The 130,504-nt window shown below is 40.9% G+C and overlaps 1 protein-coding gene and 1 pseudogene across 2 annotated transcripts; both read right to left on the bottom strand.

Annotated features, from left to right (window-relative positions):
- Nucleotides 1-17,629: 17,629 nt before the first annotated feature.
- Nucleotides 17,630-102,783, bottom strand: JMY (junction mediating and regulatory protein, p53 cofactor; the record flags this gene model as incomplete). Its single annotated transcript, XM_080711627.1, has 10 exons — nucleotides 17,630-17,937; nucleotides 19,835-20,432; nucleotides 21,885-21,980; nucleotides 40,611-40,697; nucleotides 44,440-44,624; nucleotides 45,124-45,289; nucleotides 58,491-58,660; nucleotides 59,210-59,360; nucleotides 75,442-75,615; nucleotides 101,800-102,783. 10 exons carry the CDS (start codon nucleotides 102,781-102,783, stop codon nucleotides 17,630-17,632), a joined length of 2,919 nt encoding a protein of 972 aa, XP_080567753.1.
- On the bottom strand, nucleotides 78,011-78,481 carry LOC308274160 (ubiquitin-ribosomal protein eS31 fusion protein-like; annotated as a pseudogene). The gene has a single exon. The product of its transcript is annotated as a ubiquitin-ribosomal protein eS31 fusion protein-like (transcript).
- Nucleotides 102,784-130,504: the final 27,721 nt, after the last annotated feature.

Below are 130,504 nucleotides of genomic sequence, written 5' to 3'. Positions count from 1 at the left end.
TCTTAGTGAGACCCTGTTTCCAAATAAAATATAAAATAGGTCTGGGAGTATAGCCCGGAGGTAGAAAGCCCTACCTCTAGTTCCACCCCTAGTACCACACACACACACACACATACAAAGATAAAGGTAGTGGGTTTATTGTCTGTTTTTGTTGTGACACTGGAGACTGAATCTAGAGGCATTCCATCACTGAGCCACATCTCCAGCCTTTTATAATTTATAACTGTTTTTTCTCACTATGTTGCTGAGGCTAGGCTTGAGCTCTCGATCCTTTTGTCTCAGCTTCCAATGTAGTTGAGATTACAGGTTTGCACCACTTCACCAGCCAATTATAGTGTTTCATTTACCTAAGAAACAGGAATTCATTGCTATTTCGAGTTGCTTTTACTTTTTTTTTTTTTTTTTGCGTTACTGAGGATGGAACCCAGGGGCATTCCACCTCTGGACTACACTCCTAGCCCTATTTTTTTTATTCTTTATTTTGAAACAGGGTCTCACTGAGTTGCAAAGGGCCTCACTAAGTAGCTGAGGCTGGCTGCTGGGATTACAATGGTGCCCCACCATGCCTGGCTCAAGTTGTTTTTACTTTTATCTCCCCATCCCTTGCTGGGCCTCCGGCATCCTGGGCATGCACTCTACCACTGAGGCACATCCTCAGCCTATACGTGTGTGTATGTGGGGCACTGGGGATTGAACCTGGGGTTCTTTACTTCTGAACGACACTTCTAATCCTATTTAATTTAAAACATGGTCTCAGTAAGTTGCCCAACCTGGCTTGGCCCATCCCCACAGCACATTCCAAGTGTCTTTTGCCTTAAAAATATATTCTCCTCAACCTTACAGAGGACAGTGTCTTCTCTTCTTCACTGTGAAAGCTTCTAAAAGAACTGTGTTCACAAACCGTCTCCGTTTGCTGATCTTTGGCTCTCTCTCCAGACCTCACTCTGGACTCGGCTCCCACAAAACCGCTCTCGCCAGGAGAGCCATCTTGCGTGGCCGCCCCCCGCAGCCGTGTCCTGTCCTGCTGGAGCGCACCTCAGGCAGCCCGTCTTCTGCACGTGAAAGCAGGCCCAAGGACCGCTGTGGATGCGAGGAGGGGAGCTGAGCTCCCGTGCTGCCGTACCGTCCCCTCCCCTCCACTTCTCTCTTCTTTCAGGTATGAATATGGGTTGGCAGAATCAATCCTCTTTGTGTGTGTGGTACTGGAGATGGAACCTACAGGCATTCCACCTCTGAACTACACCCCAGCCTTATTTTGTTTATTTATTTTTATTAATTTTTTTGGTGGTACTGGGGTTCCTGGAAGCCCTTCTACCACCGGGCGACACTCCCAGACCTATTTTATACTTTTTATTTGGAAACAGGGTCTCTTAAAGCCAGCACTGCTGGCTTCGAACCTGCGAACCTGCGTGATCCTCCTGTCTCCGCCTCCCAAGCGCAGGGATTACAAGTGTGCGCCACCACGCCCGGTGCCTTATTTTATTTTTTATGTTGAAACAGGGCCTAAGTTGCTGAGGCTGGCCATGAACCTGTGGTCCCCCTGCCTCAGCCTACCAAGTGCTGGGATTACAAGTGGCACCCCCATGCCCAGCTAACCACTCCTGTTTGAACCTTTCTTCCCCTCTGACTTCCTCACCGTGCCCATTGCCCCACCTGCCGAGAGCCAGCACAGGGGTCAGGTCAGTTGCATCTCTCAGCTGTCGCTGGCCCTAATGCGTCTTGAAAACACTTGTCGGCATATCTCGTCCCTAATAATTTCCTTTTTCCTTCTTTATTTTTTTTACCACAATGTTAGGACATTAGGAGGGAGTATTGATAAAAATATGTTTTAGTCCATCATTTGTGTATGTGTGGGGGGAGGTATCGGAGATTAAATACTACCTCTGAGTTAAACCCTCAACCCTATTTTATTATTTAAAGTTTGAAACAGGGGCTCACTGAGTTGCTGAAGGAAGGCCCAGCTTCCTGACACTTTAAATACACTTGTTTAGCCGGGTGTGGTGCCGCACGCTTGGAATCCCTGCGCTTGGGAGGCTGAGACATGAGGATTGCACAGGTTTGAAGCCAGCCTCAGCTACTTAGTGAGACCCTGTTTCCAAATAAAATATAAAATAGGTCTGGGAGTAGAGCCCAGAGGTAGAAAAGCCCCTGGGTTCCACGCCAGTACCACAAATAAATAAATAAATAAATAAATAAATAAATAAATAAATAAATAAACAAATACACTTGCTTAACCATCAGAACCGAGAGGTAGACAGTATTGTCTCCGCTTTTACAGATGAACAGAGGCACAGAGAAATGGCTTGCCCGCGCCACGCCGCTGGCGGCGGCTCCTGAGTCCTCGTGCTTTTTCTTGTTCTTTCCTCCGCTCTTTGTGGAGCTGGGGATTGAACGGAGGACTTCCTGTGTGCCGAGCCTGCACTCAGCCCCCTGTGTGTAGCACTTGCTTTTTAAATTTTTACTAAAAAGCCTCGCTTTCTCCTCCGAAGGACATAGAATATTTAAGAACTCAGTGTAAGCCAGGCATGCGTGGTGGCACATGCCTGTAATCCTAGTACTTGGGAGGCTGTTTCAAGGTCAGTGCCTCAGCAACTTGGTGAGACCTTGTTTCAAACTAAAAAATACACAGCCAGGCGTGGTGGCACACGCTTGTAATCCCCGCGCTTGGGAGGCTGAGACAGGAGGATCGCACAGGTTCGAAGTCAGCCTTAGCTACTGAGTGAAGCTCTCAACAACTTAGTGAGAACCTGTTTCAAAATGAAGAATAAACGCCAGGCGTGGTGGCGCACGTTTGTAATCCCAGAGCTTGGGAGGCTGAGACAGGAGGATCGTACAGGTTCGAAGCCAGCCTCAGCTACTTAGTGAGACCCTGTTTCCAAATAAAATATAAAAAAGGTCTGGGAGTATAGCCCGGAGGTTCCACCCTGAGTACCACCAAAAAACCCCCCCAAAACCAAAACAACAACAACAAAAAAAACAAATTGCATGCTTGTAATCCCACCACTTGAGAGGCTGAGACAGGAGGATCGCACAGGTTCAAAGCCAGCCTCAGCTACTGAGTGAGGCTCTCTGCAACTTAGTGAGACCCTGTTTCCAAACCAAAAAATATTATAGGTCTGGGAGTACAGCCTGGAGGTAGTATAGCCTGGAAGTAGAAAAGCTCCTAGGTTCCACCCCCAGTACCAAAAAAAAAGAAGCATGAACATACACAGTTTACCAAATTATAAACGGAACCCCCACCTGACCAAGATGTAGAAATTTGACATTCCCTCAACATCTTGGTATGTCCTCCTTCCAGGCATGAAGGTCTAATTTCCTAAGGGTGACCACTATCCTTTTATAGTAACCACTTCCTTGCTGTTTAGTTTTACTCAGAGGAGGCAGAAAGACCCCCATTACTGCTTCTTCTACTCCACTGGGTTGATTTAGTTACTTGGCTCTTCTAAAAGCAAGTCTCAGCAAATGCAGGGGCACGCTGGAATGTTTGGTCAGTGCGTCTGCCACATGAAGTAACGGGGGATATGCTGAGGAAGAGTGACCCTGGGAGGTGACATCTTAGTGGAAACCTGAAGGATAGGTATTAGTTTGCTAGAGATGCTACAACAAAGTGCCACACATTGTGTGGCCTAAACAACAGAAATGCATTGTCTCACAATGCTGGAGGCTAGAAGTTCAAAGCCAAGGTGTGGTAGGACTGAGTCCTGAGCGCTCCAGGGAAGGATTTATCCACGTCTCTCTCCATGGCTTGGAAAGGGCCTTTGTCTCTCACATCTTCTTCCCTGTCTATGCATCTGTGTCCAGGGTTCCTTTTATAGACACCTGTCATATTGAATTAGGACCCACCTAATGACCTCGCTTTATCTCTGCAAACTCATATAAGAGTGGATTCTCAGGCATTAGAGGCTAGGACTTGTACATATGAGCTTTGGGAAGACACTAAGTTGTCATTGTGAAAGAGAGGGAGTGAACAGTTCACAGGTCCTGAGGTCAGGAAGCAATGGGGCCGAGAGGAAGGGCCAAGGCACATCCTGCTTTGTTGTTCATGGAGAGAAGATTGGGGGTCTTATTTCAAGTGAAATGAAAAGCAATTGGAGGGTTGTGTAGGGGCAAGGCTCGACCGCAGCCTCTGTGGGTGCAGTTGGACAGAGGCAGGAGCGGCAGTGGAGAGGCCAGCAGAGAAGACTAATTGAGGGCAGAGGGTGGTCTGAAGCAGATGTGTGGTCTCATAGGACTTGCGGATGGTGAGGTTGAGAAAGGCATCAAGGATGACTGGCTTCTGATGGCAAACCTGGGTGGACTGTGACAGATGGTAGAGCTGGCGAGGTCAGTGTTCAGGTTTCAGTGGTGGAAGGGCTGAGGGAACCATTCCTGGACGTGTTCTGAGCTGTGTGGGGCGTCCAATTGAAGAGATCATCAGGCAGCTAAACATACACAGCCCTCTGAGCTGAGAGGCACAGGCCAGAGAAGTGACTGGGAGTGTTGTAATATAGAGTAAGAGCCATGGGAAAGAGTAACTAAGAAGTGGATGAGTTATGTAAAAAGCCTAAAAATACTTATGCTCCTTTTTGTTGAAACCACCCACAAAAGCCAAAGGATGAGAACCTGTGCTGGTGTAACTGAGCACAAGCACCCCACGGCAGGCAAAATGAACCAGGCATCACCCGTGACAGCTCGGCTCAGTGTGATCCTGAAGCTTGGGTGACCCTGGAGACAGTCCTGAGTGGTTAGGAAACCCTTCAGCAGAGGACGGTTCACTTAGTTTATAGCTGCATTTTCTGAGAGCATGTCAGAGTCCCAGAGTTAATAGTTCTGTTTCAAACACTGGAACTGCCAGGCGCAATGGTGCACACCTGTAATCCCGGTACTTGGTAAGCTGATAGGAGATCACAGGTTGGAGGCCAGCCTCAGCTACTTAGCAAGGCCCCGATTAAAAAAAACAAAAACAAAAATGCAAAATAGGGCTAAGGGTATAGCTCAGAGTTAGAATGCCTCTGGGTTCAATTTGTAGTACCACAAACACATTTGTAAAAATAACCCGCTTTAGTTGCATGGGTTATGGGTTAGCCACTTTTTTTTTTTTCTTTTGGTGGTACTGGGGATGGAACCCAGGGGCATTCTACCTTCATGCTACACCCCCCAGCCTTATTTTTTATTCTTTATTTTGAAACAGGGCCTAAGTAGCTACGGCTGTCTGTGAACTGTGATCCTCCTGTCTCAGCCTCCTGAATACTGGAATTACAAGTGTGTGCCACCACGCCTGGCTAGCTAGTTTCTGAAAAGTGGTGGCTGACAAAATGGTCTGTAGGAAAACCCAAATAATTCCTCTAAAAATGTATCTGAGCCGGGCGTGGTGGCACACGCTTGTAATCCCTGCACTTGGGAGGTGGAGACAGGAGGATCGCGCAGGTTCCAAGCCAGCCTTGCTGGCTTAAGAGACCCTGTTTCCAAATTAAATATAAAATAGGTCTGGGAGTGTAGCCCGGAGGTAGAAGGGTTCCATCCCCAGTAACACACACACACACACACACACACACACACACACACACACACACACACACAAAGTATCTGAACCACCAGAACCTTTGAACACTTAAGTCAAATCAAATTAGATCCCAGAGATCTAAGAATAAAAACTATCCTTTGGCCTAGGAGCCTCTAGCCAGAACAGAAGGACTGCTCTGACCAGAGTGGCAGCGTGGCTGCTGGATGTCACTTCAGTGAGATCACATGATGTGCCAGGCTGGCTCGATGCGTCCTTTTCTCCTCTTCCAAGCTACTAATCTACTTAATGCTGTTAGTTTATGCTTCTATTTTAAACATTTACAAACTGCAGGACCACACACACACACACACACACACACACACACACACACACACGCGCACGCGCGCGCGCGCGAAACCTCAGTCAACTTTCTTACTCTAAAGCTTTTATAGAAAGTTACAAGCAACAGGAGGCTTCTTGTAGCTTTCTGGTCTCACTAATCTTTGATTATACAAAACATGTGGACACATCAATGCCCTTGAGGATATCTTTATCTTTTTAATATTTAGTGATACTTGGGACTGAACCCAGGAGTGCTCTACTTCTGAGTACACCCCAACCCTTTTTATTTTGTAAAAATTTTGAAATAGGGCCTACATGACCATATACTAGGCTCAGAGCGGTGTCCCTCCTGTTCCAAGTATTGAGATACAGGTGTGTTCCACCATGCTCAGCTGATCACTAACCTTTCAATTGTTCTTAGAATTAAGCTATTCTCACAGAAACTGGTCAGTGTCTGCTGGGCTCTAGTTAGCTAGTTCCATGTATAAGTATAAAGCCAATAATCCCCTCCCTCTAATTTATTGATCACAAATTGACTATGGGTATGAATGCATTTAAAGACCTTCCAATTTTGGAACTCAACACTTCTAAACTTTGGGGATATTTACATAAACAGCATAAATAAGATTGACATAAATAATGGCTGCCATTAAGATGATTCAGAATAGCACAGGAAGAGTCAAAGTAGAAGGGACGAGTCCTTGGATCCTGTACTATGTGTTATAGTATGAAATATGCACAAGTTGCTATGTTCCTCCTATATGAAATGGAAATATGTACCGCCAATGCCGTGAGTACACGTGTGCATGTTACTAGGGACAGAACCCGGGGACATTCTGCCTCTACGCTACGACCCTAGCCCACTCTTTTTCATTTTGAAACAGTGTCTTACTAAAGGTGCTGAGGCTGGCCTCAAACTTTCAATCCTCCTGTCTCAGCCTCCCAAGTACGAGGATTAGAGGCATGTGCTGTCACCCGGTGCCAAAGCTATTTTGAACAAACAAAACCAGGTTAATTCAAATAAATATCCTTTATTAAAGAAAAAAGAAGATTGTTAAGCACCAAAACTGTATGTTGTTACATTGGATGTACAATAAGAGAAAGGTGATTGCAATACTTGGTGTGCAAGTAACTCTGAAGTCATGAGTGTAAAAAACATGAAATATAAAGCAATACAATAATTACAATGCAGAAAAGTTGCACTAAAGAGCAAAAGGCAACAGTCAAAACAATTATTGGAGATTTCAGAGTATTGCTATAAATGCTTGCTTAGTATTTTCTTTGTACGTTTAATACTTTAGAATGTTAATTGAGCATATTAAAGTATTGTAAATTTGCAAGAAATGGCAATTACAATACACTGTGCACAATGTCCATTTAATGTAATGGGGATAAAGCCATCCTTAAAAGCCAAGCACAATGTGCTAGTATTTTGCTTCTACCTTTATAATATTGCACAAAGCTAGTAAATGGTGACTCAATTTGCCATTATAATTTTCATTTACCGAGAACAGCTAAAAAAGTCAGTTTCCTTAGCCCTAACAGGCTTTATTCATGCAAAGTGATCTAGAGCCTTCCATTTTTTCATAAACTACATATTATGGTTTCACACTCGGCAAGATATACAGTACAATGAAAATTTCAATGAGCCAGTGGGGGTTCTGTCAAAGGTGAAGAAGTCAGAAGTCACTGTGGCCGCAGTGTCTACCCCTATTGTTTCACAAATGAAGGGAAAATGCCACCTGTGATTATGGTGACTCCTTAAAACCAATATAATATCGGGGTCGCTGGACTAGCTCGTTACCCCCTTTGATAACCAGAGAACATGCGAGTAAAAACGCCCCCCCTGCTAAAACTCGACTCTGTAACCACCACCCAGATCTTGTTTCTTCTCAATATCACCTTTAAAGGTCTTCGCCACCCACCAGACTCCCCAAGCTGCAGTGCTCTTAGTTATACCTGAATCAAAGCAAAACAAAACAACTCTCCAGCCTCAAAACAACCGCTTTGAGATTCAGTGTGAAATAACATCCACTGACTCATTAACTTGTCAGCCTCAGAGGTATTTTCTGTACATGCACCTCACAGTGGGATAATAAATGTGTTTGCAAAAGGGGCAAAAACGTTTATAAGTTTGGAATTCAATGAATTAAGTCCTACAAATGCTAAGTTGCACATTTATTGTGGACAAAACATAGAAAATTCCAGAATAAACATATATTTGAAATAATTCAACAGGCAAACATTTAGTGTATACACATGCGCGCACACACACAAACACACACTGGATTTCCTCCCACCTTTAAAAACCTGTTTACATACATGATAGCTTAGGCAACAATATAAACTCACTTTGTAGGAAAAACTTTTAAATTACATTATATTTATAGGATATAAAATACCATTGCTCCATTGTACAAAGCAATTAATCAGAGACTTGTCTTGATGTGCTTTTAACTAGAGGGCTTTGCAGCAAAGCTGAAGAATGGCCACTGCACGGACGCAATGTCCGCTCTCAGTAAGGTGCTTCTGCCCTCTCAGCCCTCTCCATCTGAGATAAATCCCAGTCAGTTCTCTAATACTAGGCATAGTTTTTTTTCTATGCTAAAAAATAAGTGGGAAATAAAATGTTTAAAATGCACATTTAATGTTATATTATTTATATTCAGTGCAAGAATTAGGTGAAACTAAAAGTTTCTTTTATTATCAAATGAAACAAGGTATATGCAATAGCTTTGAAATTTCTCGCAGCTTTCTTTCTTTTTTAAATAAATATCCTTGTAAAGTATAAAGTGTTTCAACTCCCTGACAGGGCCTGTAAGGACCCAATAGTACTTACTTTACAGGTTGCTATCTGGTGTTAAGTGCATAATACTTATGTAATAAAGCTGGAAAAAAAAAAAAAAAGAACGTACGTAAAAAAAAAGAAAAAGCTTTCTTTATACTAAAAGCGCTGATTTCAATTTAATACACACACACACACACACACACACACACACACACACACACACACACACTCAGTGAATGTTCATTTAAAAGTGGAGTCTTCGGGAATGTATGAAATCTTATCAATTGTAAGCCGGGCGTGGTGGCGCATGCTTGTAATCCCCGTGCTTGGGAGGCTGAGACAGGAGGATCGCACGGGTTCGAAGCCAGCCTCAGCTACTTAGTGAGGCTCTCAGCAACTTAGTGAGACCCTGTTTCCAAATAAAGTATATATAAAAAAAAAAAAATAGGTCTGGGAGTATAGCCCGGAGGTAGAAAGCCTCTGGGTTCCACCCCCAGTACCACACACACACACACACAAAAAGAAATCATATCAATTGTATACCGATCCTGTTCCATAGAGAGGATTCTATTTGTGTTCCACTGGTTTAAGAGTTTTAATTCTTAGTGTCTACAGTGACTCAAGTTATGCTTTACAACTGAACACATTTTATCTGACGAGGTGGACATGCCATGTTTTGAAGACCACAGTTCAACTCTGTAGCAACAAGGACTCCCCCGCCCCCCCGCCCCCCCATACCCCCTTACACAGCTTAAATGAAAGTACTCCTGTCCTGGGCAGGGCTTCCATTCCCTCTATAGAGATACCAGACCTGCCCGATAAACTGTGTCTACCAATATCCTTAAAAATGTATTTTACAGAAGTGTTTGAGTTCTTACAATGAGGAATTAAGACTGTTTTTATGCTGCTCACAAACTCAATTAACATAAAAATATACTTCTAGTAAATAAGACAATTTTTCTTCCTTTAAAAATCTTCAATAGCCAGGTATTTCTTCATACTGCCATACTACCAAAAACTGGGATTTAAAATAATTAGTGATACCTTTTCCTTAAGCTGCATGGGCTCTATGTATGTCTTTACTTTTGGTTTCATTAGAAGGGAAAACATCTGAAACAATGAAGCGAGCAGTTACATTAATCTCAAAACACCCCTCACCAAGTCATCACCTACTTGCTTTCTTGATCTCCCATTTTAAATATACTGCAATGCAGAATAGACTTGTAAATTCACTTATAAAGTGACTTGGCATAAACAGCAGCTGTGTGTAGATGTAGAAAAACATTAATAAGCTGGTCATGGTGGTACATGCCTGTAACCCCAGTACTTGGGAGGCTGAGACAGGAGGATCACAGGCTCAAAGCCAGCCTCAGCAATGTAGCAAGACTATCAGCAACTTAGTGAGACTCTGTTTTAAAACAAAAAATAAAAAAGGGCCGGGGTATAGCTCAGAGGTAGAACACCCCTGGGTTCAATCCTTGGTACAAAAGACGTGGGAGGGGGAGAAGAAAGAAAATACATGAACAGAATAACTGTCAAAAGATTCTGAGAAATATAAAAATATAGGCAAGTCATGACCAATTTACATTAAAGCTAATCGGCTATTTTATCAGAAGCAAAGAAAAAAGGAAATCTGACCATGCTTGCATACTTTTGTGAGGTTCTGAAACTGCCTTAAAATTAATATGAAGGTTCAACTGGTAATCTCATCTTGATGGCTATGGGGGCTCAAGTTATTTGAAATCTTAACATCATTCATTAATAACTGCAATGGTGTGGGACCTAAGGTAATTTGTAATTTTGAGGGAGTAGCAGCCTGAATCTTTATTTCCTTTTCAGTCCTTGGGACGGAATCGGGGCCAACTGCATTCGAGGCACTCTGGCCAACAGCTCAAGACCCTGGATTTTGAGGCAGGGAAGTGGATGTGTTGGAGAAAGTTATTTACTGGAGAATGTCAACAAAGGTCTTTATCTTAACCTCCACATTAGTAAGTATGAGGTAAAACTCCTGGGGTGCTATAATGGGATGTGCCAAGAGCTGTGGATACATCCCTGTAAGAACTGAGCTCTGCACAGTTTGTAGACTTTTTACAACAAGGCCCAGGAAGACAGATGGGGGCCTTTTTTGAGTGAAGCTGTTTCACAATGTAATCCAGCTGCAGCACTAATGGGTAGCAATTCTCCCTCAGCACATGAAGGTGCTGGTGTTTTTGTTTGTGTGTATGTGTTTAATATTAATTGATGGCTCTTTGGGTTAAAAAGCATGCTTTAATGTGTTGCTGAAATTATAAAGGACATACACTCACTCCCATATTTTGGGGTAAAGTTTACATATTCGATTTGTGTTTCCAATAGTCCAAGATAAGATGTGGGACTGCTAGCCCTAAAACCAACGTCCATGAAAATGCTGCAAAGAAGCTCCCAGTCTCATCACTGAATACACTACTGGCATTTAAGCAGAAAGAATGTTTTATATAACCCATTGCTGTTGCTGGAAATTTTTCTCTTTAATTATTTTAACGAACATGACATTTTAAGATGAGAAGAGTTATGAGCATTTTTTCTTCAGAAAAACCAATTTATATACATTGAGGAACTTTTACTCCACTACGACTTTGCAGGAATAGGCCAGAGCACTGCCTCATAAGATATAAAAAGTTCTTTTTGGTACTTCAATCCTTAACTCCCTGGAATGAAGGCAATGATCTGTCTTAGGCAGAATTATACTCTACAGAGTGCTATAAGCTGGGTCTGACATTATCTACCTCCTGTAAGACCACAACAACCTCGCTGACAATGACGACAGCTCCATTCACTAAATTCATTCCTCGAGGGTCCCTTCCAGCAAAATCAGCATCTAAAAGCTGTGTATATAAATTAAAACCTTGGTGATGAAAACAAATGCTCTCTCCCAAAGTTCATTCAAGGCATCTGATGAGAGTAGAATGCCAGCCAAAGAGGCTTTTCTGCTTCTCCACTTTCTGCATCCTTGCAGAGCACATAAATTCTACTCTGGAGCAAAACAAAACTTTAAATGGTGCATGATTAAAAAAAAAAAAAAGAGTTAAGATTTATATCCCTATTACTGAATCCTGATTTTTGATTCTTAATAGGAAAGTCAAGAGTTATAGTAATCAAGCAGTAGTTCAAAGACTAAAAATAATTTGAAATATCAAATTACAAAGTATTGCTTCTCATAAACAAGGATGCACATAAAATTCAAACTATTATAAGTTCAGAAATATGAAAAGCTATTGAAAAGCATGAAAATTTTAACTTTGAACTCTTACAAAGTGTAAGACTATGTGGCCTTCTAAAAATATACCTTGTTAAATGTATCATGTTTGGTACATACATTAATAGATGTATCTGTTGATTTTCCAGATGTTGAACATCATTATGAAACTCCTTTGGAAATGAGTAATGTGAAAAAGTCGAGTGCATTTCCACCTGATTTTCTTTTAATTCCTGACTTACAGCTATCATGACAAATTTCTCTTTCAGAGTGCTGCACTTTTTCTAAGCTGATATGGAAGAAGCTCTGTATCTTCAGATGTCTTTTAGTACAATAAAAGATGGACCTCAAAGCAGTCCCAAAACAGCTCACAGCAGATCCTGTCAACCCAGTGTTCTTCCAACTCACAGTGACCCTTAATTTAACTGGTCACCACCAGGATATACAGGTGGGATGGGGAGGAAAGGTGCATAAAAACAGGCCATCTCTGACGGCCTTTTCTTCATTGCAGTCAGGAACATTGCACATCTATGTCAACCACTATCTACTGGAATGATTGAAAATAACTTGCCAATTGTGCTTCCTTTTTTTCCATATAACTGAGCCAATATACTTTGGGTCTAATGAAATCCAACTGTGAAACCAAGAGCTTAAACTTTTGTTTTCCAAAAGAATCAGAACCAATCTTCATCTGTAGATATTTTTCTTCTTTCTGTTAAGTCACCTGTTTGCAAATAAAATAATAGTATATTAAAAAAGATGCATATTAAAGATAGTATGCCCTTTTGCAATATTCAGGATGAACACCAATGGTTTATTTTTCTTCTACTTTTTTTTTCTTTTGTGGTACTATGGATTGAACCTAGGGTTTTCTACTTCTGAGCTATACTTTCAGCCCATTTTCTCTCTTATATTGAGACAGGGTCTCAGTATGTTGCTGGCAGTCTCACTAAGTTGTTGAGGATGACCTTCAAGCTGTTATTCTCCTGTCTCAGCCTCCCAAGTACTGGGATCCTAGTTGTATCCACCACATCCAGCTAAGTAAGAACTACTAAATGCTATCTTTAAAATTTAATAAAGAGTTTTTGTTAAACTGACATTCAAGGGACAGGATAAAATGGATACTTTACCAGAACTGTTTTTGATTTTATGAGCTCATGACACAAGAGAAAATATACCTAAAAAATCTACTTATCAGACAGAAACTGGCATGCACATGGAAAAAATAACTTATTTTATTATAGTTTTGCATTTTCTAATACAATAATTACATGTGGTTATTGAGCACTTGAAATGGAGCTAATGTGACTGAGAAATTTTTAGTTTAAGTCAAGCAACTCAACATAAAATATCTCCCCCATTAATTACATTTCTACTTTGGCAGGAAAATTCACTTTAACCACTGGAAATTTAGCAGCCAGGCTAATAGTAAGTATAAAATAAGGATTGTACTTAGGATCAAAACCTGGATTTTGAGCCAGGTGTGGCAGTGCATGCTGCTAATCTCAGCATTTGGGAGGCTGAGACTGTAGGATTGCAGTTCGTGGTCAGCCTTAGTTACTTACTGAGGCCCTTTGCAACTCAGTGAGACCCTGTTTCAAAATAAAGAAAGAAAGAGAGAGAAAGAGAGAGAGAGAGAGAGAGTGAGAGTGAGAGAGAGAGAGAGAGAGAGATAAAGAAGGAAGGAAGGAAGAGTGGGTGTCTCATGGAAGACTAGTAGACAAAAGAGACCACCAGGGGGAAAGAAATGGGAGTTAATGTGAAAACTGACCCAATTAAGGATTCCCACAATTATGTATAACCATACTGCATAAATTTAAAAAGGGGGAAAATATTCTTGAAGGACACCATTAAGGAAGGTTCTCTCTGGGAATAGGATGAGGCAGAACAGAGACATTCACTTATTTTTTAAACACTGCTGGGATCAAATGCAGAGCCTCACACATGTTAGGCAAGTATGTGTCTACCACTGAGCTATACCCCTAGCCTAAACATTCACTATTTTATGGAAATTTCAAGAAATTATCTCATTTTAAAGAATATAATTAAGCCAGACCTTATTAAAGGCATGGTAGTACTTTAATCCCAGCTATGACTGTGGAGACTGAGGCAGGAGGATCAAAAGTTCAAGGCCAGTGTGGCTAACTTGGTGACCCTGTCTCAAAATTGGGGAAAAAAAATAAATAAAAAGGGCTGGGGATGTAGCTCAGTATTATTATTAGTAGTGCTTGCCTGGCATATACAGGCCCTGACCCAAAAAAAAATAAAAAAAATAAAAATTATGACTTCAACAGCAATTTGTAGAAAATTATCTAAAAGTTCAGACTTGAAAATTATTCTCAAGCTCAGTGATTCTATATTTACTTTAAAACTGCCTGATTAGTTGGTGGGTCATCTCATGTATTCAGTCTTTTTAAAATGACTTTGCAGGTATCTAAATTCACACATTCTCAGAGTGTTTCGTTTTCCCTTTCTGGTATTGGACTCAAGGACATTCTACTTCTGAGCTATACTCTATTTTTTTTTGAAACAGTGTCTAAGTTGCTGACACTGGCCGCAAACCTGCAATCCTTTGGTCTCAGCTTCCCAAATATTAGGATTACAAGCCTGGGCCACCATACTCAACTTCACTGTTTCTCTTTTGATAACTGTATAACACACAACAGTTGTGAGCAACCGGCCCCTCCCAGAACCTCTAAAGTTTTAAGCAATTTTCAAAGTGGGAATACCATGAAACCATATTCTTAATATCTGAAACAAAGACTAAATTAGTAGCCAGAAACTATAGATAACACCTCAACACACTGAATTATACAAAATGCTGTTGTAATGTCTTGTTTATCAGGCAGGATATGGTGGGATGGGAGAAGTCATGAGCAGCTAGCGTTCAGGGGCCTGGTTACTGTACGCCAACTTTAATGAACAAACTACATTCATGTGAAGGCCCAGCTGTGGAATTAACCATCAACATCAAGATGGTAGTCTTAGGTGCAGACTTAAGCAGCAACCTGAGATGCTACAAGGAGAATGAGAAAACACATAGGTAGTAAGAAATGTCAAGTGAAAGACAATCTACAAACAACTGGAAAAGATTCCTAGTCAGACACACCTGAGTCTCTGGATACTAACTCACTGAGATACTGATATAATATATTCAGATTTCTCTACAAAGTATAGTGTACATATCTATAAGCAAAACTACTTGAAATCCAAAAAGGGTAAGTCAAACAAAGTGATCATAATTAGGACCCTTCAGGCTGGGATGTAGCTCAGTTGCTAAGGACTTGCCTTTCAAGTGCAAGGCTCCGGGTTTGATTCTGAGTACCACAAAGAAAAGACCAAAGCAAAACAAAAAAATACCCTAAACAATAAGCTAACAAGAAATAAAGTGTTGAATTTGTTAGAATTGTTAGGGCCCCTATACCTATACTACTGAAAATTGGCATTATCGTGGTAAAGGTAACAAATTCCTATACATCAAGAGTGTGATTTTGTTAAGCTAGGTACAAATGTTGACAGAGCCAGGCATGGTGGCGCATGCTTGTAATCCCAGCATTTAGGGGGGCTGAGACCAGAGTATCTTGGTTCGCGGATAGCTTCGGCTACTTAGTTAGGCCCTCTGCAACTTAGTGAGACCCTGTTTCAAAATAAAGACTAAAAATGGGGTAGAGGGTGTAGCTCGGAGGTCAAATGCCCCTGGGTTCCATCCCCAGACCCACACACACACACACACACACACACACACACATACAAAAAAGATGGCAGAGTGGGAAGGATGGAAAGGTACTGGAGGAATGTCTTCCTGATGGAACCATGTTCAAAAGGAACGTGGAACTGCTTTTAGGAATATTTTATTTGATATAAGCACATAGTATCTTTTGGTATGTAATCAATATTTAAAAACTGAGTTTACATTTTTTTGTACCAAGTCTTCAAAATCCCAAATATGTAAACCCACATACACATCCTGCATATTCAGTTGGAACCTCTAAGACAAGGCCTGGAATATGCATTTTGAATAGTTCTTAAGATCAAACATGTCTAAGAATCACTCTGCTGCCAGGCATAATGGCACATGTCTTTATTGCAGCTACTATGGAGCCTGAGGCAGAAGGATCACAAGTTCAAGCCAGGCCTCAGCAATCTAGTGAGACCCTGTCTCAAAAATAAAAACTAAAAGGGGTTGGGCCAGGTGCAGTAGCACACATCTGTAATCTCAGTACTTGAGAGGCTAAGACAGGAGGATTACAAATTTGGAGATAGCTTCAGCAACTTAGAGATATCCTGTTTCAAAATGAAAAGGGATGGGGATATTGTTTGGAGGCAGAATCCACTTGGGGTCAATTCCAGGTACCAAAAAAGGGGAGGAAGTAGCTCAATAGTAGAATGCTTACTTAGCATGTATGATGAAAAAAAAAAAAAGTGGGGTGGGGAGGAATTTACTGTACTAACAAGTACATCATCCTTTACTTACTTCCTCCAGAACTAAAACTGCCCCTCTTCTGGTGAATGTCGTAAAGCCCATAGAATCATACTCCATCAAGAGAGGAGAGTACAAGCCACTGCCATTCCAGATGTGACAACTTACCAATACTATGTAGAATTTAATTAATAGCATATTATCTTTACTGATTTAAAATACTTAGTATAATTTGTACCACATTAACCTATAATTAGCTTATGAATAGGAAGCCTCATCAACTTAGACCCTGAATCAAAATAAAAAAAGGGTTGAGGGTGTAGCTTAGAGGTATAATGCTCCTGAGTTCCATCTCCAGTACTAGAAATGAGAAGGAAAAAAGAGTGGACTGCAACTCTATTACTTAGAAGAGTGCAATGTGTAACCAAAGATAATCTTAGTGTGCTGGGGGACTCAAGACATGTACACAATTTTTATATATTTATTCATGGTGGCTGAAAATCTACCTAGACTATGCTGTAACTGTGATGAGCCTGAATAGCTTTAAAGGTCTAGAAAGCTAAGTAATCAGATAATGCAAACATTTTTCTAGACTGATATTAGAAAACTTTGTGGACAGCAAGCGACATCAAGACTCAAATGCATAGATGGGTGCAGTGGTGCATGCCTATAATCCCAGTTGTTGGGAGGTTGAAGACAGGAGGATCCCAGGTTTGAGACCAGCTTCAGAAACACAAGCAAGACCCTCAACAACTTACTGAGACACTGTTTCAAAATAAAAATTGAGTATTTCAGCTGGGCATGTGGCACACACTAGCAATCTCAATACTTGGAAGCCTGAGACAGGAAGATCGCAAGATCACAGCCAGCCTAGGCTACTTAGTGAGGTCCTCTACCTAAGCCCTTATTGAGATCCTATTTCAAATAAAAAATGATAAATAGGTCTGGGGATGGGGCTTAGAGGAAGAATGCCCCTGGGTTCAATCACCTGGTTCCATGCACACGTGCGCGTGCGCGCGCATACACACACACACACACACACACACACACACACACACTAAAATTAAATATTTCAGTGAGAAAAAGACTTCTGTGAAAGGCAATAGTCAGTCTGTCCCTTTACTGGAGTTATAACTATAGAATTTTTTAATGAGCAAGATATAAAAACATTTATATAGCCATGGTTTTCAGAAAATACTTTTTTGCTATTTTAGTTCCTAGAATTTAAAAATTTATTACCATTGCTATAATTTTTTATAATAAACAATAGGCCTCAGACTTAGTAAGAGATATCAGACCCCATCAACCAATATAAAAGCTGTTATTATGGAATGCTATTAAAGACAACAGGCCATTTACTTGTCAGTTCTCCCAGTCTGTGCAAGGCAAAGCTTCCTCTTCATCTTCAGATTCAGGGGACGCTTCTTTAATTCTTCTTAGGGCTTCATGGATGCTCCGTGTTAGAGGGTCTGTATCGGGTAGAAGTGTGAAGGATTCTCTCAAAACTTCCTTCTGTACCTTCTTCAACTTTACTCCTTTCCTTATTTGTGCCAATATATTATTACTATCATCTTCGTCAGGAAAAGGAGGCAGAGTTCGCTGTTCAACCTTTTTCAGGTGAAAACTACCACGCTTCAAGGATGCTAGCACCTCATCCATGGGTGAGCTCACTTTAGAAAAATGAAATAGAACAATTAGTCAGGATTGCACTTAAAGTCAAACTGTATAATCTCTAAAGTTCTGGATAATGAAAACCTGGGATACTCAAACACCAGCTACAAAATGGTACATGAAGTGTGGATAGAAGGCTGACCTAGCAAAGGGATCCTGATTAATCTCCCAAGACTTAGAGACCACAGTAAGTACTGCTGATATCCCTATCACTTCCCATGAGAGAGAAGTGAACAGACTGTGCTAGGAGATGTTCCTAACAATTCAATGGGTGATACTGGCAAGGGGTTTCACACCTACCCGATCCAAATTCAGACAGTGACTGGGTTATGCATTTTATTAAAAAAAATTAATGTTGGCTCATTGTGGTGTTTGAGTTTTTCATTTAGTTCTTTTACATGTAAAATTCTACTCATATTAGGGTAAGCAATATTTCATAGAATGGTCTCTCAAAGATTAGAATGTAATATGCAAACTGCTTTTACATGCATGATGCTGACTGCATGGAAACTGTAAGCTCCTCAAAGGCAGGGATCATTTCCCTGTTATTTTTAGAAATGATTTTAGCAAGCTGGGCATGGTGGCACACGCTTGTAATCCCTGAGACAGGAGGATCGCATGGGTTCAAAGCCAGCCTCAGCTACTTAGTGAGGCTCGAAACTTAGTGAAACCCTGTTTCCAAATAAAGTATAAAATAGGTATGGGAATATAGCCCGGAGGTAGAAAGGCCCCTGGGTTCCACCCCCTGTACCACATATACACACAAAAAAAGACTTTATTAAGCTGGGTGTGGTGGCGCATGCTTGTAATGTAGTAGTTGGGAGGTTGAGACAGGAGGATCTCAAGTTCACAGCTAGCCTCAGCTACCTAGTGAGGCCTTCTGCAATTTGTGAGACCCTGCTTCAAAACAAAGAATAAAAATAGGGTTTAGGGAACAGCTAGAATGTCCCTGGATTCTATAACCAGTACCAAAAAAAAAAAAAAAAAAAGATTTTATTGAGGCAGTAAATTGTACATATTACTTCTTGTTCTTTGTCTTTTTATAGAAATAAGATACTGAGTTTCTTATAGAAATAAGATACTGAGGTTCTTTCAAAATGTGCAATATTCTAAGTTCCCACTAATGTCTTCCCAGAGAGTACTTTACTGTTTTATTTTTATGGTGTTGGGGATTGAACTCAGGGCCTTGCACATGCCAGTCAAATGCACAACCACTGAGCTACATCACTAGCACATAAGTATTTTATTTATGTTTAAAATTAGGTTTTTCCAGGTGAGATGGCACACCGTGTAATCCCATTATTTGAGAGGCTGAGAAAGGAGTACTGTGGGCTTGAGGCCTCCTCAGCTACGTAGGGAAACCCTGTTTCAATATAAAAAATAAAATATAGGGCTGGGGGTACAGCTTGGAGAAGAATGCCCTTGGATTCAATCCACAGTACCACACACACAGACAAAAAAATTAGATTTTTCTTTAACACAAAAGAAATAGGCCCCACCCCAACCCTTTGGAAGGACAGCTGCCTCCCACTGGAATGCTCTTCCTAAGACTGGCTGCTCAGCCACAGGCGCACACTGAGACCAGGGGGGCCGAGGCAGGAAGATCGTCAAGCTCAAGGTCAGCTTGGGCAACTGAGACCATGTCTTGAAATGAAAAAAAAAAAAAAAGAAAAAAAAAAAGAAATAGGCCATGTGTCATTTCAGAAGGCATTTGCACATTTGTTGCTATGGGTTGATATAAATTTGGTGTGAATTCTCTGATGCAACTGTGAAAACCAGTTACCATGAAATATTAAAAATATTGTTAAGGTCTGCAAGGTGGGATGGAATATAAAATTCTTTCATTATGTCTCACTTTATACTCTGGATGGTCATGCATATGTGATTTTAAATTACCTCTCCTTCTCTGTAAACCTTCAGCAGTCTTTCTGAGTTTCTTCCGGGCACTGACCAGTTGGCTGCTGTCGAAGAGATGTGCTGAGGGGGCACTTGCAGACTTTGGGATCCTGCTCTCATTCCCCTCCTTTCTAGCCAGACCTTCTTCCAGTGTCTCTGTGGTGGCAGCCTTGTCATTTGCAACAGGGAGAGGAGGGGGAGGGGGAGGAGGGGGAGGAGGAGGAGGAGGTGTGGGAGGGGGAGGTGGTGGGAGTAGATCTATGGTAACAGAACATGGTTCTAGGTCACTGCTATTCAAAAGTGGAAGAGAGACAGTGGGAGGCAGTTCAGAGGTAAGACCACTGAGAGGTAATGAAGTGGCTTCAAGTTGTGCTGATGAAGTATCTTCAAGTTGTGCAAGGCTCTGGGGTTCTGCGTTCTGTGATGACCCAAACTGGCCTCTTCTTTCTTCTACCTCTTCAGTTTTCTCCTGTACTTGCAACACTCCTGGCAGAGAGTCACACGGCTCCTCATGGGGCACAGGACTTGCTGCACTTTTTCTTCTTGCATGAGCAAGTCGTAATCTGGTTGATTTAAGTACAACTTGCCCAGGGTACCTCTAAAATATTAAAAAAGCATTATTATAATTGATTATATTACATTAAACAACTTATAAACAAATACCTATTTATTTCTTCCTTCAACTAAAGATATTATTTTGGCTCATTTGTGATTTTTTCAAGAAAAGAAACAGTAGACTAGAATACCAATGCTCAATGCCTTTCAAACAGTTATCACCTTATCTACTCAAAAAAACAACTGTCCAAAATTATCATGATTTCTTTTTTTTGGGGGGGGGGTAGTGGGGATTGAACCCAGGGACATTCTATCTCTGAGCTATACTCTCAGCCCTGTTTTTAGTCTTTATTGTGAGACAGAGTCTCACTAAGTGGTGGAGGGCCTTAGTAGCTGAGGCTGGCCTTGAACCTTCAATCCTCCTGTCTCAGCCTCTCAAGTATTGGGATCACAAGCATGCACCACCACACCCAGCTTCTCAAAATCTTTAATGAATAAATTTAATTGGAAAAACTAGCTGGGCATGGTGACACATGCTTGTAATCCTAGAATTTGACAGGCTGAGACAGGAAGAACACAAATTGCAAGTCAGCCTTAGCAACATAGGAAGATCCTGTTTCCAAATAAAATATAGGTCTAGGGATGTAGCCTGGTGATAGAAAGCCGAAGTAACTATGGTTATGGTTATGGTGCTGGGGATTGGACTCAGGGCATTGTGAGCGCGAGCACACACACAGTAAAAAGCATAAATTTATGATGTCAAACTTATATACTACTGGTATGTAGAAAGCATACCAGACCATTATTGGATTCCTATATATTTTCAGATGCTTACAAATTTTAAAAGTAAAAACTTTGGATCATGTTTCATATAACTATTAAGATTGTATATCAAGGGTCACAGAAATATTCATTCTGAAAACAACCAAAGGAAAGGGAGCCATGCAATCAAAAGTTAAAAAAAAAAGAAGCTGGAGCTGGGTGTGGTGGTGCATACTTGTAATCCCTGTACTTGGGAGGCTGAGACAGGAGGATCACACAGGTTCGAAGCCAGCCTCAGCTACTGAGCGAGGCTCTCGGCAACTTCGTGAGACCCTGTTTCCAAATAAAGTATAAAATAGGTCTGAGAGTATAGCCCGGAGGTAGAAAGCCTCTGGGTTCCACCCCCATACCATCAAAAAAGACATGGTGGTGCACATCTTTAATCCCAGTATTTAGGGAGGCTGAGACAGGAGGATTGCAGGTTCACAATCAGCCTCAGCAACCTGGGAAGCCCTCCACAATTTAGTGAGGCCCTGTTTCAAAATAAAGAATGAAATAGGGGCAGGGGTGAATGTCCTTGGTTTCAATCCTCAATACCACACACACACAAATATTAATAATGAGCTGTCATGTTTAGCATATATTCTAAATAAAAATCCTATAATAGGAGTATACTATACAGCTCTATTTGAAAAGCAATAAAAAAAAAAAGAGTGGGCTATGCGTGTATTACCTGTTTAAATGTTCGAAGTCTATCCAGTGTTCTCTGTCTCTCTTGGCTCACCCAGGCACTTTTTCTTTCTTCTTCATCATGTGCTTTCTCTCTCTTCTGGTAAAAAATTAGCAATAATTCCATTAGGTTGTGTTCTACTACTAATTTTTTTTTTACCATTATTAGGGTAAAGACATCTTAATATGTAAAATTAATGATATAAGAGAATAAGTCATTGAATAAAATGTTTTACAACATGAAACACCAAGTCTTTTTAATAATAATAAAAAAAACTCTTATAATCCCAGTACTTGGGAGGCTGAGACAGGAGGATGGCAGGTTCTCAGCCAGCCTCAGCTACTTACGCCCTCCGCAACTTAGTGAGACCCTGTTTCAAAATAAAGAATAAAAAGTAAGGCAGAGGATATAACTTAGAGGTAGAATGCTGGAATCCTGGGTTCCATCCCTGGTACATGTGTACACACACACACACACACACACACACACACACACACACACACTTATTTTAGGATAAGTTTTATCTAGCTGCTATATCCTGCTAACTCAAAGGTAGTTAGCCTTTTTATTTATTTATTTTTTATTGGTGATGGTCCTGGGGATTTAACCCAGGGGCATTCTACCACTCAGCTATACCTCCAGCCCTTTTTAAACAGGGTTCTCACTAAGTTGCTGAGGGTCTTGCTAAGTGGCTGAGGATGGCCTTGAACCTGTAATCCTTACATCTCAGCCTCTGGAGTACTGAGATTATAGGTGCGCACCACCTTGCCTGGCTAAATATAGTTAGCTTTAAAAATATAATCAGTAGCTAGGTGTAGTGGCTCACAGAAACTCAGAGAGATCCTAATTCAAAGTAAAAATGAAAAGGGCTCAGGGTGTCGCTTGAAGGAGAACACCCCTGGGTTCAATCCCCAGTACCACAAAAATAAATAAATAAGTATATAAAGATAAATATGTTAGTCAGTCAAACTGGACATGGTAGGGGATGTTTATAATTCCAGGATTAGGGAGGCTGAAAGGAGAATTCATGGGTTCAAAACCAGCCTCAGCAACTTAGAAAAACTTTTGGCAACCTAGCGAGACCCTGTTTCAAAACAAAAAATAAAAAAGGCTGGGAGTGTAAACTTGGAGGTAGAATGACCCTGTCTTCAATCCCCAACACCTAAACAAAAAGGATGGAGAAAATAAAAAGATATAATGGGCTAATTATTTTGAGTAAAATAATACTGCAGGATAAAATGTAACTTACACATGAGGATACAATAAAATCTTAGAGCATGAAATAAATTACATCTGAACCAAACAAAAAATGGTATAAGATAAATGATAAATATCTTTATTCAATAACATCTCCCTGCCAAAGGGAAATTGCTTATTTGAGGTAAAAAAAAAAAAAGAAGGGTTTCAGAGGCGGCCTGTGGTATCAAGGGCTTTGTCAATCACACAGGGAACCATGGGGGCCCTCGTGACTGGCAATATGGGAGTAGAGGAAGCCCTTGGAGTCATGCACAGTATGGCCTCAGATTCTCTGCTCCCATTCATAGATGAGAAACAGTAAGGAAAGGGCATGACAGGCAGAGATCAATATATACATTCACACTTGGTGGGTGAAAGGTAGCAACTATTTCACTACATGAAAATTATGATGGATACAAGGTATGCCTGAAAACAGAGCCCACTAGAAGATACCACACAAAATCAACAGAAAAGAATCAAAGGATAAAACTTAATTAGCTAAGACAACATGAGACTAACAACATGATAGGGACATTGTTGGTATTCTTTAAATAGAGAAGCTAATAGATTCAGGAAAAGATTCAATAAGCATATTACCTCACTGATCTTTTGGCTAAGATCAAGTGAAGAAAGTCTAACGCACAACCATCATCTATGCATCAGAATACCAGAATGAAGAAAAAGCTCTGGGCGTCAGAATAAACAATCCTATAAAGTGGGGAGGGCCTCACATACCCCTTCTTCATTAACATTCAAAGCTATAATACAGTATGCCAATACCTACAAAATTTTGTTGGGAGGAGCTGACTATATATATGGTCCAGAAAGACTTTTCTGTTTAGAGGGTCATAAAAATTCTCAGCCAGGCATGGTGGTACAGGTACATGCTTATAACCCCAGTACTTGAGATTTCAAAATGGCGACTGAGGGACACAGCACTTCTCAGTAGCTGAAACAAATAAAGTTCAACTACTTAGAAAGCAGTGTCTTAATCAACAAAATAAATACACCCCAGGTACCAAAACAGATCCAGGTACCTCGGCGGAACCCTGAACTCGAAGAAGAAGAAGAACAAAGATCAGACAGCAGACCTGCTGCAGATACAATTGGGATGCCCGCCGGCGGGCTGCCTGCCAGCCCAAACGGCACTCCCGAAACCTCCGCGGCAAGATAATCAGAGACTGAAAACGGACATAGAGCCTCATCTTAAGCAGAGAACAGCACCTACGTCAGAATTCTGTGTGCTCACTAGCGACTGGATCACAACAGCACAGAGACTCCCACGGACATGGACGCCAGGACCAAGGAAGCCAGGTACCTGAGTGCATCCAGGGAAAGTGTGGGTCCTAGCATGCGCCCCATCCCTGGCCCGGGGCATCTGTCCCACGCCTCAGAACCCAGCACTGTCCTCGCCCACCCTGTCTGTGCCCAGGACCCCTGCTAGTAGTCAGTGCCTGCGCCACAGCCACCCCTAAATCGGAGCTTACCTTGTGTGTCTAGCCCCCGCCCCCCACTGGAGCCCAGGCATCCACCTTGCCGGAGGCCTGCCTTCCAGGCGGCGAAAGCCCTGTGCGCCTGTGAAATCTCCTCGGGGGCCCCCAGCTTCTACTTCCTGCGGGAGGCAGAGATCATTGCTGGACACCGCGCAGCACCTGTGCACCCAGACACTTGCGCACCTATCCCGCGCCCCTGGCCCACCGCTGGGAGTTCCCGCCAGCCCGGTAGCCTGATGCTCATGAGGTTTTAGTCTAGAACACAGCCCAATGCACCTTGGAAGAGCATAGCACCAGGCACATGACAGCTGCACCCATTCACACCTGGGTATAGTAATAGCAGCGCACCCAGCCTGCACTCTCGGAATAGACAGAGCTCTGGCAGTAAGTGTGGGCATCCAGGAACCAGCATTCCTTTGCCCAGGGTACATCTTGGGACCACACCGGCTAGCCCAGTTGGAATTTCCAGAGACACAGGAAAATCTATCAAGTCACAATATCTGCACAGGACCTCAGGGGGAGGTTCCAAGTCTACTTTGGACATCCTCCACCCCTGCTGTAGGGAAGCACAGGCCGGAGTCTAGGGTGGTGAGTGCAGAGGTGCTGACTACAGGTTGGAATTTCGCAGAACATGGGAATTGTACAGAATCTAATAGCAGTGAAACCAGACAGCCTGACACATAAACCCAAAGCAGTTAAAGGAAAGAAAGGTGTCCAAACATCCAGAGTGACCTAAGAAGATAAAAAGAGTACAAAGAAAACTAAGAGACATTGGACTATATTCTGAAAGCTACCAAAAGCAATCAGATACGCAAATATTATATGGACCTGACCCCATATTCGTAAAAAAAGTAGGACTGTTTGTTTTACTTTTATTGTGGATGTTTTGTTTTTACAGTGCTTTTGTTGTGGTATGGTTATTGCGGTTTTATATTTTTTTTCTTAACCCATCCTTCTTTTACTTTAAAAAAAATATATATATATATGGGATAGTTTGCTTTATTTTCTGATTTCACACAGCTGCTAGTTCCCTTTATTTTATTCTTGTCCTTTTTTCCTCTTTCTTCCTCTTTCCTTCCTTTTTTCATTCTCCTCCTTTGACTGGTTTTTTCTTTCTTTTTCTTGGATTACATAATAGTCTTGGTATCTTGTGTGAATTTTTTTTGTTTGTCTGCTCCTTCCATCACCCCTCTTACAAACTTCCCCACACTAACCTATATACTCTTCTCCCCCAAAACTTTTCCCCATAATATACCTCCTTGTTTAATACTCAAAGTATTTCATATATCCATACATACTCTACTAACGACAAGAGTCCTACTAGTTAACTCTCTCTCTCATTCTCAGCAAGATATTACCTTATCATACTTAAAGTCTTTCTCAACCTAAACATATCCTCTACCTAATCCGACTCCTTTACCCATCACCCCAGCTCCTCCCACATCACCCACCCTCAACACCGGAAAAGCTCTGCTGACTTGCCGATACCCCTAAACTCCTAATATTAAGATTGGACTAAGCATAATACTCACAAACGATGGATAGAAACCAGAAAAACAGGACAGAGAATGCTATAAATATGAGAACCAGGAACAATGAAGAGACAGCAGAAATCACAAACACTGACCTACTAGAAATGCAAGAAGGGGAGTTCGGAATCTTGACGTACAATATGATGAAAGGATTTAAAACAAGTATAGAGGAGGTGAAAGGTGGGTTAGAAGCACTAAAAAAGAATCAGAAAGAGGTCTGGAATGAAATGAAAGAGGCAATAAGTGAAATGAAGACAGCAATAGGAAGAAATTCTAGAAGATTAGATGAAATGGAAAACAGAATATCAATATTAGAAGACAGTACATCCCAAACCGAAAACAGTCAGCGATATACAGAAATCTCTACAGCAACAAAACCTAAACATCCAGCAAATATGGGATATTATGAAGTGTCCTAACTTACGGATAATAGGCACTGAAGAAGGGATAGAGGTACAGACCAAGGGCATCTGTAATCTCTTCAAGGAAATAATCTCAGAGAATTACCAAATCTGGAAAGAGACTTGGACCTTCAAGTCCAGGAGGCATACAGAACTCCACTGAGACAGGACCAAAGAAAGCCCACTCCACGCCACATAATAACCAAAATGACCAACATAGAGGCCAAGGAAGGAATCTTAAAAGCAGTGAGAACAAAAGGGTGACATATAGAGGCAAAACAATGAGAATCACCCCAGACTATACGACCCAGGTCATGAATGCTAGAAGAGACTGGAACGACGTGATTCAGACCCTGGAAGAAAAATAACTTCCAACCAAAGCTCATCTATCCAGCAAAACTACTATTCAAGATCAATGGTGAAACCAAAGTCTTTCAGGATAAACAGAATCTCAAAAAAATTATGAATTCAAAGCCAACACTAGAGAAAATTCTTAAAGAAATAAACCATAAGGAAGAAAAAAGAAGCAGACTTCAGAATCAGAGAAGGGAGTAAGTTAGTAAGTGGGCCATTTAAGTAAAGAAGAAAGATCAAACCACCCAAGAGTAGACAGAACACAAAATGGCAGAAAACAAAAATCATATTTCAATAATTTCTCTTAACATCAAAGGACTCAACTCACCAATCAAAAGACACAGACTGGCAATGTGGATTAAGAAACATAATTCAAATATATGCTGTCTGCAAGAAACTCACCTTACAGCCAAAGACATTCACAGACTGAAAGTGAAAGGATGGAAAAAGATATACCATGCCAACGGTGACCAAAAAAGAGCAGGGGTAGCAACCCTGATATCCAAAAAAACAGACTTTAAACTAAAACACATCAAAAGAGACAAATCAGGGCACTTCCTTTTATTAAAAGGAACAATACACCAAGAAGATATAATGATAGTAAATATTTAGGCCCCAAATGTGGGTTCAACCACATTTGTAAAACAAACCCTTCTTTCTGGACATAAGATCCCAAGTAGACCCAAATACAATAATTCTGGGAGACTTAATACGCCTCTTACACCACTGGATCGATCTTCAAGGCAAAAGATGAGTAAAGACACTTTAGAACTAAAGGAAACCATAAACCAAATGGACCTAATAGACATTTTCAGATTATTTCAACCAGGAACAACAGAATACATTCTTCTCAGCAGCCCATGGAACTTTCTCCAAAATAGACCACATCCTGGGACACAAAGAAAATACCAGCAAATTCAAAAGATGTAATATAATTCCTTGCATCTTTTCAGACCACAATGGAATAAAAGCAGAAATCAACAACAGGAAACTCGAAAGAAGGTATTCAAATTCATGGAGAATGAATGACACACTATTGAATGATGAATGGGTAAGAGCAGAAATTAGGGAAGAAATAAAGAAATTTATGGAAACAAATGAAAACAGAGATACAACCTACCAAAATCTATGGGACACCATGAAGGCAGTATTAAGAGGAAAGTATATTGCATTGAGTGCCCACATAAGAAGAACAGAGAACCACCAAGTAAAGAACCTAATGACACAACTCAAGGACCTAGAAATTCTGCAACAGTCTATTCCCAAAGCCAGCAGAAGGCAAGAAATCATTAAAATTAGAGCAGAAATAAATGAAATAGAGAAAAAACAATTCAAAGAATCAAGAAAACAAAAAGTTGGTTCTTTGAAAAGATTAATAGAATTGATAAACCCCTGGCCAACCTAACCAAAAGAAAAAGAGAATCAACTCAAATTATCAATATTAGAAATGAAAAAGGAGATATCACCACAGATAGTGAAGAAATTCAAAGGATTATCAGAAACTACTTTAAAAATTTATACTCCAATAGACTTGAAAACATGGAAGAAATCGATAGATTTCTAAGCACAGTTAACCTTCCTACACTCAGCCAAGAGGACATAGCAAGCCTAAACCAACCAATAACAACCAAAGAAATAGAAACAGCAATAAAAATTCTTCCACCAAAGAAAAGCCCAGGCCCATATGGGTTTCCAGCTGAATTCTACAAAACCTTCAGTGAACAACTAATACCAATACTCCATAACTTGTTCTGGGAAATTGAAAGAGATGGAACTCTTCCAAATTCCTTCTATGAGGCCAGTATCACATTAATCCCCAAACCAAATAAAGATATCTCAAGAAAGGAAAACTACAGACCAATATCCTTAATGAACATAGATGCAAAAATTCTAAACAAAATACTAGCTTTACGCATTCAAAACTATATCAAGAGAATAATACACCATGACCAAGTCGGTTTCATCCCAGAAAAACAAGGCTAGTTCAACATACGCAAATCAATACATGTTATTCACCACATAAATAGAACCAAGAACAAAAACCACATCATCATAGCAATAGATGCTGAAAAAGCATTCGACAAAATCCATTTATGTTAAAAACCCATTTATGTTAAAAACACTGCAAAAAATTGGGATAGAAGGAAAGTACTTCAACATCATTAAGGCAATATACTGCAAACCCAAAGCCAACATTATATTGAATGGGGAAAAACTGCAAGAATTTCCGCTAAAGTCAGGAACAAGACAAGGATGCCCACTATCACCACTCCTTTTCAATATAGTCCTTGAGACTCTTGCTGCAGCAATCAGACAAGAGAAGGAAATCAAAGGAATTCACATAGGAAGAGAGGAATTAAAATTATCCTTATTTGCAGATGACATGATCCTTTATCTGGAAGACCCAAAGAACTCAACCAAAAGACTTCTGGAGCTGATTGGCAAATTTAGCAGTCGCAGGTTACAAAATCAACCTAAAGAAATCAGTGGCTTTTCTTTATGCCAACAATGAATCCACAATGAAAGAAACAAACAACAAAAACAAAACAAAACAAAAGAAAAACAATTCCATTCACTATAACCTCAAAACCAATAAAATACCTAGGAATAAACCTAACCCAAGATGTAAAAGACCTATACAACAAAAACTATAAAACATTAAAGAAAGAAATTGAAGACAACCTTGGAAGATGGAAAGATCTCCCGTGCTCATGGATAGGCAGAATAAATATCATCAAAATGGCCATTCTGCCAAAACTGATCTATAGATTCAATGCAATTCCCATTAAAATACCAGTGACATTCCTCAGAGACCTAGAAAAATCAATCATGAACTTTATATGGAGAAAGAAAAGACCTAGAATAGCCAAAGCAATTCTCAACAATAAGAAACATGCAGGAGGCATTACAATCCCAGACTTCAAACTATACTATAGAGCAATAGTAGTAAAAACAGCATGGTACTGGCACAATAACAGATATACTGACCAGTGGATTAGAATAGAAGATACAGAAACAAACCCACACATCTTTAGTCAATTAATCTTTGACAAAGGGGCCAAACACAAACGCTGGAGAAAAGACAGCCTTTTCAACAAGTGGTGCTGGGAGAACTGGCTAACCATTTGTAAAAAGATGAATCTAAACCCCTATATCTCACCAAACACAGGAATCAACTCAAGATGGATCAAAGACTTAGAAATTAGACCTGAGACAGTGAAGTTAGTAGAGGAGAGCATAGGTTCAACACTACAACATTACTGCACAGGCAGTAACTTTCTCAACAAAACCTCCAAAGCTCAGGAAATTAAAGCAAGAATAAACAAGTGGGATAACATCAAACTAAAAAGTTTCTTCTCATCAAAGGAAACTATCAATAACCTAAAGAAGAAGCCTACAGAATGGGAAAGGATCTTTACCAGCCACCATTCTGATAGGGGGCTAATATCCAGAATATACAAAGAGCTCAAAAGACTCTATACTAGCAAAACAAACAACCCAATCACGAAATGGGCAAATGAACTAAAGAGACACTTCACAAAAGAAGAGATACAAAGGGCCAATAGATACATGAAAAGATGTTCTTCATCACTGGCCATCAGGGAGATGCAAATCAAAACTACACTGAGATTCCATCTAACCCCAGTCAGAGTGGCAAGCATAAAGAAATCAAATAACAACAAATGCTGGAGAGGATGTGGGGAAAGAGGAACTCTTTTACACTGTTGGTGGGAGTGCAAACTAGTTCAACCACTATGGAGATCTGTGTGGAGATTCCTAAGAAAGGTGGGAATAGATCCACCATATGATCCAGCTATACCACTCCTGGGTATCTTTCCAAAGGGGTTGAATTCAGAGAAATACAGCAACATATGCATACCTATGTTCATAGCAGCACAATTTGTAATAGCCAAAATATGGAACCAACCCAGATCACCATCAACAGATGAATGGATAGCAAAACTGTGGGAAATACACACAATGGAATTCTATTCAGCCATAAAGAAGAACAAAATTATATCATTTGCAAGAAGATGGAAAGCCCTGGAGAACATCATGTTAAGTGAGATCAGCCAAGCACAGAAGGAGAAGGTACATATGTTTCCTCTAATATGCCCAAACTAGGAAACACAGAGGATACCAGTGGGAATCCAGATAATGGAAGGGAAATACCAGCAAAGTTTGAATGGAAAGATAGGAGAGGAGGAAGGCTGATCTTGATTAATGAGGGTCTACATCTGAACATGTGTAAAATTATGAATAAGACATGGTTAACCTGGTCAACCACTGGTGGGAGGGGGGAAGGGAAAACGGGGGCGGGGGGAGAGGGCACCAAATATAGTGTAAATGTATACTATTTATGTTCAATAAAAAAATTGTTAAAAAAAAAACTGAGGTATGAAAAAAAAAATAATCCCAGTACTTGGGAGGCTGAGATAGGATCATAAGTTCACAGCTTAGGGCAGCCCTTCACAACTTAGTGAAATCCAGCTTCAAAATAAAAAATAAAATATAGGGCTGGGGGTATAGCTCAGAAGTAGAATGCCACTGGGTCCCACCCTCAATTACTCAAAAAAAAAAAATCTTAGAAGCCTATATAATTAGATACAAGGCTAGTACTCTCCCGTTAATAGTCTCAGATGCCAGAAGACTTACTACATAATACTAAAGGTTTCCATCTGGGAAGACTTTTGACCTGAGATCTGCATTAAAAGCAGACATAAGGTTCCATCTGGTTTCTTCCCTTTAGAAAACAAGAACTGCCCAGACACAATGAAGCAAGATCATCCGTCATCATCCCACCTCCTCACCCCTACTCCATGCTCACTTCCATTCCCACAGCTGGACCCACTGAGTCAGCAAACGAGGGAATCATTGCAAACGCTAGTGTCCATCTGGAAAGACCCTGAGTGGGGAGTAAGTGTGTTTCTTCCCATATCCAGATACACACCACAGAAACCCAAGGGGACAAGGAGCAGTACTGACTCCACAAAGTAGTTTTTTCTTTACTTAGAAAAAAGGATTTTTTTCTAGTAGATGCTGATGCTGAGAAACATTAGTTATCCAAAAAATGCTTGGATTGAGTTGTCAAGTGTGAACCTCTATCTCTATAAACATAGTGAATAAAACAGATGAATATAGAGTTCAGAGCTAAGCTAACCGATGAATCATACTGCTCTGTCAATGGTATACTCAGAGTCAAACTGTATTGTGAAGCATACCACAGTAAAATTGTGTTAAGAGCACAAGCCAGTAACTGGCAAGGTGGGGCTGAATACCAGTTTCTGGGTTAGGGATGTAGCTCAGTGGTGGAATTCTTGCCTAGCAAGCACAAGCTAAGAGTTCAATCCCAAGCACTATAAAAACAATGAAACAAAAAAACAAGAATACCAGTTTCCCCCTTCATAACCTGAACAACTTTGATTAAATCACTTAATGGCTCCAGAAAATGAATTTAATTTACCTTTGAAGTATTGGGAGATAGTCGCAGGATGGTCACATGAAAGGCTTTGTGTTTTCATGCTTAGTGCCATGGGTGCAAGTTACCCAGATATGTTCATCATGAAAATTCAAGGTATTTCTCTCTCAACTTTCAGCAAAAGGTTTTCATAACAACATATGATTTTTTATTTTTTATTTTTTATTTTTATTTTTTTATTTTTGTCAGCCCCCACCCGATCCCCACCCCATTCCCTCCCCATCCCTCCTTCCCATGCTTGGCTTAGTGGTTGACATCTAGTATTATAGCAATTTATCCAAAATTAACAATGATAATCTCACATAACAGTTTCATTTGTCTGATACCAAGCTTTTGATAACTTAAAGATAACATTTCAATATTTCTTTTTCCTTTCTTACCAGATAATTTTTTTTCTTTTTTTTTAGGTGAAACTATCATATATTTATATATTTATTTTTCAGAAAAAAAAATCTATCCTAATATGAAATATGGACTCTAGATACCCAAAACAATCTCGTAAAAGAACAAAGCTAGAAGATATATATTTTCTGATTTCAAACCATATAAAGCTACAATAATTGAAACAGTGTAGTACTGTTCTAAAGGCAAATATATAAACCATTGGAGTTAAATAAAAGCCTAGAGCTAAATTCTTTCATATATTGTCAAGTTATTTTTGACAAGGTTTCCACGAACATTTGGTGGTGGAAATAATAATCTTTTAACTAAATATTGTTGAAAAATAATAATTACATGGAAAAGAATAAAATTGGACCCTTACCTAATCCCACATACAAGTATTAACTCAAAATAGATAAAAGACCTAAATATAAATCTTAAGACTATAAACTTTTAGAAGAAAATCTGGGTCATAAAACCTCACAACACTGAAACTGGCAGTGATTTCTTGGATATGATTTCAATGGCACAGGCAACAGAAGAATATACAAACTCCCTAAAAAAAAAAAAAAAATATTGTATATCCAAAGACAATGTAAACAGAGTTAAAAGTTACTAACAGAATTGGATAAAATATTTCCAAATGCTATATCTGAAGGTATATTAATATTCCAACTAGAAATCCTAAAAATTAACAACAATAAAGGCAAACAATACAATTTAGAGATAGGTAAAAGACTAACATAAATAATGAATCTCCACAGATAACCAATCTTAGTTGTCTGTTGGATGGAAAATCTTGTTTCTCTGGTTCTGGTGAGTGTTACCTATTTCTTCTTTGTAGTTAATCTCTTTGAGTATTTTCTCTAGCGCTGGTTTTGAAGACATAAATTCCTTCAGTTTCTGTTTGTCATGGAAGCTTCTTATTTCTCCATCTAATTTGATAGAAAGTTTTGCTGGATAGGAAATTTTTGGCTGGAAGTTGTTTTCTTTCAGAGTTTGGAATATGTTACTCCAAGCCCTTCTGGCTCTCATGACTTGGTTTGGGAAGTCTGGAGTGATTCTAATTGGTTTGCCTCTGAATGTCACTTGGCCCTTTGTTTTTGTTGCCTTTAAGATTCTCTGCTTGGCTTCCACATTGGTCATTTTGACAATTATGTGGCGTGGGGATCCTCTTCTCCGATCCTGTCTAAAGGGAGTTCTATAAGTTTCCTGGATCTGTGTATCAACCTCTTGCTCTATATTTGGAAATTTTTCTGCTATTACTTCCTTGAAGAAATTGTTGATCCCTTTGGTTTCACTTTCTTTTCCCTCCTCTATTCCAATTATTCTTAGGTTAGCTCTCTTAAGAAGGGCCCATATTTCTTCAATGTCAGATTCCTGCTGTCGGATATTTTTTTCTAGATTAGAAACTATGCGTTCATTTTTGGATTGCTCATCTTCTAAGAGCGAGAGTCTGTTCTCCATGTGGTCTAATCGGTTGTTTGTGCTTTGAATTGAGGCCTTTACTTCATTAATTGCATCCTTTATCTCTTTTTGGCTCTCTCTGAGTTCTTTTCGAAGCACCTCTATTATTTCTACAGTTATTTTCCTGATTTGATCTTCTAGAAATCTCTGATTTTCTGTTTTATCGGGTTCTGATGTTGTGGGGTTGTGCATATTCATTACTCCAGTGTTATTCCTCTTTCCCATGATTTTGGAGGTTTGTGCCTTCTCTGGGTTCTTCCCTTGGGTCACTATGGCTTCACTTAAGGTGCTCTGGATCTCGAGTCTGTATTATCTCAGACCCCACTACTCCTTTACTGGGTTGTATCACAGAGTCTCCGACCCAGGGAGTTGATAGAGGCTGCTTTAAACTATGGGGGGTGCCAGGTTGCACGTTCTCCTATGGTGTGATATCTCTGCCACCACCACTCCCTCACTGGGTCAAGTCCCAGGAGGTACAGTACTGGGATTTCTCCTCTGTGGCCCGCAATTTGACTCACTGTTCTTGAGTACGCAGATGTAGCTGTACTGGACTCGTTGAATTCACTGCTGCTGCCGCCGCCGGTAACAATATGGCGCCGCTGCCACGCCCTCGGCCATGAGGCTGGCGTATTTTTTCTTCTCTGGTTTTGATTTCCACTCTGAATCCCTGCAGCATGTGCTGAACTCGGTCACTGGGAGCTTTAAATGCTCTCTGCGCCGAAAGATCCCGCCTGGCTGTTCTGCAGCGGCTCACCTCAGCTTGCTGTAGTCGTCCGTTGAGTTCGCCACTGCCGCCGGCAGTATGGCGCTGCTGCCGCGTCCTCGGGCGCGTGTGTCTCCTCTGTGGCCCTGAGCTCTGTTCTCAGTCCGCTTTCTCTCTGGAGCCTGGTGGTTTTTTTGTTTTTCTGGTGATGGTGTTTTCTGGCTATGAAAGGCGCTGGTTTTGTGGTAATGGAGACTGGTTGTTAGCGGGGCTCTTAAGCCCCGCTTTTCTCGGTCGCCATCTTCCCGGAAGTCCTCCAACATATGGTTTTTTAGAAACCAATAACGGACAATGACTGGGCATGGTACATACTAGAGTATAGAAAAAGTAGGAAACACTCAAAGAAGCCAAACACTACCAAAAATTGTAGTATAAAAAAAGTACTCATCAGAGTTTCTATAAACTACAGCTTTAAAGTATTCTATATGGGCTTTTTCAAAGCACAAGTGTTCTGGAAGTTTGTGAACTAAAGTACAAGTTATGAGGGTGGTTACAAGAAACAAGAATGCTTTTTTTGTGTGTGTGGTAACTGGGGGTAGAACCCAGCAGAGGTTTTCTACCTCCAAGCTATACTCCCTATTTTATATTTTATTTGGAAAGAGGGTCTCACTAAGTTGCTGAGAGCCTCACCAAGTAGCTGAGGCTGACTTCGAACCTGTGAGATCCTCCTGTCTCAGCCTCCCAAGGGTGGGGATTATAAGCGTGCGCCACCAAGCCCCGCTCAAGAATGCATTTTTAAAGGGGGAAAATTGACTTGTTTCCTGACTAAGGTTTTTTCTTCTCTTTCTCAATTTGTCTTTGAGTTGTTAATAATAATAAATACAGCTTAGGACATGGCTCAGTGGTAGAGTGCTTGTGAAGCATGCACAAGGCTCTGGGTTCAATCCCCACTACACTCAAAACAACAACAAAAGACAAACCCAGCTTTGAAAAACAATGATCTACTCTGATCTAAGCCAATTTTCATTTTCCTTTAGCTATACATGTAAAAGATGATTAGTTGAAGCAGGTATGGTAGCAATATGCTTGTAATTCCAGTACTTAAGAGTTGAGGCAGGAGGAATGCAAATTCAAGGACAGTCTAAACAACACAGGGAGACTCTGAGCATGAGACTCAAGCTTCTTTGTGGGATTCTGTCCCAAAACAACAAATAAAGAGGGCGAGCGTGTAGCTTAGAGGCAAAATGCCTCTGGATTTAATCCCCAGTGCCACCAAAAAAAAAAAAAAAAAAAAAAAAAATAAGAGAGAGAGGGGGGGGGGGGAGGAAGAGATGTGATTAGTTGAAAAATGGGATGAATGGATTCATTCTCTTCTGACAACCAGGTATTCCACCTGAGGCTGGTATTTGGCCAAATTCTAAAAAGGACTTATTTTTAAGATTCTATTAAGAATCAATTCCTCCAATTTTAACTCTTTGCCCCATAAAACTTCCTTGGTAAAGTACTGGCCTCTCAATCAGAAATTAAAACCTTCATGTAAAAAGAAACAAATTCTCAGCATAGGACTCATAACTCGTGTGCATCCTTATTCAACTGTCTTGCTTGCCACTGATCTAATCTACAAAGCAGTTTTTGACCCAGGGACACAGAAAAGAAAAAGATAACTGCTTAACTGAATAGCTCTACTATCTAGGAGAAGGTTAATCTAGTATACGGATAGTTTAGGCTAACCTTGTGTTCAGATTGAGAGTAAGATATTACCTAATGTGCACCAAAATAAGCTTAAAGGATGATGAGAGAAATTTTAAGTCTTTAACCTGTTAATGTGATGCTACAGTATGAAAAACTTTTAAGATAAGCAAATATAGAAATATAGTCATTTTGGGATTTAATTAAATATGAGTTATTGGTGTTGACTAATTTAAGACATATATATCAGCTGGGCATGAAGGTGCATAACTATAATTCCAGTACTTGGGAAGCTGAGACTGGAGGATAGCAGGTTCAAGAACAGCCTCAGAAACTTAGAAAGGTGAAACAACCTAGCAATACCCTGTTTTCAAGCAAGCACGCAAACAAACAAACAAAACCAAAAGGCTGAGGGTGTAGCTCAGGGGTAGAACACCCTTGGCTTCAATCTCCAGCACCACAAAAGGCCAGGAAAAAAAAAAGACATATATATCCTAATATACTATTATCAGGATAATATACTAATATACTGTAGGCACAATGATACCAATACTGGGAATGGAAGAAGGTTTCTAATGTAATTTACAAAGTGACTTAATGCTCTCAGCAGTCTATGAAGATGGGGAACTTCCTCACCTTGCCAAAAAATCTACAGATAACATACTTAGGTGGTAAGAAACTCAAGTTTTCTGTTACAGGAAAAAGCAAATATGTTTCCTTTTGCCCTCTCCCTCTTAACATCATAATGCAAGTCCTATATAATACAATAAAAAAGGAAATAAACAGTATGCAGATTAGAAAGTGGAACCCCCCCCAAATGGTATGACTCAAAAGAAAATCAACATAAAAAGTAAGTCATTAAAGCAAGGTTGATAGGCCAAGTCAGTTGCTTTCTAATATACCAGTGATAAACCAACTGGGATTTTAAAGTAAAAACTTAATACTATCACACTTCCACCTTCTTCTCGCCCACCCCCCTCAGGTATAAATCTAATGGTATATAAAAGTATCTAAATGAAACAAGCATAAAACTCTGATAAAATTAAAGACTTAAATGCAAAAATACTCCTTGTTTGTGGAATTCAGTATTGTTAACTTCATCTACAGGTTCATTGCAGGCCAATCAAATTTCGGAAAATTATTTTGTGTTTATTGTCAAGCTAATTTTAGATTTTAAATGGAGAGACAAAGGTCTCGATCTACAAAACAGAAAAGAGAGCCCATTAACTCAAAATGGAGCACTGACCTAGATGTAAAATGCAAAAACATAAAACTACTACAAGAGTACATAGAATAAGCCTGGGTTTGGCAACGACTTTTTAGGTGATTTATCATGTATGAAAGACAGAACTGATAAGCTATACTTTGCTAATATTAAAAATCTCTGCTCTGGGAAGGGCACTGTCTAGAGAACGAGAATATACGCCACAGGCAAAGAAAAAAATATTTGCAGATGACACATCTGATAAAGGACTATTATAGTATGCAAAGAACTCCTAAAGCTCAACATTAAGAAAACAAAAAATCCGCCAGGCGTGGTGGCACATGCTTGTAATCCCCGCGCTTGGGAGGCTGAGACAAGAGGATCTCACAGGTTCAAAGCCAGCCTCAGCTACTTAGTGAGACCCTGTTTCCAAATAAAATAGGTCTGGGAATATAGCCCAGAGGTAGAAAGCCCCTGAGTTCCACCCCCAGTACCACCCCCCCCCAAAAAAAAAAAATCAAATCAAATTAAGGGGCTGAGCAAAGGATTTTTTTTTTTTTTTTTTTTTTTTGGTGGTACTGGGAATGGAACCCAGGAGCCTTCTACCTCTGGGCTACATACACTCCCAGACCTATTTTATATTTTATTTGGAAACAGGGTCTCTTAAACCAGCTGAGGCTGGCTTCAAACCTGTGGAATCCTCCTGTCTCAGCCTCCCAAACGCTGGGATTACAGGCGTGCACCACCACGCCTGGCGTGAGCAAAGGATCTAAAAAAAAAAAACATCTTTCTAAAGATATGGAAAATAGAAGCAGCTGTGGTGGAGGATGCTTATAATCCCAGTACTTGGAAGGCTGAGACAGGATGATCAAAGGTTTGTGGCCAGCCTCAGAAAGTTAGTGAGGCCCTGTTTCAAAATAAAGGATATAAAATAGGGCTGGGAGTATAGCTCAGTGATAGAATGCCTCTGGGTTCAACCCCCAGTACCGGGGGGTGGGGGGAAGATATAGAAAATAAAATAGGGCTTGGGGTGTAGCTTGAAGACAGAATGCTCCTGTGTTCAATCCCAAGTGCCAAAACAACAACAAAAACAATATGCAGATGAACAAATGAAAGGTGCTCAAGCTCAGGTCATTAGGGAGTTGTAAACTAAAACAATGGCACAGATCCTATACTACTTACCTACTAAAAGACCTAAAATTCAAATTCCTGACAACAGCAAAAGTTAAGAGGAGAAGGTACAGAACAGCAAACTCTCATTTACTGCTGGTGGGATACAAAGTGGTTCAGTCTCTTTGAAGAATGGTACATTTGGTTTTGTAAGAAACTATCAAACCAGTCAGTCAAGTTCCTTGTTATTTACCCAAATAAGCTGAAACTTATGTTTCAGGGTTTTATGCCAAAACCCTTGCATGGACATTTTACAGCAGCTTGATTCATAAAGTGCTAAGGCTTATAAGCAACCAAGATGTTCCTCAACAGGTGAATACACTGTGGTATATTCCTGATTATTATTCATCACTAAAAATAAATGAGCCAAAAAGTCACAAAGACACAGAGGAACTTTTAATTCATATTACTAAGTAGAAGAAGCAAATCTCTTTGAATAGGCTACACACCGTATGATTCCTATCACACATGATGGGAAAGGCGAAACTGTGGAGGGAGTAAAAATATCAGGGATTGCAAGGAGTCTGGACAGAGTGGTAGGAACAGGTAGAACAAAGGTGTTTTTAGGATAGTGAGACTATTTTGTATGATACTATAATAATGGATACATGGCATTATACATTTATCAAAACCAGGAGGCCATACAACACAAAACCAAGAAAAAAATTCTAATGTAAACAATAGCCTCTAGAGCAATAATGTGTTGTGCTGCTTTGATAGTTATAAAAAAAGGTACCACTCTGGTACTATGGAAGGTATGTTAGATGCACGGGGGTTGGGGGAAGCTCTCTGAACTCACCATTCAATTTTGCCTAAAAACTACTCAGACAATGTGGGTATAGTGGCACATGTTTATAAACCCAACTACTCAGGAGGCTGAGGCAGGAGGATCACAAGTTCAAGGCTAGTCTGGGAAACTTAAGTGAGAATCTGTCTCAAGATAAAATAAAAAGGGCTGGAGCGCTTAGCATATGCTTAATTTTTGAGGCTTTGGGTTCAATACCATAGCATTGCAAGAAACAAAAACCCTCCTTATAAACATATGAATATATGTCAACTAATGCTAATGTCTCATTATATAATTCTTTCATTCTCTACAGATTTTATCCACTTTGAGGTATATAAAAATGAATTTTTGCCAGGTGTGGTGGCACATGCTTTTAATACCAACACTTGAGAGGCTGAGACAGGAGGATCGAACAGGTTCGAAGCCAGCCTCAGCTACTTAGTGAGGCTCTCAGAAACTTAGTTAGACCCTGTTTCCAAATAAAATATAAAATAGGTATGGGAGTATAACCCAGAGGTAGAAAGCCCCTGGGTTCCATCCCAAGCCTACAAAAACAAAAACAAAACTTTTGTGCCAGGCTTGGTGGCACACACTTATAATCCCAGTACTTGGGAGGCTGAGACAGGAGGATCACTACTTAGGCTTTCCACAACTTAGTGAGACCCTGTTTCAAAATAAAGGATAAAAAATAAGGCTGGGAATGTAGCTCGGATGTAATGCCCCTGGGTTCATTTCCATCCCCAATAACACACACACACACACACACACACACACACACACACACACACACACACACAACTTTTGCGTCAAAGTTTCCAAGAGCCCAAACTTACTAATTGTACCATGTGATGGGTTCTATATTCATCTTCATTCCGAAAGCGCTGTTGAAATTTTTCATTGTGTTTTGCAATACAAATTTCCTATAAAAACATAAAATATGTTTTAATGCAAGACCACATCAAGTCTTATTTTAATCTTACTATAAACCTATATAGCAAAGTACCAAGTATACTATCTGCTCTTTCTTATCTGAACTGCTGCTGAAGATGTAATAAGAAAAATCGGGATCTTCTCTAGGCCTTGTCTCTTTTCTAGAGCAGGAGAGAATGGGGCAAGGTAGAAGTAATCTAATCTCAAAGGGATCTCTCAGCTATGAACTCTATGGCCAGGGCAAAGAGCAGTATACAACAATTAACATGAAGTCTGTATTCTTGAGTTCTCTCTGATAAAAATAAACACCATGGTTTTATCCTGACTGGTTTAAACACGATCACAGTATATTAATCTTCTACAAGCATACAGCACCACACCCACCTAGCATTACCAAGTTTAATCTTCCTTTATCCTATGCCTCTGACCTACCTGTCCTTAAGAGAAGTCTTCTAAGTAAAAAAAAAAAAGGTCAGCATTCGGGTCTCAAAGCTTTAATAAAATGACTCCTGAATCAGAAAAGGTCATTATCAACTTGAAAGTCAAATTGTATTTTATTTTACTTTATTTATCTATTTATTTTTGTGGTACTGGGGATGGAACCCAGAGGCATTTTATCTCTGTGCTATACCCCCAAATAAATTTTTTTTATTTTTAAACAGGGCCTCACTAAGTAGTAGCTGAGGTTGTCCTCAAACTGCAATCCTCCTATCTCAGCCTCCCAAATGCAGGGATTACAAACATGAGTCACCACAGTTGGCAATAAATTGTGTTTTATTTTTGTGGTACTAGGGATGGTACTCTGGGCTTTCCACTTCCAGGTTATACTCCCATACCTATTTTTTATTTTATTTGGGAACAGGATCTCACTAAGTTGCTGAGAGCCTCACTAAGTAGCTGAGGCTGGCTCTGAACCTGTGTGATCCTCCTGTCGCAGCCTCAAGTACTGGGATTGCAAGCATGTGTCACCACACCTGGCTAATAAATTGTATATTAAAGCAAATGTATAAGGCATAGTCTTAACACTCTCCAGTTCACTTTACTGCCTAACAAGTATTTGTCCAGTGCAGTCAGGAAAAAAAGGCAGCATTACATAATCTCATTATAGTGTGACATGATGACTAGCTTCCCAGTCACACAGCTCTAGGTTAGTATCCTACATCCCTGCTCCATTCTAGTTGCTTATATTTGGGCAATTTATTTAATAACTACTAAAAGCCTTGGTTACAAAATGAGGGTACAAGTCCAAAATCCCTTATCAAAAACAGAAATCAAATATGTTTTCAAATTTACATTTCTTTTTGTATTTTAGAATGGTGTATTTTTTTGTTTTGTTTTCTGCAGGTATGGGGATGGAACCCAGGGGCATTTGACCTCTGAGCTACACCCCCTGCCCTATTTTTTATTCTCTATTTGGAAACAGAGTCTCACTGAGTTGCAGAGGGCCTCACTAAGTAGCTGAGGCTGTCCGCGAACCGTGATCCTCTGGTCTCAGCCTCCCGAATGCTGGGATTACAAGCGTGCGCCACCACGCTCGGTTAGAATGGTGTATGTTGAACATATCATGCATCATTTAATAACTTGAGCAGGATCTGAAGCAGTATCCTGTGATAATACTAACATTTTTACAGTGGAATGTATAACTAGTGAAAGTGAGGTTCAGACTAGAGAAAACTTGTCAGTTTGGGTGTGGTTTGCTTTTTCTGAGGTTTTTAGATTGCAAGAAAGAGATTACCTCATTCAGTTCAACTGGTAGAATTAAAGAAGATTAAATACATAGAGAACAAAGTTACTTCTATTACTCTTCTTGAAATACTTATCACAAGCTGGATGTGGTGGGGGGCAAGCCTGTAATCCCAGTACATGGGAGGCTGAGGCAAGAGGATCACAAGTTTGCAGCTATCCTCTGCTACTTAGTGAGGCCCTCTACAACTTAGTAAGACTCTGTCTCAAAATAAAGAATAAAAAAATAAAAATAGGGCTGGAGATGTAGCTTGGAGGCAGAATGCCCTTGGGTTCAATCCCCAGTACCACTTAAAAAAGAACAAAGCACATGCCTATTAGTGTGGTATACAAAACTTTCCGTAGCCTCATCCTCACAGTACATTTATCATATGTAGTACCCTGACCAGCCATGCTGTGTTATACTTCAGTGTCTTCATGAAACACTTTTTTGTTCTGTTTGCAATTATACCCAATACCATCCACATGGCAAATTTCTATTCAGATGTTAAAATCGAGTTCAAGTTGTCACCCTTCTATTCTAAGAAGCCTTTCCTCATTCTCTTCTGTTGCAGAGTGCTCATCAGGTCACCTGATTTTCCTTCTCTACAAGACTGGGAGAAACCAAGACTATGCCTTACTCATCTGTGGATATCAACTCAAACAAGGTGCCTAACACATTGTTGAATTAAAATGCAATCAGACTGTTAACAAAGTCTGAAATATAGAGCATTTTTGAAAAATATTTCCAATAATACTCAGGTTCACAAACTTCCAACTAGTCTCTAAAATAATGCATTAGAGACCTAAAGGTAGTATATAAATAGTGCTTTTTTTTTTTTTTTGGTGGTACTGAGGATGGAATCCTTCTGCCTCTGGGCTATACTCCCAGACCTATTTTATATTTTTATTTGGAAACAGGGTCTCATAAGCCAGTGAGGGGCTTCAAACCTGTGCGATCTTCCTGTCTCTGCACCCCAAGTGCAGGGATTACAAGTGTGTGCCACCACACCCAGCTAAATTGTGCTTTTAATATTTCTAAAAAACTTTTTTAAGACTTTTATTTTCACATTTCATTTCCCCCTAAAACCTTTTTCTATAGACATGGCAGAACATGTTGGAACCATTGCAGTATTTATCTGCTTGGTGAAGGCTAGATCACAAAGCTTGCAACCATCAGTCTTAGTTCTGAGATAATAGTAGATTTCAATAAAAGATAATAGTAGACTTCAAATAATAGATTTCTGTTGTCATGGAAATAGAAAAGGCACAGCTCTAAGTGCCAAGGTTCTATGGGCAAAGGAATAGAAAATCCTGGATTACTGACTTACTGTAGAAAGATGTCTGCCTGAGTTTCTTTAATGTACACAAGCTCTATGTTCAAAAAGCATAAACCTGTGAGTTTTTGAGAAATTGGGAAGTGTACTGCTGAACTTTGGTTAAGCACAGAAAAGTAGGCTTCCAGAGAACACCACATATTTTTGCCTATATATATGAGCTGAAAGCAAATTGGTACAAGTCAGTAATCAGCTTGGTCTAGGCACTAACTACAAATTTATAGTGACTGGAACCAACCCTATGATAGTAATCCCTGAACTAGAGAGCAAAACATTTTCTAAGTAAGACATGGGAAGAATCACACTTTCACAAATGAAATCACTTCAAATAAAGAACGATCAAGGACTCTGAAATTCGATGCAATTTAAAAATAAATAACAATCAATAAAATTTCTCCAAAGTCAGGAGCAGGACTCATAGACAATCATTAAATAAAGAAGGAGTCAGAAACTGCATTACAAGGGATGCTGTAGTCATGCCATCAGCAGCCAGCCTAAGGGCTGGAAGTAAAGAACCTAGTGCCTATCAGAATCTTGTTTAAGAGGGCAATTTTTGAGGAATATAGATGTTTTAAAAAATGCACTGAATAATGAGAAAAGGCAAACTATGTTAATAGTAGTGACAAATCCCATTAGAATTATAAAAGATGACTCAAGAAGTGCATAAAGATACCTTTTTATTCCTGAGGTAGGCTTTCTTGGCTGAGACACGTCCACGTCTTGCTTCCAACTGGCGTGCTTTCTGCTGCAGTTTCTGCAGCTCTTCCCTCTGTGCGTGCACAGAGGCTGCCATCTCCTCCTCCAGCATGGCTTCCATGCTTTCATAGGTGTCATAGTACACCACTTCATCTCTCTTTTCTATTACAGAACAGAAAAAAGGGGTCTTGACTAAATTCATGGGCTGTGGAGCCAGAAAGAAGAGCTTGAAGCAACTTACTGGCTCTGCGAACTCAGGCAAAGCCTCTTCAACTTCTTTGTAAAATGGAGATTAACTGGAGATACACTTCATAGACTGAATGTACTCAGTGTTTAGCAGTATCTAGTATACAGAAAGTACGCAACAGATCTAGACCTCTCTATGCTCCCCATTCCACTTTAGCAAAATTCAGAATTCTTGAATGTTCTGATTTTTGTGGAATTATCTCTTATAAAGTAAGTACTTTGCAAAGATAACCAAAACCAACATACAGCTGTACTGTTGATTCTACTGAACCACTTGTTTGATTTTAGGAACTCCTTTAAAACATTTACACTAAACTTAAAATAAAAAAGGCTTAAAAGAATTATCACTGGTATCCATACACATTTTCTCCAGGTAGTCAATCTTTCTACACACTATAGTTCCATGCATACATACCTGATATAAGTCTTTTGATGCTTTCTAGTTGTGCTGTCAATAGTAACTCTTCACACTTCAAGATTTCAAACTGTACTTCATATAACTGAAGTTGCAGATCGTAATAATCAGCTTCTAACTGGTCCAATCGAGCTATGGCTTCTGTGCCACCCTGTAAGCTCTGCATCTGCATTGAAAATAAAAATCCTGTCACAAAAAAGGCTGGGGGTGTAGCTTAGTGGTACAATGTCCCTAATAAATAAAGGTATGATTAGAAACTAAGAAAACAGGATAAATCCATGAGGCAATGCAAGAAATCCAGATTTTAAAGCAAACATGGTGGTATACTTCTATAGTGCCAACTACTTGGGAGGCTAAGGTAGGAAGACTACGTGAGCCTGGGCATTTGAGATCAGCTTGGGGGACGGACACACACACACACACACACACACACACACACACACACACACACACGTATAACTCAGAGTGAAAAGACTGCTTGTGAGTGGTCTTAGGTTCAGTCCCAGAAGAGTGAGAGAGAGAGAGAGGAAGATAGGGAGATAGGGAAGAGAAAGGGGGGGGGGGAGGCTGATTAAAAAAATAAAGTAGTAGGAAAACATGGTAAAATAAGGTTTTTTTGGTTTTGTTTTGTTTTTACAGGGGGAGTACTGTTGATGGAACCCAGGGATGCTGTGCTACTGAGCCATAACCCCAGTACATTTAATTTTTTGAGACAGGGTCTTGCTAAGTCATCCAGGCTTGCCTTAAACTTGCAATATTCCTGCCTCAGCCTTCCAAGTCCCTAAAATTATAGGTGTGTACCACTGTACCTGGCCCCCCCCCCAAAAAAAGGGTTTTAAGGTTTATATCAGAGCTCATTCACACTTATGGTGATAATATATTCTTACTGTCCTGACATAAATGTCAATAGTGTCACTTTGGAATTGCAAAAGTAGGTAAGTTATGCAGTTACCCTTTCTATGTAGGTTGTATGTTAAAGATTGGTCCATACTTGGATATTTACAACAGAGAGGATAAGGCTGATTAATCTGCACACCCAGGACTTTGTTAGGTCCTGTGGTCACAGCTTAGTTCCTGGACCTATCTACTGGCCAGAGTGAGGTGAGAGCATACCAGCGGAGCAGCGTAACTGCTTTGGATGGAAAACTCCCGACAACTGATGGATAGTGATCACTGATATTGCTAAGGAAATGCAGGCAGGGTCTTAGATTAAACCAAAAGTGAGCCGGGCGTGGTGGCGCACGCTTGTAATCCCAGAATTTGGGAGGCTGAGACCAGAGGATCTCGGTTCGCAGACTGCCTCAGCTACCTAGTGAGGCCCTCTGCAACTCAGTGAGACCTGATTTCAAAATAAAGAATAAAAAATAGGGCAGGGGGTGTAGCTCAGAGGTCGAATGCCCCTGGGTTCCACCCCCAGACCCGCAAATAAAATAAAATAAACCAAAAGTGAGATTCAGGGTTTTTGGGGCATGGCTCATGATGTGGTAGATGGTCTCACTATGGGGGTTGGTTAGATGTTAGCCCTAAAGCGAAGAATAAGTTTTCTGGCCAGATAACTGAAGGAAACCACTAAGGAGAAAATATGATTCAGATACTGGTTCCTAAGCCTATTATTCCCATGAATTCTCATTTGGCTTTACAAAGAAGGCAGCTATAAAAAGAAACTGAAGGGTCCTCCCTCTTTGGAAGCCAGTGAGATGCAAAATACACAGTAAGCATACTTCCAAGAACACAGGACCACTGCTTTGGCAGCTTAAAGGTTCATTCTTGGAAGCCTTAGGAGGCCTTTGGCTCAGGTGTCAGGGTGCCCTGAAGGTCCTGGCAGCACTGGTTAAGGAGGCCCTGACAGCACTACTGAGAAGGAAGTAACTATGAAAAGCAAAGGGAAGGAACTGAAAGGAAAATTAAGAAATGTGTGTGAGCTCACGTCAGGTGTAAATAGGGGGCCCAGAATACCAGGTGGTGGTCTGGGGACAAACTAGGGTGGGTAAAGAGAGTGAATTCAATTCATATTCCTGCTAAATTATCTCTTCTCTAGTGAAGTTGATGAAAACATGGAAAGCATAGTAGCATGTAAGAAGAGTGTTTTAACAGGATTCTAGTCAGATATGGTGGCATATACTTGTCATCTTAGTACTTGGGAGGCAGAGACAGGAGGATCACAGGTTCAGAGCCAGCCTCAGCTAGTGAGGCCCTGTTTCAAACTAAAGGATCCAAAAAAAAAAAAAAAAAATAGGGCTGGTGGTATAGCTCAAAAGTAGAATGCTGCTGGGTTCCATCCCTAGTTCTGCCAAAAAAAAAAAAAAAAAAAGAAAGAAAGAAAGAAAGAAAGAAAGAAAGAAAGAGGAAAACAATAGATTCTAGCTTTTGCTTTATAATCTAGGTATCCACACAGACTTGCCCAATGATTGAATTTTAAAAGTTTTTGGCAGTCCTAGAGACTGAACTCAGGGTCTTATGCATACTAGGCAAACACTCTACAACCATGCTGCAACCCAAGCTTTTTTAATTTTAATTTTGAGACAGGATGCCATTAAGTTGCCCAGCCTAGCCTGAAATTTGCAATCTTTCTGCCTAAGCATCCCCAGTAGCTGGAAGTATAGGCATGGGCTATCATACCTGATTTAGATGATTATTTATTAATAATTTCAAATCCCTTTTTTTTTTATTTTGGTGGTACTGAGGGTGAAACCCAGGGGCTTTTTTTTTTTTTTTTAACCACCCCTGGGCTATACTCCCAAACATATTATTTTTTTTTTTTTTTGCTGGTACTGGGGTTCCTGGAAACCCTTCTACCTCTGGGCTACACTCCCAGACCTATTTTATACTTTTTTAAAATTTGGAAACATGGTCTCTTAAGCCAGTGCGGCTGGCTTCAAACCTGTGAGATCCTCCTGTCTCCACCTTCCAAGTGCGGGGATTACAAGTGTGCGCCACCACGCCCAGCCTCCCAGACCTATTTTATATTTTATTTGGAAACAGGGTCTAAGTTGCTGAGTCCCTCACTCGAACCCGTGTGATTCTCCTGTCTCAGCTTCCCAAGAGCAGAGATTACAAGCGTGCGTCACCACACCCGGACTCAAATCCTTTTTAAAAAGGAATTTTGAAGTGAAAAGAAATGATTAGGTTCTAGTCTGTGCAATGATGTGCACCAAAAAATAAGGTGAATTGAGCTGGGCTTGGTGGCGCACGCTTGTAATCCCCGTGCTTGGGAGGCTGAGACAGGAAGATCGTGCAGGTTCGAAGCCAGCCTCAGCTGGCTTAAGAGACCCTGTCTCCAAATAAAATATAAAATAGGTCTGAGAGTGTAGCCCAGAGGTAGAGGGACCCTGGGTTCCATCCCCAGTACCACCAAACAAAACAAAACAAGGTGAATTAAATCTTTGTTTAATAAATTTTATAAATAAACAACACATTACCTAATTTGTAAGCCAATGAGTGATCCTGCTTCATTAGGAAATATTTTATAAATGATAATCAATAAATAAAAAATCCAAAGTGGTTTTAATTATAGTGGCTAGGGAGTGAACTGTTTATAATTTGGAATCCTGAAGTTAATGTTCTAAGTTATAGAGCAGGAACCCAGGAATAGTTTCTGCCCTACCTTACTTTAAATTATACATCGCTTTTCATACTGTGTTGGGGTTCCTGTCCAGCTTTGGAGACCATAGCCCCAGCATGTATTTTCTTCTTTTCCCCTCACCCACAATTAATTAGCAGAGCATGGAAACAGGTAAAATATCTAAATGTAAAAAGCTCCAAGCCAGGTGTGGTGGCGCACGCTTGTAATCCTAGCATTTGGGAGGCTGAGATCGGAGAATCCGGGTTCACGGATAGCCTCAGCTACTTAGTGAGACTCTTTGCAACTCAGTGAGACCCTGTTTCAAAATAAAGAATAAAAAATAGGGCTGGGGGTGTAGCTCAAAGGTAAAATGCCCCTGGGTGCCACCCCCAGCACCGCAAAAAAAAAAAAAAAAGAAAAAAAGAAAAGAAAAAAAAGATAAATTTAGAAGGCTCCATCCTATAAATGGGGAATCTGTTAAAACCTTATAGAAAGCCGGGTATGGTGGTGCATGCCTGTAATCCCAGTACTTTGGAGGCTGAGACAGGATGATTACAACAGGTTCAAAGACAGCCTCAATAAGTAGTAAGGTTCTCATCAAGCTACCAAGATCCTTTTTCAAAATTAAAATAGGGTTGGAGGGTGTAACTCGGAAGATAGAATGCCCCTGGGTTCAATCCTTAGTACCAGGTTCAATCCTTAGTACCACAAAAAGCAAAAAACCTCACTGGAAACCAGTCTAAAAGCTTTCATCCAAGGCCAGTTCCCAGTGATCAGTTCAGGTCCAGGTAGTCGGTTCTATCTCCACTACTCCAGTACTCTCTGGTGGTGGGGACCATCTCACCACACCTGCAATGCTAACTCTTCCCGAGCACTAAGATCCAGGTGCAATCCTGGGGCTTAGAAAGAAAGCTGAAAAGCCTTCTACTAACAATCCTTTACACTGTCAGGTACTTCAATTGCAGGACTCTGACCTGTATACTTTTTTTTTAAAGCAGTGATTGGCTGGGCATGATGGCGCACGTGCAGGTTCGAAGCCAGCATTGCTGGCTTAAGAGACTTTTCTTCCAAATAAAAATATAAAATAGGTCTGGGAGTGTAGCCTGGAGGTAGAAGGGTTTCCAGGAACCCTGGTACCACCATAAAAAAAAAAAGCAATGATTGAGACCCCATTTTATTTTATTTTATTCATTTTTTGCAGTATTGGGGATACAACCCAGAGGCATTCTACCTCCAAGCTACATCCCCAGTCCTATTATTTTTTTTTATTCTTTATTTTGAAACAGGGTCTCCCTGAGTTGCAGAGGTCTTCACTAACCAGCTGAAGCTGGCTGCAAACCACAATCCTGTCTCAGCCGCCCACCACCCCGTTTTTTGTTGTTGTTTGGGTTTTTTTTTTTTTTTTTTTTTTTGCACTACCAGGGATGGAACCCAGGGGCATTGTACCTCTGAGCTACACCCCCAGCCCTATTTTTTAGTTTTTATTTAATTTTTGAAACAGGGTATCACTGACTTGCAAAGGGCCTTGGCTAAATAGCTGAGGCTGTCCGTAAACCACAATCCCCTGGTCCCCACCTCCCAAATGCTTGGATTACAAGCATGTGCCACCAGCTCCGGCCTATTTTTATTTTTTAAGACAGGGTCTCACTAAGTTTCTGGGACTGGCCTTAAATTTGAAATCTTCCTGCTGCAGCTTCCTGAGTAGCTGGGATTACAAGTTTGCATCACGGCTAAGTGATGTACTTCAAAACTACTTGAGATGTATATTGCTGTGAGGATATAGCCAATATCAAATATCAAACTGATAAAAGAAGTGTTATCTTTTCACAAGCATTCACCTTGATTCCAATTTTCTGGTTTAGTAATTTCCATCCAGGATACAATAGTAGTCCAGAGGTAGATTTGCCAACACTTACTTACTGAGTACCTACCATTATTTGAGTTATAGAGAATGTAGCAGTAAACAAGTAATGAAGCGAGGATGACAAAAAAAAAAATTAAAAATCCTGCACAACATGAGGGAAATAACTTTAAGGAAAAGTGCTCAATCAAGACTAGCCTTTTCATGTGGGAAAAGTATAAAGAACATTAGACTTAATTACCAGACAAGCTGGGGCATAAAAAGGCTCTGCTAATAACAGCTGTACAAATAGGGAGGATAGGAACTGACAGAATTATCTGAATTTCACATTTCAGAAATCTGAAATGTGATAGAATAATTTATAGAATAAAATTTTATAGAATAAAATTTTCTATAATTTCTTGATGTCAATTTCTTTTATTTGAATTGATGTAAAGCTAGTTCCAAGCCTTTGTTTATGATATTGAATATAACTATGTAGATTTATTACTAAAATGATAATTCTTGTTTTGAAGTTAACTGTTCCAATATCACCTTACTAAATTTTGAAAAATTTTTAATTTTGAAACATATTACCTCAAGGAAATCAGGTAATGGTTGTGCTTATAGCATAAAAGGTTATGTAGAAAAATGAGGCACACAAAGCACCAAGCAGATCTTAAAATTTTTTCTTATTTTTTTGGCACTAGCTACCCAAAATATAGTTTAGATGGCAAAAAAAAAAAAAAAATTAGTTTCCGGGTGTGGTGGCACATGCTTGTAATCCCAACATTTGGGAGGCTGAGACAGGAGGATCAGAGTTCGTGGACAGCCTCAGCTACTTAGTGAGGCCCTCTGCAACTCAGTGAGACCCTGTTTCAAAATAAAGAGTTAAAGCCAGGCATGGGGGCACACACTTGTAATCCCAGCATTTGGGAGACTGGAACAGGAGGATTGAGGTTCGAGGACAGCCTCAGCTACTTAGGCCCTTCACAACTTAGTGAGACCCTGTTTCAAAATATAAAAATAGGGCAGGGAGTGTAGCCCAGAGGTCAAATGCCCCTGGGTTCCATCCCCAGACCTGCAAAATAAATAAATAAATGAATTAGTAATAATAATAATAATTAATAATAATAATAAAGAGTTAAAGATAGGGATATGGGTGTAGTTTGGAGGTAGAATGCCCTGGTTCCATCCCCAGTACTGCAAAGAAAAAAAATTCAGTTAATATAAATTAAAACCCATAGAGTGAAACCCTACCTTTGTGTGCTTAGAATCTTTGAAATGTCTAGTGTGTAGATCTCAAACAATAAAAACAAAAAGCCAGTTTCCCTGCCTAGATAAGGACCTTGGCTTTCCCCACCACATCAAAGTTCCTGGCTGTTAGAACTTTCTGGCAAGACCCATATGAAATGCTACATGACCTCTCAACAGCATCCTTTGGTAAATCTCAATAGTTTTTTTAAGTAAACATTTTAAGCATGAGAATTATCATCTTCCTCTTCTTTGAATCCCCCTCCATGGTACCTAACAAAACACCTAACAAAGAATTAAGAGTAACATTAGTTAATATGTATTGAGTTCTTACTCTATGCTATATACTTAATACACATCAACTCCTGGCATCATACACCCATGAAGGCATGTTATTTACATTTTGTAGAGGTTAAGTAATTCACTCACATAAGACTAAGCTTCAGAACTGGGATCTACAGCGTTTTCTATACAATATTGTAGCCACTAGTTATGTAAACAATTTAAATTTAAAATGCTGCTCCTTTGTACAAACATCACACATCAAGAACTCCTTAGCCATATATGGCTGGAAACTAGACAACTGGAGAGTGTAATACAGACTACTTCCTTTCTTGCAGAATGTAGATGGCAAGCACTTGTCCAGATCCTAAGTGTGTATCTATAATTTAGCTATATGCTTTTAGAAAAAAAGGCAGAATTCTGAAACAGAGGAACTAACCTCAGGATTAGAATACCGTATTTAGCTCAATATGCTAATAGTTAATTGATGCTCAGGGAAATGATCTTGATGAAATACAAAAGGATGAGGAATGGTTAACATCCTCTGCCAGTGGAGAAACTCTTACAAGTCAATAATAAAAAGATAAACAACTCAATTAAGAAAAATGGGCTAAGGATCTGAAGAGACATTTCTCCAAAGAAGATATATGTATGGCCAATAAGCAATGAAAAATTGCAGGGAAATGCAAATCAAAACCACAATTTTTCACCACTTCATATCTGCCACAGACAGTTATTATCAAAAAGGGAGACAAAAAGGAATATTGAAAATGTTGCCGGGCGTGGTGGCGCACGCTTGTAATCCCCACGCTTGGGAGGCAGAGACAGGAGGATCGCGCAGGTTCGAAGCCAGCCATGTGCGCTGGCTTAGGAGACCCTGTTTCCAAATAAAAATGTAAAAATAGGTCTGGGAGTATAGCCCGGAGGTAGAAGGCCTTCCAGGAACCCTAGTACCACCAAAAAAAAAACAAAAGAAAAAGAAAAAGAAAATCGATGTGGTTGAGGTGAAAATTCTAATCTTCATACAATGCTCGTGGAAAAGTAAAATGGAATAGCTGCTTTGGAAAATAGTCTGACAGTTCCTCAAAAGGTTAAAAACAATTCTACTCCACACCAAGAGGAATAAAAACATCCACATAAATAAACATAGCATCATTATCCATAATAGCTTCAAAGTTAGAAACAATCCAAATTTTCCTGATAATTTTTTTTTTTTTTTTTTTTTTGCGGGTCTAGGGATGTAACCCAGAGGCATTTGACCTCCGAGATACACCCCCTATTTTTTTATTCTTTGTTTTGAAACAGGGTCTCACTAAGTTGCAGAGGGCCTCACTAAGTAGCTGAGGCTGTCTGCAAACCACAATCCTCCAGTCTCAGCCTCCCAAATGCTGAGATTACAAGCGTGTGCCACCATGCTCGGCAGATAAATTGATAAAATATGGTATAACCATATAATGGAATTATTTTTTGAAACAGAACAAAATTATGTTGAGCTGGGCAGAGGTGGAACATATCTATAACCCCAATACTCCGCAGACTGAGATAGGGGGATCACAGGTTTGGGGCTAGCATGTGGGAGGGTCTCGCTATACATGTAGCTCAGAGGTAAAACACCTCTGAGTTCAAGTCCCAGTAATACGCACATAGACAAAATACTATGTGTTGCATGAAGCTTTTCTGGTTCTATTAATATGCTAAAACCCACTGAATGAGTGGATAAGCTGTATAGTATGTATCTCAAACAATAATTTAACTTTATTTCTATTTTATAATAACTATTATTATTGCTGGGGATTGAATCCAGGGACTTAAGCATGTTCTACTGCTGAACTAGACCGCTGGCCCAATAAAGTGGTAAGGCTTTTGTTTGGGGGAGTTACCTGGAGATGGAACCAAGGGCCTTGTGCATACTAGGCAAGCATTCTATCACTAAGCTACATCCCAAGCCCTTTTAAATTTTTTTCTCATTTTAAGACAAGGTCCAACTAAGTTGCTCAGGCTGGCTACAAACGTGATCCTCCTGCCTCAGCTTCCTGAGTAGCTGAGATTATAGGTGCATGCCACGATGCTGGACAAATGCCTGAATTTCTATTATCAACAATGAAACCATTTAAGCAGTTTTCCATATAAGAACATGGGGGTAAGGATGACCTGAAAATACAATATTTACATATTAGACAGATAAATAGTTCATAAAAAACTTAATTCACTCATGTTCTTCCTTGACTAATACTTTACAATGGCTCCAACTTGCAGGACACAGAAGCCCGAACATAAACTCTGGCTTGCTTTCCCAACCACACACGCATCTCTTTTCCACATCACTAGCCTGATTCTTCCCACTCTCGCAGTGGTGTGTACAAAAGGCAGTTGTCCTCACCTATGACTCTGGTCAAGTGGTGCACTTTTGCAATGGTTGTGTCTGATGAATCTTAGAGGCATTCTCACTTTATACTTGTTTGCCTCACCATATTAAGACCCTTTACACAACAATGACTGCATCTTACTCATGCTTTAAGCAAATTAATATAATTTTTTTAAAGCGTGCATTTGTTTTTTGGGGGGGTGGCAATCATTTTGTTATTCCCATCAGTTACTGAAATTCCTGAGGAAAAACCTTACTATTTGTTTAATGAACTGGTTACTTGAGTTGGATTAGTCGTTTTGTTTTGTTTGTGATACTGCTTATTGAATCCAGGGGCATTCTAACTTTGAGGTACACCCCAAGCCTATTTTATTTTTTTTGAAACAGGATCTAAGTTGCTGAGGCTAGCCTTAAACTTACAAGCCTGCTGTCTCAGCCTCCCAAGTACTGGAATCATAGATGTGCATCAGCACTGCCAGCTGAGTATTTCAAGGCAGAAAATAATGGCAAAAGAAAGAGAAGTATTAAAAATGGCCCTATGCCAGGCATGGTGGCACACGCTTGTAATCACTGCGCTTGGGAGGCTGAGACAGGAGGATCGCACGGGTTCGAAGCCAGCCTCAGCTACTTAGTGAGGCTTTCAGTAACTTAGTGAGACCCTGTTTCCAAATAAAATATAAAAGGTCTGGGAGTGTAGCCTGGAAGTAGAAGGCCTCTGGGTTCCACCCCCAGTACCACCAAAAAAAAAAAAAAGGGACAGGGGGTGTAGCTAGGAGGTCAAATGCCTCTGGGTTCCATCCCCAGACCCGCCAAAAATAAATAAATAAATAAATAAATAAATAAATAAATAAATAAATAAATAAAATAAAATGGCCCTGATGTTCTGGGTCAGAGGTATCTTGAAAAACCATGGATCCTTTATAGAAAGGAAAAATTTGAGGAAGATTTGCTATGGAGAAATGAAGAAGTTTGGCTTTAGAAATATTCTGTGCATGGTATATTGGCAAAAACGTAATTTTTAAAAAGGTGTATATCATAATAAATTTAATTATCTCAAAGTAAACATGGATAAAGAGAATGAGGGGGAATGACCCAAAACTTAATAATTCAAATACAGTTTGAAATATCGAGCTTATCTGTGGGTACAAAAGCACACTAAATAGTTATAAATAAAGCCAAGCATGGTGTGCATGCTTGTAATCCCAGTACTTGGGAGGCTGAGACAGGAGGATAGCGCAGGTTTGAAGCTAGCCTCAGCTACTTACTGAGGCTCTCAGCAACTTAGTGAGACCCTGTTTCCAAATAAAATATAAAATAGGTCTGGGAGTATAGCCCAGAGGTAGAAGACCCCTGGATTCCATCTCCAGTTCCACAAAATAAAGTTATAAATGGAATAAATAGGTATAAATAGTAAAGCATATACCATATAGCTATATCTTGTTATTTTTTTATGTGGTGCTGGATGTGGAACCCATGGGCATTCTGCCTCTGAGCTACACCCCCAGCCCTATTTTTTATTTTGAAACAGGGTCTCACTACGTTGTGGAGGGCCTCACTAAGCTGACTGGCTTCAAACCCAGATCCTCCTGTCTTGGCCTCCCAAATACTCAATTACAAGCATGCAACACCATGTCCAGTTTCTAAATAGTTATATCTTCAATCAAGTCTTATTAATGACATCTAGATCACATGAGGTTTCTCTCTCATAGTTCAACCTTAAAACTATATACTTTATTTTAAAAGATATTGTCCTAACATTGGCTTTATTTACAAAACCATTAACAAATAACTGATATACCTTTAAGTGCCTGTGAAGTACAATCAATCTGTTCTGGGCCTATTTAATCATAATAAAACATAATATTTTGAAATAATGGCACAGAAGGTTAACTGAAATACTGTACATCTAAGTTTCAATACTTTGAAGCATGACTTGGGCACCAATGGTATATTCAGTGCCGTACTGAGCGCAATGAGGAATTGTAAAAGAATGGATTTTTAATTGCAGTTAAATTTTTAACTGCTTTTTTTTAAAGCAGTTAAATAGCTGGGTGTGGTAGTGCCTGCTTGTAATCTCAGCACTTGGGAGGCTGAGACAGGAGGATCATGGTTCGCAGACAGCTTCAGCTCCTACTTATCCTTTGCAACTCAGTGAGACTCTGTTTCAAAATAAAGACAAAAAAATTAGGGCTGGGGGTACATTCCCAGTACTACAAAACAAAAGCAGTTAATAAATATTTAAAATGTGATCATAGATATGTTTTGAAGCTGGGCATGCTTGTAATCCTTATACTTGAAAAGGTGAGACAGGGCTGGGCATGGTGGCACATGTTTGTAATCCCTGCGCTTGGGAGGCGGAGACAGGAGGACCGCACAGGTTTGAAGCCAGCTGTGCTGGCTTAAGAGACCCTGTTTCAAAAAAAAAAAAAGTAAAAAAATAGGTCTGGGAGTGTAGCCCGGAGGTAGAAGGGTTTCCAGGAATCCCAGTACCACCAAAAAAAAAAAAAAAAAAAAAAGAAAAGGGTGAGACAGAAAAATTGAAGGTTTGAGGCCAGCTGCAGCAACTTAAGAAGACACTCAGCAATGTACTGGACCCTGTTCCAAAATAAAAAATAAAAAGATCTGGGCGTGGTGACACACACTTCACACACTTGTAATCCCTATAATTGGGAGGCTGAGACTGGTGGATCGCAGGTTTGAGAACAGCCTTAGCAAATAGAGTCTCATCAACCTAGTAAGACCTTGTTTAAAAACAGAAAAAGAAAAAAGAAAAAAAACAAAAAACAGGAAAAACAGCCAGGGATGTAGCTCAGAGATAGAATGCCCCTAGGTTCAATCCCCAGTACCAAAAAAAAAAAAAAAAAGGAAAGGGTGAGACAGAAAAATTGCAGGTTTGAGGCCAGCTGCAGCAACTTAGCAAGACATTCAGCAATGTACTGGACCCTGTTCCAGAATAAAAAATAAAAAGAGCTGGGTGTGGTGGCACATGCCTGTAAACTGAGGCACTGGGAAGCTGAGGCAGGAGGATCACAGGTTTGAGGACAGCCCCCAGAAACTTAGCACCTGTTTCAAAGGAGCTGGACATAGTGGCACATGCCTATAATACCAGTGTTTGGTAAGGTTACAGGATTTAGACCAGGCTCAGCAATTTACCCAGGCCCTTAGTGAACTCGTGAGGTTCTGTTTCAAAAAAAGAAGAAGAAGGAAAAAAAAAAATGCTCAGGGTATAGTTCAGAGGTAGAAAGCCCCTGAGTTCAAGAAACATTTTGAAGAGTAAGATGAGCATGTTTGTAATCCCAGTACTTGGGAGGCTGAGAAAGGAGGGTTGCAGGTTTGAGGACAGCCTCAGCAAGTAGTGAGAGACTCTCATCTAGCGAGATCTGTTTCAAAATAAAAATAGGGCTCAGGGTGTAGCTTGGAAGTAGAATGCCCCTAGGTTCAATCCCTAGAGCCACAAAGACACAAAAAGACTATTCCTAGCTTAAATAAATTTTCATGGGAACACAACATCTCAACATCATCTTTTTTACTAAAGTTCTCTGGGCAGTGAAGCTTTCTGAAATGCTAGAAAGTGTTAAACTTTTCCAGTAAAAAAGAGAACATTCAAGGCATAGAGTCCCAGTATTTGAGAATCACAGGTTTTTGGCCAGCCTCAGCTACTTAGTGAGGCCTTCCACAATTAGTGAGACCCTGTTACAAAATAAAGAATAAAAAAAGGGATGGGGGTGTAGATTGGAGTAGATGCCCCTGGACTCAATCCTCATACGCAAAATAACAAAACTAACAAATAAACTCCACAGTTCTGATGACCCTTTATTGTTTTAATACTGTCCTGCTGACTACAATCACATAGGTATGCTGTGAAATACCTTGTGTGTCCAACTACTCTGTTGGTGGTAATTCAAGCCATGATCCTACCATAAGTCTCTCTCTCATGGAGAAAATGCAAAGTAATAACTTTTTTCTGATTGTATAGGCAATCAGAAAAAGTCTCATACAAAGATAAGAATGGCAGAATCATAACTAATTTTGACTTTATAGATTTTTCTGACGGTTTTTATTACCTCTTCTTTTAGTGCATGCTTCTTCTGTTCCAAACAAATCTCTTTAGCTCTCATCATCTGCAAAGTCTCTTTGGAAACTGCATATTGGAGTTTTTCCATCCGTTCAGCAGCAGCTGCCCAAGATGCTTTACCAAACTTCTTCTGATCTGCTCGCATTCGATCGTACACAGCTTTAATATAAAGAACCATTAAGACATAAAATAACAATAACAAATTGGAAAATCCTCACTGACTACACATAAATCCTACTTAGTGGTAAGTTACTTAGACATCTCTAAAATAAGACAGTATCATATATTCTGACTTCAATTCATCCTCAAAAATAACATTCTACAGATGAAAGCTAGTTGAAAAAATGTTTGTTAACTTCATGTGGCTAATGCTATTATAATTTTCAGAGGCTTCATATACATTTTTTTTCTAGCCAGGCGTGGTAGCGCAAACTTGTAATCCCCAACCCAACGGAGGACCGGACGACCGCAGGTTCAAGGACAAAACCCAAGTGTAGTGAAACTCTCATCAACCTAGTGAGACTCTGTTTCCAAATAAGAAATGTAATGGCTCTGGGGGTATAACTCGGACGTAGAATGCCTCTGGGTTCAATTCCCAGCACCACAAAAGAAAAGTTTTATATAATTATTCTGAATATAAAATACTTACATGCTTGTGCACTTATTTTCAAAAATGCTGAACAAGAATAATTTTACTGGGAATCTTACCTTTTTGAGCTTTAGCTGTTATTTCAAAATATTTGACGGTAAGGTCCTGAATAGAGAGTACAGCCATGTGAGCTTTCCGCTGCCAATCAGCATCTTCTTTTTGTAGACTCTCAATTCTTCGAGGCCCCAGATAATCATTCTCCATAGAAATCTTTAGAGAAACAAAGGAAAGATTAAGAAGCTCTTAAAAAAAAAAAAAAAAGAGTTCTTCAAACTCTTACTAAATGTTTATGTGCCAGACATTAGGCTAGATGCTAAAGTAGGTCATACTTGTTTTATCCTGCTCTACAGAAAAAGCTATTATTTTAAAAACAGGCAATTAGCCCAGTGTGACAGCACATGCTTTCAATCAGGTACTTGGGAGGATGAGACAGAAGGATCTCAGGTTCAATGCTCTCAGAAACCTAGTGAGACTCTGTTTCCAAATAAAGAAATAAAATTGAGCTAGGGGTATATAGCTTGGAGGTAGAATTCCTCTAGGTTCAATCATCAGTACAAATAAATAAGGACACAAACAAATGTGATTTAATAACGCTGAGCATATCTGACAGAAATCAATTTTCCATTCCTTCTTCTCTACCTATTTTAATTCTCCTCCCTTTCAATATATAAATATTGAAGGATATATATGTATATATAATATTGTTATAATATATATTTGATATTGAAAGAATATATCAAAATGTTAGGTCTGAGCCGGGCCTGGTGGCGCATGCTTATAATCCCTGCGCTTGGGAGGCTGAGACAGGAGGATCGCTCAGGTTCAAAGCCAGCCTCAGCTGGCTTAAGAGACCCTGTTTCCAAATAAAATATAAAATAGGTCTGGGAGTGTAGCCCGGAGGTAGAAGGCCCCTGGGTTCCATCCCCAGTACCACCAAAAAAAAAAAAAAAAAAAAAGGGTTAGGTCTGATTATTTAAGTGTGGAGTTAATGAACATTTTATTCCCTTTTTTATACTTTCAGGCTAATAACAATTTGTATAGTGAATAATTATTAATTGAAATGCCATTGACATGTAAAATACTGAAAACTCAGATTTTAAGACTGATATTTAAAAATCAGCAAATACATAACTGAAAAAAGACTCCAGCTAGAAACACACACACACTTCCTTTTCTATTTTCTTTGCATGGCTGGGATGGAACCTGAGGCCTTCCACATGCCAGGCAAGCACTGTTAATGTTGAGTTACATCCCAAACTCCTCCAAATAAAAGAGAAAAGAGAAAAAAAAAACCACTGTGTATTACAAGAGTCATAAATAAGATAAAAACAAACAAACAAACAAAAAAAAGGAAATCTGAAAACCAAATGATGGATAGGTGTATACCAGCTGAGTGCTGAAATAAAGTCATGGAAGTAACAATATTAATAAAAATATATATTTCAAAGTAATACACCCTTATGTTTTAACATGGAAAAGAGGTACAATATAGCAGGAATGGATCATTTGTATACAGAATCCTTCTTTAGCATACTTACAGTAAAATCTTAAAAATAAATAATTAAGGTAATGGGAAAAATGTTAATATCCATGGTATACTTAAAAATACCAATAAAGTATCATTAATCTATCAAAAATGTGTACTGAAGTTCAAAAATAAAAATAAAACAATATATTCTAAATAATGCAATAAACAGAATAATCTAAAACTAAACTAAAATTTATTCACCTGGGTTTTAACATTCTTAAGCCAGAGGAAGTTAACATTTGGGGTTAGTCTTGAAACAAAATACCGCTTCCTAAGCAAAATAAGAGTTTCCTCAAAACACAAAAACAATAAGCAGGGCATGATTGTAATCCCAGCTTTTGAGAGGCTGGGACAGGAGGGATCAAAGTTCAAGGACAGCCTCAGCTACTCAGTGAGGACCTTCGCAACTCAGTGAGACCCTGTTTCAAAATTAAAAATAGGGGTGAGGATGGAGGTAGAATAGTCCTGGGTTCAATTCCCAGTACTGCAAAAAACAAAAACAAAAACAAAAACAAAGGAAAAGCAGATTTCAAAGTGGGAGAAGACCAAGGAATTAATTTTGTATATGTTAGAACTGACTTGCAAAGGTCACACCCAGAGATATAAATGCAGGCACCATGGACACACAAAAGGCCTTTTTAAAGCCATGACAGTAAATGAGTACATCTAAGGAAGTAATAAGAAAAAGGCTGTGACTGAGGCTTGAGGAGTCCTCAAGTGAGGCCCTACTTTAAGGGCCTACAAAAACCAAGTGAGAAGCCGGGTGTGGTGGTGCACGCTTGTAATCCCCGCGCTTGGGAGGCAGAGACAGGAGGATCGCGCAGGTTCGAAGCCAGCTGTGCTCGCTGGCTTAGGAGACCCTGTTTCCAAATAAAAATGTAAAAATAGGTCTGGGAGTGTAGCCCGGAGGTAGAAGGGCTTCCAGGAACCCCAGTACCACCAAAAAAAAAAAAAAAAACAAAAAAACAAAAAAACAAGTGAGAGACACAGTGAAACCTAGAAGCTGCAAGATTCAAGGAAGAAGAAACTGCTCTTGGTGTTACACACCACCTAGCAGTGGCGTAGGATGAGAAGTAGCATCCACTGACCCAACAGCAGAAGATCACTGAACACAGCAACATTGGTTGTGGAGTAAGAAGCAAACTCCCTTTACCAATTAAGGCCCATCACAACTTCAGATCTCACTTCAGATCTTGGCTCAATTACTGGTTTATGAAAGTATTCTTAGACTTTCCACAATAGGCTCATCAGTGCAATATCTATACATTTAAACTTCACAGCAATTATTACAATCATACTTTAAACTGGGTGGTGGTGCACACTTGTTTGGGAGGCTGAGACAGGAGGATCATGGTTTGAGGAGGGCCTTAGCTACTTAGTGATACCTTGTTTCAAAATAAAAAATAAAAAATAGAGTTGGGAGTATAGCTTGGAGGTAGAATCGCCCTGGGTTCCATCCCCAGTACCACAAAATAAAAAAACAACAAAAAATCATGATTTTTATTATTTGTGAACTTATAAATACTAATACTTTGCCTGATGAGTGAACAAGACACTGTTAAATACTTCCTAAATGACTGAAATTCACCTCCATACTTTCTTTGTAATCAGAAGAAATGTAGACACATACATAAAACTCTTCTGAGAAATCTGATTATGTGGAAAATAGAGACTTCATGGGAAATCACAGAGCAGGGTAAATGATTGGTAGCCAACAGAATCTAAATGCAGCATGGAAGTTCCCAGAGGAAAACCTCTTCAGATAATAACAATGATCAGAGATGTTCACAATACAAGGTTGTTTAAAATAAAAGGGAAAAATGAATCTTAGATATCTGATAAGGAAGTTATATATCATATATATTCTTCAAAATACAATTTTATGCAATAACTAGTATTTGTGAAGTTTTAGGAAATGATGCTCTTAATATCAGGTAAAGATGCATCAAAATCATAAGACATAATTTCTTTGCTTTTTTGTTGTTGTTGTTGTACTGGGGATTGAACCCGGAGGCATTCTACCTCCGAGCTATAACCCCAGCCTGATTTGATTTCTTATTTGGATACAGGGTCTTGCTAGGTTGATGAGTCTCAGTAGCTGAGGCTGTCCTTGAACCACAATACTCCTATCTCAGCCTGCCAAGTACTGGGATTATAGGTGTGTGCCACCATATCCTGCTCTCATAAATTTAATTTCAATTACTTAATTAAAAGTGGGCTGGGGGAGAGGGTAGTAAAATAGTGGTAAAATATTTTCCTAGCATACACAAGGCTTAAGTTCAATACTCAGCATCGCCCCCCCCCAATAATAATGATCTAAAAGATTTCTATAAAAATATAAAATGTATTATGATATTTACTAATTTATTCATTCATTCTACTGGGGATTGAACCCAGGGCATTCTACCACTGAGCTATACCTCCAACCATTTTCATTTTTAAATTTTGAAACAGTCTCATTAATTTGCAGTCCTCCTGACTTAGCCTCCCAAGTACGGAGATTACAGATATGTACTACCATTCCCATTATTGATATCACCTTTAGGTGGTGGATTATGGGAAAGTGTTTTTTCCTGTTTAAAAACTATAAACTGAGCCAGGCATGGTGGTTCACACCTGCAATCCAAGTAATTGGGAGGCTGAGACAGAATGGCAGGTTCAAAGCTAGCCGTAGCACTTAAACAAGATGCTGTTTCCAAATAAAAAATAAAACCAGGCTAGGGATCTAGCTTGGAGGTGGAATGCCCCTAGGTTCAATCCCCGGTACCACAATAAATATATAAGAAAACAAACAAATACTGTAAACCAAGCTAGGTTCAGTGGTGCATACCTAAATCCCAGTACTTGAGAAGCAGAGGAAGACAGCAGGCTAGTCTCAGCCAACTTAGCAAGGTCTTCTGTAATTTAGTAAGACCCTGCTTCAAAATACAGAAATAAAATAGAGCTGGGGGCTTAACTCAGAAGTAGAACGCCCCTTGTGTTCAAATGTCCCAGGTACCACGAGACAAAACGCAACAAAACCCGTGCAAACTGCACTTTTCAAGCTTTTGTCTTTGGGTGTATTGGTGGTATAATAGTGAACATGGCTGCCTTCCAATCTTTTATACATTTTTTTCCCCCAGAACTGTTTACTAGAAAAAACTAATTTTATGTCATGAGTTCACAAACCATACCAACTACACAGTCTAGCACATTATTCCAAAAAGTTTCTTTTTTTTCTTTTTCTTTCTTTCTTTTTGTGGAACTGGGGATTGAACTCAGGGGTATTCTACCTCTGAGCTACACCCCCCACCCTACTTTTTATTCTTTACTTGGAATAAAGGTTTCACTAAGTAGTTGAGGGCCTCACTAAGTGCCTGAGGCTGGCCGCAAACCTTCCATCCTCCTGTCTCAGTACCCCAAATACTAGGATTAGAGGTGTGCACCACCACACCCAGCTGGTTTCCTATTTCTTGTCAAACAATTAGTTCATGTTTCTATATGAGACACAACAAGAAGCAAAATTATGAGTTACTTTTTTCCAGAGTACAAGGTACATGGAAGAAACAGAGATATGATTAAGAACCAAAATGGCTCCATTAAGGCTCAGTTCACAGACAGCCTCAGTTAGTGAGGCCTTTGCAACTCAGTGAGACCCTGTTTCAAAATAAAGAATAAAAAATAGGGCTGGGCGTGTAGCTTGGAGGTAGAATGCCACTGGGTTCCAGCCCAGTACCGCAAAAAAAAAAAAAAAAAAAGGAGTTGGAAATGACATTATGTTAGTTCCACATCTGGTGTGGTGGAATAGGTTTGTAATCCCAGTACTTGGAAGGCTGAGATAGGAGGACAGCAGGTTCAAACCCAGCCTCAGCAACTTAGCAAGGCTCTCAGTAACCTAGCAATACTGTTTCCAAATAAGAAATAAATAAATCAAAAACAGTGCCAAGCAAAAAAAAAAAAAAAAAAAAAAAAAAAAAAAAAAAAAAAAAAAAAAAAAATTAAGTAAAAAATAGAAGCCTGGGTTCTTGATAGCCAATTATCTAATCATTTGAATTATATTATTTTTTTTTAATTCTAAGATGGTTACTGTACCGCCAACCAACTTCAGGAATCAAATATGCACTAGATATGGTGATCTTTTTCTCCCTTTTAGACATTCTTATGGCTAATATAGTCATTTTGATTATATAATTTTAATAAATAGACTAGTATACTTCAGTGCTTCAGAGGGTACAAATATGAGTTAAGATATATATTATCCTCCTAAGAAACTTACACTATAATTGGTGAGGCGGGGCAGAGATATCAATGATGTAGAAATCAGTTTTGAGATTAAATGACATGACTCTATGGGAGATCTTTCACAAATTACCTATCAAACCAATTATCTGATAAAAACAATGATGTATTTCACATTTGCTCAGTTCCAATCAATGAAAATAGCAGGAGACAGCAAGATTTTGGCCTAATGAAGGCCACTGACACTCAAAAAAAATTACAAGAGAATATAGAAAAGTATCGCAACAGAATGTGACAGGAAAGAAATAGGGGTTCTAGAAGTTGGGGTGCAAAGTCAAGTCAGACCTTTTAAAGGAAATGGTAAGTAAACTGTATGTGGTTTTAAAAGAGAGCTATGATTCTGACAGCTATTGCAGAGTATATGGGGAGAGAGCAACCCCAAAGGGTAGACTGGAGGGAAGGACTGTCATGAGCAAAAGTCCAGAGGCAGGTAATGCAGCATGCAGTGCCTGGTAAGGGTGAGAGAGGAGTTAGCAGAGCGAGAGCTTGGGTGAAGCATGGAAATGCAATGGGAGGTAAGACTAGAAATGCAGGTTGTCACAATAAGGTCTGTAGTATATACTTTTCTAAAGGAAATAGGAAGCCTCTGTGAGATTCTATGCAATAATGGGTATATTAAGGCTTGATCTATGATTTAAGAAGTCTACAGGACTTGTTTGCTTACAAGAAAAACATCAAGGTTTGTTCTTTTTTTTGTTGAATTACCTCTAATTTTAAAACACATACATTAAGCCAGGTGTGGTGGCACACGTTTGTAATCCCAGTACTTGGGAGGCTAAGACAGGAAGATCGCAGGTTCTTGGACAGCCTCAGATACATAGTGAGGCCCTCTGCAACTTAGTGAGACCTTGTTTCAAAATAAAGTGGGTGTGGTGGTGCATACTTGTAACCCCAGCAATTGGGAGACTGAGATAGGAGGATTACACAGGTTCAAAGCCAGCCTCAGGTACTTAGTAAGGCTCTTAGCAACTTAGTGAGACCTTTTTCAAAATAAAATATAAAATAGGTCTGGGAGTGTTGCCTAGGGGTAGAAAGCCCTTGGGTTTCACCTCTAGTACCATAAAAACAAATAAAAGAGAAAGGGAGGGAGAAAGGGGAAAAAAAAGAAAATAGGGCTGAGAGTGTAGCTTGGAGGTAGAATGCCCCTGGTTTCATCTCAAGTACCACCAGAGGGGGGGGGGGGGAGGGAGGGAAGAATTAAAAAAAACAGGCTGGGGGTGTAACTCGAAGATAGAATACCCTTGGGTTCAATCCCCAGTACCACAAAAAAACAAAAACAAACAAAAAAAAAAAAACACATTTATCTAAAAGCTTAAGGGTACTAATTTGCAAGTATGGACTAGAAGTTCATTTATGCTGCAAGTCAAAATTTTTACATCTTACTCAGGACCTAAGACAGAACCAAACTTCTTATCTTTTATTCACAGTGCAAAGAAAAGAGAAATGGAAATAACATGTATTACACATAGATTTTTGACAGTAAAGTCTAAAGCCTTTAATAGCTATTTAAATCTACCTTGTACTTTGTTCCTTCACATTTTCAAAACTGCAGAACTGGAAGTGCACAACAGGGTCTTCTAAACTGTTTTGTTGTGGTACTGGAGACTGAATCCAGGGACATTCAACAACTGTGCAACATCCCCAGCCCGTTTTTATTTTGAAACGGTCTGGCATGGGCCTTGAACCTGAGTTCCTCCAGTCTCAGCCTCCCAAGTACTGAGCTTACTAACATGTGCCACCTTGCCTGACTATGAGGAACAGCCATAACATCTATCAACTCTGAAGTATGTACATTTTTGTCTAAGTTCATCCTTCTGCCTTGGAATGCTAAGGCTTAGGGCCTGCAAATCCCTATAGGCTTTGCTGATACAGAGGTTTTGAAGGAAGAGGAGACTTGTTCTCTATGCTTAAATTTTAATAATCCCAACCCTTTCCCCTTGTTCCCCCCCCAACCCTAGGAGTGTTTGTTTGTTTGTTTGTTGGTACTAGGGATTGAACCCAGAGGCATTCTACCTTCAAGCTACACCTCAGCCCAATTTTGTTTCTTATTTGGAAACAGTACCACTAGGTTAATGAGTCTTACTACTTGCCAAGGCTGTTTTTGAACCTGTGATCTTCCTCAGCCTCCTAAGCACTGGGATTATGGGCTTGTACCACCACCACCACCACCACCACCACCCCTGGCTAAAGAAGGCACCTTTGAGGAACCAGGTGGACAAGGCAAGTTGCCAGTTGAGTTGTCAGTTGTTGGCTGAGTGGTGACTTTCTAATTGCTTCCTTTGAGGTACTTTAAGGTTCCTTTCTGGGAGGCTGAGACAGGAGAATTGCAAGTTCGAGGACAGCCTCAGCAACTTAGTGAGGCTCTTACCAACTTAGCAAGATCCTGATTCAAAATAAAAATAAGCCAGGCATGATGGCGCACACTTGTAATCCCAGCATTTGGGAGGCTGACACAGGAGGATGGCAGTTAACACACAGCCTCAGCTACTTAGTGAGGCCCTTTGCAACTCAGTAAGACCCTGTTTAAAAAAAAAAAAAAAGAATAAAAAACAGGGCTGGGGTGTAGCTCAGAGGTAGAATGCCCCTGGGTTCTTTCCCCAGCACTACAAAATAAATAAATAAACAAACAAACAAACAAACAAACAAATAAAAACAGGGTAGGAAGTATAGCTCAAAGGCAGAATGCCCCTGGGTTCAATCCCTAGACCACTCCCCTATATCTAGAAATAAATCTTTATATCACATGCCCTGTTAGCTGAGTATGGTGGCCCATGTTTATAATCATAGTATTTGTAAAGCTCAGACAGGAGGATCACAGGTTTAAGGACAGCCTCAGCATCTTTGTGAGACACTGTTTCAGAATAAAAAACCGGATGTGGTGGCAGACAACTGTAATATCCCAGCACTGGGGAGGTTAACACAGAAGGATCAAGGATAGCCTCAGCAACTTAGCTAGATTCTCAGCAACCTAGTGAGACCCAATTTCCATTTCCAAACAAAAAATAAAAAGGGTTCTGGGTAGTATAGCTCAGAGATAGAAGGCACCTGGGCATTCAATCCCTAGTATAAAACACACACACACACACACACACACACACACACACACACACACACAGGCGGCTGGCAGTGTCATTTGGAGGTAGAAAGCCCCCGAGTTCAATCCCTAATTCCAAAAAAAGTCCTCTGATAAAGTAATGAACAGAACAAAAAATGTTCAAAATTCAAAAAAGTCAGTAGATCATTTTTGTTTTCATGAATAAATTCAGAAACCTTAATCAATGGAAGAGAAGCATACAAGTTGAGAAAGTAAAGATTTCTGGAAAATTCTGGAGCAATTATCTGAAGATAACTTGTGTTTGCTGTGGGATTCATGTCTCCACCTTCACTAACATGTACGTTCACAAATACATAAAACACAAACATGCTTTCTATGTTTTTCCCCATGCATTTATTCTAACTTCTTAAACTTAATAGTGATAATATTGCAGACAACTGTTAAGATCCTTGTTTAATAATTTATCATACCTAAGGCATTAAGCAAGGATACTCTTAAGTTCTTTTCCTAACTTGGCAAACTTGAAGAAGTACAACACTGGTTCGTGTGCTAAAAACAATGACACCTCTGTTTTGAATTTCAGAGCCAGAAAGAAAACAGAGCTATTTTAATATGGGAGGGAAAAGTCTGTGTTGGTTTAGGTAGCTAAGAGAGTGAAACTAGTTTTATAAACACAAATTTTCCTGAGACAGGAGGATCGCACAGGTTTGAAGCCAGCCTCAGCTACTTAGTTTCAAATAAAATATAAAATAGGGCTGGGAGTATAGCCCAGAGGTAGAAAGCCTCTGGGTTCCACCCCCAGTAACACACACACACACACACACACACACACACACACACACACACACACACACACCAAAAAAAAAAAACCCACAAATTTTCTGCCACAGAACTACTCATCATAAAGTCTATCACTTGCTGAGCTAGTGTGATGATTTTCTCTGTGACACTAGAGTGAGGGGAACCTAGTGGTGAAGCAATGTCAAGAAATGAATATAATATGTAGTAGCATCCACAGTGCAAATTTTCCAGGCCATAGTTTCCTAAAAATGACTCTTCAATGATAAACAAATATTGAGAGCTTTTTAATATCCCAGGCAAGAGTGTGAAATGATGTATTTATTTATTTTAATTACCTTTTTTTTTTGCAGCACTGGGGATGGAACCCAGAGGCATTCTGCTTCTAAGCTACTCCCTCAGCCCTAATTTTTATTCTTTATTTTGAAACAGGTTCTCACTAAGTTGGTGACAGCCTACGTGAGGCCCTATTTATTTTCTAAAGTAAGCTGGGAGCCAGGTGTGGTGGTGCACGCCTGTAATCCCAGTACTTGGGAGGGTGATACATGAGGATTGCAGGTTCGAGGATAGCCTCAGGAAGTAACAAGACTCTCAGCAACCTAGCAAGACCCTGTTTTAAAACAAAATCAAAATAAAATAAGGGGTGGGGGTATAGCTCAGAGGTAAAATGCCCCGGGTTCAGTAGAAGGGAGAGAGGGAGGGAGCCTGTAATGTCAGCTACTTTGGAAGGTGGAAGCAGAAAGATTCTGAGTTCACAGCCAACCTGACCAACATAGCGAGACCTTGCTGGGGTGGGTAGAGGAGGGGGAGACAACATAAGGAAAAGCAAGAGGCTGGGGTTGTGGCACAGTGGTTGGGTGAGCACTTGCCAAGCGTGTATAATGCCCCGATCTTACTCTAATTTAAAAGCAAAGTGAGCAAAGAAAATAAGGCTTGGATAAGAGACCAGTATCTATAATATACAGTGGTAGTACTACTGAGTTCCCACTGGCATTCCATAGCACAGTGGCACAACAGTGTAAAAACTGCACCCTGTTCAAAAACACCTAACCATGGGAGTTGAGACTAAATACTGCCCCTGCTTTACCAAGAAATGTGTATTTCTGCAACTGCCGCATAGGGGCTCTTTTTCAAATCTGTGGGAGGGGTAGAGGGTAGATGCATTGTTTCTATTTCACATAAAAGCACTTATAGACTTTACTTGAGGAGGGGGTGTAGGACCAATACATTTCAAGACTTACAGAAAAGCCAGGTGGGCTCAGTGGCAACCCCCTGTCATCCCAATATTTCAGAGGCTGAGACAGAGGATAGCAGGTTCAATGTCAGCCCTCAGCAACATAGTGAAGCCCTCAGCAACTTAATGAGATCCAGTTTCAAGTAACAATTACAAAGGGCTAGGGTGTAGCTCAGAGGTAAACTGTGCCTGGGTTCAATTAAAAAACAAACAAGCTGGGTGTGGTGGAGCATGCTTGTAATTCCAGCACTTGGGAGGCTGAGACAGGAGGATCACAGGTTCCTGGCCGTCCTCAGCTACTTAGTCTGGCCCTCTGCAATTTAAAGAGACCCAGTTTCAAAATAAAGATTAAAAAATAGGGCTGGGGATGTAACTGGAAGGTGGAATGCCCCAGGGTTCAATCCCCAGTACTGGAGGGGAAAAAAACACACCTCGGAGTCTAACAGCTGATTGTACAGTAACATACATGCTTAAAACTTGAACAAAGAACCAAGGTGTTTTCAAAAGTGACTGAGGCAAGAGGATCACGCAGGTTCAAAGCCAGCCCCCCGCTACATAGTGAGGCTCTCAGCAACTTAGTGAGACCCTGTTTCCAAATAAAGTATAAAATAGGCCTGGGAGTATAGCCCAGAGGTGAAAAGGCCCTTGGGTTCAACCCCCAGTACCACCAAAATAAATAAATAAATAAATAAATAAATAAATAAATAAAATAAAACAAAATCCTACTGACAATGTATGAAAATTCTGTGTGCTCCATATTCCTACCAGCCCGTGGGACTGACAATTTAGTTTTGCTACTCTAATGGTGTATGATTGTATCTTGTTATGGTTTTTTTTTTTGGGGGGGGGCAGGTCTGGGAATGGAATCCAGGGGCATTCAACCTCAGAGCTATACCCCCTGCCCTATTTTTTTATTCTTTATTTTGAAATAAGGTCTCACTGCGTTTCAGAGGGCCTAAGTAGCTGAGGCTGTCAGCGAACTGCAATCCTCACAAATCAGCCTCCGGAATGCTGGGATTACATGCATGTGCCACCACCACGCCTGGCTCTCATTATGGTTTTTAATTTTTATTTCTTTGCTGACTACTAGCGAGGTAAGCATCTTTGTGTTTACCTATTGGCCATATTTTAACTGTCTTTTTAGAAAATTTAGCCTGTTCTTTGAGTTTTGATTTTTGTGTACAGAGCTATCAAGTTCCTTTATAAGATATAGGCACACATATTTTCTCTCAGTCTAAGGCTTGCCTTCTCATGTTCTTAATATTCCAAAGGGCAAACATGTCCAATGAATCAAATTTCAGTTTAAGGCTGAAGCTTTTTTCCTGTCTATTAAAACCTTGCAATTCCTTACCAAACATTTTAAAAACTTTTTTCTATACCTTCTTATAAGTTCTATAGTTCTAGTCTTCTTATTTAGATCTATGATACTGAGTTATAGTCTATGTATAACATGGACTGAGTTTATTTATTTATCTAGAGTAAGGAGCGAGGTTCAATTTTTCCTCTTTGAGTGTATACTTGTTTCCACCACCATTTGTTGAAAGATTATTCTTAGCTGGGTTGCAGCTGGGTGGTAGAGTACTTGCATAGCATGTACAAGGCCACGGGTTCCAGTCCCGGCACTGGTGGTAGTGCTGGTGAATCAAAGACTATTCCCCCACCCCCACCCCACTGAAGTGTCTTGTTGCTTTGTGTAGAGCTAAATGACCAAACAATCACAGGCCATTTTCTGAATTCTATTCTGCACCATAGATTTACATATTTATCCTAAGACAATGTCATGCTATCTGGATTTCTCTAGTTTTTTAGTAAGTTTTTAAGTTTTTTAAAAAATCAGGTAATAAGTTCTCCAACTTCTTTTTCAAAATTGTTATGACTAGGCCCTTTACTTTTTGTGTGTGTATGGTACTGAGGATTGAATCCAGGGGCATTCTGCCTCCAAGTTACATCCCCAGCCCTATATTTAATTTTTCTTTTCAAACAGGGTCTTGCTAGTTTGACAAGAATCTCACTGCCTGCTGAGGCTGTCCTCAAACATGAGATCCTCCTGTCTCAGCCTCCCAAGTACTAGAATTACAGGGGTATGCCACCATGCCTAGCTGGTCCTTTTACTTTTCTGCATTATTTTCATAATTAATTTGTATATTTCTTGAAAATAAATGAAATAACCTATGTTCGTTCGTGGACTGGAAAAATATCATTTAAATAGTCAATGAAATCTAAGGGTTCAATGTAATCTCTATCACAATTCCAATGATAACTGAATATACAAAGAGGAAAGAAGCATATCTTTAAAAATGAATTGGTGTTAGGAAGCTGGGTGTAGTGATGCACACCTGTAATACCAGTACCTGAAAGGAAGACAGAAGGATCACAGGTTCAAGAGTGGCCTCAGCAACCTAGCAAAACTTTGTTTTAAAATAAAAAAATAAAAAAGGCTGGCTGGAGTTTGGATGTAGAATGCCACTGGGTTCATTCCCTAGTACCAAGAAAAAGGATGATATCAAACAGGAAAGTCTTCTTAATAGAAAAGGAAACTACCAGATGAATAAAAGACACCTATGGAATACGTTAGCAAACTATACATCTAACAAGGGGTTAATATATATGAAGAACACAGTAGCAGGACCAAATTAAACTGGGCAAAGGACCTGAACAGACAAGACATGCAAATGACCTACGGGTATATAAAAAATGGTCAACATCACTAGTCACCTGTGAAATGAAAGTTAAAATCAATATAAGATGTTGCCTCATACCTATTAGAAAGGCTATAAAAAATAAGTAGGAAAGAAAAAGAACAAGTATTGAAAAGGAGGAGAAAAGGGAACCTTTGCACGCTGTTGGCAGAAATGAGAATTAGTAAGCCATTATGGAAATCAGTGTGGAAGTTTCACAGAATTAAAGATAGAGCCACCACAAGATGCGGATATACTACTTCTGGGTATATACTCAAATATGAAATCGTTCTGTTAAGATATCTGCACTCCTGTGTGTATCGCAGCATTATTCACAATGCAGAGAGATAGAACTGACCTTAGTGTCCACAAATAGATGAATGGATACAGATAACGCGGGCACACACACATACAGACACACACACTGAAATGTGATTGTTTTTTAAAAAAGAAGAAACTTTGTGATCACATCAATGAACCTGGAAGTCATTACATTAAGGGAAATATGCCAGGTACACCAAAAAGACAAATACCACATATCTCACTTATATGTGAAATCTAAAAAGCTGAACTCATAAAAGCACTGAGCAGAATGGTAGTAATTAGGGTTGGTGGAGACAGGATGATGAACCACCATCTTGAAAAGATATTGTTTAAAAGATATAAAATTTCAGTTAGGAGCAATAAGTTCAAGAGATCTATACAAATATGGTAACTATATTTAACTTTATATTTTTAAAAAATTTGCTGAAAACCTATTTTAAGTACAAGTATATAATACATGTTAAGTAGTTCAATTTAGCCATTGCACAATGTATAAATTGCAAAATATCATGTTGTAGAGAATAAATATATATTTTTTATTTGCTAATTTAAAAATAAAATTTAAGCCGGGCGTGGTGGCGCACGCTTGTAATCCCCGCGCTTGGGAGGCTGAGACAGGAGGATCGCGCAGGTTCGAAGCCAGCCGCGCGCGCTGGCTTAGGAGACCCTGTTTCCAAATAAAAAATGTAAAAATAGGTCTGGGAGTGTAGCCCAGAAGTAGAAGGGCTTCCAGGAACCCCAGTACCACCAAAAAAAAAAAAAACAAACAAACAAACAAAAAATAAATAAATAAAATAAAATTTAAAAGCTGGGTATGGTGGTGTAATCCCAGTACTTGGGAGGCTGAGACAGGAGGACTGTGCAGGCTCCAAGCCAACCTCAGCTACTTAGTGAGGCTCTCAGTACCTTAGTGAGACCGTTTCCAAAAAAGGTCCGTGAGTATAGCCCAGAGGTAGAAAATCCCTAGGTACCATTCCTAGTACTACCAAAAAAAAAAAAAAAAAATTATATATATATATAATAAAACTTAAAGTGGGTGTGGTTTTAATTTATATATACTTTAAGTTTTATATATTACTTTAAGATATATATATATATCTTAAAGTAATATATAAATATATATATAATATATATATAAATATATAAATATATATAATATATATAAATATATATAAATATATAATATATAATATATATATAAATATATAAATATAAATATATATATATATATATATATATATATATTTGGGAAGCTCAGACAGAAGGATCACAGGTTCTCAGCCAGCCTCAGCTACTCAAAGAAAAGAATACTGGAGGCTGGGCGTGGTAGCACACACTTGTAATCCCAGCATTTTGGAGGCTGAGACCAGAGGATCCCGGTTTGCAGACAGCCTCAGCTACTTAGTGAGGCCCTCTGTAATTTAGTGAGACTCTGTTTCAAAATAAAGAATAAAAATTAGGACAGGGCCTATAGCTTGAATGCCTCTGGGTTCCATCCCCAGACCTGCAAAAAAAAAAAAAAAAAAGGTCTGGCAGTGTAGCTCAGAGGTAGAATGTCTGAGTTCAATCCCCAGTATCTTCCCCAACTTTTTTAAATAAAATATTTTAAATATTAAAAACCCTGAATTTGTTTTTTGGGGTATACTCAAATAATCCCCACAGACACCACTGCATCCACCATGAGGTGATAAAACTAGTGGAAGCCCTCTCCATTGCCTGTACCAGGCTGGACTTTGAACTTCCAAAACTGAGCTAAAAAAACTTTTTTTAAAAAAAATAAAATTAGCCCACCTCAGATAGTTCATTATTGCAACAACAACAACCAAAAAAAAAAAAAAAAACTGACCAAACAAAATATTGATGTATAAATATTGAGACTTACAATCTATTAATATGCTCCATCACCTCATTCATTCATTTTCATTATATCATCCTATAATTTCACTCTGCAAAGTTCTATAATTTTTCTTGCACACAATTTTCATTTTTGTTTAAATGTATCCTTAAAAACTTTTTGTACAGGGAGGTAACTGTTTTTAAAATTTCAATTTTAAGCCGGGCGTGGTGGCTCACCCTTGTAATCCCAGCATTCCGGAGGCTGAGACAGGAGGATCCTGGTTTGGGGACAGCCTCAGCTACTTAGTGAGAGGCCCTTTGCAACTCAGTGAGACCCTGTTTCAAAATAAAGAATAAAAAAGTTGAGCTGGGGGTATAGCTTGGAGGTAGAATGCCTCTGGGTTCCACCCCCAATGCCCAAAAAAAAAAAAAAAAAAAAAAAAAAAAATGTGCTGAAAGTACAGGTCAGAGGTAGAATATGCCCCTGGGTTCAATCCCCAGTACCACCAAAAAAAAAAAAAAAAAAAAAAAAAAAAAAAAAAAAAAACCCACAAAATTACCTTGATCTGCTGTCTTCGTAGCATGGCAAGTTCTCTCATGTCTCGAAATGGCTGCAGTAAATACTGATAGAGTTCAGTTGTTGCTTCTGCAAGGCTGCTATAGGCTTCATCCTCCATTTGATACAAGTCCAGAAGCTCCACCATACTCTCTGTATTCTTGTGCTTATCCAAGAGCTGGAGAATAAGAAAGTTTCAATACTAAGACAATTTAATATAGTAATCTATAAGTACTCTACTTGCTTTTAACTCCCTCCCTAGCAGTTTGGCACTCTGGGGCCCTAAAAACTTAGGAGGAAACTAAAAGGACTCATTTTACCACTCATCTCCATGTGTCACTACAAGGCCACAGCCGAGTCATGCAGGGGCTGGGGGCATACTCCTGCTTAGCCTATCTAGTAGTGTTCTCCTTTTAATAAACACTACAAGAATAATAACTTAAAGAGGATGTCATTATAAATCAATAACTTAAAAGTTGAATTGTAAAAAAATATTAAAATGAACTCATAAGGTAGGAAAGCAAGAAGAGAAAGAAAAACCAGAGGATACAAAGTAAATAGTCCTAAACCAAATCTTGTCAAGAATTACATTAACTACAACTTAACTAAACATTAAAGGTAGACTGTCAGTGCATACAAAAGAGCAAACCCAGCTATGTGTTGCTTACGAGAGATGAATTTTATTTTATTTTATTTTATTTTATTTTTTGCAGGTCTAGGGATGAAACTCAGGGGCATTTGACCTCTGAGCTATACCCCTGCCCTATTTTTATTCTTTTATTTTGAAACAGGGTCTCACTAAGTTGCAGAGAGCCTCACTGAGTATCTGAGGATGTCTGCAAACTGCAATCCTCCAGTCTCAGCCTCCAGAATGCTGGGATTACAAGCATGCACCACCATGCCCGGCTGAGAGATAAATTTTAAATATAAAGACATAGCCGGGCGTGGTGGCGCACGCTTGTAATCCCCGCGCTTGGGAGGCGGAGACAGGAGGATCACGCAAGTTCAAAGCCAGCCGCGTGCGCTGGCTTAGGAGACCCTGTTTCTAAATAAAAATATAAAAATAGGTCTGGGAGTGTAGCCCAGAGGTAGAAGGGCTTCCAGGAACCCCAGTACCACCAAAAAAAAAAAAAAAAAAAAATAGCCATCTGTGGAGGCTGAGATAGGAGGATCTCAGGTTGAGGCCAGCCTAAGTAACTTAGTGAGACCCTCACTAGAAAAATAAAGAGGGATGGAGGTGTAGCTTGGAATTCTATAGAATGTCCCTGAGGAGTTCAATCCCCAGTTCAACAAAAAATACAAAGACATAGGTAAGTTGAAAGCAAGCAGTAAAGTATTAAGAATGCTGGAGTGAATAGCAAATAGAGTATTACTGGAAATAATATTGAATGTCCCATAAAGAAAGACAAAGAATTCACCAGAAAAACAAGTCATAATAAATGTATACCTAATAACAGAGCTTCAATATACACTAAGCAAAAATGGACAGAATTAAACAAAGGAGGCAAATTCAGAGTTGGGGGTTTTTAGCACTCCTCTCTGCAATAGACAAAACTAGAAAACATTCAACACAAAGATCTGAATAATATCATTAACCATCTAAATGATATTTATGAAAAATTACAGTCAACAACTTAAAGACATTTTTAGTGAGTACCTATGCTAAGCCATAAAATATGTCTCAAAACTTTAACAGAATTAAAATAAGACTTTGTTTTCTGGCAATAAATGTGATTTCTGGAAAATAATCAAACATCTAGAAATTAAGCATGCTTAATTAACATGCAAAAGAATGGATCATAAGAAATATATTTTGAGCTGGTTAATAATGAAAATACAACCTATTAGAATCTTCCTTATTGTAACTTAAGGACACTGAAAAGCAACACTCATCTACACAGTAAGAAAAAAGCTGAATCATCCAGGTATGGTGGTGCACGCTTATAATCTGAGGATTTTGCGGACAGCCTTGGCTACTACTTAGTGAGGCCCTTTGTAACTCAGTGAGACCCTGTTTCAAAGTAAAGAATAAAATAAGGGCTGGGGGTGTCTCTTGGAGGTAGAATGCTCCTGGGTTCCATCCCCAGTACAGCAAAGAAAAAAAAAATTAAGAAAAAAGCTGAATAAATTGAAAATCAACAACTCTTCCTGAATCCATCAAAGAAATGAGGTCACAGGGCACTGTTCCCCAAAATTGATGAGGCAGGCAGGTATAGAGAAGCACAACTTACTGGAGGAAAAACAAACAGAAATCTCTGAGGAAGCAAGGCATGATGGCATGTGCCTGTAGTTCCAGCTACTCCAGAATGAGGAGGATTGGATTGCTTGTGCCCAGGGTTTCATCAGGGCCAGCCTAGGCAATATAAGAAGACTCTGTCTCTTGGGGGGCGGGGGGGGGGCAGGAGGAAAAAGAAAGAAACCTCTGTGGGAACCAAGAACAGAAGAGGAAAACCTAAACTAAGTGGTGAATGGATACAGCTGCAGTGTGGAAAGTTTGAGAGTTGAAGCCTACGGCTCACAATTCTGCGTTTTACTTTTTTTCTAACTCATGTCTTTTATGAACTCACACACAATTACTTGTCTTCTGGTTTGTTGAAGCAAAAAGTCAGGCAGCGCTTGCCACAATAATGTCTGTCAAAGTGGCTCGCCATAAAAACTCCAGCACCACATTCATCTGAAGGGCACTCCCAACCAAGGCAACTAATTTTACTGTTTTCATCGACCTTATAGTATTTTATAGGACAGACAACTTAACCTTCTTTCTCTTATGCATATTTTTCTTGAGAGTGGAATAAGACTACTTCTTCCTTTTCTCAGCACCACTAGGAAGTCTCAACACAAGATGAAGGTGTATTCCTTTCGAATGTTGTACAGACAGACAAAGTTCATCCATCTTCCAGTTGCTTACCAGCAAATATCAATCTTTGCTGATCAGGAGGAATTCCTTCCTTATCCTGGATCTTGGCCTTTACATTTTCTATAGTACCTGAAGGTTCAACCTCAAGTGTGATGGTCCCCATAAGGGTTTTCACGAAGATCTGCATCTTGGCAGAGGTTCCACCGCAGATGGCGGATCCGAAAATTGAGTTTTACTTTCTGAATCAAACTTTCATAGTGAAAATTACACAACACCCCACCTGCTTCTGTATGAAATACATAACAAAGCATTCTGTTCTAAACAAGGCCTGACCTGAGAGAAGCTGTTTAACCAGAGCCTCACCTGTGTGGGGTTTTACCAGAAGCTCACTGACCACCAAGAAGGTCAACTCATGTCCTCTCTTTTCTTCTTGTCTTGTCACAGGATGGGGGTGGGGGTGGGTATAAGAGTGACTCAGATAAACACAGATTATGACAACCCAAAGGCAAAGGCTCACTAAAAGCCTCATACAAGCCAGGTGTGGTGGCGCACACTTGTAATCCCAGTACTTGGGAGGCTGAGACAGAAGGATCATGCAGGTTCCAAGTGAGGCTCTCAGCAACTTAGTGAGATCCTGTCTCCAAATAAAATATAAAATAGGTCTGGAAGTGTAGCCCGGAGGTAGAAAGCCCCTGGTTTTCATCCCCACAAAAAATAAAAAATAAATAAGTATACAACAAAGGACTCATACAGTACTAAAAGAACTGTGGAACACTTTCCACCCTCTATCAACAGGGTGGCTCCTATATAGTAACAGAGATATAATGGGAGAAAAGTGTATATCTCAAATCCTTACATTTCTAGGGAAACCCAAAGAAACATGACAAAAGTGCCACCAAATTTTTGCTGGACATCTAGAAAAACACACAACCTAACCTCTAATACATCATTCTTTTTACCCTGCACACCATACTAAAAAACAAAATACAATTTGAAGAGACAAAGAAACAACCCAAACCAGATCCAGATATTGCAATATTGGGATTAACAGACCAGGACTTAATTAATTGATTTGGGGAATTAAGCCCAGGGCATTCTCCCTTGAGCTACATCCACCAGACCTTTTTTTTTTTTTTTTTTGAAACAGGGTCTCCCTAAATTGCTGAAGCTGTCCTTAAACTGGCTGATCCTACTGTCTCAACCTCCCAAAGTATTGTGATTACAGATATGTGCCACCACACCCAGCTATCAGACTAAGAATTTAAAACAACTATAATTAATATACTAAAAGCTCAGTGGGAAAACTGACAATATGCAAGAATAGATGGGTATTAGAAAAAAGATGGATATTCTCAGAAGAGGAAATGCTAAAAATCAAACCAGTAACAAAAATGAAAAGTGCCTTTGATAGGCTTATCATTAGACTGCTTATACAAAAAACAAGAAAGTCTGTGAGCTACAGAATTGTCAACAGAAACTTCCAAAATGGAAATGCAAAGAGAAAAAGACTTGGTGATGGAATACCAAAAGGGAAAACAAGAGAACAGAAACAGCTAATAAAATAGCAAAAAGGGGGAACTTCCTTAAACCTGGTAAATATTATCTATAAAAAAATCCTCAAGCTAACATGATATTTTAATGAGCCACTAAAAGCTTTCCCAATAAGATTAGGCATAAGGCAAAGATGCCCCCCAAAAAACAATACTATTCCAAATTCCATATATATTACCAGGCAAAAAAGAAGAAATGCACAAGATCTATATGAGGAAAACAATTATATAATGTTGCTGGGCATGGTGGCACACACTTGTAATCCCAGTACTTGGGAGGCTGAGACAGGAGAATTGCAGGTTCACGGCCAGTCTCGCTACTTAAGTGAGGCTCTCTGCAACTTAGTGAGACCTTGTTTCAAAAAAGAGAATAAAACATGGGGCTGGGAATGTAGCTGGAAGGTAAAATCCTCAGGGTTCAATCCTCAGTACCACAAAAGAAAAAAAAAAAAAAACCCTAAATAAATGGAGACATCCCCAAACCCTAAGAATAGCAAATGCAGGAGAAGACATAGAAGAATCAAAACTCTCAGTCACTGCTGGTGAGAATGCAAATGGCAGGGCCACCTTGACAGTCTTCTATACAACCATATTTTACTATTTAACTCAGCAATCAAGCTCCCTTATATTTATCAAAATGAACTGAAAACCTACATCCACAAAAACTCACATGCAAATATTTATAAAATTTTTTATTATAGCTGGACATGCTGGTGCACGCTAGTAATCCCAGCATTTGGAAGGCTGAGACAGGAGGATTCAGTTTTGAGGACAGCCTCAGCTACTTAGTGAAGCCCTTTGCAACTTAGTGAGACCCTGTTTCAAAATAAAGAAAAAAAAAAAAGGGCTGGGGGTGTAGCTCAGAAGTAGTATGCCCTTGGGTTCCATCCCTAGTATGGGCGCGGGGGGGGGGGTTATTATTGCCAAAATCTGGTAGCAACCAAGATGTCTTTTGGTAGGTGACTAGATAAGTAAAATGTCACACCTATACAATGAAATATTTAACCCCCCCCCACCAAAAAAAAATCAGGCTGAAGCTGTAGCTCATTGGTAGGGCATGTGCGAGGCTCTGGGTTCAATTCCAAGCATTGGGGGGGGGCTATCAAGCTACATCAAGATATAAAAAGATTCTTACCTGTACATTGATAAGTAAAAGAAAATAATCTGGAAAGACTGCACAGTATATGATTTCAACCAAATGACATCCTGGAAAAATGTAAAACTACAGAGAAAAAAGACCATTCACTGTTTGCCAGGTGCTATGAAGAAATGAAGCCCTCTAATGAATAGGGTGGAAAGAACTGATCTATTCTTTGTGATACTGCAATGGTGGATACAGGACATTAGTCATTCGTCAAAACCCAGAGAACTGTACCACAGTGAGCACTATGGATTCAGTGAATAAAGTATCAAAAATTGTTCATACACTGCAACAAATGTACCAGAGCAGTGTAAAATGTTAATACAGGAGTACTATGGACAAGAGAAAACTAGTAATACAAGATCTCCGCATTTTTCTACTCAATTTTTCTGTAAGCCTTAAAGTGATCTTAAATGGAGTGTGGTGGTATGTACCTATAATTTCAGCTAGGATTCTCAGGAGGATAAGAGAAGAGGATGGTAAGTCTGAAGAGAGCCCAAGCAACACAGTGAAACCCTGTCTTACAATAAAAAATAAAAAGGGATGTGGATGTAGCTTAGTGGTAGAGCAACTGCCTAGCATGGATAAGGCTCTGGGTTCCATTCCCAGTACCACATACACAATACATACATACATACATACATACATACATACATACATACATACTGGCCTTTAAAGTAAAATCTATCAAATTTTTAAAACGATGATGCACTGGGCGTAGTGGCGCACGCTTGTAATCCCAGGACTTGGGAGGCTGAGATGGGATGATCACAGTTCACGGACAACCTCAGCTACTTAGTGAGGCCCTCCGCAACTTAGTGAGACCCTGTTTCAAAATAAAGAATAAAAAATAGGGCAGAGAGTGTAGCTTGGAGGTCAAATGCCCCTGCGTTCCATCTTCAGACCCGCAAAACAAACAAACAAATAAACAAACAAACAAATAAACAAACAAACATGATGCATTCTGAACTACATCTCCAGCTTCTTTTTGAAAAATATCCTCCTAAATTGCAAAGACAGGCCTCATACCTGTGATACTGCTGCCTCAGTGTCCCAAGTACAAGACTATAGGTGTGCACCACCACACCAAGTTGGTTGTGTGTGTGTGTGTGTGTGTGTGTGTGTGTGTTAATGGAGATGGTACCCAGGGGCATTCTACCTCCAAGCTACACCTCTAGTGCTATTTATTCTTTTATTTTGAAACAGGGTCTCACTAAGTTGCAGATGGCCTAAGTTGCTAAAGCCAGAGAATAGGCAATCCTCCTGTCTCAGTCTCCCAATTATTAGGATTACAAGTGTGCACCACCACACCCAGCTTTTTTTAAATTAGAGGTAGCTTCACTAGCAAAAGGAAGCAATTCTAGGCAAAATTGGATAAAAATTAATGGAGTGAAATAATGTACATCTTCTCAATAGTCTTATACTGCATTTTGCTATTTTTCAAATAGCAATGACAGTAACTTTGCCAGAAAGCAATAGCTTTTTTCTTTCTTTTTTGCGGTACGCAGGATGAAATCCAGAAGCATTCTATCTACCTCTGAGCTACACCCCCAGCCCATTTTTAGTCTTTATTTTTGAAACAGGGTCTCACTGAGTTGCAAAGGGCTTAAGTAGTAGCTGAGGCTGTCCATGAACCCAGATCCTCCTATCTCAGCCTCCCAAATGCTGGGATTACAAGCATGCATCACCACAGTAGGCTATTATAGCTTTCTAAACTCTTGGTCATTAGCAGAATACATAAATGATTTACATTTGTTGTTTATTCAAAAAAGTACTATACAGTTGACTGTCCATGGTATACCCAGCATTGACCTGAGTTTTCCTTACTGATTTATCCAACAAACACTTCTGTGTTTCTACTCTCAAGTAGACGCTGCCAGACACTGAAGACACAATGGTGAAACAAAGTGGACACCATTTCTGCTTTCAAGGAGCTTTACTTGAAGTCTAGGGGGGAATGAGATATTGATAATACTGCAAGTAGGTTTGTAGACTGCTGATGTGGACACAGATCAAGCTACATGGGATCTTGCTTTATGACAAAAGCAAAGGGAAAGAAGTAAATTTTTGAGTTTCGCTTCAAAGATCTCTCTGGTAGTGCCGGGTGTGGTGGCACACGCTTGTAATCCCTGTGCTTGGGAGGCAAAGACAGGAGGATCAACGCAGGTTTGAAGAGACCCTGATTCCAAATAAAATATAAAATAGGTCTGGGAGAGTAGCCTGGAGGTAGAAGGATTCCACCCCCAGTACCACCCAAAAAAAAAAAAAAAAAATCTCTCTGGTACCAGGTGAGGTGGCACACATCTGTAATCCCAGCTACTAAGGAGGCTGAGGCAGAAGGACTGCAAATTTGAGGCCATCATGGACAATTTAGCAAGTCCTCTCTCAAAAAATAAAACCAGGTGTGGTGGCCCAGGTTTATAATCCCAGCATTTGGGAGGCTGAGACAGGGGACAGCCTTGGCTACTTAGTGAGGCCCTTTGCAACTCAGTGAGACCCTGTTTCAAAATAAAGAATAAAAAAATAGGGCTGGGGATGTAGCTTAGAGGTAGAATACCCCTGGGTTCCAACCCCAGTACTGCAAAATAAAAAAATAAGTAGGAACTGGGAGTGGTGACGCATGCTTGTAAATGTAGTATTTGGAAGGCTGAAACAGGGGCCATCCTGAGCTACTTAGTGAGGCCCTCTGCAACTTAGTGAGGCCCTGTTTCAAAGTAAATAAGTAAATAAATAAAAAAAAATAGGGCTGAGGGTATAGCTCAGGTAGAATGCCCTGAGTTACCACACCCTGCTTATTCCATTTCTTAAGAGGCTAAGACAGAAGATTCCAGGATGGAGGCCAGCCTCAGCAACTTAGCAAGACCCTGTTTCAAAATAAAATAAAGGGGGAAGGGGTATAGTTTGGGAAGTAGATGCCCCTGGGCCAGGAGTGGTGCACACTTGTAATTCTAGCATTCGAGAGGCTGAGACAGGAGGACTGTGTTTCGTGGAAAGCCTCAGCTACTTAGTGAGGATCTCCACAACTTAATGAGACCCTGTTTCAAAACAAAGAATAAAAAACAGGGCAGGGGGTATAGCTCAGAGGTCTAATGCCCCTGAGTTCCACCTCCAGACCCGCCCAAAAAAAAAAAAAAAGTGCCTTGGGCTGGCTCAATCTCTAGTACTGCAAAGGGCAGGAAGGGGTGAGTAAATTATCCTTAATATCCAAAACTATACATGTAACTTTTCCAAAAAAAAAAAAAATGTATGAGTGGTTGGGATTTTAGCTCAGCTCCTAGCACTTCTAATATTGTAGCGTCAATCCTTGACCCTAGAAACTGCCCCCCCCCCCAAGAAAGTTAAGTTAAAAATTCGGGAGACTGAAACCAGAGGATTGCGGTTTGCAGACAGCATCAGCTACTACTAAGTGAGGCCCTCTGCAACTCAGTGAGGCCCTCTGCAACTCAGTGAAACCCTGTTTCAAAATAAAGAATAAAAAATGGGGCTGGGGGTATAGCTCAGCGTAGAATGCCCTGGTTCCATGCCTAGTACTGAAAAAAAAAAAAAAAGAAGAAGAAGAAGAGAAAAAGAAAAAGAAAAGAAAAGAAACACATATAACAAAAACGAGGGATCTGCAGTTTGAAAATGATACAAACTTCTCTTCCTGGGCCTGGCTCCAAATCATTATTCAGATGGGGCTAAATCTGGTGTGCAGTCATCTATTTTAAGCAGTATGTGAAAAGTAGGATTATGAAAGTAGCGGCAGCTGCTGTGGAATGATCAATTTCTAGTCATAGAGCTCTTCTGGTCTCAGAAATGAGTTCTGACTGAAGGCAAGGGTGCTCACCTCCACCGAGGCCTACCATCTCAAGGCTGCATGCAGCACAGCAGAAACAGAACAAAGATGTTAAGGAAGAGGATAAAATTTTTTTCCCTTTTTTCTTTCTTTTTTCTTTTTTTGCGGGTCTGAGGATGGAACCCAGGGGCATTCGACCTCTGAGCTATACCCCCTGCCCTATTTTTTTAATTCTTTAATTTGAAACAGGGTTTCACTGAGTTGCAGAGGACCTCACTAAATACCTTAGACTGAAGTCTCAGCCTCCTGAATGCTGGGATTACGAGTGTGCGCCACCACGCCCAGCTAAAAATTTTTGAAAATTAGTTTCTGTCTTATACGTTAAGACAGAAACGAAGCCGGGTGTGGTGGTGCATACTTATAATCCCAGCATTCAGGAGCCTGAGACAGGAGGATCGTGGTTCATGGACAGCCTCAGCTACTTAGGCCCTTTGCAACTCAGACTCTGTTTCAAAATTAAGAATAAAAAGCAGGGCTAAGGGTGTAGCTCAGAGGTAGAATGTCCCTGGGTTCAACCCCCAGTACTGAAAAACAAAACAAAACAGAAATGAGCTTTCATAATGAATCATAAACTATTCTTTTACATTTGGGGCCAAGAAAAAGTATATTTATAGACAGAAGTTCTCTTTTATTTCACTTGAAAATGGAAAAATTTAAGATGATGATTTTCTACCCAAGTCTCAGGGATAGTGAAACTATTAAAAGAATGACAAAAATAAACGCTATTATTTATCTTCCCCATAAAGATAATAGTATCTCTCAATAATAGCCTCCCACACCACCACCCTGGCTTCTTTGAGCTCTTCTTTCAGGGACACTAAAATGTAATAGAAACAATTTAGATTCTACTTTCTGCCCAAATAAAAACATCAAGTCACTATATACTTATTAATTAAACTATAATAACCACAAAAATATGTGTAACTAAAGAACATTGGATGTTTTCAAATATTAACATATTTATGTATTATTTTCCACATGCCTTTTATCTTCAAACAGAATAGTACTTCACAAAGCTATTATGGAGCAACTAAACTTAATACTCTTGCAGAGATGCCCAGGGCATCTCACCTAACACTGCTAATTTATTAATCTGTCTTTGCTATAAAGTTTCATGTTTTTCCAACACTCTAAGCAATTATAACTTCAACTGGTCAATCTATTTTAATCTAAGTACCTAAACAATCCTATAATACAATAAACTCACTTTAAAGCTTCATTTTAAAAGATGTAATTTACTAAACAGTCTTTAGTCTAAATCATTTCCTATAATGCATGATAAAAGAATTCAACAGCAGGCTGGGTGTATGGCTCGGAGGTAGAGTGTCTAGCAGACAGGCGTCCCTGGGTCTGACCACCACCACAAAACAGGGAAGGATTTAAGCAAGGGGAAGAAATAACCACTAACTCATTATAACTACACAATTTTTTATCTTGCTAAGTATCTTGTTAAGCAAAATCTGACAAAGTCCAAGAAATAAACTAAACTTTGGACATTCATAGGCTACGAACTATGAAATGCAAGAGAGGTTTTAAGTAATACCCACAAAACAAGAGTGGAAAGAAATTACAATGAAAATTGGCATGTGATACGCTAAGACGATAATGCACCAATAAATTTTATAAAAATGGCTTAAGATTAAGAATTCTTGGGATGGAAACAGCATGCATTTAAAATGTGGAAAATAAACCAGGCACAGTGGTACACACGTATAATCCCAATACTTGGGAGGCTGAAACAAGATGATCGCAAGGTTCCAGGACCTCCTTGGCAAGTAGTGAGACTCTGTTTCCAAATAAGAAATAAAATCGGGCTGGGGGTGTAGCTGGAAAGTCGAATGCATCTGGATTCAATCCCCAGTACCACACAAAATAGCAATAACACCAACAGTAATAATGATGTTGACGATGGTGGTGGTGCTGGTGGTAGAATGCCCCTGGGTTCAATTCCCAATACCTGCTCCCGTGCATGCGCACAAGGCTTGGCACATACTCACACTCTTCTATAATGGCTTAATGTTTCAAAAAGTAAACATCAGGAAATATTCACTTAGCTTACAGTTTAGTTAGTATATAAATATATTATATCTATAAATACAATTCAAGGATGAGATGAACAAAATCTATACTGATCATCTGGTAACATCACCAAAGTCCTTGGCCTTCCATGTAATAAAAATACTTACAAACTCTAGTATATACCTATTTTTTATTATATACCTATATAATAAAAAACATAAATCATGCTCATTTCAGTCAATTATAAACCACATATACAATGGTGGTCTCATAAAACTATAATGTTGAAAAATTCTTATTGCCTCATGATGTCACAGCCATTGTGAAGTCATAGTGTGTTGTTGTTACATGTTTGTGATGATGCTTATGTAAAGAAATCTATTTGCTGCCAGCTGTATAAAGTACACCACACACAATAATGCACAGTACATATTTATAATAATAAACAATTATGTTATGTTACTGGCTTATGTATATCTATACTGTGCTTTTCATCTTTAGAGTATACTCCTACTTATTAAAAAAAAAAGCCAGGTATGGTGATACATGCCTGTTAGTAAAACCAGCTACTTTATTGGGAAGGCTGAAACAGAAAGATCCCAAGTTCAAGGTTACCTGGACAGCTTGGCAAGGCTATCTCAAAAATAAAAATGGTTAGGGATGTAGCTCAGTGGGAGACTACAACTGGGTTCAATGCCCAGTACCATATACACAAAAAAGTTAATTGTAAATAGCCTCACAGGTCTTAGGAAGGTGTTCTAGAAGTCACTATTATCATAGAACATGACAACTCCATGTGCCTCTAGTGAAGACCCTCTAGTGGGACAAGATGTGGATGTGGAAAACAATGATAATGATCATTCTCATCCTATATAGGCCTAGGCTAATGTGTGTGTCTTTAAAAAATTAAGTAAAAATTCAAAATAAAAAAAATTCCAGGGCTGGGGTATAGCTCAGTAGTAGGGCAACTGTCTGCATGTGCAAGGCCCTGAAAAACTCCAGCACTAAAAAAAAAATTTTTTTAAATAAAGTTTACATATAACTTTCAAATTTTTTAAAAAATCATTACAAGAGCTGTAAAACATGAAAAAACATATGACTAGGAATACAAAGTAAAATATTTTTTGAAAGCTATAAATTTTACACTAAATACTATTTTAAATGGACTGAAAAAGTTTGAAAAACATAAGTTTATGAAGTAAAATAGTTATTGGAAGCTAAGATTAACTTATTGAAGAAACTTCTGTACAAACTTACTGAACCCCAAGTGTACGGTATTTACAAAGTCTACCATAAACTACAGTAATGTCTCAGGTCTTCTCACTCACCCACTCACTCACCCACCTACCAACCCAGGGCAACTTCCAATCCTGGAAGTCCACTTATGGTAAGTGCTTTATATAGGTGCACCACTTTTTATCTTTTATACTGCATTTTACTATACCTTTTCTATTTTAGATATACAAATAACACAGTGCTATAACTGCCTACAGTATTCAACACAGTAACATGCTATACAGGTTTGCAGCCTAGGAACAGGCCATATCACATAGCCTAGGTGTATAAACAGTAGGCCATAACATGTAGGTTTATGTAAGTACACTCTGATGTTTGAGCAAAAACAAAATTGTTTCATGACACATTCTAATAAAGAAATTATTATCACTGAGCAGGGGTGGTGTTACACACACCTATAATCCGAATGCTTCCAGAGGTTGAGGCAGGAAGATAGCAATTCTAGGCCAGCTGAGATAACTCAGTGAGACGTCTCAAAATAAAAAAAGGGTTGTAGGTATATTTCAAATGTAAAGTACCCCTCGGTTCAATCCCTAGTACCAAAAATAAAATAAAAAAAAATCAACGAACTCCAGGTAGCCAGAAAATTTATAATAAACTATTTACAATCATGCCAGGTGTGGTGGCACACAGCTATAATCTCAGTACTTGGGAGGCTGAAAAAGAAAGATCACAGATTAGAAGCCAATCTCAACAAAACAGAGTTGGAGGTTGAGCCAGAGGCAGAACATCCCTGGGCTCAATCCTCAGTACACCCTCCCACATAATTCAATGGTATGAACTAATTATTTAAATGAAAATAAAAGTGATAGGAGAGAGAAGGTTGATTTTTGATACTGATTTAAAAAACACCAAATTCCCTAGTTCTATTGACAAGTGAAAATTAGGGAATATGTTACTGTGTTATTGTGAGAATTTTTTTTTTTGGGGGGGGTGGTACTGGGGTTCCTGGAAGCCTTTCTACCTCCAGCCTATACTCCCAAACCTATTTTATACTTTTTTTTGTTTTTTTGAAAAAGGGTTTCTTAAGTCAGGATGGCTGGCTTCAAACCTGTGTGATCCTCCTGTCTCTGCCTCCCAAGCGTGGGGATTACAAGCGTGTGCCACCACGCCCAGCAATTTTTTTCTTTTTTCTTTCTTTTTTTTTTTTTTTGCAGGTCTGGGGATACAACCCAGGGGCATTCAACCTTCAAGCTACACCCTCTACTCTATTTTTTATTCTTTATTTTGAAACAGGGCCTCACTAAGTAGCGGAGGCTATCGGCGAACAGCAATCCTTCGGTCTCAGCCTCCCAAATGCTGGGATTACAAGAGTGCTAAAAATTTTTCTTTCAAGTAAAACATACCTGCAAATATTTTTAATTATCATACCATCTAGGCCAACTCACTCTTGATCAGATTAATATAGAACCTGGAATACTTAAACATCAGTATAAAATGTGTTTATCCTATGGCTATTAAAAAAAACTGTATTTTTATAAATATATCTTTTTTTTTCAGTAGTGGGAATGTAATCCAGGGGCATTCTACCTCCACGCTACATCCCCAGTCCTATTTTTTATTCTTTATTTTGAAACAGGGTCTCACTGAGTTGCAAAGGGCCTCACTAAGTAGCTGAGGCTGTCCTTGAACTGCGATCCTCCTGTCTCAGCCTCCCAAATGCTAGGATTAGAAGCGTGCACCACCATGCCTGGCTCAGAAATAAATCTTATAAAAAAAGGCATATGGTGTTTTTTTTTTCCCCCCCTTTGGTACTGGGGATTGAACCAAGAGACATTATACTTCTGAGCTACATCCCCAGCCCAATATTATTTTATTTTTTTTGGAAACAGGTTCTTACTGAGAGCCTCCTAAGTTGCTGAGGCTGGCACTGAGCCTAGGATCCTCTTGTCTCAGCCACCCAAGCACTGGGATTACAGGTGTGTGCCATCACACCTGGCAAGGCATATGCATTCTGACTCAGAACTTTATGCATCATACATGGAAGCCAAAATTAAACTGGCCTTTGACCAACAAAACAGATTACTGTGTATGTACACAATCAAGGTTTTCAAAAAACATAGTCAACTGGACACTATTACCATTTTTGTTCAGTGGTAAGACGCAATAATAGTTCAACTTGATAAATGTTAGGTTGATATATTTATTCTTCAAACCATTCTCCTTTATAAAACATTCAATCCAACAAGCCTATTTTTATTTCACAGCCTATTTTACAAAACCTTCACAACAGCCTGAAAAGTATACAATTCTAACCATGAATAATTCAAAATTCAAGAATAAGCATTCAAAGGCAATTCCTTGCATTTTATTATTGGTATTAGGGATTGAACCCAGGGGGGGTTCAATCCACAACTTCCTGTTTCAAAATAAAGAATAAAAAATAGGGCTGGTGGTTTAGCCTCAGGTACAATCCTCGTACTGGGGATTGAAGCCAAGGGCATTCTACCTCGAAGCTACACCTCCAACCTATTATTATTATATATTATATATGTGTATATATTATATACATATGTATGTCTGGTACTGAAGGCTGAACCAAGAGGCATTCTACCTACCAGCTACATCACCAGCTCTATCTTGTTTTTTACTTTGAAGCAGTCTTGCGAATTTTCTGAGGGTCTTGTTAAGTTGCCAAAGCTGGCCTTGAATCTGTCATTCTCCTGTCTCAGCCTCCCAAGTACTAGGGTTAAGGGCATATACCACCAGGCCTGGCTTATTTATTTCATGATGCTGGGAATGGAACCCACGGCTTTGTGCTTGCTATATTAACACACCACCACCAAGCTACATCTCAGCTCTATGGTTTTAATATACATTTCTGTGATGACTAATGATGTTGAGCATTCATTCATATAGCAAAAGAAAAAAAGACCTGCTATAGCTAGATTGACATTTATCAGAATAGACTTTTAAACCAAAACCAAAAACAACCACACACAAAACTAAACAAAACTTAAAACACCATTTTGTTAGGGTAAAATATTCATAGTTTGATATAAGATCAAACAAGATGACATGAAAGCAAATTATATTCTCAGATAATGATGAAATCAAGACAGAAATTAAAAACAAAAATGAAAAGCCATATATTTTCAAGTTTTAAAACATTTGTTTTACCCAGGTGTGGTGGGGCATGCTTGTAATCTTAATATTTAGTAGGCTGAGACAGGAGGATTGCAGGTTCAAAGCCAGCTCACGCAATTTATCAAGACTTTCAGTAGCCTAGTGAGACCCTGTTCCCAAATAACTACCTGGGCATGGCATATGCTTGTAATCCCAATACTTGGGAGGCTGAGATAAGAGGATAGCAGGTTCATGGCCAGCCTCAGCTACTTGGTAATGTCCTCCCCAGTTTAGTGAGGTGTTTCAGATTAAAGAATAAAGAATAAAAAAAAAAAAAATAGGGCTTGTACGTAACTCGGAGGTAGAATGCCCCTGGGGGTTCAATCTCCAGTACTACAAAAAAAAAAAAAAAAAAAAAAAAAGAAAAGAAAAGAAAAGAAAGAAAGAAAGAAAAAGGAAAAAAAGGAAAGAAAATTGGGCTTGAGTTATAGCTTGGAGGTAGAATGCCCCTGGGTTCAATTCCCAGTACCACAAAAAAAAAAAAAAAAAAAAAAAAAAAAAAAATCTAAGCTTTTTGCTGAACCAATCCTTCTCTGTCCCATTCTTTTTAATAACCTAGAAACACTTATAAGCTGGGCATGATGGCACATACTTGTATTCCCAATACTTGGGAGGTTGAGACAGAAAAATTGTAAGTTCCTGGCCAGCCTCAGCTACTTAGTGAGGACACTCAGCAACTTAGTGAGATCTTGTTTCAAAATAAAGAATAAAAAATAGGGATGAGTGTGCAGCTAGAAGTAGAATGCCCCTGAGTTCCATCCCCAGTACCTAAAAAAAAAAAAAAAAAAAAGAATTTTGGCTGTAAATGTGGCTAGGAGGTAGAATACCTTTAGGTTCCATCCCTAGTGCCAAGAGAGAAAGAAAGAAAAAAAGAAAGAAAGAAAGAAAGAACGAACGAACGAACTGTTAGAAGAAAATTGAAAAGCCAAATGAATTTTAAGAATTTAGTTTTCAGTGCTTATGTCTCTTACCCAAGCAATTTAAAAAAAAATAAATCAACAACTGAGGGAACTGGGTAGAATCAGAGGTAACAGATTCTGACCTACAAGAGAGTGAAGAGACATCAGAAAAGTTCCCATTACAAAGAAGAAAGCACTTGTATGTTTAACCAGAGAAGACTGCCCACCTTGTGTTTTCAAGGCCCTCTGCCAACAATGTGTGTGTGTGTGTGTGTGTGTGTGTGTGTGTGTGTGTGTGTGTGTAATTAGGGATTGAACCCAGGGGTGTTCTACCTCCAGGCTACACCCCCAGCCTGATTTTATTATTTATTTTGAAACAGGGTTTAAGTTGTGGAGGGCTTTGCTAAGTTGCTGAGGCTAGCTGTGAACCTGTGATCCTTCTGTGTCAGCCTCTCAAGGACTGGGATTTTACAAGCACATGCCACCACAGCTGGTTCCAACAATATTTTAGAGTTATCAAAAGACCATATAAAGCAGCAGTTGACAACAGTGACAGATTAATTAAAATTAAGGTGAGGAAAGCCGGGCGTGGTGACGCACACTTGTAACCCCGGCATTCGGGAGGCAGAGCGGTTCACTGACAGCCTCAGCTACTTAGTGAGGCCCTCTGCAAATCAGCGAGACCTGGTTTCAAAATAAAAAATAGCCGGACGTGGTGGCACATTCTTGTAATCCCAACTGGGAGGCGGAGACAGGAGGAAGAGGATCGCACTGGTTCAAAGCCAGCCTTGCTGGCTTAAGAGACCCTGTTTCTAAATAAAAATATAAAATGGGTTCTGGGAGTGTATCCCAGAGGTAGAAGGGTTTCCAGAAACCCCAGTACTACCAAAAAAAAAAAAAAAAAAAAAATTAAAAATTAAAAACAGGGCAAGGGTGTAGCTCAGAGGTCGAATGTCCCTGGGTTCCATCATCAGACCAGCAAAAAAAGAAAAAAGGTGAGGATTTTGGAAGTGATGGCTGCTAATTTCAAATACTACAGTTGCTATGTTTGACAAATCAATCATCCCACCTACCTTCTTTCTTCCAATACACACAAACAACATACATGCAGCCTCATAATCACATGACTCAAGTGTCCAAATTGGCTTTGTTTCAGCAAGGTATTTCACATCTGAAGTACACTGTGGACTGGGCATCACGTGATTTTCTTTACTTTTTATGGTACTGGGGATTGAACCTATGGGCATTCTACCTCATAGTTCTTTCTAACCCCCATTTTTTGAAACTGGGTCTCACTACGTTGTTAACAGTCTCACTATGTTTCTGAGAGTATCCTCAAATATGACAGCTTCCTATCTCAACCTCCCAAATATGGGATTACAGGCATGTGTCACCACACCCAACATGCATGTGCTGTTAAATGGTAAAGTATGTGCCTGTAATCTCAGTACTTGGGAGGCTGAGACAAAAGGATTGCAGGTTCGAGGTCTGCCTCAGCAACTTAATAGGACTCTATTTCAAAATAAAAAGGGCTGAGGGTGTAACTCAGAGGGAGAATGTTCCTAACTTCAATCCTCAGTACCAACAGGTACTGATGGCCCATGCCTGTAATCCCCGTACTTAGGAGGCTGACACAGGAGGATCCCAGGGAATCCCTGCCATCACAAGAGCGCATGCCTGGCAGGTGTGAGGATCTGGGCTTGATTCCTGCCATAGCAATAAACAAAATAAAAACATACAGGAGCCAGGCGTGGTAGTGCACACTCGTAATCCCAGCATTTGGGAGGCTGAGACAGGAGGATCGCAGTTCAAGGACAGCCTCAGCTACTTAGTGAGGCCCTTTGCAATTCAGTGAGACAGTTTCAAAATAAAGACTAAAAAATAGGGCTGGGGATGTAGCTCAGAGGTAGAATGCCCCTGGGTTCCATCCCCAGTAATGTTAAAAAATAAAAAAGAAAGAAAAGAAAAAAAGAAAAGAAAAGAGATAAAGGCAGGCATGGTGGTACATACTTGTATTTGGGAGGCTAAGACAGATCATAGGTTCACAGCCAGTCTCAGCTACTTAGGAGGCCATCTACAACTTAGTGAGACCTAGTTTCAAAATTAAAAAGTAGAGCTTGGGGTGTAGTTCGGAGGTAGAATGCACCTGGGTTCCATCCCCAGTACCACACACAAATAAATACATAAGTCCATCAACTTGTCTCGAGAGACGGTGGAGAGGATGGAAATAGGTGATGTGAAGAGCTCAATACTAAGTGGTGTCAATAAACACAAGTTAAAATATCTGAAAAAGGACTGAGTGAAAAACTTGAGAATCCTCATTAACATTCTCATTAAAGAGAAAAACAATGCTTTCTGAAAGCCTCCTTCATGAATGCTAGACACTTTTTCAAACAGCATTTCATTCTTAAGATAATCTTTTAGGTATTTCCCTGGTGTGCTGCTGTTGTTGCTACAGTACTGGGGCCTGAGCACAGGGGTGCTTTGCTGCTGAACTACACCCCCCACAAGATCTTGTTGAGTGGCCCAGGTTGGCCTTGCACTTTGCAAACCCCCTGCCTCAATAACTGGGGTTACAGGCATTTGAGGCCACATTCTTCTTGTTTGAAAGAGGTTATATAACCAAGCAGGTTATCACAAGTGGTGAGTCCTAATTCAAACTGAGTTTTTTGTGACTCCAAACACTTAGGTAAGCTGTCTACTGTGTTTTGAAAGCACAGGCTGCTCTCAAACACAGGTTTCTTTTTTCTTTCTATTCATTCATTCATTCATTCATTCATTCATTCATTTGCGGTACCAGGGATGGAACCCAGGGGCATTCTACCTCTGAGCTACACCCCCAGCCCTATTTTTTATTTTTTATTTTGATACAGGGTCTCACTGAGTAGCCGAGGCTGTTCGTGAACCTCATCCTCCCATCTCAGCCTCCCAAATGCTAGAATTACAAGCGTGCACCACTTTCAACTGGAAAGAAGTTACACTTGAGTACCTTTTGTAAACATCATAAATTCCAAAGTAAATACTGATTTTTAGATCTTAATCAAGCCTACCATCATAATTAAGGTTTACTATTTGAAGCACCATAATTAATCACTTAAGATTAGCTGTCCTTATTCAAAAACTACTATTTTAAAAATCCAGGTTAAAGGTAAGAGTAGGGGCCACCTATGCACACACACTGGAATACAAGCAATCAAGGCCTACTGCTAGTAGCATTTCACACAGAAATTGAGATTCTGCTGTAATAAATAGCAGAAACCTTTATAGAAGTTCAAGACAAACCTAATTTCATACTTTCTTTGGATTGAGGTCTTAAGTGGTATACAACCATACAACTCTTCTGTCATCTAAAAATAATTTCTTAGCCAGGTGTGGTGGCACAGGCCTGTAATCCCAGGTACTCACTACTTCAAGGCTGCGGCTAGAAGATTTCAAATTCAGAGCCAACCTGTGCAACTTACAGAGACTGTCACAGAAAAATTTAAAAAGTTAGAGATGTAGCTCAATGGTAAAGTGTCCTGGGTTCGATCACTAGTACCAAAATGATGATGATGATGTAATAATAATAATTTATTAGTACTGTATAAACTCTAATTTCCATCAAATGACCAAGGCTGTAAATCATTAACAAAATCTTAAGGCAAATCCCGGCCAAGTGGCGCATACTTGTTATCCCAGTATTTGGGAGGCTGAGATAGGAGAATTACAGGTTCAAGACAGCCTCTGAAACTTAGTGAGACCTTGTTTCAAAAAAAGAATTTTTTTTAAAAAAAGGGCTGGGGTTGTAGCTCGGAGGCAGAATGCCCCTGGGTTCCATCCCAATAAAAAATAAATAAATAAATAATAAATAAATTAAAAAAAGGAAGGACAGAAGAAGGTAGGGAGAAAAGCTGGGGAGGTAGCTCAATGGTAGACTGCTTGCACCACATGACCAAGGCCCAAAGTTCCATTCCCAGCATTAAAAAAAAAAAAAGAAAAAGAAAAAGTTACTGCAAACTGCTAAAATAGCAAAGCATTTAAGCTGGAGAACACAATACGTGGTAGGGTCCTATACAATTTCATTATTATGCCTGTGGCAGATATCACTAATCAATCATAATGCTTTCCTCAAACTAATTCTGTAAAAACCAATATAGAAGCCAGGATATGATGGGATGCACTTGCAATCCCAATACTTGGGAAGCTAAGACAGGAGGATCCCAGGTTCAAGACTAGCCTCAGCAACTTACGGACTCTCAGCAACTTAGTGAGACCCTGCTTCAAAATAAAAAAAAATAAATAAAGCTGGGCATGGTTGCACATGCCTGTAACCCCAGTACTTGGGAGGCTGATACAGGAGGATGGAAGAGTCAAGGACAGCCTCAGCAAGTTGTGAGAACCTAATCAATCTAGCCAGACCCTGTTTCAAAATAAAAATAGAGCTGAGTGTAGCTTGGAGATAGAATGGCCCTAGGTTCAATCCCCAGGACCACATAATACAAAACAAGCCCGGTGTGGTGGCGCAAACTTGTAATCCCAGCATTTGGGAGGCTGAGACAGGAGGACCGAGGTTTGCAGACAGACTCAGCTATTTAGTGAGGCCCTTTGTAACTCAGTGAGACCCTATTCCAGAATAAAGAATTAAAAAATAGGGCTGGGAGTGTTGCTCAGAGGTAGAACTGGGGGGTTCCACTGCCAGTATGGCAAAACAAACAACCAAAAAAACAAGGTACAGCCAGGCATAGTGGTGCATGCCTGCAATCCCAGCATTTGGGAGACAGGTCTGAGACCAGGCTCAACAACTTAATGAGACTCTCAGCAACCTAGTGAGATCCTTTCAAAACAAATAAAAAAAGGGCTGGAGCATGTAGCTTGGAGGTAGAATGTCCCTATGTTCAATCCCCAGTACCAAAAAACCAAGCTAGACATTATAAAGGGATGTATTTGCTCTGTGTGTGTGTGGGGGGGGGGGGGACTGGGGACTGAACACGTGGGCATTATATCTCTGAGCTACACCTCCAGCCTGCTTTTATTATCTTTTTTTGTTTTTTGTTTTTGCAGAACTGGAAAGTGAACTCAGGGGCATTTTACCTTCAACCTACACACCCAGCCCTACTTTTTTCTTTATTTTGAAACAGGGTCTCACTAAATTGCGGAGGCCTCACTTAATAGCTGAGGTTGGCTGTGAACCTGCAATCCTCCTGTCTCAGTCTCACTAATGGTACAAGTGTGTGCCACCACACCTGGCTCCAATTTTATTTATTTGGAAACAGGGCCTCACTAAATTGCTGAGGCTAGTTTTGAACCTGCAATCCTCTTGTCTTAGCCTGGGTTAAATCCCTAGTACTGAAAACATGCAAAAGTTTACTTTGACAAAGAAAATAAAACATATGGCCAAGAGAGTTTTGGGAAAATGTATTCTTTTTAAAAATGTAGCCACAACTGTGCATGGTGGGGCACCCCTGTAATCCCAGCACTTGTGAGGCTGAGAGAGGAGGATCTTGGGTGCAAGGCCAGCCTCAGAAACTTAACAAGACCCTGTTTCAAAACATAAATAATGTAAATAAATAAATAGGGCTGTGAGTGTAGCTCAGAAGTAGAATGTCCCTGGGTAGTTAGTTCACTCTCTAGCACAAAGGAAGGAAGAGAGGGAGGGAGGGAGTGGAGGGACGGCTTACTCATGGAAGGGATGAAACAACTGCTAGTTTGTAAATAGCATACTATAAATCTGGGTAGTTTAGAAAGAGGCACTAACTTTGCCCTTGCAGTTTAAATGACATGCAGATAAAAAATTAACAAAACACTGGAAAAAAATGTATGTGATTTCTGTAATTTCTTTCAAAAAAAAAAAAAACTTTAAGGCAGAAAAGACTCCTTAAGTAAAATGGTACGAAGGAAAATAAAATCAGATCCCTGGAACTCTTGTATCACTTCACAATGGTTAACATTTAGCATAAAGTAAACCAACAGGAAGAAGTGAAGATTTGGATACAGGAAGTTGTAAAAATGCTGTGGTTTAAATAAAGGAGAATTGTTTCCTAAATATTCAGTCTAGCAAAGAGAAATATCTTAATATTTGACAAAAAAACCAGGAGGCTCCCACTCCTTGGTCTAACAGGAGAGTTCAAGAAGTTACAACACATACATACACAAATATATACATATACTTCAAGTATTATATACACCACAATCTCAAGAATAAAAGCACTGTGGAGAGGTGCATTTCCACATGCTATATCCAATGTCTGTCTATATGTGTGTGCTACTTCCAAACCACACTCTCAGTTCTTTCTTTCTTTCTCTTTATTTATTTTGGCAGTACTGGGTATTGAACCCAGGGACATTTTAAACTCTGACCTACATCCCCAGCCCTACTTTTTATTCTTTATTTTGAAACAGGGTCTCAAGTTGTGGAGGGCCTCACTAAGTAGCTGAGGCTGGCCACAAACTTGTAATCCTCCTGTGTCAGCCTTGCAAGTACTGGGGTTACAAAGTAAACCACTCTGAGCTATTTTTTTTTTTTTTTAAACAAAGTCTCACTAAATTGCTGAGACTGGCCTGGAACCTGAGATCCTCCTGTGTCAGCCTTCCCAATACTGGAATTACATAAAGCATTGTGGCAATAAACCAGACTCCCAAATCCAATCTTTTTTTCTTTTTTCTTTTGGCAGTACCAGGGATCGAACCCAAGGGTATTCTATCTCCTAACTACATCCCAATTCTACTTTTTTTTTTTTTTTTTTGTAGTACTGGGGTTCCTGGAAGCCCTTCTGCCTCCAGGCTACACGCCCAGACCTATTTTTTAACTTTTTTTTTTTTTTAATGTGGAAACAGGGTCTCTTAAGCCAGCGTGGCTGGCTCTGAACCTGCGCGATCCTCCTGGCTCCACCTCCCAAGCGTGGGGATTACAAGCGTGCACCACGGGCCCCAGTTCTACTTTTAACTATTTTGAAACAGGGTCTAACTTGTGGAGGGCCTCAATCAGTAGCTGTGGCTTGCTCCAAATATGTGATCCTTCTGTCTCAAGCTCCCAAGACTAGTATTACAAGAGTGCGCCACCATGCCCAGCTCCAAATCCATTTTTTTTTTTTTTTTTTTTTTTTTTTTTGGTGGTACTGGGGTTCCTAGAAACCCTTCTACCTCCAGGTTACGCTCCCAGACCTATTTTCTATTTTTATACTTTTTTATTTGGAAACAGGATCTCTTCGAACCTGCGCGATCCCCTGCCTCCCAAGCGCAGGGATTACAAGCGCACACCACCACGCCTGACCCATCTTTTTTATTTTTTTTATTGGTGCATTGTAGTCATACATCTTGATGGAGTCCAAGATGGTGGAAGCATACATGCATTTAATCCACGCACATACATTCATCTTAATCTGCACTAATACTAAAAACTGCAAATTACTTTGAAAAACTAAGTTGAACATAAACTATATATTGAAATAAACTATATATTTTTTGCTGTTGTTTTGTTTGGTTTTTTTTTTTTTTTTTTTTTGCGGGTCTGGGGATGGAAACTATATTTTTTAAATCCCTTTGTTAGCTGGGCATGGTGGAGCATGCTTGTAATCCCAGCATTCGGGAGGCTGAGACCAGAGGATCGCGGTTCGCGGACAGCCTCAGCTACTTAGTGAGGCCCTCTGCAACTCAGTGAGACCCTGTTTCCAAATAAAGAATAAAAAATAGGGCAGGGGGTGTAGCTCAGAGGTCAAATGCCCCTGGGTTCGATCCCCAGACCTGAAAAAACAAAAAACAAACAAACAAAAAATACAAACAAAAAATAAATCCCTTTGTTATAATGTTCTTTCAGTAGAAGCGACTAGGCAGGCATGACTTTAAGTTACAGGTATGTTGCTGGGTGTGGTGATGCAAGCCTGTAAACCCCAGTACTTGGGAGGCTGAGACAAAAGCGTGCTGGTTCAAGACTAGCCCTGAAACTTATCGAGAACTGCAAGTTAGGAAGACTCACAAAATAATAAGCTTGTATGGGTGCTACCCCTGTAATCCTGGTACTTGAGAGGCTGAGACAGGAAGATCACAAATTTCAGGCTAGCCTCAATGATTTAGCAAGCCCCTTAACTTGGTGAGACCCTATTTCAATGTAAAAAGGGCCAAGAGTGTATCTCAGATGTAGAATATCCCTGGGTTCAGAAAAAGATAATTACTCATCTCATATACACACGGTAAGGTTCCATTTGTATAGAATTCAGGTGTTTTTCCTATCATTTCCTGATACTTTTAAGAATTAGTTTAAAAGCTTTTGCACTCTTTTTACTCTAAATAGCAAGTACAAAAGTATGAGCATTTCCATCCAGAGCAATTTTTTTCTTCCCTAAAAGAGGACTGAAACCTCAGTCAACTGTAAAGACTTGAGAAACCCTAAAAATACATTTACATCCAATTGTCAGATGGTTCTTTTTTCATTTAGACAGATCACTCATTTAAAAATGAACTTTCAAACCAGGTGTGATGGCGCATGCTTGTAATCCAAGTACTTGGGAGGCTGAGACAAGAGGATCACAGGTTTACATCCAGCCTCCGCTACATAGTGAGGCCCTCCACAACTTAGTGAGACCCTGTTTCCAAATAAAGAATAAAATGTAGGGCTGGGGGTCGGAGGTAAAATGCCATCCCCACCCCGCCCCCATTCAACCCCCAGTACAGCGCGCACACACCCAAAAAGGACTTTGAGCATGCTTGTAATCCCAGTGCTTGGGAGGCTGAGACAGCAGGATCACACAGGTTCAAAGCCAGCCTCAGCTACTTAGTGAGACCCTATTTCCAAATAAAGTATAAAATAAGTCTGGGAGTATAGCTCGGAGGTAGAAAAGCCCCTGGGTTGTTCCACCCCCAGTACCACCACCAAAAAAAAAAAAAAAAAAATAGGGCTGGTGATATAATTCAGAGGTAGAATGGCCGTGGGTTCAATTTCTAGTGCTACCAAAATAAATAAATAAATCTTATTAAAATGAACTTAGGCTGGACATGGTGGCACCTGCCTATAATCCCAGCTACAGGGGATGCTGAGGTAGGAGGATCACCAAGTTTGAGGGACCCGTTGGTTCATTCCCTAATACCACAAAAAGTTTAAAAAATGAATTTGGAATTAGAACTTGCTTAGCATGCATGCTGTTGGTTCCACCTCATCATACACACACACATTCTCTCTCACAAAAAGAATTTTCAATTTTTACCTATGTTACCAGACTACACAAGGAGAATAAAAACAGTTGAACAACTTTGCTTCATAAGATATTCTGAGTAAGAGTTGATATCTGGGCAGTTCTAGCTGGGAAAAGCTTTAAAGGCAGAGTAACGCTCATTTATCCTTTGATGACAGGACACCTTTTTTTTTCTGAGTGGCTTTAATCTCATTACCAGTACTCAGCAGTAAACAAAGTGCACTTATTACATAGACTCTAGTTAATAAGTGTAGAAGGAAATCTATAGAACTTATCAAAAGTCCTTCATAGGGCCAAAAAACCTTTGACCAAGCCACTAAAAGGAATGAGAGGGAGAGAGATTGGGGGCAAAAAAATCTCTCCTTTTTCCCGCGTGCAGAAAAACAAGCGGCCCAAAGACTTACACTCCAGACTCATGAATTACCCTTTGTAGTGAAAAACGAAAAGCAGTAACTACAACCGACTAGGTTCTTACCTCCTGGATGCGCTTCCTGGCCCGTTGAAGCACTTCTTCGTAGCCCTTCTGCCGCAGCTCGCTGAGGCTTTCATAATACTCCTCGGGATCATCGGTCTCTGTGAAGAGCACCTGGGAGAGGATCTTCCAGCCGCAGGTGTCCAGGCCGTGGCCCAGGTAGACCTGAAGCTGGTAACACAGAGTGTCGATCTCCTGCTCGGTCATCTCGGGGGCGCCCCCGAACAGCACGGTCCACATGCCGGAGGGTTCCTCGGGGAACACCGGCAGGCACGGCTCCAGCTGCGAGTTCACCGAGCACAGCTGCTGATGCACGGCACGCAGATCTTGGAAGGAGAAGAGCCCGGCCCAGCTGCACTCTTCGGCCTGAGACTCCGGCTCCGCGGCGGGCGGCGGCGGCTCCGCGTCCGAGGGCGCCGGGGGAGCCTCGTCCTCCCTCACCATTTCCAGCACCTCGATCTCCTCGGAGACCGCCCCAGAGGCGCTCAGTACCCGCACGGAGGACACCGGGGCCTCCCTGGGCGCCGCCGCATGTCGGGCTTCACCTCCTTTCCGAACCGGGCTGGGCCTGGCCCGCGCAGGGCTCCGGAGGGGACTCTCCGCCCCTCTGCCGGCCGGACTCCGCGGCAGCGGGTCCCCGCGAAGGCTGCGCGCGCTCCGCGGGGAGCTCCTCCGGGGCCCGGGGCTCCGGGCCGGCGTCGCGGAGGCGGTGGGGTCGGGCCGGCCCTTGGCCGCCGGGCTGCCGGGCCCCCGGCTCCCCTCGGCCGCGGCCGCGCCGGCTTCGGCGCCCCCGCGCGTCCCCGCCTGCTCGCGGGAGCCGCTCCGCTGCCGCTGGGCCGTCCGGTTGTGGCAGGTTATGGCAAACTTGCCTTCGATCTCGTTCCAGGCCACGATGAAGACGAACTTGTGCTTCTCGCGCTCGTCGAACACATGGGGCCGCACGGCCACCCAGTCCGACTCGAGCGTCTCCTCCAGCGCGAACGACATGGTGGCTCCGCCGGCCGTGCCCGCCCGCCCGAGGTCCCGGCCGCTGGCTGCCGCGCCCCCCGCTCACCCTCGCCGGGCGCCTGCAGCCATCTTAGCGCGCCGGCCGGCCGGCTCTCGGGCTCGCTCCTCGCCCGCGCGTCCCTCCGCCTCGCCCCGCCGAGCTCCTTTGTGGCGCGGCTCCGGGAAAGACAATACGCGTCCCGGAGCAGGTAGTTCACATGGTCACGTGCGGCCGGGTCTGTTTACAAGCCCCGCGCTGCGGCAGCGCCTCGGCCGCCCGCCCGGCCGTCCCCCGCCGAGGCCGCGGGCTGCGGCGCGGCGCCCGGAGGCCAGGCCAGGCGAGGCGCGGCGCCGGCCGGCCGTGAGGTCCCGCCGCCCGCCGAGGCCGACCTCCGCTCCCCGCGCCGCTCCCGCCCCCGCGCCGCCGCCGCTCGCAGGGACGCGTCGCCTAAACTCCGAGCCTCAGCATCGCCACAATGTTGCCATTCGACTGCTGACGTCGGCGGCTCCACGAGGGACGTAAACACGGGCACGTGCCGCACGCCGGTGACGCGGCGCGCTCCCCGTGCGCGTGCGCGTGCGCGTGCGCGTGCGCTCGCCCCGCCCCTCCGCGCTCCGGGCTCCGACCCCGCCCGCGGCTGCGGCGGCGGCTCCCGGGCCCCGAGTGCCAGGTGCGCCCTGCAGCGCCCGGGGCCTCCCGACCCGGGGCCTCCGGAACCGAGACCAGGAACTGGGATATTTCGACCTCCGGGCGTTCAAAGGGACCCTCACCTGTAAATGTGCCTCCCTTGTCCCCGAGGGATGGACGACTAGGTTCAGAAAGAAGTACCCTGTAGGGCTGGGGAGTACTTAGCTCAGAGGTAGAATAGCCCTGGGTTCAATCTCCAGTACCGGAAAAAGAGAAGGAAAGGGGGAAAAAAGTACCCTGTAACCGTATGGGAACTATGTGCTGAACTTGATTGGGTTGCTCCAATCTTTATTGCATTCCCCCCTGAGATCTTTCAGACCAAACAATATATGAAAGGAAAATGTTTTGAAGATAACCCAGTTGAACTCTAAAGCAAAATAAAATGAAATTAAAAATTCAATTGTGGAGCCTGGAGTGGTGGCGCACGCTTGTAATCCCCATGTTTGGGAGGCGGAGACAGGAGGATCGCGCAGGTTCGAAGCCAGCTGCGCTGGTTTAAGAGACCCTGTTTCCAAAATATAAAATAGGTCTGGGAGTGTAGCCCGGAGGTAGAAGGGCTTCCAGGAACCCCAGTACCACCAAAAAAAAAAAAAAAAATTCAATTGTGTCCTAGGAATATGAATTTCCTTTTTTGTGGGGGGGGGGGTGCTGGGGGTGGAACCCAGGGGCATTCTACCTTAAAGCTACACCCGCAGCCCTATTATTGTTAATTATTATTTGCAGTACTGGGATCAAACATAGGAGTATTCTACCTCCCCAGCCCTATTTTTTTTTTTTGTTGTTGTTGTTGTTGTGTTGCTTTTTTTGGTTTTTTTGGGTTTTGTTTTTGGTGGTACTGGGGTTCCTGGAAGCCCTTCTACTTCTGGGCTACACTCCCAGACCTATTTTTTTTTAATATTTTTATTTGGAAACAGGGTTTCTTAAGCCAGAGAGGCTGGCTTCAAACCTGAGATCCTCCTGTCTCCACTTCCCAAACGCAGGGATTACAAGCTTGCGCCACCATGCCTGGCTCTATTTTGTATTCTTTATTTTGAAACAAGGTCTCATTAAGTTGTAAGTTGTGGAGGGCCTAAGTAGCCAAGGCTGGCTGTGAACCGAGATCCTCCTGTCTCAGGCTCCCAAATGCTGGGATTGCAAGGGTGTGCCACCATGCTCAGTACTGCAGGTTTGTATTTCAGTTCATTGGTGTTTTATTGCTTTGGGTTTCATCATCACTGTGTACTGTTCTGTGAACCTCATCTGGAGGGCACTGACTTTCACCCTTTTGAAGTTGGAGTTTCCAGAATGTACATACAAAGAAGTCATAATGGTAAGAACTTTGCTGCTCATACTAGGCAATGATAAAACATATATATATATATATAATTTTTTTTTCGGGTCTGGGGCTGGAACCCAGAGGCATTCGACCTCCGGGCTACAACCCCTGCCCAATATTTTATTCTTTATTTTGAAACAGGGTCTCACTGAGTTACGAAAGGCCTCACTAAGTAGCTGAGGCTGTCCACGAACCGTGATCCTCCAGTTTCAGCCTCCCGAATGCTGGGATTACAAGCATGCACCACCACACACGGCTGATAAAAATATTCTTAAAATTGCTTAGTACATTTTATAATCTAGTTTATATTAGTGACATTCTCTTTCTTATTAGTGTTCAAGTTACAATACAGGTATTCTGTACAATGCTAGAGTATAATGATAATTATTATTTTTGTATGTGTGTGGTACAGGGGATGGAACCCAGGGTCCTTCTACCTCTGGGCTGGACTCCCAAACCTATTTTTATATTTTATTTGGAAACAGGGTCTCACTTAGTTGCTGAGAGCCTCACTAAGTAGCTGAAGCTGGCTTCAAACTTGCACAATCTTCCTGTCTCAGCCTCCCAAGTACTGGGATTACAAACGTGTGCCACCATGCAGGGCTTGGGAATTATTCTTTACTTCCAATTTGATCCCCCCAACACACACACACACACACACACACACACACACACACACACGGAATTAAACCACCCAGGGGCACTTTTACTGAGCTACATCCCCAGTCTTTTTACTTATTAATTTAATTTTTATTTTTGGTGCTGAAGGCTGAACCCAGGGGCATTCTACCTCTGAGCTATACCCCTAGCTCTTTATATTTTTAACTTTGAAACAACATCTCACTAAATTGCTGATACTGGCCTCAAACCTTCAATCCTCCTGTCTCAGCCTCCCAAATACTGGGATTACAAGCATGCCCACCACTAGTAGCTTTATGTGTGTGTTAAAATTGTAATATTTGTCCACAGGTATAAAATTGCATCCCAAAACTTGAAAGGCTAAGACAGGAGGATCACAGGTTCAAGGAAAGCCTCAGCAAGTAGTGAGACTCATCAACCTGTTTCAAAACTAAAATAGGCCTGGGAGTGTAGCTCAGAGGTAGAATATCCCTGGGTTCAATCCTCAGTATAAAATTTTTTTTTAAAAAAGCATCTTATCACAAGAGTGCCAGAGAAAACTGTTTAAACGGGTGTTAAGTATTTTCATTCAATACCCTAGCCACTGTGTTTTGTCAAAAGATGTTTCAATGTTTGTTTCCTCTTAGTATTTGTTAACCTAGAAATGAAAAGAAACAACCGAAAACTCCCACGACAGGCTATTGTAGTACTCTACAGTTCTTTATTTAGGTCTGTATCTGATTGTCAGACAAGATATACAAGTGTATAAATTACTCCCTGATATAAGTAAAGCTTACAGAAAACCTGCATACACTATACCAGCTTTCAAAGGGCTTGAAAACTCTTACCTGTCTGAAGTTTCTTAAACTATTGAGGATTGTTTAGTAATCTGGAAAATGCTTTAACGCTAGGCTTTCTTCTTTCTTTTTATCCTCTTTTGGCCCTGGGTATTAAACTGGGGGCCTTGCACCTGATACACATGCACTCTTCCACTGAACCACATCCCAGACCTTTTATATTTTGAGAGACAGGATCTCACTAACTTGCCCAGGCAGGCCTGGAGCTTGCAGTCCTCCTGCCTCAGCTTCCAGTAGCTGAGATTTATAGGTATATACCACCATGCCTGACACTTTAGTCCTGTTAATAGAAACTATAATAGCTCACATGGTGATTTTCAGATTTCAAGCATTTTCCTGCATATGTTAATTTTATCCTCACTCTAACCTTGTAATATAGGTATGAAAGAGATAAGTATCTTTAATTTTACAGATGTGAGAATAGTAGTTTTGATATTTTAAGTCACACATGCCAAGATTGGGAACAGGGAGTGACTTGAGTTCTGGAGCCTGATTCCAAATCTGCATCTATCCTAGTTAGATTATCCCAGAAATAGACATTAAAGAGAAGTTAGAAATAAAAAGATTAGGGGCAAGGAAACATCTGTAAATTAAGAAGGGTAGAAGTTGGGTTGAACAGGCTAATCCTACTGGGAGCTCCAAGGCAGATTATCTCTGAAAAGCGATCCCGCTGGAGTCAGGTGTGATGGCACACATCTGTATTCCCAGTCCTTGGGAAGCTAAGACAGGAGGATCCTCAGATTGTGAGGCCAGCCCCAGCAATTTAGCAAGGCCCTCAGCAACTTAGATCCTATTTCAGACTAAAAAATAAAATAGGGCTGGGGTTGTAGCTCAGAGGTAGAACCCCCTCGAGTCAATCCTCAGTACCACAAGAATAAATAAATAATAAATAAATCAAGATCCCATCGGGTGAAATAGGCCTTACTCAGTCAGTGGCATAGGATGAAAACCTGAAGCTGATTCAGGGGACACGAACAACTGGGGACTTTCAATTTATAATATATATTTTTGGTGTTACTGGGGTTCCTGGAAACCCTTCTACCTGCGGGCTACACTCCCAGACCTATTTTGTTTTTATTTTTTATTTGGAAACAGGGCCTCTTAAGCCAGCACAGCTGGCTTCGAACCTGTGCGATCCTCCTGTCCAAGCGCAAGGATTACAAGTGTGGCCAGCATGCCCAGCTCAAGGGGGACTGTCAATGTAAAGGTTAGGAGTGAACCCTTTCTTCTTTTGAAGGAGCTTGACTGGACCGACTCATCTCCATATCTGCCATGGTTTCTCTTATGGGCCACGTGGATCCATTTCACAAAAACATTTGGAAGACGTGCATGGTGGCACACACTTGTAATCTCAGTACTTGGCAGATGGAGACAAGGTGAATCACAGGTTCCAGGCCCGCCTCGGCAACTTAGCCAGAACCTCTGCACCTTACCGAGACCCTGTTTCCAACTAAAAAATAGGACTGGGGTGTAGTTGAAATAGAATGCCCCTGGGTTCTTTCCCCAGTGTCTCACACACACACACACACACACACACACACACACACACACACATACACACAAAGAATGGCCTCTCCGGGGCTTGTGGTAGGGCTCTCCACTGAATGCCAACTTAATGAGGGATGTCAGCAGGGTAAATGTAGCTCCATGGCTGCAGTTGGTCTTGTGGCCACAGCTAGTCCTCATTATCTCTCCCACCCCCGCATCCGTGGCTCACCTGGGACTGTGTCCCAAACCCTCACTCCTATGAGGTCTGAACCCTGGTAACTTCACCATATAGCCTCCCATCACTATCTCACTGTATTTGTTACCATTGGTCAAGAATGGCCGGCTTGTGATCCCAGTACTGTGGATGCTGAGATAGGAGGATCACAGGTTCAAGGCCAGCCTCAGCTACTTAGGCCCTCTACAACTTAGTGAGATCCTGTTTCAAAATATGGAATAAAAAAAAAAATGGAGCTGGGGGTGTAGCTTGGAGGTCGAATGCCCCTGGGTTCCATCCCCAGACCCACCTGAGCTCCATACACATTCCTCTCTGCTCCTTTTAAGTCATAGTCATAGCCTGTCTTTTCCTACTGGCCCTGACAAAGTGGCAACTCTTCCTCTTGCTCAAGCTGGACAGCCCAAAGTGTCCAAGTGGATGCTGTAGCCTATAGTTTAACAGGTTGGCTAAGTTTCCTGGCAATGCAGTTATGGGATTGAGGATCTCTAACTCTGCTGAATTCAAAGCTGTAGGAACTCCCTGTGGGAAAGGGGAAGTTCTCTAAGAGTATGGTACAAGACCAGTGTGATGGTATATACCTGTAACCCCAGTACTTGGGAGGCTGAGACGGGAAGATTGCAGGTTCAAGGACAGCCTCAGGAACATATCAGGCTCTCAGCAACCTAGTGAGACCCTGATTAAAAACAAAAATACACACATACATACGTACATATGTATGTACATACATGCATACATTGAAAGGACTGGGGTGTAGCCTGGAGGTAGAATGCCCCTGGATCGAATCCTCAGAACCACAAATGAACAAAGAGTGTGGTAAGCAAGGCCACTCATGCTTCCTCCTCTTGGTTTTCTGACTTAAGTATTCTTCCTACTGGAGACTGTCTTATAAAGGTCTCTTATTCAGCCGGGCATGGAGGATCGCGGTTCATGACCAGCCTCAGCTACTTAGTGAGGTCCTTTGCAACTCAGTGAGACCCTGTTTCAAAATAAAAAATAGCTTGCTGAAGCTGACTTCAGACGGCCAGTTCCCCTGGGAGGAGTGCCGGAGTTGAGGGGATGCACAATGGGGCCATGAACCGACTTCCGGGAAGATGGCGACGGAGGAAAGCGGCACTTACAAGTCCCGCTAACAATCCAACTCTACTACCTCAAAACCAGCGCCTTTCAGAGCCAGAAAACACCACAGCAAAGAAATAAAAACGGTAAATACAAGGGACAGAGAAAAAAGGGCTGGAAAAACAAGACACCGGAAAAAAACCAGCCCGAAGTGCTGCGCCCGCGCGGCGCAGAGCGGCCTGAGCAGCCGGAGCAGCCAGAGCCGCAGCGCGGATTGGGGGGAGCCGCGGAGCGGAGTGGCCTGAGCAGCTGGAGCAGCCAGAGCCGCGGCGCGGAACGGCCGGAGCGGCCAGAGTAGCCAGACCCGCGGTACAGAGCAGCTGGAGTCGCGGTTCCGAGCAGCTGAGCAGAGCAGCCAGAGCAGCCGAGCGGAGCGGCCAGAACAGCCGGAGCAGTCAGAGCTGCAGCGCGGATTGGCTGGAGCGGCGGCGCGGAGTGGCCGGAGACGCGGAGTGGAGCAGCCGGAGCAGCCGGAGCAGAGTGGCCAGAACAGCTGAGCGGAGCGGCCAGAGCAGCCGGAGCGGAGCGGCCAGAACAGCCGGAGCAGCCAGAGCCACGTCGCGGAACGGCCGGAGCGGCCGGAGAGGCCAGACCCACGGTGCAGAGCAGCCAGAGCCGCGGTGCAGAGCGGCCGGAGCAGCCGGAGCGGCCAGAACCGTGGTGCGGAGCAGCCAGAGCCGCGGCGCAGAGCGGCTGGAGCGGCGCGGCCTACATCTCCCCTAGCAACACCAGGCTCCAGAGAGGAGGGAGACTCAAAACAGAGCTCAAATCCAGAGAGGAGGTACTCTGGCCTCGCGGCCTAGGATGCAGAAGCAGCGTCTTACTGCTGGCGGCAGCTGCGAGTTCACCGGACGGCCCTAGACCAACCCACTCAACCAGCCACCAGGCGCCTGAGAGGAGGGGTGGACAGCGAGCCGAGGTGAGCAGGTGCTGAACAGCTGGGCAGCAGTCAGCAGTTTTGTTGGTGCAGGGAACATCTAAAGCTCCCAAGGGCTGGGCGCAGCACAACTGGCAAGGACTCAGAACAGAGTTCAAAACCAGAGAAGAAATACACCGCATCACGGCCGAAGGCGTGGCAGTGGTGCCATATTGCCAGTGGCGGCAGCAGCAAATCCACCGAGTTCACTACAGCTCCATCAGCGCACTCAACAACCGTGAGTCAAATTGCGGCCCCTAGGGGAGAAATCCCAGTACTGCACTCCCAGGGACTTGCGCAGATAGTCTCCCTGGGTCGGAGATTTTAGCAGTGCAGCCCAGTGGGGGAGTGGCAGTGGCAGAGATATCATACCATAGTCACAACTCCCCACTGGAGAACGCCCAACTTGGCACCCCCCACGGTCTAAGCAGCCTTGATTGACTCCCTGGGTCTGAGACTTTGTGATACAACACAGTAAAGGAGTAGTGGTGACTGAGATACCATAGACTAGAGATCCAGAGCATCTTAAGTGAACTCGTAGTGACTCAGGGAAGAACCCAGAGAAGGCACAAACTTCCAAAATCATGGGAAAGAGAAATAACAATGGAGCAGTGAATGCCAACAACACCACAACATCAGAATCTGATAACACAGAAACCCAAAGATCTCTCGAAGATCAAATTAGGAAAATAACTTTAGAAATAATAGAGGACTTTCGAAAAGAATTTAGAGAGAGTCAAAAAGAGATAAAGGATGCAATTAATGAAGTAAAGGCCTCAATTCAAAGTATAAACAACAGATTAGACCACATGGAGAATAGAATCTCGCTTCTTGAAGATGATCATGCTAAAAATGAACGCATAGTTTCTAATTTAGAAAAAAAAACCCGACAGCAGGAATCTGACATTGAAGAAATATGGGCCCATTTCAAGAGAGCTAACCTAAGAATAATTGGAATAGAGGAGGGAAAAGAAGGTGAAACCAAAGGGATCAACAATCTCTTCAAGGAAGTAATAGCAGAAAATTTTCCAAACATAGAGCAAGAGGTCGATACACAGGTCCAGGAAACTTATAGAACTCCCTTTAGACAGGATCAGAGAAGAGGATCCCCACGCCACATAATTGTCAAAATGACTAATGTGGAAGCCAAGGAGAGAATCTTAAAGGCAACAAAAACAAAAGGCCATGTGACATACAGAGGCAAACCAATTAGAATCACTCCAGACTTCCCAAACCAAGTTATGAAAGCCAGAAGGGCTTGGAGTAACATATTCCAAACTCTGAAAGAAAACAACTTCCAGCCAAAAATTTACTACCCAGCAAAACTATCCATCAAATTAGATGGGGAAATAAGAAGCTTCCATGACAAACAGCAACTGAAGGAATTTATGTCTTCAAAACCAGCGCTAGAGAAAATACTCAAGGAGATTAACTGCAAAGAGGAAATGGGTAATTCACGCCAGAACCAAAGAAACAAGAATTCCCATCCAGCGGACAACTAAGCAAAGAAGAATAAACAGTATCTCAAACAGAAATAAGATCTTAACATGTTGGGAATTAAAAATTATCTCTCTATAATCACACTAAATGTAAACGGCCTCAACTCCCCAATAAAAAGACATAAAGTGGCAAAATGGATTAAAAGCCAGAATCCATCCATCTGCTGCTTACAAGAAACACACCTCACAAGTAAAGATAGGAACAAACTCAAGGTAAAGGGCTGGAGCAAGGTAATCCATGCTAATGGTACTCGAAGACAAGCAGGAGTAGCAACTATGATATCAGACAAGTTAGACTTCAAACCCAAACTTATTAGAAGAGACAAAGAAGGTCACATTTTACTGGTAAAAGGAATAGTCCAGCAAGAGGAAATAACAATAATCAACATCTATGCCCCAAACGTAGGGGCAGCTACTTTCATAAATCAAACTCTTTGTGACATGAAGCCACACATAAATCCCAACACAATAATACTGGGAGACTTCAACATACCTCTCACAATACTAGACCGATCTTCCAGACAAAGGGTCAGTAAAGATGTCTCAGAACTAAAGAACACCATTAACCAAATGGACCTTTTGGACACATATAGAATATTTCACCCAACTACAGCAGAGTTTACATTTTTCTCAGCTGCTCATGGAACCTTCTCCAAAATAGATCACATCCTGGGACACAAAATGAGCACTAGCAAATTTAAAAAATGTTACATACTTCCCTGTGTCATTTCAGACCATAATGGAATGAAACTAGAAATCAACTATAAGAAGACCCAGAGAAACAACATAAACATGTGGAGACTGAACACCACACTTCTGAATGAAGAATGGGTCATAGAAGATGTAAGAGGTGAAATCAAGAAATTTCTAGAAACAAATGAAAATAAAGAAACAACATATCAAAACCTTTGGGACACTTTGAAGGCAGTATTAAGAGGAAAATTTATAGCACTGAGTGCTCACATAAGAAAAACAGAAAATCTTCAAATAAATAGCCTTATGACACACCTCAAAGCCCTTGAAAAGCAGGAACAATTGGACCCCAAAGCCAGCAGAAGACGGGAAATTATTAAAATTAGAGCAGAAATTAACGAAATAGAGAATAAAAAAACAATACAGAAAATCAACAAAACCAAAAGCTGGTTTCTTGAAAAAATTAACAAGATTGATAAACCACTAGCCAACCTAACTAAAAAAAAGAGAGAATCAACCCAAATTATGAAGATAAGGGATGAAAAAGGAGACATTACTACTGACAGCGTAGAAATCCAGAGGATTATCAGAAACTACTTTGAAAAACTATACTCCAACAAAATGGAAAATCTAGAGGAAATCGACAACTTCCTAGATAAATACAACCTTCCTAAACTGAGTCAAGAAGATACAGAACACTTAAACCAACCAATAACAATCAAAGAGATTGAAATAGCAATAAAGAGCTTACCATCAAAGAAAAGCCCAGGACCAGATGGTTTCCCAAGTGAATTCTATAAAACCTTTATAGGAGAACTAATCCCAATACTACTCAAACTATTTCGGGAAATAGAAAAAACCGGGACTCTCCCAAATACATTCTATGAAGCCAACATCACACTAATACCCAAACCGAATAAAGACAGTTCAAGGAAGGAAAACTACAGGCCTATATCTCTGATGAACTTGGATGCAAAACTATTAAACAAAATACTAGCAACACGCATTCAAAACCACATCAAGAAAATCATTCACCATGACCAGGTAGGGTTCATCCCAGGGATGCAAGGCTGGTTCAATATACGAAAAACAATCCATGTAATTCATCATATAAACAGAATCAAAGACAAAAACCACATGATCATCTCAATAGATGCTGAAAAAGCATTTGATAAAATTCAACATCCATTTATGATAAAAACACTGCAGAGAATTGGAATAGAAGGAACATATCTCAACATTATTAAGGCAATCTACAATAAGCCCACTGCCAACATCATATTAAATGGGGAAAAACTTCAAGAATTTCCCCTAAAAACTGGAACGAGACAAGGATGTCCACTATCACCACTTCTCTTCAATATAGTACTAGAGACTCTAGCCAGAGCAATAAGGCAAGAAAAGGAAATCAAAGGAGTACAAATAGGAAAAGAAGAACTTAAGCTTTCACTATTTGCAGATGACATGATACTATACTTAGAAAACCCAACAAACTCAACCAAAAGGCTTATAGAACTGATCAACAAATTCAGCAAGGTATCTGGATACAAAATCAATCTTAAAAAATCAGAAGCTTTCCTGTACACCAACCATAAATCCACTGAAAAAGAAATTCAGAAAACACTTCCACTCAGGATCTCCCACAAAAAAATAAAATACCTAGGAATAAACTTGACCAAGGAAGTAAAAGATCTCTACAAAGAAAATTATAAAACACTGAAAAAAGAAATCGAAGAAGATCTTAGAAGATGGAAAGACCTTCCATGTTCATGGATTGGCAGAATTAATATCATTAAAATGGCCATCCTCCCAAAAGTGATCTACAGATTTAATGCAATGCCCATTAAACTACCAAGATCATTCCTCACAGACATAGAAAAATCAGTCCTTAAATTTATCTGGAATAACAAAAAGCCCAGAATAGCCAAGGTAGTTCTCAGCAACAAAAACCACGCAGGAGGAATCACAATACCTGACTTTAAACTATACTACAAAGCCATTGTAATAAAAACAGCATGGTACTGGCAAAAGAACAGATATATAGACCAATGGAGCAGAATAGAAGACACAGAAACAAGTCCACACACTTTCAGCCAATTGATTTTTGACAAAGGGGCCAAAAACATACACTGGAAAAAAGATAGCCTCTTCAACAAATGGTGTTGGCAAAATTGGTTAACCATATGCAGAAAATTGGATGTTAATCCCACTTTTTCACCCTGTACAAAAGTCAACTCACGATGGATCAAAGACTTGGAAATTAAACCAGAGACCTTGAAGCTCCTTGAAGAGGGCATAGGTCCAACACTACAACACATAGGTACAGACAAACATTTCCTCAACAAGACCCCAAAGGCACAACAAATTAAAAGGAGAATCAATACATGGGATTGCATGAAACTGAAGAGCTTCTGTTCAGCAAAGGAAACTATCAAGAATCTCAATCGAGAGCCAACAGAATGGGAGAAGATTTTTTCCACCTACACCACCGATAGAGGACTAATATCTAGAATATACAGAGAACTCAAGAAACTCAACACTAAGAAAACAAAGCATCCAATAACAAAATGGGCAAATGAACTAAATAGACACTTCACAAAAGAAGAAATTCAAATGGCCAATAAATGCATGAAAAAATGCTCAACATCACTGGCAATCAGAGAGATGCAAATCAAAACTACCCTGAGATTTCACCTAACTCCAACTAGAATGGCCATCATTCAAAACACAAACAACAACAGATGCTGGCGAGGATGTGGAGAAGTGGGAACTCTAAGACATTGTTGGTGGGATTGCAAATTAGTGCAACCACTTTGGAAAACAGTATGGAGAATCCTCAGAAGAATGGGAACAAATCTTCCATTTGATCCAGCAATACCACTGTTGGGTATCTACCCAAAAGAAAAGAAACCAAACTACCAAACTAATGCATGTGTATCTATGTTCATAGCTGCACAATTCACCATAGCCAAACTATGGAAGCAGCCAAGATGTCCATCAACAGATGAATGGATTACAAAACTGTGGGATATGTACACAATGGAATTTTACTCAGCCATCAAAAAAAACTCAATTACACCATTTTCAGGGAAATGGATGGAACTGGAGGACATTATGCTAAGTGAGATCAGTCAGGCACAAAAAATAAGAAATCAGATGCTTTCCCTAATATGTGAGAGTTAGGGAGAAATGGGTCATAGGAGGAACTCTTGGAAGAGGATCAGTAACTTTTAACTCTGTTTACATTGTCTTTGGATATACAATATTTTTTTTTATTTTTTAGGGAGTTTATTTACTCTTTTGTTGCCTGTGCCATTGAAATCATATCCAAGAAATCACTTCCAATTTCAATGTTGTGAGGTTTTATGACCCAGATTTTCTTCTAAAAGCTTATAGTATTAAGATTTATATTTAGGTCTTTTATCTATTTTGAGTTAATATTTGTATATGTGTTAGGTAAGGGTCCAATTTTATTCTTTTTCATTTATTATTATTTTTCAACAATATTTAGTTAAAAGACTAGTATTTCCTCCACCAAAAGTTCATGGAAACCTTGTCAAAAATAACTTGACAATGTATGGAAGAATTTATCTCTAGGCTTTTAATTAGCTCCAATGGTTTATATATCTGCCTTTATAACAGTACTACACTGTTTCAATTATTGTAGCTTTATATGGTTTGAAATCAGAAAATATACATCTTCTAGCTTTGTTCTTCTTTGAGACTGTTTTGGGTATCTAGAGTCCATATTCCATATCAGGATAGATTTTTTTTCTGAAAAATAAATAAATAAATGTATGATAGTTTCACCTAAAAAAAAAAAAATATTCTCTGGTAAGAAAGAAAGCAAAAAGAAATATTGAAATGTTATCTTTAAGTCATCAAAAGTTTGGTACCAGACAAATGAAACTGTTATGTGAGATTATCAATGTTAATATTGTATAAATTGCTATAATACTGGATGTCAACCAGTAAGCCAAGCGTGGGAAGGAGGGATGGGGAGGGAATGGGGTGGGGATCGGGTAGGGGCTAACTGGGCGAGATGTGCATGTATGTCCACAAAAGTATTTTCTTTATACCACTATGATGTATGAATACATTGCACCAATAAAAAATAAATTAATAAAAAAAAAATAAAAAAATAAAAAGCCATGAACCGATAAAAAAAAAAAATAAAAATAAAAAATATAAAATAGGGTTAAGCATGTAGCTTGGAGGTAGAATGCCCCTGGGTTCCATCCCCAGTACTGGGAAAAAAAAAAAAAAAAAAAAAGGCTGGGCGTATAGCTTGGAGGTAATTACCCCTGAGTTCAATTCCCAGTACCACAAACTAAAATGGGCGTGGTGGTGCACGCTTGTAATCCCAGCACTTGGGAGGCTGAGACAGGAGGATTGCACAGGTTTGAAGCCAGCCTCAGCTACTGAGTGAGGCTCTCAGCAACTTCGTGAGACCCTGTTTCCAAATAAAGTATAAAATAGGTCTGGGAGTGTAGCCTGGAGCTAGAAAGCCCCTGGGTTCCAGCCGTGCTACCACCAAAAAAAAAAAAAAACAAACTAGTACCACAACCTACATGCATACATACACATACATGCGTATCTCTTATCCAATGTGTATACCATGGTTAGGAGGATAGTACCCTCATCCTTGCAGGCAGTAGCTTCTAGAGGAGGCAGTGGGTGCTATAACCAGAGGGCTTGTACACTGGGTTCTCTGGTTGGTGTTTTAAGTCTATAGATCAAGTATTCTGCTGGTGGTTTGAGAGTGGTTCTGGATGAAGGCCTGCAGCAGGAGAGGCAAACCTAGACCCAGATGAAGCATTTATTCCTGTGAGAAAAACCATTGGTCCTTCCAGAAGGGAAGAAAAGGGTCCATGTAGTAGTCCTTTGTTACCAAGTGACTGGTTGGGCTTGTCAAGGAATCATGCCATAGTAGAAGCTCAGCATTGTCTTTTGATGCTAGCAGGCTGGACTTTAAAAGCAAGCAATCAGCAGGTCCTCTTTGAGTGGCTATGTCCTCTGCTTGCCTTTCACTCCAGCGAGCATCAGCTAGTTAAGTTGTTCATTTGGCTGTTTTGTGCCCTTGCCATCCAGGTGCTTTTTGGAAGATGTTAACATGTGATAAAAAATTCCAGCCAGTCATGGTTGCACACATTTGTAATCCTAATATTTGGGAGGCTGAGACAGGAGAATCAGAGAGAAACCTTACTTAAAAATAAAAATAAAAGGGCTAGGGGTGTATCTCAGAATGCCCTGAGTTCAATCCCCAGTACCTCTCCCACCCCCCAAAAGAGTCTTTACACCTTGTGCCCACTGTCACATGTCCATGTACATACCTCCTAGAACTCTTTGACTCTGATATCTAATATTTCTCCTTCCAGGCTCCTGACTATTCAGCAATGTCTATGGGTCCATATACATTTTGACTTCCGGCCACTTTTCCTTCCCTTCAAAGTGAATGACCAGGCGCACCTCCTAAAGCTCTGCCCATTGAGACTTTCATAGTCACCACTGTAGAAGACTATAATGCAAGCTGGGCACAGTGGTGCATACCTGTAATCTCAGTACTTGGGAGGCTGAGACAGGAGGTTCACAGGTTCAAGGACAGCCTCAGCAAGTAGTGAGACTCATCAAACCAATGAGACCTGTTTCAAATTTAAAAAAAAATAGACTATAATGCAGACAGCATCTGTCTTTTGTTTTCATGCACGTATATAATCAGATCTTGGGAGGCTAAGACAGGAAGATCACAGATTCAAAGCCAGCCTCAGCAACTTAGTGAGGCTCTCAACAACTTAGTGAGACCCTTTGTCCAAATTAAAAATAAAATGGATCTGGAGGTATATCCTGGAGGTAGAAGGTTCTTGGGTTCTATCCCTAGTATCATACACACATACAGGAAAAAAAAACATAAATAAATAGAATCAACTCATCCATAAACCATGTTAGAAACTTTCTTTAGCCAGTTGGATGGGAATCTCTTATGGCCACGGTTGTGAGCTGAGGAGGGATTAGGCCACATGGTAGATTCTCCGATGGGCATGGTAGGGATCATGAGGTTCTAGACTAATGCTCATGCCACATGCTTGTGTCATCTCTCTCTGTTCATGTTCAGCCCCACATGTATGTTTCCACCTTATGATGGATTGATGGATTACTACTGGACCCACTTGACCTTACTTGTTCCTAACTCATGATGGGCAATTCCAAACTCAAGGTCACTTCATATCACAAGGTCAAGTGTTCCAGTTCCATCAGGGTCCATTGGCATGTTTACTTTACAAGAGGCATATTCTTCTGCCACCGGTGGTGCGATCTGGCTCCATTACCCCAGGACTCTGGGTTGTGATTTTTCTGCTAGGGCTTGCCATAAACTTCATACCTTAGTTTTTCTCACTTTTGACATCTTGAATAGAATGGAGTGTACTGGAATAATTTGCCCCAAGCAGCAAGGCTGCATCTCCTGTAGCCAGGACCTGTTGCAGAGTCTTTCTATTCTGGGACCCACTCAAACCTGGCAGCCTCCCATATCACCTGATATATGGGCTGGAGTAGTTTCCCTAGATGTGAAATATGTTGCCTCTGAAGCTGAAAGAGGCCTAATAGGCCTTGTGCATCCTTCATCATAGTAGTGGCTGCATGATGCAGAAATCTTTTACTGTTAAGGAAATGTCCTGGTATGCACCTGACCACAGAATGTGCAGAAACTTTATTGTAGTGGCAAGCACCTGGCTATTTGTAGGGTTCACCTCCCTCCCTCTAGAGCACATGTGCCTTACTAAGGACTCCAGCACATTAGCACCCTATTACTTATCCTGCCAGATCAGCATGATGTCATCAATGTAATGAATCAATGTGATGTTCTGTGATATGTCCAGATGGCCCAGATGTCTTCAAGCTGTATTCTGACAGATGGTTGGAGAGTTAGCACGGCCCTGGAGCAAACGGTTTCTGATCTTCTTTCCTGGCTGAGATAGAAAAGAACACATTTGCCAAATCAATAGCTTCATCCTACATACCAGAGATTGTATTATCTGCTGTAGCAAAGAGACTACATCTGGCTAAGCAGCTGTGATCAGGGCTATTTTATGGTTGAATTAGCAATAGACTCCAGGATCCATCTGGCTTCTGCAAAGGACCAGACCAGAAAATTAAACAGAGATATGATAGGGACCACCATGCCTACATCTTTAAGAGTGGCACAATTTTCTACCATCCCTGGCACTAGTGTATTGTTGTGTGTGTGTGTGTGTGTGTGTGTGTGTGTGTGTGTGTGTTACTGGGGGTTGAACCCAGGAGCATTCTACCCCCAAGCTACACTCCAAGCCCTATTTTTATTCTTTAGTTTGAAATAGGGTCTCAGTAAGTTGCAGAGGGCCTCACTAAGTAGCTGAGGGTGGCCGCGAACCCATGATCCTCCTGTCTCGGTTTCCCAAGTACTGGGATTACAAACGTGTGCCAACACACCCAGTTGATGTACTGGTTTTGATTTGCTTTCTTGGTGGGTGGGACAGAGGCAGTTTGGGAGGGCTCTGTTTGGCCCTCTCCACTACAATAGCCCTATCCAACAGGTAGAAAGTGGAATGTAATAGGTTACTTGAACTGCCACATTTGTCAATCCAATTATATTTAGAGACCAGATAAATGAACACTGGCTGATTTCACAGTCCCCTTGGGCTCATATTTTGGATGCCTTCAACCTCCTGCTCATCCATTCTTGCTCTAGTTTGACTGTGTGTGTGTTAAGTAGTACCTGCTGGCTGCCTAGCTATTTGCCCCTAGAGATACTATGTTCTATTAACTGTCTCATAACATCAGAAGTCACAGGGCCCTTAACTTCTGATGTTGATGGCTTCTACTGGTTGGGCCTTTTCATCGCCCTTCTATTGGTGAGCCAAATTCTATGACCACTTCCCCGGCCATTAACCCTAGCCCACACAGGAGAGTCAGACTAAACTTCATCATTGTGCTGGGGCTTTCTCATTGGCACGTTACTAATGCCCGTGTCCATGGCATGTCCTTTGGCTTTCCTGGGGAACATGTTCCCTATTTTGGCCTCACCCAATATATCCATTCAGCATTCTCGTTTCCTAAACCCCTTTCTCCCTTTCTCTCACTTCCTTTTACCATGTCCAGCATTTCAGTTCAGTGTCTGTGAAGGCCATTGCTTCTTCCAGGCTTCTAGGAGTTGCCTTAGCAACAAGTTTTCACCATCCTCTGGGGGCCTAGCTTGGATATGAAATCCTATTGTCCTGAGAGAGTGATCCCCAAGACAATAAATAACATTAACTACCTATGGCTTTTCATTTTCAGTCTACAGTGTTACTATACAAATTGATAACAACCTTCCATTTCCATTCTCCTCATCCTTATGGTCTAAAAATATTTGTAGAAGGCAGCCGGGCATGGTGGCGCAAGCTGGTAATCCCAGCATTCGGGAGGCTGAGACCGGAGGATCGCGGTTCACAGATACCCTTAGCTACTTAGTGAGGCCCTCTGCAACTCAGTGAGACAAGGTTTCAAAATAAAGAATAAAAAATAGGGCAGGGGATGTAGCTTGGAGGTTGAATGCCCCTGGCTTCCATCCCCAGACCTGCAAAAAAATAATAAAAATATTCGTAGAAGGCATTTCATCTGTTGTTCAAAGAGAAGGTTGGCTCTCCAGAAGGTTCTGGGTCCCACTGACACTGTTGATTTTACAATTTTAATTTCAGTTCTTCTCAGACATTAAAAGAGCTCCAAAGGGCACTGAAGAGAGCCATGGACCCCCCAGCTCCAGTGAAGCCAACCCTGGGGGTCTGAGCTGCGTGGGAGCTCCTGCCGCAGTGCCTGGGCTGCCGTGTCTGAGAGGCAGAGGCAGGCTGAGGGGGGCTCCCTTTACATCCCATCACTGCCGCCTTGTCCCCATCCTGCTCACTCTGACTTGGGATCTACAGCTTTGACCTTGGTACTGAGGGGCCACTGCTTGAGATAGCTCTGGGGTCAAGTCCTTCCATGTGAGCCCAAAGTCGGCCCAGTGAATGGCTCGTCCCTGCGTGTCCACAAGCTTCTCCGTGCAGCCCCTGTCTCCTCCTCATGTGCCCAGGATGATTGCCCCGATGAGCGAGTTCTACAAGAGGTAGGTAATGGAATATTTATTTATTCAGTGGGTTTTGTTGTTGTTTTTTTGTTTTGCAGTATTGGGGATGACACTGAGGGGCATACCACTGCTGAGCTACACCCCCAGCCCTTTACATAATTTTCAGTATTGGGGATGGAACCCAGGAGCATTCTAGTTCTGAACTATACCCCTATCCTTCTTTTTCATTCTTTTTTTTTTTTTTTTTTTTTACGGGTCTGGGATGCAATCCAGGGGCATTCGACCTCAGAGCTACATCCCCTGCCCTGATTTTTATTCTTTATTTTGAAACAGGGTCTCACTAAGTTACGGAAGGCCTCACTATGTAGCTGCAGCTGTCCACAAACCACGATCCTCTAGTCTCAGCCTCCTGAATGCTGGGATTACAAGTGTGAACCACCATGCCCAGCTTCTATTTTTCATTATTTTGAAACAGAGTCTCATTAAGTTACAGAGTTCCTCACTAAGTAGCTGAAGCTATCCACAACCCACGATCTTTCTGTGTCAGCCTCCCAAATGCTGGGATTACAAGCATAGCCACCATGCCTAGCATATATATGCCATATACACACATATGTATACATATATATGTACATATATATACACACACACACACATATATATATATATATATATATATATATATATATATATATAGTGTATGTGTGTGGTACTGGGGATGGTACTGGGGCTTTCTACCTCCGGGCTATACTCCCAGACCTATTTTCTGTTTTATTTGGAAACAGGGTCTCACTAAGTTGCTGAGAGCCTCACTAAGTAGCTGAGGCTGGCTTTGAACCTGTGCGATCCTCCTGTCTCAGCCTCCCAAGTACTAGGATTACAAGCATGTGCCACCACACCCAGCTTATATATATATTTTGAGACAGTGTCTTGCTCAAGCTGGACTACTATCCCCCTGCTTCAGCCTCCCAAGTCATTGACCAAGATGTCAGGCGTGTGTCTGGCTTTCCCTTACATCCGAAATACTTAAATTGATGATGCATGGCCTGTGCAGCCCCATCCACTGATACACTGTCCCAACCAACCAACTCAGTGACAATTTTAGAAGTGGACTATTACCTTCCGCCTGGGCTCGTAGTGTTCTACCCACTACTCAGAGAGGATGCTGATTGCTAGCCAGGTGGTCAGTGATCTGGTCCCCAGCTACACCTTACCACCTGCTTTCTGGAACTACTTCTGGTTCCAACTGTGCCAGCAGGGTCCTCTGGGAAGCAGGCGCTGAGAGGGAGTGAAGGCTACCTGGGTTTCTAGGGAGGAGCATCTATGATCAGGAAAAGGGGCAGGAGGTAGGGCAGGGGCGTCCTCAGCCTGTGCAATCCTCACCAAGGCCAGCTCTATGCAAAGCCTGGAGCCATGACTGTCAGGAGGGGTAAGCAGGGTGGAAATGACTGTGACCTTGGCTACCATTGTCACAATCCATCATGGACCGGCCCCCCTCAGGAAGCAGGTGACCTCAGCTCAGAAGCTGAGGTGAATCCTGAAGGCGCTATCAGAGGGGGGCTGCCCGCTCACCAGACTGCGCAGCTGGGTAGCAAGTTTCTACGATTTTAGGAGGGCTCTGAGCGGTGCTTGTCCATCCTTATTAGTGCTTTACATTATACCAATTAGGGCCCATTTCTCTGATTTTACAACTCGAATTTTACAATTCGTGAGCCCGATGAATGAAGGGCAAAATGAGGGGAAGTAAAAAGGGAAGTCGGCGGTGAGCCTGAGGGTGCTGGCTCGCCTGACACCCGGAACTCACTGAGCACACATTCTCCTTCAGCAAGAGGAGAGGGATGCATCCAGAAGGGATGCAAGGAAAAAATGTACGCAGAGGCAGGAAGGAATGGAGAAGGGAGGGGGCTATGTCTGGCTCCTCCCTGTCTCTCACTTCCCAAAGTCAGGTCCCAGCCCACCGCAGGGCGCTCACACTTCCAGGTTGCGACATCCTGCCCTTCGGGAAGCTGGAGTCTGGGTCCTGCAGGGCAGGATCTCAGTGAAGCCTGGAGCTGAAGGGCGACTCAGCACAGAGGCCTCAGAGGCGACCACCAAGAAGACATCAGGCTGACTTCCTGAGTCAAAAAATGGAAAAGGGAGCTCATTTTATGGGTTTCTTGTAAGGGTGGGAATGTTAATTGGCTCAACTTAAGCATTTTGCCCTGTGCTAAAAATAAGTTACTGCAGCTGTTCAAGAAAACACATATGGGGCAGCCTGACCTCCACCATTCTGAATGAGGGTGGCACCTCCTGGGGTGCTGTCAGGCCATGAGCCAAGGCCCTGAAGTGCACTGCACCTTTGCCCTCTCTCAAATGCAGACATATTTAAAACTACAGATAAGCTGGGCATGGTGGTACAAGCTTGTAATCCTAGTACTTGAGAGGCTGAGACAGGAAGATCACAGGTTCAAGGACAGCCTCTGGAAGTAATGAGACTCTTATCATCCTAGCAAGACTCTGTTTCAAAATTAAAAATAAAATAGGGCTGGTAGTATAGCTCAAAGGTAGAATACCTCCAGGAGTTCAATTCCCAGTACTATAATAAATGAATAAAGCTATAGATAAACTAAAACAGGAAATTTTAAACACTACCTAGGCCACCTAGGGATAATTGCTTTTAAAATTTTGGTGTATATCTTTTTTTTCTTTTCTTTGTAGTATTAGAGATTGAACTCAGGGGCATTCTACCTTTGAGCTACACCCCTAGCCATATATATATATATATATATATATATATATATATATATATATATATATATATAATCTTTTTTGGTGTACTGGGGGGGGGGGTGGAACCTAGGGGCTTTCTACCTCCGGGTTATACTCCCAGACCTATTTTATATTTTACTTGGAAACAGGGTCTCACTAAGTTGCTGAGAGCCTCACTAAGTCGCTGAGGCTGACTTCGAACCTGTGCGATCCTCCTGTCTCAGCCTCCCAAGTGCAGGGATTACAAGCATGCACCACCACGCCCAGCTCTCTCTCTCTCTCTCTCTCTCTCTCTCTCTCTATATATATATATATATATATATATATATATATATATATATATATATATGTTTTATACATATATAATTTTTAAAATTGAAATCAGGGTCTCACTAACTTGCTAAGTTTCTGAGGCTGAAACTGTGACCCTCTTGTCTCAGCCTCCTAAGTACAGGCATATACCACCACCATGCCCAGCAGTGTATATCTTTTTATACCTTTTTTTTTTTCTTTTTGGTGCTGTGATTGAACCCAGAGAAATTTTACCTCTGAACTACATCCCTAGCCTTTTAAAAAAAAATTTGAAACAGATCTCACTAAATTGTTGAATCTGGCCTTGAATCTACAATCTTCCTGTCTCAGCCTCCCAAATACTGGGTTTATTGTGTGCTACTGTGCCGGGCTTATGGGTGTGTGTGTGTGTGTGTGTGTGTGTGTGTGTACCTGTATGGTACTGGGGACTGAACCCATTCTACCTCTGAGCTACACCTCCTAGCCCTTTCAATTTTATTTATTTATTTTGTGGTACTGGGGATTGAACACAAAGGCATTTCGCCTATTTAATGTTTATTAAAATAAATATTTTTTATTTGGAAAAAGAGTTTCACTAAATTGCAGAGGGCCTCAGAGAATTGCTAAGGCTAGCCATGAAATTACAATCCTCCTGTCTTATCCTCTCAAGTACTGGGATTACAGGTGTGCACTACCACGCCTGATTATTTTTTTGTTTTGAAACAGGGTCTTACTAAATTGTTGAGAGCCTTACTAAGTTGCTGAGACTGGGGGAGGGTACTGGGGACTGAACCCCTAGTTATTCTAAATTGCTGAGGCTAGCCTCAAATTTTCAATTCTAGTGCCTCAGTCTCCCAAGTACCAGGACTATAGGCAAGTGCCTCTGTGCCCAGAAAAAATCAACAATTTTTTTTTCGATACTAGGGATTGAACCCAGGGGCATTCTACCTCTGAGCCATACCCCCAGCCTGATTTTTTTAATTCTTTATTTTTGAAATAGGGTCTCACTAAGTTATGGAGGGCCTTGCTCCATAGCCAAGGCTAGCCATGAACCTGTGATCCTCCTGTCTCAGCCTCCCAAGTACTGAGATTACAAACATGTGCCACCATGCCTGGTTTATTCTTTATTTTGAAATAGGGTCTCCCTAAATTGTGGAGGCCCTCACTAAGTAGCTGAGGTTGGCCACAAACCTGTGATTCTCCTGTCTCAGCCTCCCAACTACTGGAATTATAAGCATGCATCACCACGCCCATCTTAAGCTATCTTTTTCACTTAATGCTTCATCTTCAATATGATTTAATATCATTAAAAGAATTTCATCATGCCTTTACACAATAATATATCCCTTTAGGACATCATTTAGTCCCTTTTTTTTCTCCTTTTTTTTTTGTGGTACTGGGGTTCCTGGAAACCCTTCTACCTCCGGGCTACACTCCCAGACCTATTTTATATTTTTATTTGGAAACAGGGTCTCTTAGGCCAGTGTGGCTGGCTTCGAACCTGCGCAATACTCCTGTCTCTGCCTCCCAAGCACGGGGATGACAAGCGTGCGCCACCACGCCCAGCTCATTCTATTCGTCACCCGGGGATATAATGAAGAGAAGGACAACATTTAAATTACCATCACCTTCATAGCTGCACAGTTCACCATAGCCAAACTATGGAACCAGCCAAGATGTCCATCAACAGATGAATGGATTACAAAACTGTGGGATATGTACACAATGGAATTTTACTCAGCCATCAAAAAAAACCTCAAATACATCATTTTCAGGGAAATGGATGGAACTGGAGGACATTATGCTAAGTGAGATTAGTCAGTCACATAAAATAAGAAATCAGATGCTTTCCGTAATATGTGAGAGTTAGGGAGAAATGGGTCATAGGAGGAACTCTAGATGAAGAAGGAAATCCTATGGAGGAGCATATAAGACAACCTAAAGGAGGAGAAAGGAGGGGGGAAGAAGAAAATCTCTAAAACACACAATGTACTTAAACATATCGAAGTCAACCACTAAGCCGAGCAAGGGAGGGAGGGACGGGGAGGGAATGGGGTGGGAATTGGGTAGGGGTTAAATCAGTGATGTGTACATGTCTGTACACACAAGTTTTTTACCCCAATATGATGTATGAATATAATGCACCAATAAAAATTTAAAAACCAAACAAACAAGCAAAAATTACCATCACTTATATGCTTGCAGCTAAATCTTGAGCATATCTTTAACTGTCTTTCTTTCCCCTCTAGAATGTCCTATCCAGGGAATCCTTTGAAACTCATATACTTAAACACTTGTGTCAGTTAGGGTCCTCCAAAAAGTGCAAGCGATTTTCTGGTGGTGGTGATGGTGGGGCATCTGTGAGAGAGAAAGAGACCGAGATCAGAGCAAGAGGGAGAGCTGGCCGATTGGGAAGCAGGTCTGGCCGTGGGAGGGAGAGAGCGAAGGAAGAAGTCCCAGCGGACGCATCTTGGGGTGCAGTGCAGTCTAAGGACGCCAATGGGGAGTCCTGAAGGCAGGGTGCCTCGGAAGGAGTCGTGTCTCTCCTGCCTTGGGCTCAGTGCTGCTCTCCGTCGTTTGGCTAGAGGCAGCCTCTGGGAAGGTGGTGGATTCTGGACATGGCAGCCAGGGCTGTCCATTATGTTCAGAGAGCTGGGAGCACATTCTTGTGGCTGTCACAAGCACCATCTGTGCTTGAAGAAGCGCCACATTATTGACTCATTGATTCAGGGCACAGTGAAGACACACAAGCCAGGATGAATGTGGGGCTCACACCCTAGTTGTTGACTTCAGTTTCAGTGGAGTACCAGGATTTATTTCTCGAAGTTAGAGATAGATTTCCAGAATGTCTTGAGGCCAATTTTCAGAGAATGGTTTCATTATTTTGTTTGGAATGATTTGGGTGAGGATTCTAAACTAAATTCTAAATGGGGTTTGCGTCCTGTTCTGTCGCATGGTCCTCGCCGGTACTCATTTTTTTTTTTTAACCTGATTCTAGAGGCATTCTACCTCTGAACTACATCCCCAGCCTGATTTTATCTTTTGTTTTGAAATAGGGTCTTGCCAAGTTGCTGAAGGCCTCACTAAATTGCTGAGGCTGTTTGCGGACCTGTGATCCTCTTGTCGCAGCCTCCCAAGTACTGGGGCTTACAGGCATGTGCCCATGCCCAGCTTGAAATAGAAAACTTTTGATTATTGTTATCTCAGGTCTCTAGAGGTGACTGAAGTTTGTCTGAGCTTTGTCAAGTGGTTCTCATTTGAGGCTTGACCAGGATGGATGCCCACTATGGCTTCTTTCTCTCCAAACCTGAGACTTCTGTGATTTTCCAGGTGAACTCTCCCTCACACAGAGTAGCTTGGGCCTATACTGAAAGAATCCTCTCAGCCTGGTGTGGTGGCACACACTTGTAATCCCAGTACTTGGGAGGCTGAGACAGGAGGATCGCACAGGTTTGAAGCCAGCCTCAGCTACTGAGTGAGGCTCTCAGCAACTTAGTGAGACCCTGTTTCAAAATATTAATAGGTCTGGGGGTATGGCCCAGAGGTAGAAGGCCCTGGGTTCCATCTCCGGGACGACAAAACAAAAACAAAACAAAGCCAGGCGTGGTGGCGCAAGCCCAGCGCTTAGGAGGCTGAGACTGGAGGACTGCACAGGTTCGAAGCCAGCCTCAGCTACTTAGTGAGGCTCTCAGCAACTTAGTGAGACCCTGTTTCCAAATAAAGTATAAAATAGGTCTGGGAGTATAGCCTGGAGGTAGAAAGCCTCTGGGTTCCACCCACAGTACCACACACACACAAAAACCCCTCTCTTTCTTCTTTCATCTGCTAACGTTGACAGAGTGTAAGGGAAGGTTGTGTTTTAGGGTTGGCTGTGGGATCAAGATGGGTGGACAATAAGGGGAGAGAGGTATTGAGCTGTGGTGAGGCCGCCCAGGGCTCTGGCTGGAGTTGCTCCACAGTGGGCCAGGTGTCCATGCCCTTGCATAGGGATGTGGTCATCCCTGCCAGCCAAGACCTTGGATGAAGCTGAATGAAGAATATACTGATTGCGGTCTCAGCAGCGGAGGCAACAAGCCCTTGCTTCTCCAGGTCCACCACAAGGTCCGTAGTAATGTTGGTCACCACTGGAGAAACCTGCAGTCAACCTACATCTCCACCATACAGTAACCAAGGAATGAAAGTAACATGGTCATACGGCAATGACACACAGAAACGAAATGAATGAACTCATCCCGCAACTGTCAGAAACAAGAGTTCCAATCTGTCAACATGATTAAATCCCAGAAACATATAGTCAAGTGAAAAAAACACACAGAAAAAAGGCATCTCATTTCTAAGAAATAATATATATTATATATAACATATGTATTTTTCTTTCTGGAATACAAGGGCAGGACATAGCAAGACAAAAATTGTGCCAGAAGTGGTAACACATGCCTGTAATCCCAGGACTTGGAGGTTGAGAAAGGAAGACCTAGCGAGAGTTCCTATTTCAAAGGAGGAAATAGACTATAGCTCAGAGGTCCAATATCCAGGTTCAATCCCAAACTCCTCCTTCCAAAAGAAGATCCAACTGTTTTTTTCTTTTGTGTGTGTGTGTGTGTGTGTGTGTGTGTGTGTGTGTGTGTGATACTGGGGGTGGAACCCAGGGTCATTCTATCTCCGAGCTGCACCCTTAGCCCCATTTTATTCTTTATTTTGAAACAGGATCTTACTATGTTGCTGAGGCTGGCTGCGAACCTGTGATCCTTCTGTCTCAGCCTCCCAAGTACTGGGATTACAAGTGTGTACTACCATGCCCAGCTCCAATTTTTCTTTTTTTTGTCTAAGGAGAGAGGGAGATGAATAGAACCAGGGAGTGATATGAAGGGAATTTCTAGATAACTACACTGACTGAATTGGGCATTGAATATGTGGCGCTTTATTTATCATACTATTCTTTGTGTTTCTCTGTATGTTTAAGATAACTCATATTTTTATTTTTTTAGAATTTAAAAATTTTAATTTTTATCTTTTGTGTGGTACTGGAAATTGAACCCAGAGGCATTCTACCTTTGAGCCCTAATTTTTCTTCTTTATTTTGAAACAGGGTCTCACTGAATTGCAAAGGGCCTCACTAAGTAGCTGAGGCTGTCCACGAACTGCGATCCTCTTGTCTCAGCCTCCCAAATGCTGGGATTACAAGCTTGTACCACCATGCCTGGCTCAATTTTATTTCTTATTTGGAACAGGGTCTCACTAGGTTGATTAGAGTCTCACTGCTTGCTGATTTTGCCCTTGAACCTGCGATCTTCCTGTCTCAGCTTCCCAAGAACTAGGATTATAAGCATGTGCCACCATGTCCGGCTTCATATTTTTAAAAGAAATTAAATTTTCCAATCAGATTGGTCTTTCCCTTTGGTTATACTGAAAGAAACCCCATAAGTCTATCACACCTCTTGGCTGGCATGGGAAGGAGAAGAGGTTTCCTCTACCAATCGGCCACTTCCTTTGCTCTGGTTTACCCTTTGCTGTGCCTGTTATTTTCAAAACACTAAGTTGGTCTCATTAATTAAAAATGACCCCCTTGATGCTCACACTTCCAGTTATTTTTATGGGTGTTATGCAGCAGTGCTCTATTTGGTGAACACTGACCTGCTCAGGCACAGAAAGTTAAAAGACTTGGTATAGCTGTTAATTCTGCTACAGCCACATTTTTTTTGTTGTTTTGTTTTTTGTGGTGGTACTAGGGGTGGAACCCAGGGGCTTCTTCCTCCGGGCTATACTCCCAGACCCATTTTATATTTTATGTGGAAACAGGGTCTCACTAAGTTGCTGAGAGCCTCACTAAGTAGCTGAGGCTGGCTTCGAACCTGTGTGATCCTCCTGTCTCAGCCTCCCAAGTGCAGGGATTACAAGTGTGCGCCACCACGCCTGTCTACAGCCACATCTTACACGTCCTCTTTGATTAGAAAAATAAAAATACAAAAGATCTTTCACAACTTTATGGAGAAAGGTTCATTTATTTATTTACTGAGGATTGAATCCAGGGCCATTCTACCTCAGAGCTCCACCCCCCTCCCCAGCCCTATTTTTAGGTTTTTTTTTTTTAATTTTTAAGGTTTTTTTCCCCCCCGAAACTGGAGATTGATAGCTGAGCGTGGTGGCTCACACTTGTAATCCCAGTATTTGGGAGGCTGAG

The sequence above is a fragment of the Muscardinus avellanarius genome (genome assembly GCF_963383645.1).
Source record: "Muscardinus avellanarius genome assembly, chromosome: 1".
Lineage (NCBI taxonomy): Eukaryota > Metazoa > Chordata > Mammalia > Rodentia > Gliridae > Muscardinus > Muscardinus avellanarius.
Note: the sequence above shows the minus strand (reverse complement) of the source record. Positions and strands in the feature narration are given on the sequence as shown.